The sequence below is a fragment of the Vitis vinifera genome, chromosome 14 (assembly GCF_030704535.1).
Source record: "Vitis vinifera cultivar Pinot Noir 40024 chromosome 14, ASM3070453v1".
Classification (NCBI taxonomy): domain Eukaryota; kingdom Viridiplantae; phylum Streptophyta; class Magnoliopsida; order Vitales; family Vitaceae; genus Vitis; species Vitis vinifera.
This window is the reverse complement of record NC_081818.1, coordinates 18360091-18466715: the sequence shown is the minus strand read 5'-3', so window position 1 is coordinate 18466715 and position 106625 is coordinate 18360091. Positions and strand designations below refer to the sequence as shown.

The following is a 106625-nucleotide window of genomic DNA, read 5'->3' as shown; positions in this document are numbered from 1 at the left end:
CAATAGGTTATCAACTCGACATACATCTCGTGAGTGATAAGGATCATGTGACTTCATGAAGATCTACAAATCTCAACTGAAAGGGAAATATGCCCTAGTATGGCATTGAATGTATGGTAGATTGGAAAATTGGACAACCTCAAATCATTCATCAGCAAATGCGCAATCCCAGTCATCCAAATCCACAGCTAAATCGAACCCACATATCAAAAGGCGTCTCTCAAAAGAAGAAGCATGAGGACATCTAAATATCAAAAGTGTGGATCTGACTGAATGGCCTAAGAGAGGCTCCACTAAGGGATCATGATAATATAACAAACAGGTCATCGTCTTGATGTGTATCTCGTAAGTGGAGATGATCATGCAACTCCATGAAGATCCATAAATCTCAATCGAAAGTGAAATATGCCCCAATATGACATTAGATGTATGGTAGATCGAAAAATCAGACAACATCGGATCATCTATCATCTATCATCAAATATGCAATCCCAGTCATCCATATCCACAATTGAATCTGGTCCAACCGATCAATGAGGCGTATCCTAGAAGGAGAAGCATGATGACATCCAAATGCCGAAAAGTGTGGGTCTGACTGAATAGCTTAAGAGAGGCTCCCCTAGGAGATCATGATAAGATAACAAACAGGTCATCATCTCGGTGTGTATCTCGTAAGTGGAGATGATCATACAAATCAATCGAGATCTACAAATCTCAACCAAAACAGAAATATGCCATAGTATGGCATCAGATGTATGGTAGATCAAAAAATCGGACAACATCGAATCATCCATCATCAAATGTGCAATCCCAGTCATCCGTATCCACAACTAAATCGGGTCCAAACATCAAAGAGGGGTTTCCCAGAAGAAGAAGCATGGTGATATCTAAATATCAACCAAATATCAAATACCTGTCCAAGTGGGGGCTGTCGAAGATGACATTTGATCCCATGGCCTCAGGGTGATCTTAAGACACGGGACATAACGTAGGCCAGGGTGATAAGGTAATAGAAATGAAGGGAAACTAAACCAAAATACCCAATGATAAAAAACTCTTGCTCTCATGTATAAAATGCAATATGTATAGAAAAGCTCATGAGCCATGGACTTGACGATGCCCAATGTGAATATAATATCAATAATGAGACGATGAAGCAAATCAAACTGATAATGAGATACACAAGAATGATGCAAGGGAAATATCAAACCTAGAATAGGTTAGTGTATGAAAAGAACAAGGGGGTAAAACGAATGGAATGAATCATAAGCAATGACAAGAATGATAGTGAAACAATGAATATACGAAGAAAAATGATGATCAACTCAAGTCAAACATGGAGTGAAGTCACATCAATAATGAATGTAATGATGGAAATGACAATGACCCAGAGTCCCTAGGAGAAGGTCACTCGTCTCACTCTCAAAGAAATATGACAAAGTGAATACAAAGAAAATAGGATCTTAGAAAGCTCACATACGAACTCTCAACAACAAACATACTCGATAAAATGACCCTCAGATATCAATATACATGCTCTATGATGGAGAATACTATGCACATACACACATGTGCTTTTTTTTCTTTTCTTTTCATGATTTTTTTATTTTTATTTTTTTTACATATATACAAATATACAAATGCACATACCCTGAACATAAACAAATGAACCCCAAAAATTATATCCATAATGGATAGACACACTCTCAAGTGCTAGGGTAAAAAAACTCTCTCTGACGAGATGACCTTCTCAAACTAAGGATCTCTGAATCAGTGTTCGTGGGATAGATAGTGAAAATGATGTGACTATTCTCCATGTAATGAACTGAGGAGGATCACCACTCAGGGTGGAGAGAATATGAAGCAACACAAGTGGTAAATAGAATAAAGAAGAAGAGATGAAGAACACAACCAATGAGACGTGATGAAATGTAGTAGTGTGATGGTAGGAAAAAATAACGAAAGAAAAAAACACCCGTAGGCCTAAGGCTCATGAAACTCTTGAATAAAGCATGCATACACTAAAGAGCCCCTATGCTGGTGTAGAAGTGTAAGCAAGGTAATAAGAAAGAAAGGCTTTGTTGCGCATGCAAGGCTCAATGGGCTAGCAACGGTTTGTTTGTCAAAAGGGAATAACAAGGTATATGACTAACCGAAATGATGGCCACCCATCCTACGACCATGGTCTCAAACATAATACTTCTTCAACTAATCTACGTTAGTTGGCTCTGAGAATCAGTTTCCATCTAGTTCCATCAACCATGCAGCGCCCTCTAGGGTCAGCTCCTTAATGAAATAAGGTCCGCTCCAATTGGATTTGAACTTCCCTTTAGGATTTTTGATCAATCCTCTAATGACCCTCAAGATCATCCCAAGTTGCTGAACTATCAGATATCCTCAACTGCTTGATACGTTGCTCAATATGATCCATGCATGCATGAGTATCCTCAAGGACTGTGGTATGTACTACTACAGGTGAGGCAACCTCAGAATGACCATGTAATAGACAGGGTGGGGCCTGTGGCACTGTCAGACCAAGTGGTGGTGGTGGAGTTGGCAATGAATCATAAGGCATCTCATCCTGAATTACGGGTTGTCTACTCTGCTGATTGTATATCTCCTGTCTGAGACCGGCTAAAGCCTCTTGAATAGAAGCCATGGTAGTTGTGAATTGGTCAACTGTGATAATCTCTTGATCCATGTCTGTCTAATCAATGATGCAAAACAACCTATCGTCAACTCTGACTCAAGGTGGCAAACTCAAACTGAGATGAAGAGCAAATCCTATAAAACATGGGGAAATGAGATAAGGCATGATGCGAGAAAAGCACAGAAGAAATGCTATACTAAACTAGAAGAAACAAGCCAACACAATGTAGAAAAGTGGTCTAACTTAAACTCAAGCTCGCACTGATCTCTGAGCACTCTCTATTGGACATCAAAAAAGGGAGTACTGGATACAAACTATAACTAACGAGGCTTTGAAGACCCTCAAATGCGCCCACGTGTAGGAGAGAAAATCCTGATCGAATTATCTAAGGCTCAACCTACAAAGTCAAAGTGACCCTAAAAAGAATATGAGTGGACTTTAAAGGATCCCTAACAGAAGCGATCGTACCCTTTGGCGGTATGCAACCCTTTGCACACCTCCGAAGAGACGGGGCACTTCCATGCAAGGTGGTCATCACCTCCACACATGCACTACCTCGACATCCCAGGGGGTTTCCTATAGTGAAAGCTCTCGCAACTCTCAACAATTAGTAGTCGACTAAAGTGCACAGTGAGTGGTGTGGGTGCATCTGAAAATCCTATGAAGCTAAAGTAGAAAAAGAAACACACTGATCACACAAATATCCATGAAACCTAGCTCTTGGCTATACAGGTCTTCAAATATTGGACTCCAATCAGCATCAATGTGTCGACCTTCTCCAGAATGCTCCCAAACATCGATATAGCCCGTCGCTAGACCCTACTCCTAATCATTAGGTCGGTCGAAGAGCAAACAAAGTAACAAGTCTCATATCAAATATGATATCAAAGGAAACAAGGTCGACCGAGATTAGAGAGTTGGAGGTAAGAGGATAGATGTGTGTCCCACACAGACAAGCAATACATGCATCACATAGAAGAATAGCAGTCATGCACCAAACAGTCATGCAAATAACAGGTATATCACTCATATCTACACACAAGCTAGGCAAAAATATGATAAGCAAGATATGTATATAACAAGAATAAACAATATGTTGAGATAAACAAGATAATATACAACAAATAGAATCAATCATGTCAAAATGAATGAGATATACAAAAATGAGAATATACATGTCCAGGAAAGCAAGATAATCATACAACAAGAAGAGTCACTATGCTAAAGTAGGTAAGAGAATCAATCGATGTAATCAACATGTCAACATCTCTAATGAACAATAATAACCAAACATGCATCCCAAATAAACATATCAAAGATCTCAACATGTAATCAACACCCAATCATACAAAGACACGTAGAGAGGGGTATCCATTGATCAACCAATCAAACGCCACATTTCCCTCAACTTGAGTTCAAGTTCGACCCTCTAATTTTTCCCCAACAGAGTCGCCATTTTGTGCACCCCGTATTTTTCTCGATGCGTTCCCATTCGATTACACAACTCATTTTTTATTTGTTTGGTGAAAATTTGATTTTTAGAAAAAAACTTGGAGTTGTCACTTATTTATTTATTTTTTTAAGGAAAAAACAAAATAAGAAATAAAAACTCTAAATGTGACTCTTGAAAGAAAACAACAGGTCTGCAAAAAATTGAGTCTGGGTCCAAGGGTCAGGTTACCTATTGGGAAGATACGGTGGTGAGCCGTAGCATCCCTCTAAGCCTGTATATATAAGGTATCTACTAAACAAATTAAAGGAATTGTGAAAATTAATTAATTAATTATGGATACCAAGAAAAATAATCAAACAAATGAGTATGTACAAGTCATAATGAAAATCAATATACACAAAAATAATTATGAAATCTAATTACAAAAATACATAAAATAAATAATAAAATAATTATGCAAAATGATTTATTGAACTAAAAAATGATATTAAAAAAATAGTTTTCAGGAAACTTCAAAGGATTTTATCAAAAACGATTTTGAATTAATGATTTCAATTTATTTATTTACAAAAAAATAGTCAATTTATTTTCTCAATTTTATTTGTATTCAATTTTCAAAAAAGTTATTTACACTTATTGTATCAAAAGAATTTATTACAAAATTTCAATTTGGGCACAAAAATTATTTTTACTTGCTTTTACTAGAAAATAATGAATTTTATAATTTTATTTATAAAAGTATTTTGATTCATTTTCATTGAAAAAAAAAAGTAATTTATACAAATTATTTAAAAAGTCATAACTTTTTTTGCAAAATAAATTTTAATTAAAAAGAAAAAAAAGATTTAAATCCTCTATTTCTAAAAAATAGTTTTAATCCCATTTTAATTAAGGAAAAAAAATCATTTAAAAGAAATAGTTTTTGGAAAATTTTATTAAAAATTAATTTTTGGGGCAACTTTATTTACAAAAACAATTTTTGGATAATTTTTAACAAAGAAATTTTTGGACAATTTTATTAAAACAAAATTTTCAAATTATATTAAAAACAATTTTTTTTTTTGGATTTTTCTAAAAACATTTTTTTTTGAATTTTTATTAATAAAAAAACTTTCTTTTATTGAGAAGAATATTTTAAAATTATTATTTTATCAAAACATATTTACTGAATTATTCTTCTTATTTAAACAAAATTTTTGGTTTGTTCGATATTCAATTTTGTACACACTCAATAAATATATATAAACAAATATTTATAGAACTAATAAAAATAAAACCAAATAAAAATGGGAAATAAAATATGTACCCAAATGAACTTACAACAAGCTCAATGTCTTCCTACAGTTTTTTCAATATCACTTTCTTCCATGAAATTCCATGTTCCACGTGTCATAAATTCGTACTTAGCCAATAGAATTGTAAAATAGGCTCATGCAAAAACAAAAATAGCAAAAACATAAATATCCAAAAATATATAGAGTCCACAATAATTGTCCAAGCCTAAATTCAAACTTCAAATTAGTCCAATAAATTTCACCAATTAAAAATGGTTCCAAATTAACAAATATAACCCAACAAAAATATCTCACATATCATAGACCCTAATCTAAAATTTCCAAAATAGTCAAAATATAAGCTCAATTAATCAAATCCAAAACATGATAAATTAAGATAAATCTCATTAGGCCTGAATTTAATATTCCATAATTCAAGCCTAATTTAATATACACCACAATTGTCCCATGTCCAAATTAAATAATTCGAATTGACCAAGCCCATATCAAATATTCAAGTCATCCAACAAATCTCACCCACATTATGGAACCAAAATTCATATCAATTAACAAACCCACATTAATAATATACATAGCCAAAGGAAATGATATCTCAAACCCAATCTAATAAGCCTAAACAATAGTCAATTAACAAACTCACATTAATAATATATATAGCCAAAGGAAATAATACATCAAGCACAATCCAATAAGTCCAAACAAATAACCAATTAACAAACTCATATTAATAATACACATGGTCAAAGGAAATAATATTTCAAACCCAATCCAATAAGCCCAAACAAATAACCAATTAACAAGCCCACATTAATAATATATATAGCCAAAAGAAACAATATATCAAGCCCAAACAAATAACCAATTAACAAGCCCACATTAATAATATATATAGCCAAAGGAAATAATATATCAAGCCCAATCTAATAAGCCCAAAAAAATAACCAATTAACAAGCCTATATTAATAATACACATGGTCAAAGGAAATAATATTTCAAGCTCAATCCAATAAGCCCAAACAAATAACCAATTAACAAGCCCACATTAATAACATATATAGCCAAAAGAAACAATATATTAAGCCCAAACAAATAACCAATTAACAAGCCCACATCAATAATATATATAGCCAAAAGAAACAATATATCAAGCACAATCCAATAAGCCCAAACAAATAATCAATAAGTAATAGGCCCCAAATCCACATCAATTTCTATACAAACCAAAAATAAAAAATAAAATGAATAAAAATAAAATAAAGCAAAAAGGAAATTTACCCATTTAAAAAAAAAAAAAAAAACTATGGATGGTCGGATTGCTAGCTGGCAATGGCGGGAGTGGCTAGCCGACCGATAGTGGCGGTGAGGGTGGTGGATGGAAAGAGCGAGGAAAAATATGAGAAAGAGAAAATGGAAGGAAAAAATCTGAAAAGAATAATAAAATAAAATAAAATATGGAGAGAAAAATGAAAGAAAATGAAGAAAGAAAAAAGTGGGAAAACTCAGGAAAATGGCAGTGGGTCTTCAGGGAGAAAAAAAAACCGAGAAAAAAAAATGGGAAAGAAAAAATCTGGGTGGGGATCCTAGCCGATCGTATGGAGAAAATGGGTGGAGGAAAAGAGAAAATTGAGAGAATGGGGGGATGGAGGCAGTCAACCATTGTCGTGTGAGGGAGTTGGGTTGTGAGTGGAGTAATGCAAGATGAAGAGAAAAGCCCCAGATGAGGAGTCGATCACCGCAAAAAAAAAAAAAAAAAACAATTTATAAAATAATAAAAACTAAGAATTAAAGGGTGAATAGACAAAAAAAACACATGTAATCGGGATTTAAAATTTATTGACAAAATTAGGCTCAAAATTAATGTAAAAATAAAATTTGGACAAATTTTTTGTCTGCATCCATTTTTCCATTCCCTATTATACTTATACAATAATACAATTATTAAAAATATATATTATAAAATTAATTAATTTTATTTACTAAATTTAATTTATAAATAGTATACTAAATTTAATATAAGATAAATAATATTTATCTATTATTTTTTTCTTTCACTTTGGAATTAAAAAAAAATAGTATCAATTTTATGTGAAAAATGAGTTTAAAAAATGAATTGTTATTAATTTATTAAATAATTATTTACAACATAAATAATTTTTTATGTTTAATTTTTAAATTAATTTTATTATATAAATTTTAAGATTAAAAATATTAATCTCTAAGTTAAAATTTCACTATAAAATGAATCAAATATAAAAAAATAAGTTAAATAATTTTAATTGTTCTTAATCTTCAATTTTTCTTTAAATTAATTCAATTAATTACAATTAATAAAATTAATTTAGTTTGATATTGTTTTTTATTTATAAGATAAATAACATTTATCTATTTTTTGTTTATGTGAAAAATGATTTTATAAAAACCAAATTTGTTATTAATTTATTAAATAATTATTTATAAAATAAATAATCTTATTTTGTTTTAATTTTTAAATTAATTTTATTCTATAAATTCTAAAATTAAATTAATTAATCTTTAATTTCAAATTTTACTATAAAAGGAATAAAATATAAAAAAAATATAAAAATGTCATGATTATAAAAAACCAATAACATTATTTATGTAAATGCTAAAAAACCAACAAACAACCCAATAATTAATAAAATATCAATCATGATAGAAATTCAATTATTATCATGAATGCAAAAAAACCAATAACCTTATTCATATGAACCATCAACAATGAAAATATATATATCAACCGATAACTTGTATTCAATCTCTAAACAATAAAATGTATTCAATACTAAATGATCAAAAATCAACTACTATTATGAATAAAAAAAACTAATACTTTGTCCATATATATAAATTAATAAACCAACAAACATCCTAACAACTAACAAAATAATAAGGATGAATACCAACAAAGCTAAAATATTAAAATTCAACATGACTAGACGACAACTTCAATATTAGCAGATGATAAATTAACATACGTTACTAATAAACTAACAATCAATAAAAGTTAGCATGCATCATCAATACAAATAAACCAACAAACAACAAATAAGCAACATGTATCATCAATTTATGTTCGATAAAATATATAAAAGTCATCAATGTGTACCACATGAAGGAGGCTTCCTTCTTCGTTGTGGGCGTTGGTGACATCTTTCCAACTTGGATTGATCTGAGGGACCATCTAATGTTGCTCCATTTCCTCGTCCTCGTCCTCGTTCACGTCCTTGATCTTGAACCTGATCCTCTCCCTATTGTTCAACAATTGGTGTAGGAAAGTATTGCATTTGTGTTGCCACATCATCTCTAAATGGATGTTCTAATGATTGTGGTGACAAAGCAATGAGTGGTGTTGTAGGTGGAGTAAGTTACACCTTGATACTAGACAACATAGGTATATGAAAAGAAGGCCCATCAATATAAGAATGCAATAGCTCCTGGATGAAGGATGTCCCAACATTTTCTTGTATCACCCAATGTTTTCAGAACTAGACTGATCATTGAACCGGAAAAGTTACTAGTTCATTGGTTGAACTGGTGGTCGAATCGCAGTCAAACCGGTGACGTCATAAATTTGTAATTTATATATTATTAAAATTAAAAATAATTATAAAAAATTAAAAATATATATGAATAAATTAAAAATCAATAATATTATTTTATATATTTGATATTATCAAATTAAATCATATTAATATTTTAAATTTTATTAAATGAAATATGTATAATATTTAAATGTGAATATATTAAAAATGAAAATTTAAACTAATTTTATAATTTTTAAAAATATTATATTATTTTTATTTAATATTATAAAAAAATTTAAAATCCAATATATATTGTTTTGTTTGGCATGTTAGATAACAAATCGCGTGTAGCCGAGTGGTGTCCTGGGTTAGTTACAAAACCTAAGGTCTAAGGTTCAAATCCTCTTGGGTGCATTTGTTAATTTCTTTTCATTGATATTAGTTAGCAATCCCTCATCAGATTCTGAGAGGAATAAGGGTGCAAAGGATGCCTATAAAAGCTATCCTGATTGAAGGCCAAGGCATCATCCCATCTTGTGGGCTCAAGACTCAGCCCACTCAATGGTTGGGGTAGGTATGGCCTTTGTCATATTAAGACATGACCCAGTATGGGCTTTTGCCAAAAGTTTTTATACAATGGGGTCCTCATGCTTACAAAATGAGGGGGCAACTTGAACACCTTCACGTGATGATGATGGAAAATCTAGCAATGCATCATCGATAGGGAAGTGTGGATCATCATAAATATGGCCTCCACGTGTTCGTACACCTCCACTTCTAGTTCGAACACCTCCACCTCTAGACCGTACCCCATCACCTCTGGTCCATACCCCACCACCTCTGGTCCATACCCCACCACCTCTGGTCCGTACCTCACCACCTCTAGTTCGTACCCTACCATCTCTCATCACTACCTCCTCATCCGATGATTGTCTCTCTGTATCAACGACATTAGGGGGAATAAGCAACCTATCAACCTCGTGTATAGCCTCTAAAATGGTTGCACATAATTGATGAATTTCATCACAATGACCTATATTCAGAGTATCTGGACCAGTCCATAGATGTATCTGTTGCAAACTGTGATTCTGTAAGAATTAAGAATAAAAAGTTAGATGCTTTTCTAATTAGAATAAAATAGAACAATAAATAAAAAGACATTGTAATTACCACTATTTCCCATGAAGATTCATGTGGAGTAAGAAAAAGATGAGTGATAGAACGATACCACACCATATATGGGTGGTTATACCCATAAGAAGTAAATGTTGCCTTAGCTCTAGCAATATGATCGTACCTAGCCTCCCACCTTTGAATATAGTGGTGATGAATACTCATCCAATCCAAATCATGTCAACCCCTCAAATCATATTTATGTAATCCTAACTTTGTATTGCACTACTCAGGATTGGACCTAATCTGTTTCGACGTAGTAGCCCAAACTGCCTCAAAACATGATCAAGTTTATGCCACTCCACTATGTGGAAACAAATAAGGGGTGAAATAGTCAACCACAAGTCAGAGGCAATAATATAGTAATCTGGGAGTCCAGAGATGACATCATCAGTATATGGCTCCCATATAATTTGCAATTAAATTTGAAATATGACTCACATTATTTAATAATATTTTTATTACAAATTGTTTAAAAAAAATTATTCAAAATAATGAATTTCTCACCTGCTTTAGCATAAGTCGATCAAGTAGATACTTATATTGGGGTAACACATGCATAAGCGTCAAAGTAGTACAAAACTCATCTCTCCAACTACAAAAAGAATATATATATTAAAAGTTTGTGTAATTTTTTATTTATGTATATATGTGTTTACATATGCTATAACTAAGGTTGAATACATACTGCATGCCTAAAGGTGGTTGTGGCAGTACTCCATCATATAGGGTCGAATGTAAGTGCATAAGTGTTATAAAGGGAAATCCATCTCATATCCATAACTATAAAAAAATAAGAGGACCCAATACATCATGTTCATCGATATGGGATGCTCGACACATCTCTCGATATAGCCAAGCTAGGCAAGCACTACCCTAACTATAAGTACCAGTAACTCTAAGATCCTCAAGTAGTGGTAAAAACATTAAATGTACCCTATTGTTCGATTTATCTGCAAAAAGAAAACCTCTAATCAATTGTAAGATGAATGCCCTAACATAGCATCGCACGAATTCCACATTAGCATCAAGTGATAATGAAGGAAAATGCTCTATCAACCAAGTCAAATGAAGTCTTTGTCCAAATATATCTCTTTCTTCAGGCACCACTCCTAACAATGTAGCACACACTTCTCTCCAATCCAAGCATGTGCTACCGCTAACTGCAACACCATCAATTGGTAAGCTTAAAATAATGCTAACATCATGAAGTGTGATGGTACACTCTCCCTGAGGTACATGGAAAGTGTGAGTCTCAAGGTTCCATCTCTCTATAAATGTTGTAATAAGGTGTCAATCCAATGAAATGAAACCTAATCGGGCAACACCGTAGAATCCAGATTGTTGCAAATATGGAATGATGCATACATCTAAAACACTATTACGATAGAAATTGGCTTCACGACGTCGACAATGGAGCTCTCCAGGATCATTTTCTTCCCATATAAGTGAATATTGATGTACTTCTTTGTTATACAGAACATAACGATCTATAGGTCCAGGATCTATGAGAATGTATTCCCTGCATCATTTAAATAATTTCAATAGTTTATTACAAGACATTCCAATGACATTATATGGAAATAACTCAATGTTCATCTTTAATGTTAAAAAAAAACTTTCATTTAAATAGTAAAATTTTCAACTTGAACTTACAATATCATTGAGCGGTTGTGTTTGAAGACTCCCCATTGTTAGGATATTTTCGACGATTGTGACCCTCCTATTACAAAGCCCACATCGGACTTTGATACTTGGTTCTCTCTAATCCATTTCATTCCTAATCCTTGAAGATCTTGGTCTTCCTTTATCATGCACTAGAGTTGGATTAGGATGAACAATTGGAAAATTAGGTTTTGGCCAATAGGCTTGAAGTGGAATTGGATTGAATTGTGGTGTATAACAACAACCATATACATCCATCCTATAATATTTGTCAACAAATTGCCAACTATCAATCATTGCATGTGCACATACAACTAGCACATGTTAACATGGGATACAAAATGATTGTCATTTATTACAAGTACATGTTCTTTCTTTCAACTTCACAATTTGTATATTGTTTCATTTATCCATATGAAACCCATGGGGAGCAGTTGTCACTTCAAATATCTCATTTCAATGGTGAAAGATATTGACAGTGTCTACTAGCCCTTGATTCACATTTTGTTATTTTGTTAATGGCATAGGAAGTATACAAATCTCCATTTGCAATTCAAGTTTGTATCTTTGTTCGATGAGTCTCGAAATATGAAACACAATGATAGAAAGTTAATCGAACAAGAGCAGTGATAGACAACATTCTAGCCCCTTTAAGCACTCCATTGATGCATTCAACAAAATTTGTAGTCATCCACCCATACCGATGTCCTCCATCATATGCCAAAGTCCATTTCTTTGTGTCCAACCTGTTAAACCATTCTAAGCATTTCTCATCTAATCATTTTAACTCAATCATACATGACTCATACTGTCATGGTTGATGTTGAGACCCAGCTTTATGCACTAAGTCTTTTAACATCTTATTTCTATATTTATCATTGAAATTGCTTGCCACATGCCCAAGACAATATCAATGGTGTGCATAAGGTGGGTACCATCCAATACTAGGATCCCTAATAGCGACTTGTATTCCTGCATGACGATCAGAAATGAGACATATGCCTTCTCTTTGCATGACTTGACTCCTTAATGTATAAAGAAACCATGACCAACTATCTGATGATTCCTCTTCAACTATTGCAAATGCAAGAGGGAAGATATGACCATTAGCATCGATTGATGTTGCAATAAAAAATTTTCCTATGTATTTTCCATATAAAAAAGTACCATATATTTGTATTATTGGTTTACAATACTTAAATCCTTCAACACATGCCCCAAAAGCCTAGAACACACGTATAAAACGTACATTTCCATTGCAACCTATTAGTACTGATGTCTTCCAAACAACCTTAGTCCTAGGGTTAGTAAGTTTAACAATATTCATCCACCTAGGTAAAGCTTGGTAAGATTCATCCAAATCACTAAATATCCTTATGATTGTTTTCCTCTTTGCTTCCCAACTCTTCTTGTAATGAACATTATAACCAAATTTATCTTTCATTATTTAATGTAATGCAACAATTGAAATTATGTTATCACTTTGAACTTCTCGTGCAATGAATGTGGAGTCTAATTGTGAGTGGTCTTGTGATAGTTTAGGGTAAACACAAGTGTGAGGACCTGTGTACTTTGTTATCTCAAACAAACCATGAGAATTACGACGACATGCACAAAGCCTCCAATTACAACCCTCAAACCACTTTTTGCACTTTACAGGCCACATATCTAGCTCAGATTCAATAACAATCAAATGTTGATTCCTATATATGGAATAACGTTTAACAACATATTGTAAGTCTACCTTACTCTCAAACCTCAAACCCTTAAACAATTCATTTGATTCATTCCATAAGTCAGTGCTTGTTGTTAAATCCTTGTCAGTCATGGAGTTAATTACATCCCAATTCAATTCTCTAAATATTGGGGAAGGGATATCATGTTCACCACCATTTAGCAATGATGCATCATTTTTTGTATTTTCATTATCCTCCATGTCCATAATATCCTCATTACCATCATCTTCATCAAATAACTCCACATTGTCATCATCATTTCCAGGTAAAATATCAACATAATTTTCAATTTTCATTACAATTGAATTGGTAACCCCCGCCAAATCTACCCTAACTATAGGTTCCATGTCATTATCATAACTTTGCATATACATAGGGGAAGATGTGTTCTCTTTTACCATTTGTTAATTTGGACCTACACTTTCAATATGCATTGGGGTAATAAAGCTACTTGGCATGGGGTGATGATCAATTGAAGAAGTTTGACAATACATTTCAATAGTATTTGGAGAAGGAGATTGTGCGACAATATTAAACATTATGCTCACATCACCATCATCTCAAATAGGCAAAGGGACATAATTAACGGTATCCCTTCCATTTGGAAAGGGAACTGGATATCGAAACATCATATTTAACTTGGTGTAAGTATGATTAATATTCAGAGCATGACACAATTTTGTGTCTAACTCATCAAATGTTATCATACTATTGATTGAAACACTTTTCTCAGGAGGACAATTATAACATACCCCAAATTCACAATCAATAATTTCACCACTAGTATAACACAACACTATGGTGTAACCATCTATTATCAAACTTATTCAAAAGATTAACAAAGAAGTATCACCATCATTAAACTTTATGATAATGATTTATATACAATATGTATTTTGCAAATCTATTTTACAAAATATTATGGTGTATAGTCCATTGCTAAATTTATTTTTTAAAAGTCAAAATTTTCAAAAATAAGAATACACAACTACTATTTTTATTGTTATATTATATACATTAAAATGTCCATTTAAATAAATCAAATAACATTTTAGTTTTATTTTTACTTTTATTTATACTTTTATTTTGAGCTCTCAATATCTTACAAGAATTTTTTTAACAATTTAAGACTAATATTAATTTTAAAAAATATATATAAGATAAATTCATAATTTTGGATAATGTTCTATTTATATTTATTATATTTATTATTTTTTAAATAATATTATATGCAAAAAAAATTAATTTAATGCTAACAATCATTACTAAATTCATTTATTTTATTTTATTATATATTCTAACATTTTACAACTATATCTTTCTTTTCTTTTTAAAATGGATATTTAAATGTATATAATATAACATTTTAAATGTAAATTTACATATTTTATACATTTAATATTTAAATATATATTATATACATTTAATACTCCCGGTTACTATTTTATATTATGCACAATTACTTTTTTTATATATATATTATATACATTAAAATATCCATTTAAATAAATCAAATAATATTTTAGTTTTATTTCTACTTTTATTTATATTTTTATTTTGAGCTCTCAATATCTTACAAGAATTCTTTTCAACAATTTAAGACTAATATTAATTTTAAAAAAATATATAAGATAAATTCATAATTTCGGATAATGTTCTATTTATATTTATTATATTTTAATATTTTTTAAATAATATTATATGCAAAAATAATAATTTAATGCTAACAACCATTCTAAATTCATTTATTTTATTTTATTATATATTTTAACATTTTACAACTGTATCTTTCTTTTAATTTTAAAATGGATATTTAAATGTATATAATATAACATTTTAAATGTAAATTTACATATTATATATATTTAATATTTAAATATATATTATATACATTTAATATTCACGATTACTATTTTATATTATACACAATTACTACTTTTATTTAAATAAATCAAATAACATTTTAGTTTTATTTCTACTTTTATTTATATTTTTATTTTTTACATCTCATTGTTTTATAACAATTTTTTCAATGATTTAAAACTAATATTAATTTAAAAATATATATAGGATAAATTCATAATTTCAGATAATGTTGTATTTCTAATTTTTAGATTTTAATATTTTTAAATCATATATTATGCAAAATATATAGATATATATTTATTCTATTATTATTATTTTTCATTCTCATTTTACTAATATTTTATTTTATTTTAAATTTTAATATTTTGTAAAATGTATTATTTGATTGATAAACATAAGCAATAATTCTATTATTTCATATTCATTAAATAAACTAATATCACTTTTATTTTTTTGAATGATTTAATTCATTTATTTTTATATAATGATAATTTACAACAAATAATATTCTAAATAAATTACCATAAATCCAATAAATTAAAAAAAAATACATATAACAACAAATATCTATCATGCATTACACAATAAATATGAAACAAAGGCAAAAATATTACCTAGGAATAAAATAATATAACCTTTATTTTTTTAAATGATTTAATCTATTTAAAATAATAATTTCCAATAAATTTTATTCAAATAAATATTACATAATACAAATAAATTTAAAAACTTATATAATAATAAAAACCATACATTACAAAATAACTTGAAATAAAAATAAAGCAAAAATATTACCTTATAAGCAACGTGAGTGTCCAAGAAAAGAGATGAGATATGCTAAGAAGTTTCCCAAAGAGAAATGAAGGATATATATATATATATATATATATATATATATATATATATATAAAAGTGATGGAAAGTAAAAAACTAGTAAGTGAAAAACTAAGTTTCAAATGGGGAAGAAGTGGAAAATGAGAATGAAAAAATTTGAAGCTGATTTATATTGTAAGAGAAGTTGAGAAAATGTAGGATGAATGTAGTGTGTAGGATAGGAGATGAACGTTTGAATGTTTAAGAAGAAATGACATGAAACGGTCAAATTGGTGAAGTATTAAATTGGTGAAATATTTCAGCATTTCAGAAGAAGAAATGACAACATGTCTTCAAATTGGTTGAGTGCAATTGTAGTGTAATAATGTGTGAAATAATGGAGTGCAATAGATAAGATTCTCCTATGGGCTATGAGTGTAGTGCATTATTGGAATTAGGGAAATGCAATGGTCTTCAAATTGGTGGAGTGTAATTGTAGTGTAATAATGTGTGAAGTGATGGAGTGTAATAGGTAAGATTCTCCTATGGGCTATGAGTCTAGTGCATTATTGGAATTGAGGAAATGAAGCGTGTTGTGGAGACCTTATGGTAAGTTAAATTCTCTTACAATGAAATTTTAACTTAAAGATTAATATTTTTAATCTTAAAATTGATATAATAAAATTAATTTAAAAAATTTTTAAAAACAAAATGATTTATTTTGTAAATAATTATTTAATAAATTAATAACAAATTTGTTTTTTTAAACTCATTTTTTCATATAAATTGATAATAGTTTTTTTTTAATTGCAAAGTGAAAGAAAAAAAAAGATGAATATTATTTATCTTATATTAAATTTAGCAAATAAAATTAATTAATTTTATAATATATATTTATAATAATTGTATGAGTATAATTAATTTTTTAATTCCAAATTGGATTTATAATATATTTTTATATTAAATTGTATTTTTTTTTTAATATATAGATAATTAATTGTATTATAATGTCTATTAATTTTTTTAAAAAAATTGTGGAAATCGTCTCTTTAAAAGACAATTTCCAATTGCTTGATTTTTTTATTTTTTTTATTTTTGGTGAAAATTGTTTCTTCAATAGACGATTTCCAATTGCTTTTTTTTTTTTTTTTTTTTATGGAAATGGTCTCTTGAAGAGACGATTTCCAATTGCTTAATATTTTTATTTTATTTTTTTGGTGGAAATCATCTCTTCAAGAGACAATTTCCAATTTTTTTTTCAATTGCTTAATTATATATATATATATATATATAGAGAGAGAGAGAGAGAGAGAGAGAGAGACTATTAAACTCATCAAGTATTAAAATGTGATTTCATTTATTACAAGAGAATACTTTTCTTCATAATCTATGCTAGGTCTTTACGAGAAACCTTGAGCAACAAGTCGTACTTTATATCTTGTGATTTCATTATTTTCATACAAAGACCCATTTATATCCAACAGGCGTTATGTTTTTAGGTGTTTGAACTATAGGTCTAAATATCTCTCATTTTGCTAACGTGTTTAGCTCTGTTTAGATTGATTCTTTCCATTTTGGTCAATTATTTATTTTTCAGCATTCATCCACAAATTGTGGTTCTTGATCTTCATCATTTCTCATGATATCCATAGCAACTTGGAATGCAAATATGTTATCTATAATAATGTCACTACAATTCCTTGTTTCTCCCATGTGAGTCATTAAAATCTCTTCAATTCTAGATATCGATATTTCTTTAAAGGACAATTGATTAATTTGTGCCTCTTCAAGGGTTAACTATTTATAAAGTTGGATCTCATCATTTATTTTTGTTGACCCTTTCATATTTATAAGCTCTTCAAAAGTACCAAGCTTTTCATACATTGTTCCTATTGTTTTTCTTTTTTTTAGGAATTATATCATTTGAGCCAATAGGTTTATATACCACACTTCAGGCTTGTCTTAGATTCACTTGCCATGACATTCTCCAATTGTTCTACAAGGACATCAATACGTGCTAAGGTATTCATAATCGGTATATGTGACTGTAGACCCCCCCCCCCCCCCCCCCCCCCCCCCCCCGCCCGCCCGCCCGCCGAGGAGCTAGAGATTTTTTTGATGATTTTTCTTGGTTGTTTTTCGGGGGGACCTCTCAAGTAGGCTGCTCTAGGGGCAGCTAGAGAGGATAGGGGGAGAGGCAGCAGGGAGGCTTACGGGAGAAGCCAAAGAAAAAGCTAAAAAAGAGATAGAGGAGGGAAAGATGGAGCACGAGGAAGGAAGAGGAAGAGAAGCAAGAGCTGGTGGGAGGACTTCTTCGCGCAGGTATGGTCTTTCTTTCTTTTCTTTCTCTCGTTCATTTCACTTTGTTTTTCCTTTGCTATCAATTGCTTGGCGATGGAGGCGCGATGCTGGCGGCGTCGGCGACGCGAGCTGACGGCGCGAAGGAGCTGATGGCGGAGAAGCTCCAGCAGGCTGCGCGCTGGTCGGCTGGTGCTGCTCTGGCCGGCGGCGCGGCTGGCGGCGACGGCGAGCGGCGGCGGCGACGGGCGAGCTGTCCGGCGGCGCTGGCGCGGCTGCCATTGGTAGTGCGGCTGGTGGCGCTGCACAGGGAGAAAAGGAAAGAAGAAGAAGAAAGAAAAAAAAAAAAAGGGTTTTTGGGCCTTGGAGTTTTAGGCCCATCTTGGTGCTAGAATTGGGCCATTAGGCCCAATTCTTTGTTGACCTTTGGTTTTTGGGCTTAAATTAGGCTTAAGCTCATCACCCTCTTAGCCTTTAATTGTTATTATTATTATTGTTGTTGTTATTATTATTATTATTATTGTTATTATTATTATTATTATTTATTATTATTATTGTTATTATTAATTCTCATAGTTACTATTGTTGCCCTTATTTTTAATTCTTATTATTATTATTATTGTTATTATTTCTCATAATTGTTATTATTGTTATTATTATTAATTCTCACCATTATTATTACTATTGTTCTTCAAAAATCCTATTCTCGTATGTTTTTTTTTCAAATTCAATCCTATTTTAATTTTTCAAATTGCCAAATTCTATTTTCAATTTCTAAATTTCCACATTTATTTACTCAATCATTATTATTTTTTTATCCAATTTATTTGTTTATTCACTTATTCATTTATTTAAAATTTCATTCTTAATTAATTATTCAATTTCCCAATTTCTAAATTCAATTTCTAATTTCTAAATTTCCACATTCATTTACATAATTCCCAATTTCCAAATTCAATTTTCAATTCTCAATTTCTAAATTTCCACCTCTATTAACTTAATCATTATTATTTTTTATCCAATTTATTTATTTGTTCACTCATTCATTTACTCAAACTTCAATCCTTAATTAATTTCCATAATTTCCAAATTCATAAATTCAATTTCTATTTTCGCAATTATTTATTTAATCTTTATTATTTCATCATTATTATTATTATTCCATTCCTTTATTTATCCACTTATTTGTTTATTAAAATTCCGTCCTTAAATAATTTTTCAAAATTCAGATTCCCATATTTAGCTCTCTGAAATTCCAATTCCTTTCAAATCTAATTTCTAAAATTCTCATTCTTATATTTAATCTCTAAAACTCCAATTTTCAAATAATCCACATCCAATTTTCAAATAAATTTCAAAAACCCAATCTTCTCTCAAATAGTTTTAATTCTACTCTGATTTTCAAAACAATCTTCTGCTCCTCTTGATTTTAGTAGGCATGAATGAATTTTTCTGTAATTCCGAATAATGGAATTTATGGGATTAATTCATGCAATATAAAACGGGCTTTGGTGGGGGCCCAACATGGGTGACTTTATGATTGATTGATCGATTGATTGATTTAATTGTCATGCATGATTGACTTTATTTTGCTCTATGACATGCTCGAAATTTTTCATTAATTGTGCACTAACCTCACTTCTTGATAGCGCATATTGGTTCGCCACCCAGGTACGTATTTACTTGCCCCATGGTCACTCCTTATGCTTGTTCGGATTCTCATACGTGCATGATCATTTAAGGTATTCGCAGGTTCATTCATCAAATGCCACGTCAGCTTCATTTTATTAGTAGAGACCCGACTTTAGGGACTTAGAGGGGTGCTACGATCTTTACCGTACCTTCCCGATAAGTAACCTGACCCCTGAACCCGATCCGGTTTTTCGCAGACCACCTTTTCCAAAACAAGGAGTCACACTTAGGGTTTTTCTTTCTTATTTTGTTTACCCTTTAAAAATAAAACAAAAATAAGTTGCGACTCCAAGTCATTTTCTTAATCAACAAAAATCATTTTTCGAAATTAAAATCGAGCTCGCCTTCGAGTGGGAAACGCATGAGCCGAAATGCGGGGTCCACAGTGACTTTGTTACTTTCTTTGTATTTGTGAAGACATCAGGTAACTGATTTGCAAGTCCTTGAAAATGAATAATCATTTGAATTTTTAGTTCACATTGCCTTGTACAAGATTAAGATGAGAGGAGGAGGATACATCCCATGTAATGTCTCGACATTCTTCTGCAATTAAATTACCTCCCCCTAATGGCAAGAAAACATTTACATCAAAATGACAATCCGCAAAGCAGACAATAATAACATCACCCATTAAAGGTTAAAGATAATGGATAGTGGAAGAAGAATTAAAACCAATATATATACCAAGTCGACATTAAGAACCTAACTTAGAACGTTGAAGTGGAGTTATGGCAACATAGACAACACAACAAAAAATACATAAATGTGAAACATTGGGTTGAGAACCTAAAACACGTTGTAAATGTGAGAATTCATGATTAGTTATAGGACGTATCCAAATTAAAGTAAGAACATGGAGAATAGCATGTTCCCAAGCAGGTAAAGACAATTTTGTTCTCAATATTAATAGTCTTGCAATCAATTGCAAATGTTTAACAAGAGATTTAATAAATCCATTTTGAGTATTGAGTATAAGCAACAAGATGCTCAATACCAATACCAAATAACATGCAATAATTAAGGCATATTTGAAAGGAGAATTCACTAGCATTATCAAGACAAATTGTCTTAATAGGGTGATCAAGGAATTTTGTCTTAAGTTGAATTATTTAAGCAAGTAACCTAGCAAAGGCAACATTTCTAGTTGAAATAAGACAAACATGAGACCAACAAGTTCAGGCATCAATTAAAACCATAAAATAATGAAAAGGTCCACTAGATAGATGAATAAGCCCACAAACATCTCCTTGAATGCATTCTAAAAAAGTTGGTGATTCAAATACGTCATTGGTAAATAATGGTCTAATAATTTATTTGTCTTATGAGTAACACAATTGTAATAATTAGACATCAGAATCTTTTGGTTCTTTAAGGGATGCCTAAAAGAATTGTTGATTATACGATGCATCATAAAGAATCTCAAATGACCAAGGCATTCTTGTCAAATCGTAAAAGTTTTTGAGTCACAGAACTTCTAATTCATGACAACATATGACTTAATGGGTCTAATAATTGTTTGTTAGAACTCACATGAGTAAGAAGGAAGTTTTTCTAATAAATGTTTTTTTTCTAGAAATAACTAAAGTAGTGAGAAGGTATTCATTAATATCATTATTCATAGTTTCAATATGATATCCATTTCAATGAATATCTTTAAAACTAATAAGATTTTGATTAGACTTAGCATAATAAAGAGCATCATTGATGTAGATTTTAGTTCCACTAGGTGAAATAATAGTTGCTTTTTTGGAGCTTCAAATCAAGTTTGACAAGACCAAATATAGTATAAACATTAGACTTAGTTAACTTTAAGTTGAAAAAATATTTTTTTTATCATGAAGAATTGTGTGTTGTGACACAATCTACAAGACATGCATCTACATTGGACGTTGTATGATTTATCAAGGCATGAGAGGGATCCATATATCTTCAAGTAAAAAAATAGAATTTAGATAAGAAATTATCATTTGTTAAAATAAAATGTAAAATAAACTATAAAAGATGTATATTATAGATAACATATTTGAACGAAGATAAAACCATTTGTAAAGAACTAAATAAGAACATAACATTTAATCATAAGAAACATTTCCATCACCAACTAAATGGTCAATTTTTCCACTAGTATTCTCAAAGAGGTCTAAAACATCTAAATGGGTTAAATCCACTAAGCCATCACCATTAATGAAGTTCATTTCAACATCATTTCCTTTTAATTTTATCGAGGCTTGATATAGGTCAACCAAATGTTTTGAAGTATGGCATGTACATGAGCATTGTCCTTTCATACCACATCTATAACATTTATCCTAATGAGTATGTTTGTTTTTTGGTTTTACCCCTTTTTCAAGTCGTCTCTTTAAATTATTCCACTTTTGGTGGTTTGAATTGTTCTTTCTACTCTGAGAATGATGATAATCACAATAGTGCCAAGAATTGTGTCTACCATGATTGTGACCACAACCACATCCTCTATTTGGCCTCATCCATATCCACGTCTTTGTCCTTGTCCATGTCTAGGATTTTAGACGTATGTGGTATTGACTTCAAGCAATGACACAGACCTAATAGGATGATATTGATAGTTTTTCAGTAAAAACTCATTATTTTGTTTAGCCACAAAAAGACATGAAATCAATTATGAATATTTGGTGAAACAATGCTCTCAATATTGCTATTGTAAGAGCACATTTGAGGCATGAAAAATCATAAATGTCTTTTCAAACATATCTTCTTCAATGAATTTTTCTCCACAATTTTAATTATGAGATAATTTTGAATAAAATTGAGTTGTAGTCATTGACAGACTTGAAATCTTATAATTTCAAGTGCATCCAATTATAGTGTGCTTTTAGAAAGATTACAGTCTTTTGGCAGTCATATTGTTTCTTCAAATTATTTCAAATGATGAAAAGATCTTTGACCGTGAGGTATTGACCTTTTAATTTTTCATTAATGTGATGACAAAGGAATATTAAAGCTTTGACGTGATCTTATAGGGATGCACAATTTCCTTCTTTAATAGTATTTCTAAGATTCATTGCATCTAGGTGAATTTCAGATTGCAAAACCTAAAATAAATAATTTTTGCCTGAAATATCGAGAGCAACAAACTTAAGCTTTGTAAGGTTTGACATTATTTGAAAACTATATATATAATAATTTAATCATAGAAGACTTCAATTTATCAAAATAAAATATAAATAACTTAATAATTCATCAAGTACATAACATTTAAAAATATAATAATATAAGATTTTGCTATATTTTGTTGTCAATTATAAATATTTTAAAAATGCATGAACATTAGGTAGTATTAACGAAATAGAAATTAAAAAATAATAGTTTTCATAGCTTTAGACAATGGATTATTTTATCAAAACAAAAAAATGTGCAAATTTGTACATAACTTCGAACTATGAACTATTCATTCCATAGTTTCTGACTATAGAATGTTGTTTTTCATAGCTTCCAATTATACAGTATAATTAAAAATGAATTAAGAATCATATGAAAAACTTTTAGCTATGTATTTGTAATTTTGTAATTTCCTCTATAATTTATGGTTATGATGATTTTTTTTCATAATTTTTAATTAGAAAAGGAAAATATATTTTCTAAATAATATTTTACATGTTTATGTATTTAAATAAGATAAACGAGATACAAAATCAAAGTATAATTTTATCACATATAAATAAAATAGAAAATAAAAGTGTAAGTTGATTACATACCTTTCACGTGAGAAAGAAGGTTTTGGTAACAACTTTATCTTTACCAAACACTTTTCTCAATATTTTGGTCTTCTAGAAACACTCTTAGATAAGAGTTTTGTTTTACAAAGACTCCTTGTTATTAAAGAGTTTTTTTTTTTTGCAAAGACTCATCGTGTTAATAATGTATTAGAATATAAAAGAAAGAAGGAGAAGTAGAAAGCAGAGTTATGAAAGAACTTTGAGAGTATAATTTTCATTGATCCGGGTCTCTTATTTATAGGAGCTAGGAAAAACTAAAATTAAATATAATAATTAATTCTTTACAAGGAAACGTAAAAGTCTTCATAAGTAACTATGAGGTCATTAATAATTATTTGAACACATTAATAACAAGTATAAATATATAATGGATAAAAAATAAAAATATTATCCCACAAATAATATACTTGATAATTTCAATTATTAGTTATAATAATACATTTGATAATTTAGGATTTGGATTTAAAAATTGTCTTATTATTTGAAGGGGTAAATATAAGGTTTATTTTTTTACATTAATGCTTTGTAAAAAAATTATTTATTTTATAAATCTTATCTCATATATATAGTTAGTGATAGTGTGATTTTAGTTTTTACTCATGGTTTTAACTTTACCATGGTTGTAATTGGTTTATTTAAATTTTTTTATTTTTTTATTTAAATAAAACAAAAAAAATTAAATACATCCTCAAGATAAATAGGTACATTCTATTCCAAAATATTTTTCATAAAGTAATTTTATAATCAAATTCTATTTTTCCTTCTTAACACATGCATATTTGGAGTTAACAACCTTCATTTAATGTTAATCATCCATTTTTCATTGTGTTGTCAAGCATGTGCAAAGGGTAATATTTTGGAATAGTAACTCTCAACTAATATAGGAAGGAATTAGGCATATCCTTCATAAATTCTAGTATATGTTATATAAAAATTGGTATAATATGCTAAAAAAGAGGTACATTATAGGAACACTATATACAAGAGTCAACCGCTAGTAATCGGTGACAATCATCCATTTTTCCTTGCCCAATCATGCAAGTCTAAGGATTACCAACCTCAACTAATGTCGAAAAAAATTATGTACATCCTTTATAAATTCTAGTATATCCTAAAGAAAAATAAGTACATCCTGAAGAATATACAGTGCATTCTACTGAAAAAAATGTACATTATATAAACGCTATATATGATAGTCATTTGTCATTAATTGATGATAATAATTCACATTTCCTTACTTAATCTTGCATGTTTAAGGATTACTAATGTCAATTGATGTTGAAGGGGGCTAGGTACATCTATCATAACTTGTGGCACATCCTCAATAAAAAATACATACAATTTTAAGAAAAATAAGCTACATTCTACTTTTAAAAAAAGGTACATTGTATGAAAGTTATGTACAAGATTCATTTGTCATTAATCAATGACAATCATCTATTTTTCCTTCCTTGATTACACATATTTGGGGGTTACTAACCTCAACTAACATAGAAAGAGATTATGCATATCCTTCATAATTTCTTGTACATCTTGAATACAAATTAATACATCTTTTATAAAATAAAAAATAAAATAAAAAAAAAACATTGTTCATTATGGTGAAATAGAGGTACATTCTATGAGCATTATGTACAAGATTCATTTTTCATTAACTAATGAAAAATATTCATTTTTCCTTGCCCAACTATTTGAGGTTAGTAATATTCAAACATGTAGTGTATCTATTTTTTAGTAGAATGTATCATATTTTTCTTAAGTGTTGACATATCGATTTTTATTTAGGATGCACCAAAAGTTATGAAAGATGTAACTTATTCCTTCCGACATCAGTTGGGGATAACCAACATACATACTTGATTACATAACGAAAAATGAATGATTGACATCAAATGAGGGTTGTTAGCCATGTGTTGGGAATGAAAAATGGAATTTTATTATGAAATTCATGTACTTATTTTGGACCAAGATATACATATGTATCTTGAGGATGTAACTAAATTTGTTTTTATTTTATTTAAATTAAAAATTGAAATTTTTAATAAAAAAAAAAATGAAATCACAGTCAAATTAGAATCATAAATAATAAGTTAAAACCATCATCACTAATTATTTATATTAAAAATAAATAATAATATAAATATTAAAATAATATGAAAAAATATATTTTATTTTATTTACATGTAATAAGATTTATAAAATAAATAAATTTTGTATTTAGCATTAATACAAAACATCCTATATTCTAAACCTCTAAATAATAAAACATTATTTTTAAATCTAAATTCTAAATTATCAAATGTATTACTATAATTAATATCTAAAATTATCAAGTGTATTATTCGTTAGATAATACTTTTATTTTTTGTTCCTTGTATATTTATGTTTATATGTTTTACCATAATTAGTATTTGAAATTATCAAGTCTATTGTTTATGGGATGGTATTTTCATTTTTTTTCTAATCATTGTATGTTTAATTTTCTCAGTAATTATTTCTTATATGTTGGCTTTTTGTGTTTAATACTTTTGAAAATGATTAAAATCAATAAATATGAAAATATGAAAAAGTGGAAAAAAAAAATGAAATTAAGGAGGTTTCATGAGAAAAAAAATATATTATACATTTTAAAAAACAAAAGTATTAAAAGGTCATGTGTTAAAAGGCATGGAGAAGGTGTTATAAAAGAAGGGGGAAAAGAAAAAAAATGATAGGCAATGAGTAGACTTTCAATTATGACTTGTCATATGAAATGTACATCCTACAAATAATTTGATCCATTGTAAGTTTGGCTTGAAACGTGAAAGTTGAAACTCTTAAAACATTTTTTTTTTCTCTATATATTAGGTCATTATTGATTAAGGCAGATGGTAATAGATATTCTTATGATAGATACCATAATATTGTATGGAAATGAAACAATGTGTTCCCTTAAATGATCCTAAGGAATTATAATCACGTAAATAATGGTCATAGTAACTCGTTTAATAAAATTTAACACATAATCTTTGTTAGCTCAAATATATTAATTGATCACATAATAAAAAGATTTGAAACTCAAGGACTATAAACATAATATTGAGAGGTTAATAACATCTACCTTGTTAGATTACTAACACAAATTCATGGTAAGTCTAATATAGTGAATTTAAATTGATTAAATTGGATTCAATCCATCTATATCTCAATTTAATTTCTTTTTTTTTATGATGAAATATCTCAATGTAATTTCATAGAACACTGGAATACAGTTAACTCTCTTTAGTACAGTATTAAATCAACTTCAAAATTAAATATCAAAGAAGTCAATATTTTTTTTATGGATCCTAATGGTCTCCAATCTTATAATTTTTGTTGGCCCAAAGTTCTGAGATTTTATAGAAAACTAATCATTTTTGTATATAAAGACATTTTGGTAAAAAAAAAATGTAAGGTTTGCACAAGATTTTATGATTAATTATTTTTTATTTTTTTTGGATTTGACTAATTAATTTATTAGAACCTAATAGAATTAGAACCTAATGGGATCAATTAAATGACCCTAAGTCCAAGATGAACTAAAGTCACTTAAGTCCATAATGATGTCTATATAAACCTCCTTAAACAAACTTGATTGTTGTCTTCTAAAGAGCTTTCATCTTTCTTTCTGTCTCTTTGAAGAAGATTGTGTAGTCACTCTACAAAAGTGCTAAGAGCTAGAAAATGAGCGATTGGGTAGAAGATCATCATGGTAATTGTGATCATCTTCCACATTTGCATTTTGATATGAAAATATCTAAATCAAAAGTAAATTTTAAGCATTGGATTTGAAAGTTTTTATTTTTGTTATGTTGCAATTAGATCTAGAGTCTCTAGATTCTTAGAGAGCATGCACATATGATCCAAGGGTACAACACTTTGACTAATTGAAATCCGGCCGACTAATCTTTAACCTATTAAGGCCAAACCTCTGTGACCCCTTATTATTAGACGTTACCAACCATCAACCCAAATTTACTCTTAATTAGTAAGTTAGGTAATCAATCGGCTAGTTCCAACCATTAAAATTATATTGCTTTGCAAGTTTTTAAGCCTAGGAACTAGTTGTGAGAAACTCTTTATGTGATTTTGAAAACCTTTTAATATAAAGCACAATGAATCTACACCACTTTTCATTTTGAAAAATATTCCACTTGAATTTTTGAAAAGAATATGTTTTATGCAATCCTATTTTAGTAGATCTCAACCTTACAATTACAAGTTTGTGGAAATAATCTTTAGGCTTAGGAAATCAACCATGGTGCATGCTCTTGCATCCTTTCATCAATTTTGAAAAAATTAATGGCTTGATAATTTTTAAGGCTTAAATCAATTAAGTACATAATTAAATAACCATTCTTTTATTTGTGATCATCAAAAACTATTATTGGGAACCCTTGGGCTTATGGTGAGTAGTTAGTAATCATAACGATTTCTCACTAATTAGGCATAGCTTAGTTTTGTTTTGCCATAATCTTTTAGTACATGGTTTCTTTTCCATGTTTTTAAATTTGTATTTGCATTAATACATTCCAATTTATTTCTCTAGTTTTTGGTGTTCTTTTAATTTCAATTATGCTAGTCTAACTTCTAAAATTCTAAATTTCCTATTTTTAAAGTTTCTAGTCTTCTTTTTTTAAGCCGATAGCCATGTCAACTAAGAGGCCGTTTGTTTTTTAAGCTTTTCACTGAAAACAATTTGCTTTTAGACTTTAGGTTATTTGTTTTTTTATTTTTTTTCATAACTTATTATAAACTTTTTTCTAAATACAAAAAACCAAAATATTTAACTTTTTCTAAATAGAAAAAAATAATATGTTATTTTTTTTTTACTTTTTAATGTTTAATAGAAAAAAATATTAAAAAAACAAACAACTTATTGAGGAGGAACCAACCATGAACTAGGGACTATTAGAGCATAAACTAAACCAAAAATAGATGACCAATTTACAAAGACTGTCTCTTAGGAATAAAATCAAACAGTTGGTACGCAATCAACCAAGATCAAGAACACAAGAGAATTATCGTGGTTCGATCAACTTGATCTACATCCACACTGATTTCCTGAAGCCTTTATTCAACTGTACCAACCAGAGATTACACAAGAATAAAAAACAAAGAAATTACAACTTTTCCCCAAGAACCCTCCTCACCTCTATTTCTTTCTATACAAGATAACCGAAACAGACCTATGGTTATGGATTTGCAAAGCTCTCTTCTTTTCTTGCTCTTTGTTCTATACAACTGAATGCCCCTGTTCTGTTTTCCCGAGACTGCACCTTTTATATCAGTCAAAAACCTCTAACTGACTAACAATACTCCCAATCGTTATTTTCCAGCAAGCTTTATTGTTTGCTAGTTGAGCTTAGTCAGCAGCCTTGCCACTTGTCACTTGATAATTGGCAAACTCTACACAACTTAATACTTAATACTATTAAACATAAAATTTATATTTAAAATTAAGTAAAAAAAAACAATAAGTATCGAAGCATCAAAGAGGTCAATGAAACCAAGATTCATTCATATCTTAGTTTAGGCCTCCAATGAGTTCAATGATTTGAAATGTTTGAGTGTGCCAATGTTGTAGCAAATGCATTGTGGGAGTATGAGGGCCAAAAGTCAAATATCTCTAAGAGTATGTTGGTGTATATTGAGAAGGCTTCAACTCTAACTAAGTTGAGATACTTTTGGTGTAGTTTAGGAATTATCCTTCGGCCAAAAGCATCTCCATCATTACTTGGTATCTCACTTATCTTTAGGTCAAAAGCATAAGCATAAGCAATATTCTTGGTTCACTATTAGCCTCAAATCCCTTTCGATACCACCACAAGCATAAGCAAGAATGATAAATGGCAATGATGGCTCCAAATGTAAAAAATGATAGGGTGTGGGGGAGCTGTGACTGCATGGAGAGAAGTGCGATGGCGGCTCACTGCCCATGAATATAATGAACCTATAAATGAATTTGTGAAGAGACTTGGACCTGTTTGGAAATGTTTTCCAAAAAATATTTTTTAAGAACAATTTTTAAAAACAATTTTATAATGGTTTTTAGAAGAAAAGTCAGTTTGAGAACTTGAAATACTCTCAACATGTTTCTATGTTCCACATATTTTTTTGAAATGATTTTTACATGTAATATTTTATTTTTAATATTTTTTTTATACTTGTAATTTATTTTTTATTTTTTAAAACAAGTCAAACAATCAAAACAATTAAAATATGTTCTCAATTTTAAAACAAGTTCTCGAAAACCATTTTTGATGAAAAAATTATCACACATGTTTTTGAGTTTAAAAAAATAGTTTCCCTATTAAAATGTGAGAAGTGTTGGTAAGAAAAGTTTTTTTTTTTTTTTTTTGGCCCTCAATTGTTTCCAAAATAGGATTTTGAGAATTGTTATGAAAATATGGCGTTTTTTAGTAGCATATTTTAATTGTTTTTAATTATTTTTTATCATATTTTAAAATATAATTATATAAACATGGAGAATGATTCAAAATAATAAATTACAAATAAAAGTTATTTATAACAAATATTTGAAAATACAAAAAAAAAAAAGATTAAAAATATTTTTTAATTGCATAACAAACTATTGTTACATGAAATATTAGGTCCATTTGATAACTATTTTTAAAAATAGTTTTTTATTTTTTAGAATAAAAAAAATAAAAAAACACGTTAAACAATTAGAAAATTATTTTATTCCTTCACATTTTCAAAAACAAAAAATAAAGCGTTTTTAAAAAACATCTTTTAGTTGTTTTTAACTGTTTTTATTTATTTTTTTAGAATTATTTTAAAGAATAATTATATAAATATGTATAATAACTAAAAATAAAGTTTTAAATATAACAATTATTTTTAAAATATTTAAAAAAAAAACTTAAAAACATTTCAAATTCTTAAACAGATTTTTACTTTACAAAACATATTTTTCAGAATTGTTTTAAAAATAGTTACCAAAAAATATTTTTAAAACTTGTTTTCAAAAATTACATTTTGAAAATTATTTTTAAGTGACATTTTCAAAGGGGGCCCTAAAGTTCCTTTGTTGCGTTAAAAAATAATTTTGCGTTGTAAAAATTCGTTGCAACTCCGAAGAAGCTAGTTGGGCCCAGCATAAACCTCTGATGCTGAGTTGGCAGCGGTCAACCACAGCGGAGAGTGGGGCCCAAAATGAAAGTACGGACACTCGCTGACATGCGTCAGTATGTGCCAACCGAAAAGACGAAGCCGACCTCGCTCCCTCTGCAAATCACAACGGTTGTCCATCCACGCCTCCTTCAAAACCCTAGATTTCTAGGGTTTCAATCTTGCTTTTCAAATGGCGAACAAAAGCATCAACAACAAAGACGAACCCAGCACTGCTCCTGAGTCCGATCGCTGGTATGATCTAACCCTAGGTTCCTCCTTTAAGGACCCCCATTCCTCTACCAAGTTCTGCACTTTGCGATGTAAGTCATCGTATTTCTCTATTTTCGTCTCTGTTTTCCGATTATCATTTGTCTCTGTTTGGAAGCCTAGAAAATTGTCGGGAAAGAGGGAAAGAAAAATGAAGCTATTAATTTTCTGTTTTTATGTTGTTTGGATTCTAAAAAAAGATGCGATTATGCACCATAACATCTGAGATTTGGGATTGGTTTGGTTCTCGGAGAGGGGTGGATGAATCCATATTTTGAGTCATTTTCGAGCATTTTTCTTTGCTCTGTTTGATTGTCCAGAAAATTGAGAAATAAAAAGATTTTTGAGTTGTTACATGTATTGATGATCCTTGCATTGTAAGTTCTGTTTTTTTTTGGAACCTAAAACAGTGGAAAATAGAAAGGTTTCAATTTTTGTTCTTTTTTTGTTTTGTTTTTTTTTTTCCCCTCTGGTTTCTCAGCTGTATGGAATGATAATTATATATTTGAACTTGTTCAGATGAATTCAAACCAGCTTCAATTGATAAGAACCAACCGGGATCACTACACAAGAACAAAGAAAATAGGGTTACGGTAGAATTTCATAACAACCAACCGGGGAAACCCAAAGTGACATTCGAGGGCAGTAGTGAGGATTATAAGGAAAATGATGCAGTTTTGTTCTTTGATGGTGAGACTTTTCGGTTGGAGCGATTGCACCGAGCAGTTAAGCGGTTAAGGCATGTACGGCTACCTGGTGAATCTGCAGCTGCAGCTGCCACTACTGCTGCTACTACTTCAGTTGTCCCCCCGGTTGAGTCTTATTCACCACCAATTGGGAAAGGAGCAAAACTTCAGTCATTTAATAAAAGCATTGCTCATCCAGTCCCAGTAAGCTTTTTATCTGAATAAGTTAGGTTGATTTTGATTTTGCTATGTCCATTCCAATAAAATAAATGAAAGAAGAGTAGGAATGGAAGTCCAAGGGTGTGTAAGTTTTCAAATTGTTCTTTTATAGAACTATTAATATAGCTGCCTTTTTGGAGTTTTGACTCAATTGCATTCATTGATTACGGTCTTAACTTATAATGTGAGATCTGTATTTCCCTTTGTTTCAATATGCATTATCATTTTTGTGGCTTAGTGGTGTTGCATTGCATACCTATGAGTAGAAGAATGAAAGTGATTTGAGAGGGTGCCTGGAAAATTGAATACTTATTACTTAATAACTTAAGTTGACTTTAAGTTGAATTATTCTAAAGTTGTTGACTTAAAACTTATTACTTGATTTTTATTATAAGTATTAAGGTTGTTTGATAAAGTCAACTTAAAATTTATTTTAAGCCTTTAAATTTACGTACTTACTTTTATTAACTTTAACTATATTTACCTTCATTAATTTTAACTAATATTTAATTTTACTAATCTAAGCAAGAAATTTGTCTGTTAAATATTCATATTTAAATTATTGTAGATATATAAGATAATCACAAAATATTTACTATAAAAAATGAGTCATCGATGTAAAGTCATGGTTGTAAAATATATTCTCACTAGATGTAGGCAAATGGGACAAAAAAGATTGGAGATTTAGAATAAATTAACTATTTTTACTTAATACTTAAAAAGTTATTTTAAACTTTAAATTGAGGTATTAAATTATTTTACTAAACACTATTTAATCTACTTAAACTTTAAGTCTTGCTACTTAGTTATAGGATAGGATTAGGACTTAGATTACAAGAGAAAAGAAGGTCTTTTCATATATATTTAGAACGGATTAATCTGTATGTAGAGAATCAATCATTGTCCATGATAGGATTTGTTGAGTGGCTATGCTCAATATAATTTCCCTTTTTTTTTTTCTTTTTTTTTTTGCCTTTTGGCGCTTATTGTATACATTGGGTGTACTTTTTTGTATTTGTTCCAAGGCTTTATCAAGGCATTCCCTCTTATTGCCTATATATATATATACACACACACATATTTGAAACAATAAATTCTTTGCACCTAGTGCATAAGCTCGCATGCACATTTCTTCATTCATGAGGTGGCTTTTCCTGATAACTGGGATACGGCCTTTAACTAGTGTTTTATTCTTTTTTATCTTTATTAAGCAAGAACTAGAGACGCCCAGCATGCTCTCTGCTCCTCACCTTACATATCCTTTCTTACCTGAAGTTATTATCTAATTACCTCTCGTGAGAGTAAGTAGAGTGGTCAGATTTATTGGTTGGGGTGATGGGCTGGTTTGTGCAGGCTTCAATTTTTAAAATTTCTGTTTGCCTTTTTTCCCTTAATAAAAAGGTGACTTGGGTATTTTAGAGATTGATATTGTAAATCCATGAGCAGATTTTTTTGATGCAATAATATGGATAAGATCAGCATATTCACAACAAATTTATCTCAACTTGCTTCATTTTTACTTACTAAAAAAAAGGTGCATTTCAATTTATTTAGTCCATGTGAAGCATATTTCTTGTTAAAGAATTGAATAACTTAAAAAGAATATTGGTGATCGATACAAGCAGTCTGAAAAACGGTGTGCCAGCTGGTCCTTTTGAGATTGTGTACAAATTTTTTTGTTGTGATCTATATGTTGCCTGTCATATAATATTTTAGTCTCATTTCTGAGATCAATCACCCGTTAACAACAATTAAAACAACTGTTAAAACATATCTTTCTATTTTGGTTGTCCTCTTGTTTCATTTGGGATCATGAGCAAAAAAATTTGGTTGTGAGCTAGTACTACCTGCCATTTGTGGTTTTAAATTTGATTTTGACTCCAGTCCAGATAGTGGCATATCAGACATGCTCATAGTTCTCCCCACCCCCTCCTGTGTCTCTTTCTTGTGATTTATTTATTGCCTATTGCATGTGATTTTGGTCACATTTCTGAGATCAATCACATAAGTGACAAATCAAAATTTAAGTACTAGAATATCTCTTTCTATTGAGCTGGTGGTCGTGTTCTATTTATGCTTGTGAGCTAAATTTTGGTCTTGACTTTGTACTATCTGCCATTTATGGTTTTAAATTTGATTTTGATAGGAAAACAGAGCATGTACTCTCTCTCTCTCTCTCTCTCTCTCTCTGATTGTTCTTGTTTGTATTGGAGGTTGTGAGATGCACTCTGTTCTCCCCTTAGTGGGCTGTAACTTCCTGTGTCATTTGGTGCAAGGATCAATTTGGTGTTACCAGTCTTGAGATTAGAGTCAAGTGGATCAAGGATAATTTAGGCGTTAACAGTCTTGAAAAATATGCAACAAGTACTCTCCTATGTTGTTTATTCCTTTTCTTTAGCATGCCAACAGCTTCTTCTCATCTTCTTTTTACCATATTGGGCATCTAGTGACAAGTCTCTACATGCCTAAGTTTTTTCTCCTTTAAGTTGTCGACAGATTCTTCCAATCCTTCTCTTCATTTTTTTTAGGCATTCTTCCCTTTACCATATTGATTACCCGATGACCAATATCAACATGCATGAGTGTATGGTTATCTCACATTTTGGTTTTACAGAGGATGCCATGTAAAACACCTTGTGTCCTTATTAAACTTTGATGCTCATGTTGCATCTTGTTGAGTAGGTTAGAACGAAGTATTCCATTTTGTTCATTCCAGTCATTTGTTAATCTTTGCTTCAAATAGATTAATTTGCTGCCTTCTCATTTTATGTAAATATTTCCCATGTTGCTATCTAACTCTAACTCAAACCCTCCTATTCAAGTCAAAATAGAAACTTGAATTCATTTGACTGAAGATTTAGAACATCAGTGTTGGGTTGAGTGGCACCAGTTTGTGGGGTGGGATGGTACACATTTCACTATGTTGGGAAAACCCTAAGGTAGTTTTCAACAATCAAATAAGGGTGGTCCAGTGATATACTTTTTGTAATATTTAAGGAAGGAAATGAGAAACCAAGGTTATGGGAGCCTAAAAAAGGAAGGGTGTAAAAAGGAAAGATGCATATAAAAAAAATAAGGAAAAAAGAAGTGAAGAAAGAACGAGAAAATAGAGAGAAAGAGATGTAAAAACCTTAGAGCGTTGCTAAAGCCTTCTAGATTCTTATTACCATTCATCATGCTATGTCCTTTACATGAAATAACCTTATTTTTAGGTTTTAGAAATCCAAAAGACACACTAAGTTAGTAGAAAGGAAAACCAACCTATATGGTAGACCTCTCTAGTTTAGGTTTATGTAAAAAATCTAACTAGAATCAAGTTGTACCCCTGCTTGTGGCTGCTGCTCTTGTTAGGCCCATGTTTGAAACATGTACCTTGTCTACTCTGCATTTGTCAACAGTGGGTGGGCAAATTTGGATTCTTGTGAGAGCGTTATGAATTTGATTCCTTGCTCTTCCGGTTATTTACTTGCATGCAGGATTTAAGGTTGCAGGACATCTATTTTATTCTGATAAAGAGCAACACCACCATCCAAGGGTTGAATACATATTCCTGACAATGGGAGATTGTTTTTGTTTGTGCTCTTACCAGATTTTTTTTCTGTGTTTAATGCAATTCTGTCTGGCTATTCTGTTAATTCCTGTCCATATATTGCATGAATTACATCTTATCTCCTATTTCTGTTAATAATTTTTTGCTAGTTTTGATTGTTCTAGTACTGTGTAATTTGAGATTTGAGAAAAAAACAAAGATAGGAAACAATTTTATTGTTTTTGCCTCGTATTATGTTCTGTTTCTGTGAAGAATGACCCACCCCACTTTGATAAGTTGGGACTTTTTCTTATTGTAATTCTACAGGTTGAGGTTGAACGTATTGATATTGGCAACTCAGAGAGCTTAGGTATGTTGCTTTTAACTTTATTATTGTAGATGCTATTGTTGTTGTTGTTATTATTATTATTATTATTATTTTTATTATTATTATTAGTGATTGTATAGCTACAGTTTTGGCTTCTCGGGTTGACCAGTAAGCTTTTTGTCTTTTAAGCTGGGAATTGATTTAGAAAGGAAAGAAATGCGTGCCTATTGATTAATATTCTGGCACTGATGGAACAATGATACACTACCCTTTAACCCCTGGAAAACACAAAATAAAATTGTTATGGGCTTAAGCCCTGTTAGGCTCAAACAAAGAGTGGACTGTCTTGATTCAGCAAAACAAAATGGAGAAAGTGACCATGCTCTGACATTTTTTGAATTTTAAACCAATTGCTTTTTGACAGTTCCATAGGCTAACTGCTTGGGAAGGGATTTACCTGAATGAAGCTGATCCACCTAATTACACAGTGAGAGATGGAAATGCCAAGCATAGGCAAAAAAAAAAAGTATAGGCTAGGAGTAACTAGTAATTCCTTTTGAACCCATGGGGTTGAATGAATCAATTTAGTGAGTGCATCCCCACATGTGCTTAGCGTGGTGAATAACCCTCGCATCTTAGTTTAACAATTTAAGATTAGGATACTGATTTTTGACGGAATTATAAAACACAAAGAGGAAGAAAACATTTCACTTCTGTTTCATGCACTCTTAATTGTTTTAAGTGGTTTCAAATTTAACCTAGTCTTATACAAAATTTTCCGACTTAGATGAAAAAATTATTGAAATGAATTAACGTATTACTATTTTAATTCAAATTTGACTGAGTCTGAATTTTGCTATCTTGTGTTCAACTGTGTCTTGATGAGTAATCTGCACTTAGATGAGTGTGTGCACTTCTGACCATGTAGTTTTTTTCAGTAATAAAATGCCTCACAAGAATCAATACTCTTTTATCATGTCATCCCCCGGTGAACAAAAGAAGAAATAAGAATGTTGTTTGACCAACTTTGCCGTTTTCTTATGTAGACTTTCCTGCATTTAAATGAAACTATGAACAATAAATCAATATTTCCAGATTTCATTTTGGAATTCAGTTCTTAATAATTTGCTATGTTCATGAATACTGACATGTATACATGCTTTTTCTGTTCAATGTAATAACCTTTTTGTCTCTCTGACCAGGCACAAAAGCTAAAAATGGGAAGGTTGTCGATTACCCACCTTCCCGTCCAAATCCATCAGTGACATCACCAAACTCTAAGAATTATGAACTGGAGGAGCACTTGGATATAATTAATGATGACAATGATAATTTTCAAACAGCTAAAAAAGAAAATGTCGCCGAAAGGGAATTCCACACCGGCATTGATATCAACCTGCCGCAGCAAAATGACATAGATGATGAGATTGCTGATGTTGATGTCAGTGATGATGAAGCAGATAAGGGTCCTAATGCTGCAGAAGCCCTTAGAGCCCAGGTGGATGCAGAGGGCAGGGAGGAGAAGACTTCTAGCTCAAGCGGTAGCAGTGGGAGTGAAAGTAGTGGGAGTGGGAGTGGAAGTGGCAGTGGCAGTGGCAGTGGCAGTGGGAGTGGGAGTGGAAGCGGGAGTGGGAGGAGGAGCAGCAGCAGTGACAGTGAAACCAGCGATGCTGACTCTGTCAATTCCATCTGAAGGATTGAAACTTAGCCATGTGGACTGCTTAAGTTTGAACAGTGCAAAAATGGACAAACAACTTTGGGTTTTTACATATTATGGTTGTCCATCATCACCTGCTGCATCAGGTGAGCATATGCTATTGCAGGAAAAAGGAGAAGCTTGAGAGATTCCGTCGCATGGGGTTGATTTTTAAGTGATATTCTGGTGTTGCTTTGCTGAAGCTAATGCATCAACATCAAGCAACTTTATGGGTTTGCTTATATTTGATTTGAAGAGCTGCATTTCTTAACACCCTTTTGTTTCTTTTCATGTAACATCTAATTGTTTGTAAAATTATTAATCAGAAGGGAACCCAAATTTCCATGTGAATTAGTTGGCTCCCTCTGGAATTCATGTCATGGTCACCACGTCTTTCTCAGGTGACCTTAAGGACCATATTCTGGGTATTCTGCATTCTCAATAATAAAAGTAGAACAAATTTTTCAGAGCAGTTTGCGACATCATTTCATCACTTAGGTAAACTGTAAATGAGCAGACGTGAGTGATGAATCGTTGTAGCTTTTACTAAAATGGACTTAGAAGCAGGGTAAGGCTCAATGAGCTTGAGCATCTTTTGGTGGATCAGATCTTAAACTTGAAGGTAATCGGATGGTCCAATGTTGATTTGCCTTGCCCAGTTGGCTCTCAGACACTCCACTGCAGTGGAACTGAATTGATGGAGCCAGGACTTCGCTAACAGAGGGCCTTGAGAACCTTACCGAAATGGTCTATAATTTGTAGATGTTTCGATCCAATGCAGCCATGTAAATAACGCTAATACTGATGCTGTATTGGTTATACATTCGAAGGGGAAGTAGGCTAATGAATCAGTGAAACAAAAACCAAGTCAACTGGTTAATGGTAAGAAAATTTCCTGAAAATAAAAACCTTAACTACAGTACTTATGCATTTCTCTTTTCATCAAATCTGGTTCCCAGTCATTTTCATGTCTATGTTTTCCTTGGTTTCTTTTCCAGCTATGGAGATGGTGGTGAGCATGTCCAATCCTAAGCACTCCCATAATCCCATTAACTAGAAGTTGATGAGAATTGCCCCGCCCCTTTTACAGGAGAAAAAAACCTGGCCCTCAGGGCTGATTCTGGTCTCCATTTATCAAGTTCAAAAGCAGCTCACGCAGCATCCCCGTGGTTGTTACAATGAAACTACAAGAGCATAGAGCCAACAAAATTTTCATGCACTAATACAAATAGTGTATTTTGTTTTTGGGTAAAAAGCAAAATTTTAAGTTATAGGGGACTTAAGTACTTCTACTCAGTAAGTGTGAAGGATCCCTCACAATTGTTCCATTTCTCTAAATGCTTTGCATTGATCAAGCCACTCAAAACAATTAGCTAACTTGACTGCAGTGAGCGGTAAAACATTACAAGGTGAACAAACCATATTCCTGGCTTCATCCTCATACTGGTGATGATGCTTCCTTTTCTTGTTCTGTGCCTTTCTCATCATCACCTCCTTGGTGCCCATTTTGCAAAAGTTTATGCTCTGAGGGTAGATTCTTTTTGGCTTTCCTACTCCCTTCAACTTTCCACAGACCCCAAACCCGCGTTTTTGGAGGAGGTCCTGCATCTGCGGTGGGTGCAACTAATCCTGGCTTTCCATCATCAATAACTGCATCAATCAATCCATACTCTTTTGCCTCCCAAGCATTCATGAAATTATCACGGTCAGTATCTGCTTCTATCTGCAAATAATCAACAAAGTAACTAAACAAATATGGGAAATTTCACAATGAACTACCAAAACAGGACACTAGGAGAAATAGAAGACAGTATTATTTGATGCCCAAAACCTGTTGTTCAGGTTTCCCTGTGATTCTTGACAGTATCTTATTCAGCTTAATTTTGTGGTACATCATTTCTCGGATTCGTATCCCCATCTCTGTTGCCTGGAATCACATATAAACCTTGTGTTAGAAATAACAGAGTCCCACCTGGTTACAAGAAATATGAGGATTAAACCTCCTTTCTACACTGATTAATACACTAAGGGTGCATTTGGTATGCAGGAATACACATAAAAATAGGATGGGCATGGAAGTGAATCATAATCCCATGTACAAGAGAAGAATCAAAATCCTAGTGAGAGGGGGATTTGGTTTTCATAACACTGAATTTTTTATTCCTATTCTCATTCTAAAGAACAATTCAAACACATTAATAAATGAGAATGGAATTGGTTTTTCATTCCCATTTTCTATTCCAACATTCCAAACATGCTCTTAGCATGTAATGCTTCACACAAACATAAGCCAAAATACTTCCTAACAAGATTAAAAAAAATGAAGAAAAATATCTACTACAGTTCCATATTCAGCAGTGGAAATCTCTCGGCTGCAAATTCCATTTAAAGGGGATCTAGCATAATCATTTAATAAACTAACTTCATATAATTCATCAAATAGCTCATCATTTTAAAGGAAATCATTTCCATAAAATTATCAGGCAAAAATTTTTGTTCATTTACTTTTGCATTTTTTTTTTTCTTGTCACCCTGAAGACGTAGGGTCAATCATTTACAACCTCACAACAAGAAACCAAATTCCAAAGGCACTGCTTTAAATGTTTAAGTAAAATCACTTTATATCAAGTAGTTAGTTAACACAGCTGTAGTTTTGCAACCTTTCCAAATGGCAGTTTCATCAGCTATCCCAGCTTGATGGTCTAACAAAGTTCACCTCTCATGTGCAACAATGTTTTCTGAAAAATTGTACAGAAGATTAAACTAGAGAATGAAAACTTAGGACATAGAAGATAGTTATTCACTTGGGTTAAATTCCCTTGTGGAACTAGGTGACTACATGGAAGAAGGAAAACCAAAAAGCTTGGCTCTTCTCTAATTGTACCCTGTCTGGTGCACCTAGTAACCAATTTCAACTTGCATGTCAACATCACAGGAAATCAGGAACTAACATTTCATGATCCCATTTGCTAGATCGAGCGAAAAATCAGCCTGGTGGGGTGGCTATTAACCATTTGATTTAAACCAATTTTTCAAATTTTTCAAATACTTTACACTGTTCAAAAAACCTGACAGTATGAACAAGATTTGTTTTTCACCTTAATTTATTTTCTTATGGTCACATGGCCAGTTGTGACCAACTATTAGGCAATTCATGGAAAAGTGGATGGCTACTGGATAAGAGGAACTAGGGTTTATTCACCAGTAATCTCATTCCTCTAATTCCTCAAACAATTACTTTCCAGGGAACTAATCTTCAGATTGCTCACGCTAGCCTATCCAATCTGATTACATCTAATTAAAAAGACCACAGCATTGCAACCTAGCCTATCCCATAGGCAGGCTTCATTTGCATGGTTACACCCAAGCCTTAGAATACTAACATCCAATTTGATTCAGAATCAAGATCAAATAGTAACAGCAAAAAAGTACTCGATTGAGATTTGATTGAAAATGTTGCATTTATCTTGACTGATGATAATAGCAGTTGAATTTGTGCCAGATTTAACATCCTGGGTTGATATCTGTCCAAAATGAGTTTAATGTTTGTGTAATATGATATCCCAGGAAGAACTAGGAGTCATGCTTGGGTACCAGGTTCCTTGGTAATAACCGTTTAATACGCAGTTCTACTGCATATATGTTGGACAATTCAAATGGCCCTCAATTCTAGTCTGCAAACATGCTCACAGGTCAAAGGGGCAAGATTGGGGTATATTGCTTTAGGACAAAGAAGACAAAGTTCTAGTTTGGAAATCTGGCTTAATATATGGGTCAATACTTGTAGAAGAGCTTAACTCCAAGACTGCATGGACCAAAGCCACTAAATAACCCTAATCCATATTTAGTTGTTCCAAAACCCTTATAATCTTGACAAAAGTCTCCACATTTAGCAACTCCAGTGCCACATTCAACAGCAAGAATTCAGTGTTTTAAGTGCCAGACACAGGGCAATCAAACTGTGTCCAGAGACCCTCTGGGTTAGGCTTGACTTGGGGTTTAGTTGAACCCAAAAGCCCAAACTTACATGAACCCAGGAAACCAAAAACATGAGACTTTATACAGTTTTTTCATGCAACTGCTCAGCTTGCCAGTTGCTCTATCTCAATCTCCAGATTGATTTTCAACAAGCAATTGATACAATGCCCTTCCATCCGGGCTTGCTTTTCCCCTCTCTAATATTTTGATGGATAGGCAAATAAAATAAGACTTACAAAAGGTTCCTAACAAAAAGGCAGTGCAATACAAGTGCACTGGAAGTATACAGAGCACTTCAAAGAGAGGAAAAAGACAAAGCCTCACTCCTACCTGTCAATAAGGTCTGACAAGGATTCAACATTCAAATCCATGGAAATTGCAGACCAAAAAAACAAGATATTTAAAAAGATGCTCTCACCAACCCTTCTGAATTTTCATCACACTCAAAGCTTGTTCTATTTCTATCTTTCCAAGTGGACCAGATCATACACAAAGGACCAAGCCTCCATAACCTTCTTTGCTTTCTCCAGACAAAGATCTCATCAGTAATTCTACAGCAAAAGGCCCCTTGAAGACCTTGAAAGTGCTCAGAAGATACCAAATAAAGAAAATCACATCCACAACCTTCTAGCTAACCTACAGTGAATTAGGATATGAATACCCAATTCCTAATCCTACTTATAGAGACAATACTTGATAGTAAAGGAGCACTGGATTTCAAAACTTACTAGCAAGATTTTTCTCCAACGGAGCTTCCCCAGTGAAAAAATTCACTTCAGATGGTAAAGGAGCACTTGTTTTTAAAACTTACTAGCAAGATTTTTCTCCATTGGAGCTTCCCAAGTGAAAAAAATCACTTCAGATGGCACAAAATGAGACCAATTCTCCCTAGCCAAAAAAGATGTTGACCACCTAAGACACAAAAGTTTATATTGAAAGATTTGACAGAGAAAGCACCATTCATCATTATCATCCAAACCATATTATAGCTGCATCCTCACAAAACAACTGACTGGAGAAATTGAAGAAAAATATATACCACTCCCAACTCTATCATTAAAGCTTCTCCAAAAGGGAGGAGACCAATAACTAAGAACACCATGCGCCTCCCAAATGTCCACCACCCAAGCTTGTTTGTGCAAGGCAATGTCAAACAAAACCATAAGAAAATCTCCTTCAATGCATGACTGTCCACCCCTACAATGCATGTATTTCATCAACAAGCTTCCACCTCTTCCTAGTTGCTCTCCGCAAGCCAACCCCATACCCCTCCCACCCCCTCCTTAACCACTTTCCCTTCCCAGCTTGCTTTTCCTTCAGGAAAAGAAGTCGTTTTAGTCAGACTAAAGTAGAGGCCCAACGCCAGTTTCCCTCCCAAATTTAGTCTAAATACTCATCCTCCACAACTTATCTTGCTCAGCCCAAAATCTCCAAAGCTACTTCCCTAATAAAGCCGTGATAAGCACAGAAAAACTCCCAAACTCCACTACTTGACAAGTGAATGATTTTAGATTACTGCTCCTCAAAGGAAATTCCATTGAATTTTCTCTGATTTGATCCTCACTACTCACGGCATCAAGAATAGAGGCATAAAACTTTAGCACCAAATATTAGTGCTCCCACCAGCTATCTACATGGTAAAATATTGGATGATCATACACAAGACTCTTTAGCCTATTGTCAGTCTCACTTTGATTTGGATTATTTGGTGGGAAAGGAACACAAGTACTTTTGAGGATTGGGTAGAGGACTCTAGGAGCAATTTGGGACCTGTTTTATTTCTCTTTTTCACTATGGACTTCAACAGTGAAACTTTTGCTAGATTGGAACTTCATTTGCAGAACCACAAATTAACTAAGGAGATACCTAATGAATGGCTACCACCTATAGTGGTTTTGTTAAGCTGAATTTTGGTGGATGTTCTTCAGGCAACCAAGGGCAATTAGGGATTGGAGGGTTGATTAGAGATCATTGTGGCAGAGTGTTAAGAACATTCTCTAAAACTGTAGGCCAGGGTTTATAAATTAAGGCTAGAAATTCTAGCCCTTTGGGAAGGGTTTGTATGGGCCAAAGCTTTAGATTTCTCTAATTTTCTAGTAGAAGGTGATTATGCTATTGTCATATCATGGTTGACTTAGAAAGAAAGATGATGATGAAAGTTTGATGAGTTATGATATTCCTTCTCCTGGACTCATCGCTTAAGCAAAAATGCAACAGATGCATTAGCAAAACATGGAGCAAGACATGATTCCTTTTGTACAAGATTCTATATTATGTGAGTTATAGTTAGATTTGACCTTTTAAACCAACATACACTTATCCGCCTTTTTTATCCTTCTTTGTATAGAGGATTGTATATTTATTGAAAGGATTTCTCACTCTTCTTTGTACTTCATAATTCAATGCAATAAAATTGTTGTTTCTTATCCAAAAAAATTTCTAAAAGAAAAACTAAATTTTGATAATGTAATCATTTCAACACAAAAAGAAAAAAAAATAAAGGTAAAAAAAAAACTCCCTTAGCAGGGCCACCAAATGGCATACATTGTATTTTAGTGCTTCAGAATCGTAATTCAATTTGAGCCCTTAATGTCAATGCCTAAGAAAAATCTTCCCTGACTACCCTACTTATATTGAAAGCTTTCCTGCAATTGTAAAAACTGAAAATGGTAGATTTATATTCAAATTTTGAAGGTTGCACTTGATATGCATCTGCATCTTTTTTGCACATCTTTTTATGCTTCCTCACACCACCCACAAATAATAATAATAATAATGACCATGACCATGACCATTACCATCACCATCACCACCATCAGCACCATCACCAGCACCATCACCATCACCATCACCAGCACCATCACCAGCACCATCACCATCACCATCAGCACCATCACCATCACCATCACCACCATCATCATCATCATCATCATCATAATCATATTTCTTTTTTTTTTCTTGAATCATTTTTCTTTTTTTTTTCTTGGATAGGTAAAGATAGCTAAATATAAATTAGTAACAGAAAAAAGTACACCCAAGTACACAGGACATATACAAGTAGCACCTAAAGGAAGGCCTCGTCTAAAGTATACAAAAAACACCCAAGACACTCAAGAAGACCCAACCCACTTTGCAAATCAAACAAAGCCATTGAGCTTTCACTTATGTACATGCTAACCCAAGTAGAAAGATTATATGGGAACAAAAAAAATTTTGATCATTTTGTTCCTTATCTTTAGAAGCTCTTTGATTACGCTCCCACCAAATTGTCTAAAAAATGCAAAGGGAGGTGGTTTTCCACACCTTTTTTCTTTTTCTTCCCTACAAAGATGCCATGCCAACTTAAAAATGTATCTTTTATTGAGGAAGAGATCACTCAATTTACACTAAATAAGAAGATTAATAGGAGCCAAAGAATCCTTGCTTTAGAGCAGTGAAGAAGAATGTGATCAATAGATTCCCTCTCCAATTTGCACAAATAACATTTATTCACTAGTGATCGCTCTCTCTTCTAGAGATTGTCTAAAATCAAAACTTTCCCCCAACTCACCTCCCATGCAAAAAATTTCACCTTAGACGGGACCCATGGATTCTAGATAATGTTCATTGGAAAAAAGACCGCCCTCCCCACCTACAAGGTTGCATAGAAAGATTTGACTGAATACAATCCTTTTTTGGCTTTTCTGCAAATCACCTTGTTATTATCTTCCCTTCTAACCATCTTTCCTCACAACATTGGAAAAAAAAAAGGTCTCAACAACTTCCAACTCTCAATAATTAAAATGCCTTGTGAACACAGATCCAATGTCCCTTTCCCTCCTAAGTCTTTCCACATATCCACCACCTAGACTTCTTTTGACAAAGTGAATGCATACAAAGAGAGAAAGGAATTACACAAGGACGACTCCACACACCATCTATCTGTCCAAAACTTAACCTTTTTGCCATTATCCACATCAAAAGAGGTTTTACTAAAGAAAAGACCTCACTCCTTCCAAACACCAACCCTCATAACCAACTCTAACTTCACAAGGGTGCCAACCCATTCCTTCCCTCCCACACTTCCCCTCTATAATCTGCTCTAGAAAAGATCCCCCATAAAAAACGTATCTCTTGCTCCATTTGACAAGGAGGGCCTGATTCAATAGAGAGAGACTTGTAATACCCAAGCCCCCTTTTCTCTTATCCATACAAACAATAGACCAACTAACCAAATGAGACTTTTTCTCTGAAGTCTCACATCCCCAAAAAAAAAAAAAAAAAAACAAACCTTAAAACTTCTCTAATCTCATTCTAACCTTTCTAGGATTACAAACAAAGACATGAAATAAATTGACAAACTCAACAAAGTACTTCTAATCAATGTAAGTCTCCCTCCTTAAGAGATGTATAGTCTTTTCTACATCGATAGTCTTCTATGAAACTTTTCATCCACTTCATCCCAACCTGCTTCAGATCTATAAGGGGCTCGCAGAGGTAATCTTGGGTAAAAAGAAGGAATTTTTCTCACCTTGCAACCCAATTTCATTGCCAAAACATCTACATTTGTAACCCCTCCAATTGGAATCAATTCACTTTTTTCTAGATTAATTTTAAGCCTTGATAGTGCTTTAAACCATGTGTAGTCAACTTAGGTGAACCAATTGATATTATGAATCACAAAACCAAAGTATCATCTACAAACAAAAGATGTGAGACCTCCCCTCTCCCAACTCTCTCTAATAGGTAACTCAACACCCCCCTGGTCAAAACAAACAAAAAAGGCGAAAGAGGATCCCCTTATCTCAACCTCCTCAAACTCTAAAAGAAACCAAAAGGTGTCCCATTGACCAACACTGAAAACTTTCCTAGGGATATACACCAGTGTATCCATCTAATCTATTTTTTGCCGAAACCCATTTTTTCCATAACCGCTAACAAGAAAGCCTAATTGAAATTATCATAGGCTTTTCCAATGTCCAACTTACCAATGACACCACTAAAACCGTCCACCAATAATGAATTGATTGTTTCATTTGCTATAAGGGTCACATCTAAAATTTGTCTTTCCTTTACAAAAGCATTCTAAAACTTAGACACCACTTTTCCCATCACTTTATTTAATCTATTTGTCAACACCTCTACCAAGAGCTTATAAAGACCACCTACCAAACTAATTGATTTGAAATCTCTCAAGTCCTTCACACCCCCTTTCTTTGGAATTAAAGCCAAGAAGGTGGCAATTAAGCTTCTTTCAAACTTGCCTCAAGCGAAAAAAATCTCTAAAGAACCCCATCACCTCATCTTTCACAAAATCCCAACTAAATTATCAAAAAGTCATAGTAAAACCATCTGGACCAAGAGCTTTGTCCCCATTTAGTTCAGACAAGGCTTTAAACACTTCCTCCTTTGAAAAGGACCCCTCTAAGCCCATCACCTGATGGTGGAAAGCCTTTTAAAGTTTATTCAAGGAAGAAAGTGAAGACCTAAGTAGGATTAATATTAATTAGAATTGAATTGGGATTGGTATTTTTTGGAGTCTAATTAGGATTAGCTAGGTGAGTTATAATATAATTAGAATTTGAGTCATGATAGGTTATTAGAGTCCTAGTAGACTTTGGATGTTATAATTAGAATTAGAATCATAATAGGTTATTAGAGTCCTAGTAGACTTTGGATTTCTTAGAGAAGCCTATAAATAGGCTAATCAATGTAAATCAAAGGGATGAATTTGATGAATAATATTATACTTTCTTTCATTGTAAGGTTGCAACCCTTAATGGTGAGACTCCATTGATTTTCTTCTAGGTGAGACTCGTATAAGGCCTTAATGAGACTCTACGGTTTTCCATCTTTTCTTCATTGTTTCTTCTTTCTCTCTATTTCTTATCTTATAATTTTCTCTACCATAAAATTTATTCCTTGTTCCTCTCCTTACACCTTAAAAATAAAACCCTAGCCCACCTACCCTTGAGTGTAGGCAACCATCCTAGGGTTGTCCTACATCATCACCTCATGATGATCCAAACTCCAAAGTCGTGAAAGAAATGTCATTTAAGGAATTTCACCATTCTCCCATGTCAAACAAAAGATTATGAAAAGCCTGGGCCACTCCTTGCTTAATGTTGAAATCCTCTAAAAGCCACTCCCCATTCACCTTAATCTTAGCCAAAAAAATTCCTCCAGTTATGGGCATTTGCAATTTTGGGAAAAAATTTAGTCCTCTTATCCCCCTCCTCCAACCAAATCTATCTAGACTTTTGCCTCCAAGAGATTTCCTCTATAAGAGCCCATTTACAGTACTCTTCTTTTGCTGCCCTTCTGGCTGCCTCTTCCTCCATTAGTAGCGGAGAATCCATTTCTTTAGAATCCCGAAAACCCACCTGCTTCAATGCTAGCTCTTTTTGGACAGCAGCATTACCAAAAACTTCTTTATTCCACACCTTCAATCTCGCCTTCAGCCCTAGTGCCGAATCTTTTGAAACCAAGTGTATGACATTCATTCTGTTATGGTGCCTCACAACTGTGCTCCTACAAGTATCATTTGGTTCAGATCTAATAAAAATAGATCAAGGATAGAATAAGAAAAAGAGTAGGATGTACTGGTGCAATCTACCCAACTGACGCTTTTTGTATGGATCTTCATAACTAAAAGTGGGGATAACTGATATCTTTTATATTATCACAGAAAACACAAATAGAAATTATTCAACAAAAAAAGGTTCTTTTGCTAATGCTTCCTATGAAAGTTTCATTATGGTGTAATCTATAATAGTCCTTTCTTAAGATGTAAACAAAAAGAAACTAGAAAGACAAGGAAAATACAAAGAAAAAATGGTGCATGAGTTCTGAAATTAGAAGCAATAAGAATGCAAAAAAATAAATAAAAGAGGCAAACTAAAAACAAATCAAGCAACCAATGAAACTGACTCCATCTGACAAGGATAATATTTTTTTCCTGAATAACAATTCTCTAAGACCAGGAAATCCTCCCAACCAATGAATCCATTCAAAATCAGAGTTACACATCCATCATATCTATCACTGCCCAGATTACAACTATTCTAATAGCTAATCAGTTCATGTACTTTAGCTCACAAACAGGGGTTATCAACACCTAGAATAACATTAGCCGATTTCGAAAGGAAGCAGATAAGAGAATAAGTGGATTTTGTGGAGCTGTGAAGACCATGAACCATTGTTGGATTACTGCTGATTCATGGCTCATGTTTAGGCTTGATTTAATGCAATTCAATCATGTAGTGGATACTCGCCATTAAATGCTGAGAGAAAGGAGAGAAAACATTCAGGTTCTGCTAAGACCATCTCTAGCTGCAAAGCCTCCATTTCTTTTAAGCTTTCATGAATGAGCTCCAAACAACCAAAATCATCCTTGTCTTCCATAGTCATCTCCATATAACTGAATTTCCTTCAAGCTATCCAGTAACTTCCCTTGGAATTAAAGAAACCGTACCATATCTCATAGGTCTCAGTTTCAAGAAGGGTTGGTGATGAAACAAGTCCATGTACTTTTGTTTTCCAATTCCTAGTCTCATAATTCTTCTTCTCCAACTTTCTAAAGCGGAGACAGAAAATGCATCCAGGATTCATTATGATTTATCCATTAGACCTGCAGCTACTAAGCCAATGCAGGTGCTGCATCATGACTCAAATTCTAATGTATAAGACCGATATCTAGCATCATTCCAAATAATATGATCATGAAAAAGTACAGCGAGCCTTGTATCTAAGGATAGAAAATTCTTATTTCTGAACATGATCAATGAAAATAAACAAAAGAATCCAAGCATACCTTGCCCCCGGCCGTTCCAAGAGGTTGATGGATCATCACTCTTGAATTTGGCATGCAAAACCTTTTTCCTTTTGAACCAGAAGCAAGAAGAAAGGCACCCATAGATGCAGCAAGCCCCAGGCAAACAGTAGAAACATCAGCTTTGCACAACTTCATCGCATCATATATCCCCAATCCTACATGCAGCAGTAAGTGCAAGAAGAAAAATGATATCAAAAACAAACCAAAAAGTTCTTTGAATGTACTAAACTCAACAAAACCTTATCCCTAGCTACTTGGATAAGTGTAAATGCACACTTTTCTGCAACTCAGCTCTATCTAAAGGCATATCAATCACAAACCTAAAGGATTCTTCATCACAAGGTCCACAAAATGTTTCAGCTCTCTGTCAAACCCAATCCCACCCTCCCTCCAAATTTGGGACCGGTGAGTAGTAGATTAGACTCTAAGCACATGAAACGAAACTAAAATGATGTTCTGCTAGAAATATGCTACAAAGAAATTAGCAGAAAATCTTGTTTAAATGAAAACAGAATTAGAAATCAAATAAAAAATTAAGCAAATTATGAGTATAAAGCATCTTACATTTCAGAAAGAATAGGAGGAAGAACCGAGTACTAAATTAAATAAGGGAAAAGACTACAATGAATAATTTTAGATTGCAAACAAAAAAAAAGGCTAAAAAAATATCTATTACAAAGCCACTTCTGATCAAAGCATTACATAATATTAATGCCCAATTACAATTTAAAAAAGGTGACAGTGTCACCTGAACAAAATTGCTCATTCTGTGCATTTGTTACTGAGAGGGATGCACACACATAGAGAGAGATGAACATGAGACACCACAAACATACATACACACATGTCCAAATACCAGGAACAATCTAATCCATTTCACAAACATTTGATAAATATTATTAATGTTGAAGAGAAATCCAAAAGGGCATGGCCTAGTGGTAAGACGACAGGCTGTCCTACAGCATACCAATTATATCAGAGTAGAGATCATGTGTGAGTGTGTGTGTTTTTTTAAGATCTTCTGATTAAGAATATAATATTGCATAGAAGTGGTTCGAAGAGATGGAGTGTGCACATGTGAGAAAGAGGGAGATGAGGAGAGACCCTTAAGGTTTATTCAAAATGGAAGAAGCTTTGGCACTTCTGCACAATTAGGTTGTTGGCAGTTGATACTAGAAATAGTTGATTATGTGAGATTTTTTAAAAAGTTCTATTTTCTGAAGACTTTCTATTTTCTTTTAATTTCATTATTAGGAATGTTTTTTTTTTTTTTGGATAAGTAAACACATATATTAACAAAAGGCAAAAACACCGCATAGCATAAAAGGAGTATACAAAGCACTTAGTCCCGACATTTGCATGTTGTGCATGGAGCAGGGAGAAACAGTAGATCATCTTTTTCTTCATTGCTCTATGACGATGGGGTTGTGGCACAGATTATTTCAGTTAACAAAGATAGATTGGGTTCCTCCTAGGAGCGTCTTTGACATGATATCTATCAATTTTAATGGTTTTGGATCTTCTAAGAGAGGGATTGTATTATGGCAAGCTGCGTGCATTGCTATATTATGGATGGTGTGGCGGGAAAGAAATGCAAGGATTTTTGAGGATAAATCAAGGAATTCAGAGAACCTTTGGGACATGATTCATTTCCTTGCTTCTCTTTGGGTTTCTTGTTCTAAGGTTTTTAAGGGGATTCCCCTTAATGTGATTCACCTTGATTGGTTAGCGGCGTGCAACTCCATTGGGTTGGCCTAACTCATAGTAGTTGTCTGTATCTACTTTGTATTTTCTCGTACTTGTTTCATTGTAGTTCTGTTTTCTTGGGGGGGAGGATTCCTCATCCTTCTCTTGTACTTTCCCTTATATTAATATATGCCTTTGTCGTTTCCTATCAAAAAAATAAATAAATAAATAAAAGGAGTATACAAGGCGACGAAGGCCTCTCAACAAAAGACAAAAGAGACAAAAAACCCACCAGCCCTTAAATGGAGGCTAACCACTCCAAGAATCCTACAAGGGAACGTGACTCCGCTCCACTATACAATTTTGCCCAACCCCACACATTACAAACAAAAGAATTCTTAATTTTCTGAATAGCTAACTCCCCCCCCCTAAATGCTAATCTATTCCTCTCCTTCCAAACCATCCAAAAAATAAATAACGGAATGGATCTCCAAATTTTTTTCCTCTTTTTACCCACAAATAAGCCCTTCCAGCTAAGAACCACCTCCTTTACAGTTTCTGGAAAAACCCACTGGGCACCAAACAAACCAAGGACAATCTCCCACAGCACTCTGGCCACTGTACAATGAATGAGCAAATGATTTACATTTTCCTCTTTGCTACCACATAAATAACAACAATTAGGAAGCTACCACCCTCTCTTTTGAAGCCTATCAAAGGTAAGAACCTTCCCCCAAGCAGCTTCCCACACAAAGAACGCTAATTTAGTTGGAACATTCTCCACCCAAATGTCATTTTTAGGAAACATGGAGACACTAGGGCTGATCAGCAAGCTATACGCTTTCTTAACACCAAACTTCCCATTTTTTCCTCCCTTCCAAGAGACCGAGTCCTCCTCCAAGGTGATTCTTTGCTCCTTAAGACTTGGAGTAATTCGCCTACCACGTCCAACTCCCAATCGTTGAAGTCTCTAATAAACCTTAGATTCCAGCCTCCTTGACTAGAATTCTGGTCCCACATATCTCCCACTGTGGCGTTCCTTTGGGCAGCCACGGCAAAGAGCTGAGGGAACCTTAGGGACAACTCCACATCCCCACACCAAGGATCAGTCCAGCACCTAATTCTGGTGCCTTTTCCTACATTAAAAGTCATATTATCCCAGCACCAATTAGATTCCTTCAGAATTTCCTTCCAAACGCCCCATTTGCCTTCTTAGTCCTCCACCCAAATTCCTCTTGCCCATATTTCGCCATAAGCACTTGCTTCCACATCTCGTTCTTGGCCCGAGCGAATCTCCACACCCATTTTCCAAGCAAAGCTTTGTTCAAGGGGACTAGCTTCCTCAAACCAAGCCCCCCCTTCTTCTTACCTGCACACACCCTCTCCCAATTGACTAGGTGGGCTTTTCTTTCCATACTTCCTCCCCCCCACAAGAAGTCTCTTTGCAACTTTTCTAGCCTTCTTACCACTATCTTAGGCATACGGAAGAGAGACAATTGATACAAAGGCATACTAGCCAAAGTACTCTTTATGAGGGTGATTCTTCTGCCTTTGGAGATATATTGCCGTTTCCAAAGGGCCAGTTTCCACCTCACTCTTTCTTCCACCCCATCCCACACGAAAGAGGCCTTATTGGACGCACCCAAGGGCAGCCCCAGGTGGGTTGATGGCAGCTGACCTACCTTGCATCCCAGCGCCACAGCCATCTCAAGAATCTCTTCCACCTCCCCTACTGGAATAATTTCACTTTTAGCCAGATTTATCCTTAACCCTGAAACGGCTTCAAACCAACATAAGATCCAGCTCAAGTAGGTCATGTCTTCCTTCTTTGCCTCACAAAATACTATTGTGTCATCCGCAAAGAGAAGGTGAGAAAAAGAATTAAAGTCCCAATAGGTTATTTATTAGTAAAACTTCTAGTTTATTGTCTTGCTAAGTTTTTAGAATTGTCTAAAGCCTACAAATAATGTTAATTGCCACAAAACAAGAGCACAATTAATCATCATGATCTTTGCATCCTTGCATTATTTAATAGTGAGACTCGGTTATCTCCTTAATGACACTCCTCAAAGGCCTTAGTGAGAATCCAAGATTTATCTATCTCTATCTTCATACTAATTTTGAGATTCCATTATCTTCTTTTCAAAGTGGGATTTCTACAACAGCCTAACAAAGCTTTAAGATTTTCTATTTTTTTCTTCTCTTTCTCCTTGGTTTTACTTTCTTCCCCATTATGTTTGTTGAAGTTTTGAGTGGAAATTTGGTTATGTCTGATGTTTGGTTTTACTTTCTATATCTGTTTTTCCATAGGCAACAAGAGAGAAGGTTATTAAAAGAGCCAATAAATGGGGGGAAAACTGAAGTAACTTGACAGAAAAGAAGGTAAACATAAAAGAAAAAGGAATATAAAAAATAGAAAAGACTATCTCATAGACTAGACCCTCTAATGAAGTTTAACAAAGAAATCTCTGCATCCTCCTGCCACACCATATACCAAGCAAATAATGATTTGAGGAACAAGTCCTTCATTCTTAAATCTAATCTCTCTATGCCTTTGATAATCATTTTATTCAGCTTGGAAAGCGCAGACTTTTGAGCTACTGTAATAGGGAATGCTAGAACTTCAACAGAAATTGTGCAAGAAAACGGTTTTGAGGCACTCTTAGCAGTAAATGAGACTAAGAAATGCTTGATCAAAATGAAAATGCAAGCCTACAAGATAGAGCACATTAATTCGTCATGAAGATATTGAAAGTGGTTTTCTTTTCTCTTTTCATTTTTATTTTTTTTTTTTTGATAGGTAAGATATTGAAAGTGGTTTTATATCTTAATCAGCAGCAGATGATTACAACTTAGTGAATCTAAGTTCTCCTAGGTCAAGAAAGTTGGTGAATTCATGTGGATTGAAGACATAATAATGGTGAGTGAAGGATACTATCCTTAAAATCAGGTTTGTGGTCTGCTGCAAGTTCATTAGTCGATGCATGTACAAGATAATATATTGTTTATTGTTTTCTATTATATTACCTAGCATTTATTAATCCCATTCTGGAGTTCCATACTGCTTTTTGCAAAGGGTTCACTACACTCCCAGACAATCCTGGGAGTGTAGTTCAAGCTTCAATTATTTGATTGGAGAACAAGCTGAAAGCCATCTGTTCACAAGCATATTTCATTCAACAACTGAACAACTCTAGTATGTTCTACTTGGACTTGGGTACAAGGGTCGGGTGCAAGTGTGTGTCTAAGTCTCAAATTCATTTAATCCCCAGATTTTAGGATACATGATATGACTAAATAATTTGCTTTCTCTTTATGTAGTATCCCCTGGTCCAAATTGAAGTGTATGGTTAAGATAGAATGTCCAATGTGAGTCTTATGTTACAATGAAATAAGAGTTTATTCTTCTCTTTTTAGTTGAATACTACACCTATCAAATACATATTTGACCAATAGGAATGTTGAATGCATACCCTACACCAAACTCTTGTTATGTCATGTCTCAGAGGTACTTCACATGCTTTGAAGTGCGCATGTAGAACACTTTTCAATATTAGCTCTGATAACCATGAACATATAGAGTTATACATAAGAAGAAAAAATGATCATCAAGCTCAATAAATGGGCCCTTTAGACATACCAGCAGTAACAGAGCCACCAGGTGAATTGATAAATAACTTGATGTCCTTTTCCTGGTCTTCAGCATCCAAAAATAAGAGCTGACTTATGACCAAATCTGCAGTCATGTCATCCACCTGACCATCATCAATAAAAAAACCAAAACTTGAAAACCCGCTTTGTTCATGGTTCAATACATACGAAACTTAATTGATAATAGAAACAAGGAGCACAGAAAATCTGCCTTCAGAAGTTCCAGCTTTAAATTGTAAAGCATATATAAAACAAGATTAATCAGCACAAACAATTACTAAAATCCTCAAAAGAATGCTAAAGAGTAATTATCTGCACAACCCATCTCAAAAGTTCAACCTTTAAGCTAGAAAAACCAGCTGGTGCATGGAAAAGCAAAAACCATCTTAAGCGTCACCTTACCTTAAACTTCCCATAGGAAATAAACAAAACCCCATCTCAAAAGATAATATTAATCCAGAAAAATCAAATTTCATAGAAAGAAACCCAAATTCATTCTCCCTTCCTTTAATTTCTCACTGAGAAATCAGCAAAACCCGCCTCAAGAATTCAATATTAAGCCAGAAAAATAAATAAATAAATAAATAAATGTAAGTTCCAGATAGACCCATCTCAAATCTCATTCTATTTTGGCATTTCAGCCCAGAAAAAGAATTGCAAAGACAAAGGAAAAAAGGGTCCGCAAAACCCATCTCAAAAATCCACTTTTTAAAACTCAATTTTCAAAGAGAAAGAGTCTGCGGGGCAAACCTGAGAGCCCAAGAACACGATTCGCTGGCGTAGGAGCATGTTAGTGGTGTCAAGATCTTCGAATCTGGGCAGCCAAGTGGGGGCTGAAGCAGACTGAAGACTGGAGAGATCCCAATTCGAAGCGAGGGTCGGTCTCGAGGCAGAGGATGCCTTAACCATTGAAACGGCTCTTCCCTTTCTACTGCTTCTGCTAGTGCTTGGAAGCCATAACGATGATGATGAAGGACTGCGATTGAAGCATAGTGGTCTTGAGGCTGACGCTGCATACGTTAGAGTTAAGCTCCTCTCCATCTCTGGTTCTTCTCTCTTTCTTTTCCTTCTCCTTTTTCCTCAGAAACTGCGGGAAAGCAATGGAAAACAAGACTGTAATTGGTTGGGTTAAAACGGTGTCGTTCTTGGGCCGATAAACCTATATCGCCAGTAGACTTAATATAGTAAATCGGAGAAGTGAAGTAAAATTTAAAAACGATAAATATAATAAAAAAAAAATATATTGTTAAGAACCCATTTCAAAAATATGTTTTCCAACGCATTATTCATGAATCTCTTTTACTTCGAAAAATTAAAGCATGGTCAAAATTGTTTTTGAAAACTATTTTATGTTTTTAAAAATAAAAAAATTGTTTTGTATATTCAAAAACATGTTGGACAATTTTTTTAACAGAAAATAAGGTTTTATTTAACAATTTTTTTAAATAGTTTTTTATTCACAATAACAAAATAATAAAAAATAAAAAATACGCTTAATAACCAAAAAATAGAAAATAATCTTTTATTTTTAAAAATAGAAAGTAGGATGTTTTCAAAAAAAACATATGTTGTTTTCACTTATTTTTTTATAACCATTTTGAAAATAGTTATACTAATATAAAAAATGATTAAAAATACATACATATATATATATATATATATAAAAGTTATTTTTAAAATATAATTTAAAACATAAAAAATAAGTTAATAACAGTTCTTGTGTCTCAGTTTTTAGTGGCTTTTGACCTAGGAGATATATTTCCTATGGATTGAGTCACTTTTAATGAAAGTTGATAACAATAGATATTCTCAATAGAAACACTATAATATCTTATGAACATTGAGATGGTGTGTCCCCTTCAATAATCTTAAGGATGTGTAATCATAAAATTTATAGCATCACACTAATTCCTTTAATGAAATTTGTCATATGATGTTGGCATGTTAGAATATGTCATTTAATTACATAATAAAAGGTTCATAACTTTAGGATGGTAGAGGTAATGTTGAAATGTTGATAACTTTCACATTGTTATATTATAAACATTGTTATGGGAGATTATATATATTGGATAATAAGTCACGAACTCAAATACTTAGTGTCTTATTGTAATATATACAGTACTATAGCGCAATTGACTTTCTATAATATGATGTTGAGTTAGTTTCAAAATTGGATAATGAGGAAACCAATGTTGTCCTAGTGGTCCCCACTTAAACTCATATACATTGATGACATGGTTTATGAAGGTTAGATTGATTCTTAGTTCGCTTATGTACATAAGGACGTTTGGTAAATATGCAAGGTTGCACGGTGTTAGTGAACAATATCTCTGAATTGGGCTAATTAATTAATTTGAATCAATTGGTTAATTAATCAATTAACAACCTTTTTAAGTTAGATTAAGTGACTCAAGTCCAAGGGAGACTTAAGTCACTTAAGCCTAATAGGAAACTTGTAAATATCCCTATATGAGTTAAAGTTTCAGAATTTTGTCACTCTCTTCCTTCAATCCAAAGAGAGAACCCTAACCTCTACCTTAGTGATTTCCACCATCTCAGTGTCTAAACTTAAGAAGGCATGATCGGTGGAAGATTATTGTGTTTATGAGATCTTTTCCAGATTTGAAATTTTCTACACTAACAAGAATCGATCTGGGAACATGCAAATCATATATCTTTATATTTAGGTTCTCTTATTGGTTTTGAATACCATGTTTTTATTGTGCTTAAACTAGAGAGTCCTGGGAATAAATTGCATGCACTCTAATGATCTAAGGCTTGGGAACAGAGTAATCTAGGGTTTCTTACAATAATAGGAGGAACTGAGACTTGGGGATGGTAAAAGTAATTCTGAAAGGTTGATGGCATCTACCTCATTAGATTATTGATACTAGTTTTATAGGGAGTCTGCATGCATTGGATAATAGGTAATAGATTGAAGGAAAATTAGATTTAATTAATTCTTATCTCGATGTAATGATATAAAACACTAGAGTGCAATTGACTCTCTTTAGTGGAATATTGAGTCAACTTCATAATTAGATTTAGAGAAAGCTAGTATTTTCCTATAAGTCCTAATGATCCTTGTTCAAGCTCATATTCCTAAGTGGCACATTATTTAAGGTATAAATGGGGTTTTTATTCATAAGTATGTATAAGAGCATTTTGGTAAAAATGCAAGGTTTCATATGATTTATGAATAGTCTTTCTAAATTGAGTTAATTAATTTATTGAAACTCATTTTGGTAAAGAAGCAAGGTTTCACATAAATAAGCTTCCGCATTTGGTTATGTGTGTATCAATTTATACAAGCATACATACAACTAAAATGTTGTATATATGCTTGTATCAATTCTCTAGTGGTCTTCCGCACTTGGAATAGGGCTTCTAACCTCTTTTTTACCATACAAAGTAGATGTATTGAGTGGTAAAGGTAGCTTACAACTACTCAAAGTTCAAGATGGAGTTAGATGGTGATTGGGGGAACCACATGAGGTCAATCCATAAAAACTTTATGGGAAGACCTTCAAAGTAGCAAGTCATTTCTTTGTGTTAAAATCATCATTTGTTTAACATATAATAGAAGCTCCAATGGGTTGGTAATCCCATTGAACATATTAAATTTAAGGAGTACAAATTGATTACGAATTCCTTAGGTTCCTCTTCCTTGATGGTAGCCTTGTTGAACAAAGTGGAGGTGATGCCATGCATTGCTTACAAAGCGAAGGGCTTGAAAAGGTATAACAAGCATACAAGATTTGTTAGCCATAGCCTAGTGGGCACTCTTCCCTTCCCTTTCGATGTGGGACTATGTCATGCCCATTTGGAGTTAGTGGATTCTTAGTCAAACAAGTGACTCCTTTTATGCCATGTTTCCCTAACTTACTTTTAACGAGATGACTATGGACTGAGAAGGCTTAGATGCCAACTAATCTCATGCATTTATCCTCTCAGTCGAATGTTTTCATGGTTGAGTTCTTTATTACACATATTCAACTCCTTGAGTTAGTGCATCATATCTTCCCTTTATGTTTGGAACCTTTGTTCTATTTTCTCCATTTACTATTGATCCGTAATAATGGGGGATTGTCACAAGGCCACCTACTATTAGTTCGAGTGTTGACCATCACTAAGTTTATTAAGTGATGGCTTTTATGTTTATTTCCCATGATGCCAACTTGTTGTGCCCCTTTTAAGTTAGGCTCAAATTAGATGTCCCCTTCCTTTAGTGGATCAAAGAGATAGAATAATAAAAAGGGTTTGACTATGTTGAATTAATCCCTTTTTGATGATTAAGTTAGTTATGGAGTGAAGTGAGAAAATAATAGATAAAGAATGAATTGTTTTTTATACCTTGTTTTGAGGTTGAGGCTTTTTTTTATAAGTTCCCTTCTATGGATCTATTATTAAGCTAATAGATGGATGTATCAATTATGCTATGCCTCAAATGATTTTCATTATATCCATCTTGAAGGCTTTAGCCATTATGTAATAATTATCGAATTATTTTTTATTTCAACTATTATGTGATTAATGTGGGATAATTATCATTATGCTAGTAATATGTGAGTCATCTTATATTTGGGTTGTATTTTATAAGTAATAGGGGTCAACACTTTTTGCGATATGATGATAGTATTGATGTAATCATATTTATTATGTTGCAATTAGATAAGCCTCATACTAGTGTCATGTACATTATACAAAGGTAGAGTTACCGATATTTTGATCTACTTTAAATCAAATATGAAAAAATAATTATTTTTTAATTTTATTTTTTTTTCCTTTCCTGAGTACTTTTAGGAAGCCAAATACAACTTAAATATATTTATTCATTTTTATAGGTATAAGAACAAAACCAATACAACTTGAAAATTGAGTAAACTTAAGTGAGCTAAGATGTTAATTCATTTAGGAAAAGAAAGTATACTATATCAATTAAAATTAAAAATTATATTAATTGTAATTACAAACTATTTTTTTATTCCACACATCTCTACTATTAATAAAAGTATGACGTATTTGTCAAATTTTTCATTCCAAAAATGTCTCATATATTTTTTCCTTTTATTCCAAAAATGCCCTCATATCTTTACTTTTCATTTCAAAAATACTACTTACAACCTATTCATTCTATTTGACATCAACCTATATTTCAATTAATGTTATGAAATATTTATGAATAATAATCATATAATTTATAATTAATAATACTATGAAATAAACTTACAAAATATGATTTTATAAAATTTCAAAATGTAATATCAATTAACATTATAAAATATTTATAATTAATATACCATATAATTAATAATTAACAATAATATGAAATAAACTTATAACATGCACCACCTCGAGAACAACCTCAAGTCTGAATTATAACTTCTAAGGCTAAGGTAGCAATTTTGAAATGTGGTTTTACTATAATTTGTGTTTTAATTTAATTTCTATCTTAATTGAAGACAATTTTACCATTTTTTCATATGATTATTTTTTGCATGTGTTTATAGTTTGTTGGTATCTAAAATCTATAGTAGAAATTACTTGTCCCTTTATCAATGAAATTTATTTTTTGCAATGTTTATACAAGATTTAGTTGAACTCACCTCTCCAATAAGAACTTTTTTCACACTTTTTGGTTTATCAATTCAACATGTTTCTAGATGCTTATGGGTGGTCTTCAAGGATGATTGCACTCATTATGATGTGATGAAGGATCTTAATTAATGAAAACAAAGAAGACATTGAGATATAGATGATTATCTTACTCTCTTATTTCATGGTCTTTGAAATGGTAGCTTTTTTTATTTTGTACATATTGATAAAAAACATAAATGAGTTCCTTAAGGCTATGTTTGGTTCCCAGAAAATATATTGGAAAATGTGAGGGAAAGAAAATAGAAAGAAAAAATAGAAGAAAAGAAAAAACGAGGGAAAATAAAAATGAATTTAAAATCAATAAATTATTTTTACATACTGCCTCAAACTTATTTTACTTATTTTCACTTTCCAATATAAATATTAAATAATTAAAAAATATATAAAATTTTAGTTAATCTTACTTATATATTATTTTCTTTATTATTTTCTATAAGACAACTAAACATGAGAAAATTATTTTCCTTAATATTTTTTTTTTCTTAGTACTTTCTAGGAATCAAACATAACCTAAAAAGGTAGATGTCCTAAAAAAAAATTTAATTTTGAAGGAGAATATACCTAGCTTTCACCCTCATTTAGTTTAATGCATTTAATATGAAATCCATTTGTCTAATGAAAAAAAAATGCTTGCTTTAGAGGATAAGTTGGGAAAGTGATAGGATGCATAGACCTTATGCAAGAATGGTATTTAGGATTATATTGCTTAGTGGGAACTAAAAATAGAACCTTAACTATCAATTAATCAAATTTCCATATATATTAACTTGATTCCCAATTGCCTTTAATTAAATTATTTTTAATTTCAAACATATTTTATTCATTTAGACATCATAGTGAGAATATATTTAAAAATAATGATTCCAAGTACATGACTCATTTTTTATAATTATTTTATATATTTATAATACTTTAAATATGAATATTTTATAAATACATTTATTATTTAAAATTGATAAAAATAAATATGAGTTAAAATGAACGAAAATAATTATTAATTAAAATTACTGAAGGAAAATATATCAATTTGATAATTTATAATAAATTTGATGATTTGTAATAAATTTTAAGTTATTCTCGGAGTCCCAACTCTATTTTAAAAGGGTAATTTTGTCCCTTATAATATCCTTTCTTGATTATACAAAGTGTAACCCTTCGCACTAATTAGCGGCCTATCAAACCCACAAGCATAATAATCGCAAACTTAAAAGTCAATTTAATCTATTGTTTAAATAATAAATATTAAATTTTTGGGAACGCCCACCGAATATAATTATAAAATAAAAAATGACTGGAAACCGCGCAAATGATAGCGGTGGTTGTTGCGTGATAATCAAATATCTCAAATCTCAAAAATATTGAATGAGAATTATGAATAAGATGAATTTTTGATCCAGAAGTGTCTGATCCAATTCTCAATCGCCCCGGAGTGTTATCTATGATGGTCTCACAATAGAGAAATGGCGAAGTTAAGATTTTCAGAAGACGAATGCGACGATGCTTTGCCAGTGAAGGTGGTGCTCGCAAGAGAACGGAGAATAGCCTACAGATTTAGAATTGGAGGTGCAGGGCAACCGGGGATGTCCTCTGACGAAGAACATGACGGCTCCTGCTCATCTGAAGGATCGGATGATGATACGGATGATTCCGCGGACGTGAATGTGGAAATTGTTGATGATGAACATGGACAAGAAATCGTGGAGGCAGTGCGAGACCCAGGTCAGGGAACAAGTTCGGGAAGCGAGGCTAATAGAGATGCTTCGGTTTCTGTGATCCTGACTGACCCGGAAGTGCTTGATTGCTCCATTTGCCTTGAACCCTTGAGCGTTCCCGTATTTCAGGTTTGTCAGTATTTTTCATGCCGTGCCCTCGATTTCTCCTTTTGTGTGTTTTCTGTTTTTGATGAAATTTTTGAATCTCTTTCTTGTTTACTATTGATGGCGTAATTGTGTTGTTTGTAGAAGGTAGGAGCTCCTGGTTTGAGAGAGTTGGGGAATTGGAGTGGGTTTTTGAAATTCTGATGAGTGTAGGGATGTTTTATTGCTTTTGCACTTGTAGACAGTTGGCAGGAGGATTTGAATGTCCTTGGAGAGATGGGTAGAGTCAGTTTCGGGTTGGACTCCTTTGGTTTATGAGATAGCCCAGAAATGGGTGGGTGGGTGTGTGCGTTTAAGGAAATTGAGGGCAGTCATGCAAAATTCTGGGTTTCTTACTGTTGATGATGTGTTTTCTGGAGAAAAATAATTATTACATTTTTGAAAGGCAACATGAAAACACGACAAATCTAAGTCCAATTTTGGCTCCCTCTTCTATAATCTCATGAAAGACATTCCCATTTTGGACTGAGCTTGCATGAGTGCCAATTGAACAGAAAGAAATCTTGTCACTGGTTGCTAAGAGTTTTGTACCATACTTTATTGATTTCTTTCTATTTTAGTTTTAAGCATCTATCAAAATGATTATATTCTCATTTTGGACACGATATGTTCATGGATGCCTCATTTCTGTCAGGGCATTGAAGAAATTTTGGTCATTTGTATTTCAGCTATGTCCTTGTGTCCAAATCCTTAGGGTTTGGAGAGGTTTGATACACCTGCATACAATTTAGTTACCTGAATCCATATAGCATAATCAAGGAAGCTATTGCTGTTAAGATAATTATTTGAAGGAAGCAAAGATTCTCTTGAGACACCAAAAAGGTCGCACATAAACATGGGAAAACAAGAAAATAAACTCTCCACCCATCTACAACCAGGGTCCCCCAAGGACTTGCTCTTGTGCAGGAATGGCTCCATCTACTTGAAGGTTGAACTGTTTTTTCCTTTCAAGGAGTTGATAGAAAGAATAAGGGTAAAGCCATCAACTTCTAGAGAGAGTAGCCTGCCCACCATTTGAACTGTTCACCTGTCAATTGAGGAAAAGAAAATCATTCCCTTCTGTCAAATTCACCATCTTCCACAAATGTCACAATCTTAAACTTCCACTTTCAACTTTCACCCTGTTGAAAGTACTTTCATTTTACTTCTTTACCCAGATTTATTTATCTTCATTTAGTTTTGTCCTGTGACTTCTATTTTCATTTATCTGTTAGTTTTTACATTATTTGTTAGTTTTTTGTGTTTTTTTTTTTTTTTTTTCATTTAGCTTTTTCTGCTGGTTTCTGTTTTCATTTTATGTTTTTTTTTGTTATTTTAAATTATGTTTATGCACTTAATAATTATGATAAATTTTAGAGTTCCAAAAGACTTAAGCCTCAAGGCCTTGGGGCTTACACCTTGCCTCATGGGCACTAAAATGCCCCATCTTACACTTTCATGATTGTAAATTTTTATATTCTCTGAAGTTAGGATGATAAAGAGACATGAAACATGATGGCAAGCGAAGAAAAATGCTATTGACAAAGGTCAATCTCCTCTCTCCTACTGCTGCCCTATTAACAAATGCAGCTACTAATCTCATCCGCTGTCCTAATGGGAATAAACTCTCTCTTTCTCAAATTCATTTCCAAATTGATTATGCCTCAGAACATAATAGGGTGCATCTGGGACATCTTAGTTGCTCTACATTATTCCCACAAGAGATGATGGTGTCATCAGCATATAGGAAGGGTAAGACACTCTTTCTCCTGTCTTCTCTATACCCAGAACCCCTCAGCCAAGCAAACTTCTATTGCCCTGGTTACCAATCCACCTGAAGTATTTATCATACTCATGAACAGGAATGCTGATAAATAAAGGAGCCTCATCGAGACCCTTTGAGATCCTGGAAAATCCTGTTTGTGATCCATTCACCCTTTGAAATCCTGGAAAATCCTGCTTGTGACCTATTCACCATTACTTTACAGGTGATATACATCCCACACCTGTCTTGAAGGCCAAACGATTTACTAATCATTGAAGGAATTTCCAATCAGACTGTTGTAGGGATTCTCAATTTTAAGCTTAAATATTTCTGCCTCCTATTCTTCCTTCGTATGTGAGCACATGCATTGCAATGAAAACTGCATCTAAAGTTTTTCTCTGCCATTCAAGAAGGAAAAAAAAGGTGTTGTGAGTGCTAAAAGCAACTTTTCTAACCTGTTGCTAATTATTCTTTCCTCGTAAGTGAACACATCCATTGCAATGAATACTGCATCTAGAGTTTTTCTCTGCCATTCAAGAAGGAAAAAAAAAAAAGGTGTTGTGAGTGCTAAAAGCAACTTTTCCAACCTGTTGTGAGCTAAGAACTTTACATTTATAATAGTTGGAATGATCCTTAACATTCTGATTCATAATAATTAATAAATGCAATTGAAAATTGATTTTTGAAAAAGTTGGTTTGCTAGTTGATAAAATTGGATACAATTTGCAGCTAACAGAACTCATAAAAATAAATTAGCATCAGTTATTTGATTGGACTTTAGTGAATTTTTCCTCCAATGGAAAATTGCCATAACCTTTTGGGAACTGGTGACTAAAGAAGAGGGAAATGGTGAATCTATTAGTCAAATTTTTTTATTCAAAGAAAGTTGGACTGCCAATCAATCTATGGTAGGGAACGAGATCAAAACAAAGTTTTAGAGGAGAGATGAGGTGAAATTGTAGATCTAGGTTCAGTTGCAAGCTGGAGGCCAGTCTTCTCTCTCCATATCAATGGCAACCGGCTTCTCAATTTTTTAACATGCACTCACACAAGCGGGTAATAAGACTAGGTGAAAAATTAACTTATCATGTGTAGGTCCAATGGTGTGAGCTAGCAAGGAGAGTTGTGTGTACTTTCCACCTGCTTTATGATACACCCCGGCTGTATACATTTACTTAGTATTTTTGGAGGTTCCTATTGTTTAGTTCTTTGTTTTTGAGAGGATTTCTCATCCTTCTTTTGTATTTTTTAAATCCTTATTTAATATAAAAATTGAAGATGAATCTCACATATGGATAACACCTAGAGGTGGGGTGAATAGGTCTTTTTGCAACAATTAGAGAAGGTGTCTTACAAATGCTTACAATTCCCTTGTTTTTCTCCTATGAATTGATCTTCTTTTTCAATTCTATGAACAAACAAGCAAATCACTAGCAACAATGGATGCAATAACACTCTCCCAAACAAGTTATTCAATGCAAGTCACATGCAAATGCAACAGCACTCCCCAAACATGATATATAAGACATTGCATCACCACACACTCATTTTCACATGCCCCTTGACATCAATCAACAAAAATGAAATATATCTTGTTCTTGCAAAGCTCCAATAGTCAAATTTCAACTTATGCTCCATTTAAACAATCAACATAACTCAATGAAAAACATCCTAAGCTAATGAAATACTTATCAAAAGATGAGATAGAATAAAGAGACAATGACATCAATTTTTTAACGTGGAAAACCTCTGAAGAGATAAAAATACCAAGGGCCTCAAGCAATCAAATGATCCACTATGAAGAAAAATTAGTTGAGTACTAGGATTTACCTAGACCAAGCCTTCTATCCTCTCCCCAATTACTTGCCTAGAACCTTTAAGCTTCAGATACCACCTTTCTTCTTTTGGAAAATACTTGGAATCCACTCCAAGCTTTGATCTCAGCCTCTTCTTGAGTCCACACAAGAAGAAACTTGGGTTTTACCCCAAATATGTTGAATATGAGAGCAATATGAGAGCAAGGATGAATAACACCATGAATCAACCCATTTGAAACAAAAATTTCTCACTCAAAAATGTTTTTCAACTCAAACACAAGTGATTTTCTCTTAAGGCAAACTCTCCCCAATTTGGTAAGAAAAACTTGAAGCTCAGAACTAGGTTTTCACTCTCACAGCTGCCTCTCTTCTTCTGAAAGCTTAAGTATTAGGGTTTTAAAACCCATCCAACGGTTGAGAATGACTTGAGAAAAAGTTGAAGGAATGTAGATGTGATCAAAGTTTGATTGATCAGAGAAGATTAAAAAGAATTGGGTATAGCAGAAACTGTTACCCTTAAGTTTGATTGATCAAAAATCGATTCAAATGATTTAAACATTATATTTTACACTCCTTATGCAACCACTCCATTTTTTAATAAAATGATAAGAGTTTAAAACAAGGTTGATCAATGTTTTCCGTCATCCGATACCTTAAATGCACTTACCAACTCCTCTAGCCATCTTCAAACACAAACAATTTGGAAAAGGCAAGTGTCCAAGGAAGGATTTGAAGAGTATGAGCTATGAGACACAATGGGAATTTTGACCCGGAATTGCCAATACACAAATACACTTACAAAAATTAAATGAATCAGTTTGCTTGACCAACCCAAGCCTTGGAGCCTCTACTTCTTTTGCTAACATCCTTTGATGACAGGCCAACTGAAGGAAGACGCGCCTCCTGTAGGAAGAGTGTAAATAATTTCTATTTTTATTTTTGGGAATTTATTTTATTTTATTCTATGAGTCTTATATTTTTGGGAAGTGTCCTATTGAGAATTATTTTTTATTTTATTATATTTTATTTTATTCTATTAATGTTATATTTTTGGGAAGAATCCTATTGGGATTGTGCTAGTGGAGTCTCATTCCTTTTATAAGTAGAATCACTTTCCACTTTGTGTCATCTTCTAATTACAAGTAGATTCCCATTGGGACTGTGTTAGTGGCCTATAAAAGCAGGTCACCTCTCTCTCTATACATCAATACCAATTTTTCAGAGAATTTTTCAGGGAGTATTTTCATACATTTATTTGGAGGAATTTTTTCAAAACCCGAGTTGTACACATCTCGCTTACAGAGAGATCTGACTGTTGAATCCTAGAGGTAGACCACTGGTACCCTAGTGCTTCGAGTTCGTCTTCGAGGAGGGTGGATCTATTTCAAGAACAATACTTGTCACGCCTCAGCCAATAAGTTTTTCTTTTAATTCATTTTATTCTTTGTTTGTGTCTTTTGGGCTAGTCTTTTGTTTTCATACCCTTAGACTCCAACACCTCCTACTTCTGTCTCATCAGAAGTAGACACTTAGGCTATAGAATATAGAATCTCACTTTCTACACTATCAGCTACTGTGCCTAATTTGAAGCTTGTTGGTCAAGTTGAAGTTGATGTTGTATGAGGAAATCCCTAGATAATCCTTGAGAAGGTTATTGAACATGATCTGCTCGACTCCCCTTCCAGAGACAACTTCTTTTCCCCCAGCCTGATTCCAAATGAAGAAGAAGCTAGGCTCTCTCTTGAAATCTCTGAAATCCAGCCTCCCATGGAGGTTGAGGATCAAGCTAGCCACTGATCTAAAACCAGCCTGCCTCTCATTCCAGTCCCGCTGATAGTGAGGAGCTTCATTTTGATGAAGCGGATCTATGTATCTCTCTTTCTCTCTCTCTTTATATATATGAAATGTTAAAATTTGAATTTAGATTTAATTTTTATATTAGCTTTAGGATTGAAAAGCATGATACATTTGTGACAAAATTCATGAGACATAATAGGAGGGTGGGCTTGGTATCTTAAATTATTATAAAGAGAGGAATTTATATGTGTCTTAAACACACTCTTCCCATCAGTTGTCCTAAATCCATGTGTATAAATTCCCTTAGTCTAAAATATTATTGTCCACAGAATTGTTGGAATAGGGCTACTGCACCAACTATTCAATTTACAAAGAGAGTCCAGGAGAATTTCTCGTGTTTTCACCTATTCTCTTCAGTTTATCATTGAATTTGTTTCTAATGATTCGTATATATCTTCGGTTGATCTCTGATAATGTCTCACTGAATGGTGGAGCCCTTATAATTGATTAAGTTAGGCTTGCTTACATCAGAACCACTCCTTCATTGAGTTAGCTAAAAGGTCAATGTTTACAACATCATCCAAACTAGTTGGTTTCAGAAATCTTAAATATTAAACCTTCTAAATTTCTATCTGGAAATCCAATTTTGTGTTGACTTGGTTTACCCAAGGAATATCCATCCATATTTAGTTTGACTTGACTCTTAACTCAAGTAATTCTAGGACATATAATGTTACTTCTACTATTAGGAAGTGGTGGAAAATCTGAAATGTGTATTTGCCTAGCTCCGAATGACTGATCCTGCTCAAATAAGGAGAAAGTTGATTGTAAACTAAGTGTTGTTGGGCGTTCCTCTTATTCCTATTGTTCAGATTGCCGTAGAAGCATTGAAGGAACAGTCCTAAATACTGTGGCCTATCTGACAGACACACATGGTGTTAACATGGTCAAATATCAAGAAGTAAAATTAGCAGTGTTATTGTTTCATAAGAGGTCAGCAACTAGGTAATGTAAATTTGAGTCACTGTTGTCAGTTCCAAATACCTACTTATTAGTAATTTGAATATGCTGCTGTATTTTCATTTTAATTGATGTTAGTTTTAATTCTCTCCAACTAGTATTTAGCTTTTGAAAATGCATCTATGCTCATTAATCAGTTGTGTTTATTTATTTATCTTTTGACTCATTTAAAGAAATCTGGTTGCTCAGTCTTTTTTCCCCCTTTTTGTTCTTTTCTTTTTCTTTTTCTTTTTCTTTTTTAATATAAATCAACTGTTCACCAATTGCAAATTGAAAAAAAAAAATGTTGGAAACTGTTCTATGGTTTAAAAATTCCTTACCAAATGGATGTAAGCTCTTGTACTCCCCTTGGTAAATTGGACATAAATGTCCAGTGTTTTTCTTCTGGCTTTCTTTATTTCTTGTTGCTGTTTCTGTTATTGTTTTGGGGAGTGGGGCTTGGGTGGGAGGTCTTTTCTTCATTGTGGCGAGGAAGTTGTCATGTGCTCATTTTCTGATTGTTTATAAATTATTCGAGGAGGCAAATCAGAAATTTGTATTATTAAGTCTTTTTAGATAGCAAGCATGGATTAGATTGTACACATTGAGCTAGAAACTATGTCAACGTGTTAGCACAGACAACATGAGACAATCAAATTTCGACACAGCTTTCTCTTGAAATATTTTTCAATTTTTATTGAGTAAAGTATACTATGGATTTCTTTGTATCTGATATTCCTGCTTGAAGTTTGAAAGAACAGGATTTAATAATGATTGTAGAAGTCTGTTTCCATTGGTTTCTCTTGCCTAGCAAAAGTATGTTTTCATTGCTTCCCCCAACAGAGATTACTAGACCAGATAGTTTGTCAAATTAATTTCAGAACTGTTCCTGTTCCCAGCATGAATGCATAGTAACACGTCTGATATATGTGTGTTTTTTTTTCCTCTTCTTCTTCCCTTTTTGTGTATGCTTGTTTGGCAATTCAGTGTGAGAATGGGCATATAGCATGCTCTTCCTGCTGCACCAAACTCAGCAACAGATGCCCGTCCTGCTCCTGGCCTATTGGCTATAACCGTTGCCGGGCTATTGAAAAGGTTCTTGAATCAGTCAAAGTATCATGCCAAAACACAGCATATGGCTGCAAAGAAACAGTGAGTTACGGTAAGAAACATGACCACGAGGTGACATGCAACTACGTACCATGTTCATGCCCTCATTCCAACTGCAACTTCCGGGGATCATCCAAACAGCTAGCTCAACACTTCAGAAGTAAACATCTGAATTCAGTGATACGCTTCCAGTACAACAGCTTCTTCCCTGTTCATTTGGAATTTAATGCAGTGGACAAGTTCTGCATTCTAGAAGCAAAAGAAGGTGCCCTATTCATTGTTAGTAGCTCTATTCAACAGCTTGGGCATGCAGTCACAGTTTGTCGTATTGGGCCTAGATCATCTAGAGGGCATGCATTCAATCTTGCAGCATGGAAAGGGGACAGGTCGATCATGTTACAATCATTCACGGAGAATATTAGAGAAGTTGTTGAACTTCCTTCTCTTTCAATGGGATTTCTTCTAATTCCAAACGCATTCCTGGGTTCTTCAGGACAGTTGAAGTTGGAGCTGTGTATAAGGGGGAACAATGCACGTCCTGCAAAAAAAATAAAGCTGAAGTAGTGCTGTTTAAAATGACTTGGGTCTGTTGTATATATAATTGACTTGGTGTATAGGGTTATCTGGAAATTGACTCGGGTCTATTGTATATATAATTGTTATTCCACACTCTGAAACTTGCTTCTTTCCTATTACTTTTTCGGTTTTGTCCTAATATTTTTCTCATTACTTTCAACTCTAATTTCTGCATCTAGCGAGGAACCTAGTCTAGTATAGGTGATAAAGTTTGATACGATTCACTAACATAATTTGATTTTAACACATTTTCATAAGTTCGGATCGGATATAATTGTATTTAGGTTAATTCGTGTTGGCATGCATAATTTGTTTAATACATATGTTTTTGTGTGAATATGCATAACTTGTTCGATAAACATGTTTTTGGGTTATCTTATATAATATGAATTTGATTGGAATTGATTTGTTTAATAAATGTGTTGATTAACTTGATCATAGCTATAATATGTGTTTGACTCATTTAAAATTTGATTTTAAATAAATAGATCAATTGAATGCTAAACATGCTAAGATGGAAGATTAATTATATTTTTCGGTTCGCCATTAATATCTAACTCGATCTAATATTTGATTATTAAGCGAGTTATATGAATTGTTACCTATTTAATAATTAGGTAAGTATATGTCACTATGGACCCCGCATTTCGGTTCATGCGTTTCCCATTCGATGGTGAGCTCGATTTTGATTTCGAAAAATGATTTAATTGGTTAAAAAAATGACTTGGAGTCGCCACTTATTTTTGTTTTATTTTTAAAAGGGTAAACAAAATAAGAAAGAAAACCCTAAGTGCGACTCCTCATTTTGGAAAAGGTGATCTACGAGAAACCGGATCGGGCTCGGGGGTCAGGTTACTTATTGGGAAGGTACGGTAAAAGACCATAGCACCCCTTTAAGTCCCTAAAATCGGGTCTCTACTAATAAAATGAAGCTGACGTGGCAATCAATAAGAAAGTCAATGGATACTCACATCAATCATGCATATATGAGAATCAAAACACGCAATAGAGATTGACTAGAATGAGAGTGGATGCGTACCTCGGCCACGAGCCACAATGCGCTATCAAGAAACGGGATTAGTGCACAATTAATGAATACAAAATATAGCTCATGCATATCGGAGTGCAAAATGAAGATCAAGCAAAACACATTAAGCACGACAATTGACAGTCAAAAAGGGATCAAACATCTGGCCCCCAACAAAGCCCAATTTATTGTTCATGAGCTAATCTCACAAATTTCGTGTTTTAGAATTATGAAGAATTCACTATTACTTAGGTAAAATCAAGAAGATCAGAAGATTATTTAGGGACCGAAATGGAATTAAAACTATTCGAGTGAAAATTGGATTCTTGGAGTTTATTGGAAAATTGGAGTCTTGGGAATTAAATTTAAAAGATTAGAGCTTCGGTAATTAATATGAAATTTGTCAAAGAAAATGAGAAATGAACTTTAGGAAATTAAACTGCGAGAATATAGATTTTGAAAGTTGAATTAATAATAATAATAATAATAATAATATTTTAAAAGTTGAATTAATAATAATAATAATAATAATAAGATTTTGAAATAATAATAATAATAATAATAATAATAATAATGATAATAATAAAATTTTGAAATAATAATAATAATAATGATAACAAGATTTTCGAAGTTGAATTAATAATAATAATAAGAAGAATATTTTAAAAGTTGAATTAATAATAACAATAATAATAATAACATTTTAAAAGTTGAATTAATAATAATAATAATAATAATATTTTAAAAGTTGAATTAATAATAACAATAATAATAATAATAATAAGATTTTGAAATAATAATAATAATAATGATGATGATAATAATAAAATTTTGAAATAATAATAATAATAATAGTGATAACAAGATTTTGGAAGTCAAATTAATAATAATGATAAGAATAATATTTTAAAAGTTGAATTAATAAAAATAATAATAATAATATTTTAAAAGTTAAATTAATTATAATAAGATTTTGAAAGTTGAATTAATAATGATAATAAGAATAATAACAATAATAAGATTTAGAAAATTGAATTAATAATAATAATGACAATAATAATAATAATAATAATAATAATAATAATAATGATAATAATAATAATGGTTAATAAGATTTGGAAAATTGAATTAATAATAACAATAAGAATAATATTTTAAAAGTTGAATTAATAATAATAATAATAATAATAATATTTTTAAAAGTTGAAATAATAATAATAATAATAATAATAATAATAATAATAATAATAATAATAATAATATTTTGAAAGTTGAATTAGCAATAATAATAATAATAACAACAATAATAAGATTTAGAAAATTGAATTAATAATAATAATGACAATAATAATAATAATAATAATAATAATAGTGATAATGGTTAATAAGAATAATAATAATAATAATTAATAATGATAATATCATAAACCCAAGTCCATAAGCCCAAGCCCACGTCCATTCATTAAAAGAAGCCTTGGGCTCCCTTTCCATCAAGCCCAAGTCCATTCATTAAAAGAAGCCTTGGGCTGGGCTTCTTCTCAAACCCAATATCCATTCATTAAAAGAAGCCTTGGAGAAGAAGCCCAATATCCACTCATTAAAAGAAGCCTTGGGTTGGGCTTCTTCTCAAGCCCCAAAATCCATCACCAATGGGCAGGCCCCAAAACTCCATCTTCTTCACAGCCCGCCCCTCCAGCTGGGCATCATCATCTTCACCAGCAACCTCCTTGACAACAACCTTCAAGCCCCTTTCTCTTCACTCTTCCACGGCGGCCGCTTCAAAAGGGGACTCATGAGGGAGAAACCGCCATGCTTCAGGGAGTTCATCTTCACCAAGAATGGTGGTTTTGTGAGTTTGACAGGGATGGAAAGAAGGTGAGTGAGAGATGTCCGCGGGTATGGGAAAGTCGGGTATGCAATGGAGGTGGCTACATGCATGATGATGAAAGCAAGGATCACTAGTGGTGAGATATTTGCATGGGAAGAAGGATAGGAATCATGGGTGATGAGGTGGGTGTTAGAAAATGGAAACGTGGTGTAGAGAGAGAAAAGGTGGTGGCGGATTCATGGATGAGTGAGGTGGAGGATGAAGGAGTGGGGGTGTGCATGAGAGATGATGGGCTTGCACATGGATTAAAGAGGTGAGACATGGTGGATGGAATCATATGTAGGGCTGCGGGCATGAGGATATGAAACGCATGACTGTACATGCCTCTCTTTCAAGTGACATCCATGGGTTCAAAGCGAGAGGGACTAACGAAACTAGAAGAAACTCAAGTTTAGAGCACGCATACAGAAGGTTAAGTTTAACGAAAATAAATAACGGACCTTGCCTACCTTCACCAGAATAACAAATTAATACTCAAACTAGAACCAAAACGTCAAGAGGAGTTTAAATATGAGTTAAACTTAGCTCCTCAAACATCACTTAACAATCAATATTCAGGAATCAACGGAAATAACTGAACGATGATTAACATCTAATAGCCAGAATGATGAGAAAGTGATGGAGTACGAAGTGTCTAGGGTTCTAACCTGCAAGTTGCCTCCCCACCAGCAAGATCGACCCGGCTCTCTGAGTTACTCTGTTTTTCTTATCAAAAAAAAAAAAAAAATCTCCTTTCTCCCACAGCCCGCTATGCCCCTTCCCACCGATGCCTTTCCAACCAAAAGAACCTCTATTTTCTATCTTCCTTGGCAAGTCTCTACTTGCTTTCCTGTTCCTCCATCAGCAGCATGGCCTCCTCAACTACCAATCCGGCCATCCATGATTGCACGTCCAATCCGGCTTCCCTCCAGCAGAAAAGGGGCCCCCCCTCCTTATGCCATCAAAAAATCCTTTTTTTAAAAAAAAAAACTAAACCCCCTTGCTCTCTAAAGGGGGTCTACAGTCACATTTGGGTTAAAATTTTAGTTAAATACACCTAATTCGTATTGATTTGAAATTTCATTATATGTCTTTCATATTCTTTTCATTTAATATTTTCACTCATCTTCTTTTTAATTTAAAATAAATGAGGTATTTAACAAATTTTTAAATCAATGAAGACTAATTGTATTAAGTTGGATGATTGGTGTCGGTTGTTTAGCTTATGACTTGGACGTTAGATCTTATACTGGGGCATATTTCCCCCATTTTCTTTGAGTATCCTTGAGATTGAGACAGTGGCCAGCTTGGTTTTAGATTGAACACTAGCCCAGAGCTTCCGACGATCGATTGTATCAGGGCCTCCCTACATGGATTTGTTGAGATAGAGACGGATCGCATCAGGTTTCACCCGAGGAGTGTGGGTGGATCCTTTAGCCAGATGTTCATGAGACAGATTTGTTTTCTTCATTGTTACCTTGCAGATTGGATTATCTAGATGAGCATCATTTTACGCACTTTGAGGTTTACTTTTAGATGAGCCATGATATACACACTTTGAGATTTGCCTTTTGAGGTTCGTTGACATAGCAGTTTTTCAGACATAGAGGCCTCTTTCAGTTTTGACTTTTCAGAGGTTTGTCATGATGTATTGGTTCTTGACCTATTGATTTCAGTGGACGATTGATTTACTGGTTGTTTCAGCAGTGTGAGCACCCTGGATACTGGGGCATATTTCCCTTCTTGGTTTCAGTAATCCGACCCTTGACATTTTGAGTATGTGGCTTTGAGCCAATTTATTTCATGTCCACTTTCGAGTTGGTCTTCTCTATTATTCCCTTCTAGGCCCTGAGCCTCGTAGCCCTGAGTTATTCATTCCTTCTAGACCCCGAGTCTTATAGCCTTGAGCATTCTTCTTCCCTTAGGCCCTGAGCCCACTAGCCTTGAGCTATCTTTCCTTTTTTTAGGCCCTGAGCCTCGTAACCATGAGTTATCCATTCCTTCTAGACCCTGAGTCTTATAGCCCTGAGCTATCCTTTTTCCCTTAGGCCCTGAGCCCGCTAGCCCTGAGCTATCATTTCCTATAGACCCAGAGTCTTTCCAGCTCTTAGCTGAGCTTTCATCACTTGGTCGCCCATGAGTGGTTTGACCTGGAGTTTGCGTATCGCATTCTCCTTCTAGCCGATCAGTCACAGAGCCCGGAGCTCATAGCCTAGAGCTATTCATCGACCCAGAGTCATTTTCCATCTTGACCCAGAGTCATTCATAGCACCCCGAGCCTTGAGCTCACGACCCGGAGTCATTTGCATCATTCACATCCCTGAGATGTTTCATTTTCATCATTCTAGCCACTTGTGAGTGGCCTCGGCCCGAACCTTGAGTCGGAAAGTTTCCTGATCGGCTATCTATTTAGAGCCCGGAGCTCTCGACCTAGAGTCATTTTCCATTTTGACCCAGAGTCATTCCTTTCTATTTCGAGCCCGGAGCTCTTTCCATTATGACCCGGAGTCATTCCTTTCCATTTAGAGCCCGGAGCTCTCGACCCAGAGTCACTTTCCATTTCGACCCAGAGTCATTATTTCCTATTTTAGAGCCTGGAGTTCTCGACCCAGAGTCACTTTCCATTTCGACCCAGAGTCATTGTTTCCTATTTTAGAGCCCGGAGCTCTCGACCTAGAGTCACTTTCCATTTCGACCCAGAGTCATTGTTTCCTATTTCAGAGCTTGGAGCTCTCGACCCAGAGTCACTTTCCATTTCGACCCAGAGTCATTCTCTCCTATTTTAGAGCCTGGAGCTCTCGACCTAAAGTCATTTTCCATTACGGCCCAGAGTCATTTCCTTTCCATTTAGAGCCTACGACTCTCGACCCAGAGTCATTTTCCATTTTGACCCAGAGTCATTCCTTTCTATTTCGAGCCCGGAGCTCTCGACCTAGAGTTATTTTCCATTATGACCCGGAGTCATTCCTTTCCATTTAGAGCCCGGAGCTCTCGACCCAGAGTCACTTTCCATTTCGACCCAGAGTCATTATTTCCTATTTTAGAGCTTGGAGCTCTCGACCTAGAGTCACTTTCCATTTCGACCTAGAGTCATTGTTTCCTATTTTAGAGCCCGGAGCTCTCGACCCAGAGTCACTTTCCATTTCGACCCAGAGTCATTCTTTCCTATTTCAGAGCTTGGAGCTCTCGACCCAGAGTCACTTTCCATTTCGACCTAGAGTCATTCTCTCCTATTTTAGAGCCTGGAGCTCTCGACCTAGAGTCATTTTCCATTTTGACCCAGAGTCATTCCTTTCTATTTAGAGCCCGGAGCTCTCGACCCAGAGTCATTTTCCATTTTGACCTAGAGTCATTCCTTTCCATTTAGAGCCCGGAGCTCTCGACCCAGAGTCACTTTCCATTTCGACCCAGAGTCATTATTTCCTATTTTAGAGCTTGGAGCTCTCGACCTAGAGTCACTTTCCATTTCGACCCAGAGTCATTCTTTCCTATTTTAGAGCTTGGAGCTCTCTACCCAGAGTCATTTTTCATTTTAACCCAGAGTTATTCCTTTCCATTTAGAGCCCGGAGCTCTCGACCCAGAGTCACTTTCCATTTCGACCCAAAGTCATTATTTCCTATTTTAGAGCTTGGAGCTCTCGACCCAGAGTCACTTTCCATTTCGACCCAGAGTCATTCTTTCCTATTTTAGAGCTTGGAGCTCTCGACCCAGAGTCATTTTTCATTTTAACCCAGAGTTATTCCTTTCCATTTAGAGCCCGGAGCTCTCGACCCAGAGTCACTTTCCATTTCGACCCAGAGTCACTCTTTCCTATTTTAGAGCTTGGAGCTCTCGACCCAGAGTCACTTTCCATTTCGACCCAGAGTCATTTTCCATTACGGCCCAGAGTCATTTCTTTTCCATCTAGAGCCTAGGGCTCTCAACCCAGAGTAATTTTTCCATTTTGACCTAGAGTCATTCTTTCCTAGTTAGAGCCTAGGGCTCTCGACCTAGAGTTGTTTTCCATCTCGACCCAGAGTTATTTCTTTCCAATTAGAGCCCTGAGCTCATGACCTAGAGTCTTTTATCCTATTTTAGATCCCGAGTCGTTCATCTTGTCCCTGACCCAGATTCATTCATCTCATCCATGACTTTGCGTCATCATTTTCACCTCTTTCCATCTTTGTGCTACTCGTCACATACTATTCTCTCTTTATTGTCATTCCCCTCGCGTAGAGTTGTTCCATCCTTGTCGTTGCAGACTCATGTTGCGACCTTACTCTCGCCATGTGCTAAGACAAAATCTTTGGTCCTTCTTTAGATCTTCGGTATAGTTCACTTCATTCCGCTCATTACTCGCGTTTCTACTCGCATTCTCTACACTCTTGATCCATACCGAAGAGGGGCATATTTGTAGACCCTCAATTTTGTCCCTTTAGCACATGTCTTTTAAATTCACTTCCAGTGCTCCACGGTAGTTCCTTGGTGGCCCATTACTACTCGAACGACTTATCTTTTTCTGAGTCACCTCGAAGACTTTGGTTGAGGGATTATTTGATCCCTTATTGTGACCCTTGGCAGCCCTAATTTAGACTTAGGCTTTTCTTGTTTTCTTAGGATAGCTTTTAGATACACTTGACCCTTTAGGCACCACCTTAGACCCATTTGGTCTTACCTTAGGCTCGTTTAGGTATACTGGGTCTATTAAGATTTTTTTTAGCGTGACTTATATGACTTGTGCGTTTGCATGGCTCGTAGGGCCCATTTTTTTGTTAATTTGTTTATTTTTATTTTATTTTATTTTATTTTCCTCTTTATATTATTTTCCTTAACTTATTTATTTATTTATTATTTTTTACCATTTTCTAATTTATTTACTTATTTATCTATTCATGCAATTATTTAACTTCTAAAATTTCATGTTTTTGCAAGGAAACTTACCATTGAAGTTTAAGGAAAGTGGGACTCTCCTTGGAAGGTTTTGGAGGAGAATTTGAAGTTGGGAAGATTGTTTTGAATTGGAAGATTTTGTTTTAAAAAAAAAGGATAAAGAGAAAAGAAGAGAGAGAATTGGAGATTGGACCTTTTTTTTAGGGAGATTTAGGTTTTAGGGAAAGGCGTATATATACGTGAGAGAGAAAAAGAAAGAAGGGGTGGAGCTTTTTTGATTGAGGGAGGAGATTCTATGATCGTTTGGAGGAAAAGCACAAAAGAAAGGAGAAAGGATGAGCTTTTTTTTTTTTTTTATTTATTTATTAAGGGAGGAGATTCTTTTTGGGGTAGCAGGCATTGGAGGAAAATTTGTCGGGGAAAAGAACAGAGGAAACGAAAAGAGCAATTGCAACCAAGGCTGTCCAGGTATGCACCTCGTTGCTTTTGGAATTCTGACCTATATTTGATTTTTTCCACGTGAATATTTAATGGTATTGTTGATTTTGTGTGGACGAAAGGGGCCACAATTTGTTTTGTTGAGATTGGTTGCTTGCTTGTTTACCTTGTTTTGGTTTTGGATGTCATTGATGTCTTCGGAAGCATTTAACTCCATGACTGAATGTGATCATATTCTGTTCTTCATTTAAATCATATTCTGCATTTGTCCCTCTGTTTTTAGCCCATGGATTAATATCTGAAGTGGGGGCTATCCATGTTTACTGATCTACACCTTCTGCCATTTCCTTCTCCAAGTTTTACTTCAATTTTTTTTTATCTTTTATCTATATTCTTTTCCTCGCATGGTGTTCGAGCCTTGCCCTTGTATTTGGGTTACATTGGAATATGACGGAAGAGTCAATATAAGGGATGAGTTTAATGGTGCCGAGTCTTCCGACGAATTTGGGAATGATAGTAAGTATGGTGGATTAGTTTTGCACCCGTTTATCACAGAATCATGAGGACCTCTACTTACTATCTCCGAGTGAATCAAGGGTTGAATTTGAGAAGAAAAAACAGAGCAGGATGATTGGAGGCAGGGACCAGTGGCGAGCAATGAATCCAGCTTCGTATTGTCCGCGTGAAGGTTTCAATTCGTCTGTACATGGTGCTGTTCTGAAATACGGGTTCGAGCATGACCCACTTGGTCAAAGTGGCTTGATTTATACATACGCAGGATTGGGTGGTTTGGGCTGCTCGCCATTGGATGTTTTCATCAATTGGTGAGGTGTATCAAACTGCAATGGTCAGTGCATGTGCCAAGACGGGAGATTTTGCTTTTGCTCGGAAGCTGTTTGATGAAATGCCCCACAAAGAACCTGTTGTGTGGAATGCAATGATTTCGAGATATGCGTATTGTGGGCGGTCAAGAAAGGTATCGAGTTATATTCAGCTCCTGCAAGGAGATGGTGTCAAAAGGATACTTGATTTCATTAAAGAAATGCCCAAACCTGAAATTCCACTCAAGCCGGATTCGTCTTCTCTTCTTGGTACACTCTTCTTTATGCAGGTCATTTTGCAAATGTTTCTTATCTTCGTGGCTTGGATGAAAATCTGGGTAGTTAAAAAATTCAATGGAAAATCTAAAAGAATTCAGTGGCTATTTAAGACGACTTTTATGGATGAATTCAGTAGAGGATTGAAAGGAGTTCAAGTGGTTGCATACGTGGGTGGGATTCAATGGTATTAATGGATACTCTTGATGGCAAAAATTTAAAGGGAATGGCGATGCGAGTCAGAATGGGGAGCAGGTCAGCCAGATTACTTCATTGCAGCAGTTCATCCCGTAGGATCTTGATGTTGGTGATCATGTTACTTCTAGTTTCACAGTTTCTGCTGCACATAGGATTGGGACTTTAGAAATTCATTTTTCAAAGCACAGAAGCCTATCTTCACAACTTTTAGAGCAGTTGCCCACAGGATGAGAATGTCTCAAGGATTGTTGTGCTTCCAGTGACATCATTCAAGGATTCGATATGAGACTCAATTGGAGATGAACTTTGGTCTATCATTGCTAAATCACTCACGCTTGTCGCCTTGCTCGCTAAGGTCGAACTGTACCATCTGGGGCAAAGGACAGTACTTTTGAGATTCTTATGGGGAGCAGCAAAACTAAAGACTGCTGAGGAACAGTGAGTTCAGTGGAGACATCAAATCGATCTCATACTATCGAATATCAGCTTCTTGGTAAGGATAACATATTGGTCTGTCAACGTGTAGAAGGAATCTGAAATTTGGCATCAGAAATGAAGCAGCACGCTTGGATAAACCCGAAACCGGCAGTGGCTACATGCAGAAATTCAGGCTTTATGAGACTTGCTCAAACTTCTGTATAATATAAAGAGACATGGTTTAATCGGGGACCAAGAGATACCTGGTTTTCGAAATGGCTTGGTTCAGATTCTGCAGCTGTCAGTAGAGACATTCTAACCAGAATTATGCATTCCAAACATTTGGGCACGCGGATATGGCCTTCGGAAAATGAGAAGCACAGTTTTAAATGGAATGAGAGACTTTAAACTGTCTAAATTGGAACGTCAAGATGCAGTGTTGATGTCATAACTGAAGTTTGCTGGGAACTTGCTATAGAAGTTATTCTTAAAAACATGAGCTTGAAGGGAAATCCTACATATGGTTGAGTTGAGAGAATAATGATGATTATGCTTGGGTTAAGTAAGTTAACTGACGAATCTGCAGAAAGCTTTAATAAGGATTCCCCATAGAAAGAATTCATTAAGAGACTTCAGGAAATTGAGAGATCACAACTTGAGTCAGTAAGCAACAAACTCAGTCCGGAGTTGATGAGCAGATGAGCTTTTTCTCAAGAAAAGTTTGGATCCAAGGTGATTGAAGTGAGTGACTTGCAGGATAATGTAAATGAGTTAAATTTATTGAATCTTCAACAGAAAAATAAAATCCTTGTTCTCAAGGAAAGCTTGAGAAAGGCAGAGGAGGCACTTGTTGCTGCTCGTTCTGAATTGCAGGAGAAGGTAACTGAACTTTAGTAGTCTGAGCAGCGGGTATCTTCTGTTAAAGAGAAGCTTAGTATTGCTGTTGCCAAAGGGAAAGGTCTGATTGTGCAGCGAGAGACTCTCAAGCAGTCCCTTGCAGAGATGTCCAATGAATTAGAGAGATGCTCACAGGAGTTACAGTCTAAATATGTCAGACTACATGAGGTTGAAATGAAACAGAAGACTCATTCAGAGGTGGGTGGGCGTGTGGAAGCCCTGGAATCTGAGCTTTCATTCGCAACACAACAACTGCATTGAGAGAATCATTCCTTCTGAAAGATTCTATGCTTCAGAGAACAGAAGAGATCTTAGAAGACCTAGAGTTGCCAGAGCATTCTTATTCCAGACTGCATTGATTGGTTGGCAAGGTCAGTCACCGGGAACTCTTTGCCTATGACTGATTGGGGTCAGAAAAGTTCAGTGGGAGAGCCATACTCTGATGCTGGATTTGTGGTTATGGATGCCTGGAAAGATGATGTGTAGGCAAGCTCAAATCCAAGTGATGATTTGAAAAGGAAATATGAGGAGCTTCAAGGTTGGTGAGAATGAACCATTTGTATCCGAATTACTATCAAGCCTTCCATTAACCATTGCAGATCTTGAGCCTTACCAGATCCATACTTTTTATAGATCTGTTGGTCATATGATCCAAGTAGAATCTAATCCCCAGAAGAAGGATGAGTGTCTACAGAAGTTGATGGAACTCTCAAATCAGAAATGGGCTGAAATTGTTGTACAGGCACGCCAAAGTGTTGATTTCCTGAAGGATCAAGATGTGATCCAGACTATGCTTAATATATTGCAAACAAATGCAAGTGTTGTCACTTCACTTGGAACATATTTCTTATCACAAATTACGCTGATATTTTTGGACATGCTTAACGTATGCAGAATGTACAGTGAGCTTATATCAAATATCATTGCTGAAGGAAGGCCCTTTGCCTCTAAAACGTCCTACATAAAGCTTTTGCCGTTAGTTAAGGGAGAGACTCACAAGCTCATTGAGATATTTATGAACAAGGCTGAAGATCAGTCACAAATTGGGAAGCAACTTGTTTCTCTAATGATGGATCTTGTTCTTGGTGACTACACAAGGAATGTACCTGATGCTAGGGAATCAGAAGTTCTGTCGCTCTTTGTGATATTATGCTTGTGTTATTGAAATTCTCTCGGCTTGTGCAGAGCCTAGGTCATTCTCCAGAAGATTCCATAGCTGAGCAGGTTCTATACTAGTCAACACTTCTTATGAGAATGCAAACTGGTGAAGAATTCGGACTTGATATCGCAAATAGGATAGCTATGCAGCTTGAAGTGGGGGAAAAGAGGATGGCCTTTGCTGTAGTGCTTTGATAAGTTCAGTTGCAGTAAACATCAATAATAAACAGCTCGTCCAACTTTGCATCTTTCATGTGACTACTCTAGTTAACAGAATATTAGAATGTCATGAAACTTGTTGATTATTTGCGGAAAAATCAGGGACTGAAATTCTACTCAAGCTATTACTTGGGCCTAATTTTGCCCAGTTTTCCGGAATGGTGCCTATTGCTCTATACGATACCCTGGTCTATAAAAAGCATCCAGCATCACCTAGACACACTGGTTATTAGTACTCTATGAAACCAAACAGACTTTGTTTACGACTGATTTGTGGCAGAAGCAGAGTAAGAGAAGGGGGAGGGAATTGGCTTGTTTCCAGGACTGTTAGCTCAACATACTTTGACAGATATCAGACTCTTTGAATGGCTCTGACCATTTCAGAATTTCTACCAATAAAAGAGAGCAAGACATATTGCAGAACTGAAAGTGATGCTCAGGAGAGAATTAAGAATGTTTTGGCTGATTTGTTGATTACAGAAACTGATGAGAAAAGGAACTAAAAGATGTTTCGTTTCTTCACCCTCATGCATTCAGGACAATGGACATCACATGAGGCATTTTTAGTCTCTTAGCTACCAGCCTGCATCTATACGCCAGCAAATAGACTTTCAAGAGACTTGGACTGCTGGGAAGAAAACGGGAGCAAGGGGTAAACTGGTTACTGAAATTGGGTACAACACAGATTCTTTTTTGTTCTCAGGAAAGCTCGACCAATTCTGGTGAAGTTCCTGGATGTAATGCCATCCACGTGACTAAAATCAAGAACAAGCTGGGGTGTGTCATCAAGAAGTTCTGACTACTGTAACAGTCCATAGCACTCATGTCCAAACAAAGAAAGTTCCCCAGCCATCTAATTTTGAAATTTTTTGAATTGCCTATCGACACCACTTGCAAAGAGATTAGTATCGATGAATCAGTAATTCCAAGCCAATTCTAGCATCAGCAGGGTAAGTTGTCAGCTGCTGTAGATCAGTGAAGTCCCATGTGTTGGTATTAAATTCCCATAAATTCATCTGTACCTGAGGTGAAGGCCCTCATGCATGCATTTGGGCTATGGGAGCTGGATGATAAGTATACCACTCAAGAGAGAAGAGCACGCCTTCCACTACAAGCAGCAGGCTTGTCCAAAGTGTCATTTATGTGTGGTTCAGCAGAACTCGTACCCAAAGTGCAAATTAAAACAAATGCCAAAAGGTTCAAAGCGCACTACTCGTCGAGATTTCAGTTTCCGGTGACTTTGGACATAGGGAGTTGTTTGTGATATTTTGTTCAAGATAGAGCCTAAAAACACAAGTTCTTCTGACATGAAAGCCATTGAAAATTGATGTGAGCCACTGAACATTTCTGCTCATGACAAGAAAGGTTGTAGGAAAAGTTGCCCGGGTTGTCTGATGGCCATTGCTGTCTGGCCAGTTCGACAATTTCGGCTACAGCAGGTGCCAGTAATGAGTGGTTCATCCAACTTTGCATCTTTCGTGTGATGGCTCTAGTCCACAGAATAATGGAAAATTCAGAAGCTCACCAATTATCTGCATGAAAGTTAGGGATCGAAACTCTACTGAAGCTTTTGCCACAACCTAAGATTGTCCAGTCTTCCAAAGGATTACCTATTGCTTTATACGGTACTGTGGCTTCAAGGGAGTTCACTTAGCATTCATTCTGCTTTACTGCCAACGGAATTTGGGAATGACAGCAAAGATGTTTTGGAAGATGTGAGAAGAATCTACTACAGATTGCTCACGTTAAGAATGCCAAGAAGACAGAATTGTTGACTTCATTGATGGCATTTCTACTGGACAAGGCCCCTGTTTCACTCTTGGAGGCTGATGATGGGAATTCAAAGCAAGGTGGAAAGATGAAGCTGGGCATTTACGGGTTTATAGTCCTCTAGCTGGCTATGGAAAATTAATGGGCCACCTAGATGCTGGGATATTTGAAGAGGCTCTCCAATCCCTAATACTGGAGGTGAGATAGCCCATCATCAATGACACTAGACAGAGCTGAGAGCCCTCTTTGAGCAAAGCAGCATCCCGGATCAGAACTATTGCCATTGCCACAGTCACATCTTAAAATGATGGAGGTGGGCTAAGTGAGCATCAATCAGTGAGCTCCCGCATGCAAGCTTTAGATGATTGGTTAGGATAACCGAAGAGGTAAGAAATGAAGCTCAGGATGAGCAAGAAGACACAGAATCTAAGCTACATAAAATTCCAGAAGTGAACTGTGAGAAAATTGATAAATCAGATGGACTTCTGAGCAAAGACTTGAAACTTGAGAATGAGTGGCAGCAAGGGAATCAGATCTGGAGCTAGATTTCAATTGCTTCACCACAAGTTCCTACTAGCAATGCAAGTTGTGATTCTAGGAAGCCAGAGTTGGGTTGGAATGTCTTTGCTGATAAAATTATACACTCAAACCCAATGAGTTTGGGCTCTGGAATGAATACGGTCAGTTCTTTTCTAGTCATGCCATCAATATACAGAGGTCTCTTCACACGACCACCAGCAACGCAGTCACAGCCAGACCCCCAAGTCCTACTCCAGCAAAGGCCACCTTAGTGCACACCTCTTCATCTTCCTCTTTTTGTTTCTTGGATTGAAAATTTACAGTTTTGAATTGATTTTTCAAATCCATTTCCAACTGAATAATTCCATTTTTAAAAATCCATATTTAGATCCTTCCTAGGCATAAAATCCAGATTTAAATAAACTCCTTACTGCCACTCTCCTCTAGGCATGCATTTTCACTATTTTCTTTTATTTTCAACTATTTTCATGATTTTCTCAATTTTCAACAAGCATGAACAAACTTCATGATTCCAAACAATGGAATTCATAGAACCAACTCATGCAAAATTAATTAGGGCTTTGGTGGGGGCCCGACATTCATGATATCCTCTTCAATAGTGTTTGTTTGACATTTGATTAATTGTGCCTTCTCTTTGAGATACGTGAGATTATTATGCACCTATTATTAAGCAATCTTGTTTCCCATAGTGGCGTTTTAGCTTGCTATCCAGGTACGCTCCTTCACGCCTATTTTTGAGAATTCCATGGACACATGTGTTATTGATGACTATATCCATACATGATGTGATTTTTGGGTGTTTTGATATATGCTTGATTTGCTTAGATAAAACAAATGTTGTGTCATATTTCCAAACTAATCTCTTATGTTTCATGATAGCGCTTGAGAAGCCATTCAGGTACGCACTTCGACTCTCTCTTATGGTTTGTTTTCTCTTTAGGCATGCAATATTTGAAATCACCTAGCCTACTTAGGTATCCATAATTAACTGATTAATGGCCATACTTCCCTTAACTTTGTTAGTAGAGACCTTTATAGGGCTTAGAGGGGTGCTACCTCCTAGAGGTACCTTCCTAATAAGTAACCTGATCCCCGGACTTAGACTCGGGTTTTTCAAAGACACGCTTTTCCAAAAATTATGGAGTCATTTTTTTAGGGTTTTATTTCTTGTTTTATTTTCCCTTTTAAAAATAAAATAAAATAAGTGGCGACTCTAACTTTTTTTTCCAAAAATCAAAATTTTCACAAATAAATAAAAAGCGAGTCTCGCCGATCGAGTGGGAACGCACGTGAAAAATGCGGGTCCACTGTAATCTGTCTTGATGCCGAGAAGCTAGAGGAAAATATATGAGAAAAAATATTGAATCCTTGAACTCCTTAATAAATTTAATCATGGCAGTGGTCAAATTTCTTAGAAAATGCTATTCTGAGCTACTTTCTTATGTTCCTGGATCCCTAGTTAAACTTGGAATCAACTGAGATGTATTTTCTGCTGTTTTGATTCTATTAAAAATCAAAAACAAGTTTGAACATATAATTGATTTTGTTGATTGTAATGTGGGAATTGGTAGTGGACCTCCTGTTGTGGTAGTGGCATGCACCAGATAGGAAAAAGCAATGTAGTTACAACTAAAGAATTTGATTTATTAAACTCCAATACTCTCAAAAATATAATTAACAATAAATAAAGTTGGCTTTAATGGCTAGCTCTTGTCCTTGAGAAAAATGCTCTGTCTTTAATGGCTTAAAGGTTTCATTTTAAAAACCTTAAAAGCCATGTTTACTTCATGGAATAGGGCTTTGGGAATGAGACTGATATTTTCATTCCATTAATTGTCTTATTTTGTTCTAGCAACTTGTGTGTTGCCTGTGATTTACATTTCAGATTGCAGTTTTTTCTTATTGTTTGGCTAATTTGGATTCACAACATTAATGCATTAAAAAAATACTAAAAAATAATGGTCTTGGTTGATGAGGAATATTGAATTGGTTCGTTTCCTAGAGCAATTGAATCATGAAGCTGTTGATCAGTGTGCTCTTATGCAGATCAAACTCATGATGAAAACCATTACAATCCTGATCCATCATTTCTGTCTTATCTACAAAAATGCATAATAAGGCATCTTGTGATTTATTTTTTGGTTTTCTGACTACTGGTCTTGTTTAAGATTTATGGTGTGAGAGCTTGTTTACATAATGAGATTTTAGTACTAGCTGGGGCATGCAAAACCCTTAAACATATCGCTGCACCTCACCTTCTTTTCATACATTCTTCTTTATTTGGGTCCTTTTCCCCAATGATTCCCATTATAAGTTCTCCAATTCATGACTGATGAAAATTTTATAATCCTTGTTGAGTTATTAGAGATGTTTAAAGGAGCCATGAGCATGTGAAAATATTTAGGGATGCATGCTAGAGACTGATTCTTGGTTTTTTTTTTTTTTTCATGTTTTCCTTCTTGCTTATACCTTTTGCTGTATATGATATATCAAAATATTTGTTTTTCTTTTCCTCTTCAAACAAGGTGCCTTCTTGTTATAACCATCAATGCTATGTTTTGTTTTTTCCTTGTCCTTCCTACAAGAGCACTTCCTTTTACAGTTGTACAAGAGGAGTCCTAAAAAGAAAAAAAACCTAAATTATAAGGCCCAAACTTTAAACACAATCAATAGCTCTAAGGCACTGAATGCCAATCGAAATGAAATAGTTAAAAAGAACAATGTTTTGAATGTGAGAGTTAGGTTAGTGGAGAATGGTATCGAAACTATTAAACCAAGGTTAAAAAAGACAACCAATATAACTATTTTAGTGCAATGGTTGAGCAACCTAGCTAGTTAACATACATTGATGGTTATAGAGGAAGAAATGAGAAAGCTTCCTGATTTCCTCATGCAGAAAAGGATAATGGAAAATAGTGCCATGGAAGGGCATAATATGCAATTACTAGTTAACTCAGAAATTTGGTCTTTAATTAATTATAATATTTGCATATTCTTTTCTTTTGTTTTATTCTAATTTGGGGGAATTATTACAGTCCTTAATTCTCATATTCATATGACAATAGACCTTTTAAGTAGTGTGAATGGCTAAGGTTATTTCTTTAGGATTGTGTTTCCAATATTGTCTTAGGGTATATTAGACATTATTTTTTAATGCAAACAAAATATCATATCTTTTTTAGCATTTCAATTCTTTCGAATTTAATATATATTCTTGGGAGCTGTCAAACACCATATTGGATGGCCAAGGGACATAGCATATGAAAAAATAAACATAAATATATTAAATTATATTGTAATATATTGTAACGTTAGTGTATTTGTATTGTAAGTATAATGCATTTATGTTGTACCTAGTTTGTATAAATTATATATGATTTAAAAGGTTAGCCATGATGAGCATTAACAATGTGTACATATTGGATTACCATCAAACAACTTAAATTTGTTATCCACTAATACAATGGCTCTGTGTGTTTTTAGTAGCATGTATGTAACTGTATTTGGGATCACTAATAGTAGTTAAACCAAAATAAATAAGGGTACAATACAAATGCCCTACATTTACAATACAATTGCACTAGAAGTACAATATATTACAACATTACTTGATTCATTATACATTTAATTATGACAATTGATTATTTGATATAAATTCCATAGTGCAATGTGGAGTATAATACATGGATAAAAGGAAAAAAACAATACAATACAACCAGGTTTGAACATTATTTTAATTAGTATTATTTTATTTTGACTATATTAATGTTTGACATTGTTGTTTAATTTGACTGTTTTAATTTTAATTTTATATTATCATTTATTTACTTTTACAGGAAGTCAAAATAAATAGTCGATGCTCCAGCAAAAAACTTAGACATCTACTTGATGAGCTAAGTGATGAAAAGAAGAGTATAATTCAACATATTGGCTTTGGTGGATTACTTCAACTCTCTTCTATAGAGATAAGGCATAGCTTATGTAGATGGATAATAACTCATTTCAATATAGCCCACTGTAGGTTAGACATAGGACAAGAAAGGCAATTTCCAATAACTTGTTCTGATGTAGGTGAAATTCTGGGTATTCCATATATTGGTAGGAGGCTCCTACTTTCACCTACCAATAGGAATAATAGAATGGAAAACCTATCAGATCTTAGAGATAGGCTGATTTTAATGGAAGACATGGCCGGGTTCAAAAAATTGTTTATCTTCTTCTCATGTGCTACATTACTTGCTCCAACATCAAAGTTGGATGGTAGTCATGAGTTGTGGTGTACTTTGCTTGTTGGAGACTTTGACATCAATGTTAATTGGGGTCAATTTGTACTTGACACATTGGTTGCTGGAATTAGACATTTTTGATTGGGTAAAGGCTCATGGTTTACAGGTTGCCTTATTTTTTTACAGGTAGATACCTTTTTTTATTAAATGCTGAAGGTTTCCATATCATTTTCCATGTTTTAACAAGTCTTTTCTAAATAACGTATTGATGTGTGGAATATTTGTGTTTCAGCTTTTTTATGTAAATAAATTTTACATTCCAACCATGTTGGTACCACATACCATCCCAATATGTGCAGCGTGGACTGATGACTTGATGAAGAAAAGGGTGCATGAAGAATTGCATGATTATGGTGATTTTGGACTAGCTGATGTAAGGGACAATTTTCTTTCAACATTTTATTTTATTTTCATATTTGAAAAATAAATTTATAAAAATTATATATTCTTCTTTTTATTATTGTAGGTTCAAGAAGATGAAAGGGAGGAAGATGCACATGAAGACCCTGGTAATCCAGTAAATGAAGTTGAAGAAGAGACTATTGATGTGAGAACCTTCTACATCTATTCTTTTATTTAAAGAGAAAACCAAACATGTTATGCATAATAATATACATCTTTGACACTTTGTACCATTTTGTAGGAAATTATGGCAGAATATAATGCAGCGGATAGACAAATTCACCAATTGCTTCGAACAATGAGAGGAGCAATTGATAAACTAGCAAAGCGGCAGAATACAAATAAAACCCCATCATCTTCTCATCAAAGCAGAAGTCATAATCAACCTGATATCAATGATTCTTTCCCATCACCACCACATGGTAGTACGATTTTTATAGCACTAGTCATTATAATTTTGTATTGCTTTTAATTTAATTGCAAATGTTGTATAATTTTTTTTTTTGAAAAAATTAATTTTGGTTATTATGCATTCTGAAATTAGCTTATGGATCACCACTGAATGATCGTTTTGCTGATGGTGAAGATAATGTAGGCCCATCGACCTCACAGCCAGTAGCGCAGCATAGCAGTATACTTTCTGCTTCTTTATGTTTTAATATCAAAATAATAATGAGTATATAATAATGGCTAGTATTTCTTGTGCGTGTTATTTTCATTAGTGAATTTTATTTTCTTTTATTTTCTATATATATAGTTGAGGATGAAGTTCAGATGAATGCTATTATTCCTTACGAGACTGGACATCCTCCAATACGTTCATATCGGCTACATCGACATGCTACTGCCCTACAATCACCATACGTGGTACAACCGTCAATCAAATTTTCAGCGTCTTCATCTGTAGCAAAGCAAGTTTTGGCATATGCATTGGACGATACACGTGATGAAAGGTAAGCTTGAGCTTAATTTAGTATAAACAAATACAATTAAGATAGGCGATTGAAATAATTAGTTTTAATTTCTAACATCATAATTATTTATGTGTAGCCAAATATTATGTTCCATGCACAATTTCTTCTTGACAAGGTTTGACTTGAAATGCTTGGGACCCGATAAATTGGTTGACAATAAGGTATTCATATTTAGTTATGTGAAGTTAGGATAAAATTACTCTAAAACTATATATCTAATTTTCATTAATTTACATGAAGGTTGTAACCATGCATTGTCGAATTTTGAATGGTATGGATAAAGAAAATAGGAAACATTTCTTATCTCCAAACTTTGTGGTAAGATATGTTGTAAGAATTATAGATTGGTTTTCTTGTTTTACGTAGATTGTTTTAATCTAATGTATGGTTTGTAATTTTTTTATTACAGTTTGATGTGGAAAACAAGAGGGGTTCCTTATCTCCAAAATACATATGTGACAATTTATGGAAATATTTCAAAAATACTCGGTCGTGCACATATGAACAAGTTTCATTTAGTTTAATAAAAGTACTTTGTAGTTGGATATTTTTAAGTATTGTGCAGAAAATACATGAACACAACTAATTTGATAAAATCATTGTTTTTTTTTTTTTTTTTTTGTTCCTTTTAGTTGTTCATACCAATATGCAGGAAAAATCATTGGTATTTAATCATTTTGAATATTCATGCGAAAAGAATCGAGTTGTTGGATTCATTAATTGACGGAAGGAAAAAACGAATGGATGTCTTCATAGAGAAATTGGTAAATATAGTTATAGTCCAATTACTTATGTGAATCGTTGTCATTATTTTTTAAAGATGTCCATATTTATAATTGTATATTGTGTTAAGGTGAACGTTTTGTCAACTGTCATTGGGATTCAAGAAAGAAGACCATCAGTGGACATGACAGAATTTGAATTTGTTGTTCCAGAAGTTGTCCAACAATTGAATCCGTAAGTTGCAAGATTTGTATTCCTCTTTAACTATGGAAAGCAAATCAAGTTATAAATTTACTAATTTGATACCCAATTGACTTATAATTTCCTTAATTACTATTTGAAGAATGGATTGTGGCATATTTGTAATCAAGTTTATGCAATTATGGAGTAACGGTGGAATTTCTCGTGCAATTGCAAATGTATTATATTGTGGTGAATAAAATATATATATATTTTTTTATGATCGTGAATTTTTCTTAATATTATATTATATACTCTTTTGTACAGGACAAGGTCATAAAGTACAGGGAAAAACTCCTAACACAATTGAAAATGTCTCCAGAAAATGAAGTCAGGGAAAATGTCTATCAGGCTATGGATCAGTGATGTTGTAATTTTTTTGGTTTATAGTTGTTGATATTTTTTTATAGTCTGATGGAGTTCCATTTCCAAATTTACTAGTCTGATATTTTTTTACAAATTGGCTTACATCAACTAATTTGTTTGGAACTCATAGCTGCTACTATTTATTAATAATTATTGTTATGGCATCATTTGTGTGTGATCTTCAAATTTCTCTGAATTGCTGTAGGCATTGCACTGTCAACTTATCATTTCCCAAACTCCATGGTATCAAAATGATATCACACATTGATAACTCCAACGCATCAATGATAGGCCAATCTAGGATAACTTAGCTCAACTACTTGGGTGATCAATTTTTTTTTTTTTTCTGCCAAAGCAGAATTGAAATAACAACATCAAGAACAAAACAAAAAGATTGTCATATTTGTTGTACGTTACAAAGTTTGGGATCAGACTAACGTGCAAAAAATATTCAGCATGGCAAAAAAACCATTAAGCCTATGCTAACCTGTTTGAATCTCTCATCATTTCCCAAACTCCAAAATCTGAGATTGATTTCATAATTATATTGTCATACAATGAGAAATCTAACCCATAAAATAAACACACAATGAGGTCTATTATTATAACTCCAACAACATAAAATTGCACAATCACTAATTCATTGTAGCAATTTTTTTTCACTGTAGTAATAAACACACAATGAGGTCTATTATTTTATCTTATTTTAAAAAATTCCTATTAAACATATTACATTTTCAAGAAACCTATAAGAGAGTAATTTCAAGTATTTCAAAGTCTTTATAACTAAATGACAAAAGGTTTTACACTCTAGTTTTGCATGGTAAAAGCTACCATTTTGAGTCCATTTCAACAAAAAAAAAATTATTAAAAAATAGAAAAATAAGAAATAGATTTTAATTTAATAAATTAAAAAATTAATATAATTTATTTTTACAGGCAAATAAGTTCATGAATAATTCTATTCTATAATGTTTTCAGATCGTTGCAATTTTTTTTTTTTTTTTTTTTTAAAATACAACAACTCATTATCAAAGCTAAGAAGACATTTCTAATTTAAGGTTACAAAAAAAAAAAAAAATTATTGAACCATTATATATAAGAAATTGGTAATCAACCCAAGAAATTGGACTTTATTTAGTCAAAAAATTGCATTGTTAGTTTATGTTGTAATTTATCATACAGTTAGTGTTTTTTTATCGTAATGTTAGTGAATTTATGTTATAAATGTAATTAAAAATGTAGGCAAAACTGTGAACTATTATAATTAAAAATCTAATACAAGTCCACATAATGGAGATAAATAACTTATTACAAATAACTCCAAATACAAATACATCAAAGTACAATACAATTAAGCATTACATATATAATCCAAAACTTAATAGACATGAAGTAAGTGTATGATTAAGCAATTTTCAAACATAGAACAAAAAATAAAAGTAGTCCTACTACAATTACTTTCTGCATGAACTCAATTCTTGTTAAAATATGTTTAAAATCTTCATCTACGCCATACATTCTTCTTTGAACAACCTCTTCTGGTTCTTGGTAGGTGTTGCCATCACCATTTCCTTTCGGGAATGCCCATTTAAATAAATGACAGTCATCTCTAGTATTTGCATATTGACAACAATAATATAACCTATTTGGGTTATCCTTTGATTCAGAAATTCTAACAGCCACCCTCTGTCTGGGTGAACATTTACACATACAGTTATGATAAAGTAGATATTCACCATTTCTAGTATTACCTCTTATATTTCTAAATGAAGCACTTGAAGATGCCATGATGTAACCTGTATTTCAATGGAAAACAAGTTAAACAAATGTAATGAACATGTACAAAGTCAATAATGATCTTCAAAATAACATTAAAAACATGGTTACAAACCACCCTAAATAATGATAAGATCATAAGTCTAAAATAGTGGCATATGTAATACAAACATCTTTGTCATGACAATCAAGTAAATAAGTAAGTTCCAAAACAAATTCTTATAGATTCTAATTTCATAAACCACACATATCATCACAATTAAAATAAAATAAAAAGTAGCATGTCACCATACAAGCATAACACTAGAATCATGGAGCGGGTAATGGATTTTTGCATGAAGCTCGATTATGGCCTGCAACTTGACATCATGAACAGAAGATAAGCCTTTTTGAACTAAATTGAGACTCTATTCGACGGTGTCGAGGCCTTCCAGGTGGTCGTTTTGAGCATGGAGGTTTAAGTGAAGGATATAAGCGACCTTGAGCATCACGAACACATCCATCAGCATCAACTATAGGCATATTGTGATTTGGAATTGAATTGAAGTGTCCAGAATATATCAACTCTTGCATTGGAAGCTTGAAATATGAGTCAACATATTCATAAACATCTTGTTTCATCTGGCGTATTGCTGCACATGCATGCTCACAAGGTATTTCGGTCATTTGTCAAGCCTTACAAGTACATGTACGCTCTCTCAAATTCACGTCTACATATACTTTCATATTGAATAACTTAAACACACCACCAACATAGGGATATACAGGCACTGACCCACTCTTTATAATGTTTTCCAACAACTTTTCCTCAATCTTTGGGCCAATTGGAGCTTTCCAATTTTCTGTAAAACCCATATGATCACATGCTAGATGAGCAAACTTATCCATATGTGTCATTACTAAGTTGAAAATTATGTAATGACGTTCCTCCTTCAGCCAAGCATTGAATGATTCAACAAGATTAGTTGTCATCTTATCCCATCATTTTTTGGCAAACTTTGACATTGCTCTATGTTGTGGACTGTTCTCTTCAACCCACTTCGCTAGGTCACTGTTATATGTCTTTAATTTTTCCATGGCTACAACATAATCATCATCCAACCTAGCATACGCAACATTATCAAGTAGCAACAATGCATCCATTTTACATTTTTTTCCCTTCATACTATGTTTCGTCACATAGCTACTAAAATTCTCTTTCACATGATGATAACAATATGCATGATTTTCTACTCCAAAAAGTTGAGAAACACTACGAAGGATTGCTTGATGCCTATCTGATATTATGACTACCTCTTTATCTTGAAGTATGCCCTTCAATTTCTGCAAAAACCATAGCCAATCCTCATAGTTTTCTGAACTTACAACACCAAATGTAATTGGAAACATGCCATCATCAGCATCATAAGCTGTTGCAGAAAATAAAGAGCCCCTATACAGTCCACTCAAATGAGTGAGTCAATTGCAATAACAGGTCGACAACCCATTAAAAAACCTTGAATTGAAAAAGAATGTGCAATGAACAATTGCCAAAAATGCCCATCTTGTCTGCTATATTCAGCAATTGTCCCTGGATTAATGTCTACTAATCTCTGACATAACCATGACAACAACATATATGAGTTTTCTGGAAGACCATATATTCTCTCTTTTGCCATTTCTTTATATGTCCAAGCTTGCTTATAACTCAATGAAACACCATACCGACTCCTGAAGTCTTTGCAAATTTGACGGGGCAAATACTGAGGGGTTGCCCTTATTACTTGCTCTATGACACGAGCACCTCTCCTTCCCCGCATTGAAGGTTGGCTTGAACACTCAACATCTGCACAATGATTATGTACATCAATGAAGATGTTAACCTTCAAAATTTTGGTTGTGCCTACTGAATTAGCAGTTATTCTCCAAGGGCACCCATCCACTAAACAACACACAGATATTCGCTTTGGAGAGTTCTTTTTGAATTTGTATTGAAATCTACCAACTAATGACATCATATATAATGCATTTCTAAATTCATCTGCATTAGGAAAACTATGCCCACTCCCAATAATAGGTTGAGGACAAAGACTTAAATCATGTGGCATAACTTCAGTTTCTGCAAATCTAGACATGAAGCCTTGAGAAAGTCCTAAATTAGACTCATTGTTTGCTTGACATGATGCAACTGAATTGTGTGTTTCCTTCGTACTATTGTGACTGCATATTATAGCACACTCAGTTAATTAATATTAAAAGCACTTTGCATCATGGAGTTAATGACAACTAATACAAGATATATCACTTAAGAATAGTCATTTTGCACATTGACTATACCTCCTTCAACTTCTACTCTTCGAGTCTGTTTTAATACATAAATACGAGCATAATCATAACTATGGGATAACATCATATGCATGTCCTCATCATCATCCAACTGTTGAAGTGCAGATGGATCAAACTCAAGGGTGTAATGAAATGTATATCCATTTGAATTAATATCCAACCGTTCACATGCCTTTGAAACAAATTCAGCATATGACATCCTTTGTCCAATGTACATGCCTTTTTGTTGTCCAACCTTGTATTGTATTTGTTTATCCTCCTTAGGTACAATCTCCCCTCCTTCATGAAGGTAGCCATAAATGGAATTTTCCAAGTCCATTTACCAATTCAGAAGTACGTCTTATTTCACCGACAATCAAATCAATCTATTTCACAATATTACAATCAATGAAAATTTTACAACGAATACAAAATAAACAAATGAAAATTATAATCAATTGAGACATATTTTATATAATAAATAACAATATTTGTTGTATATTATACATGTTAGGGATATGCCAAAGAACCCATAATTGCCCAATTTCATAAGAAATTTGACATTTTCAAAATTTTACCTTATCGTAATGTATCGTAATGTTATTGTATTTGTATTGTAATTGTACTGTATTTTTATTATACCTCTATATTTTTATATAAAAAAAATTAATTTTATAATTTTTTTTTATCCATCATTGGATTATCATCAACAACTTCATGTATTGAAATTACAATAGTGTATTTTTGTTGTTGTTTTTTTTTTTTATAATTTTGGCTTGCAAGGATGCTTTATGATAGGAATACAACATGATAGCCTAGAAATGCCAATTCAATAAAAAATAATTCAATATTTTGTCATTTTGGCATATTGTAATGTATCATAATGTTAATGTTTTTTCATTGTAACTATATTGCATTTGTATTGTACTTATACTTTATAACTGAAATAATGGTTCTTTTACACAACCTTCAAACTACTAGGCATTCGACTCATCATACCAAAATAATACTTATACAAAAAGGTAACAAATTTATAACAAAAATATAGTGATCTTAACTCTTTAACAAATTCATAATAAAAGACAAAGTGGTCTCGTACAAAGGGGATTTCAGTTTTCAATGACAATCCAAATATGTTTATAAATACACAAACAAAGTGGTCCCAAACAAGCATGAAACAACTGAGAACATTTTTTCTTCAATCATGTCAAAAAGTCTTAACAACAAAACTAAAGTGCAAACCTTTTCAATGGAAATCAATAATAATCATATCAAACAACCCACCCAGAAAATAAATTAAAAATAAAAACACATCTTCAATATGACCTAAATAATATAAAAAAAAATTCAAAATAATAAATTTAACTAACATTTAAAAAAATGTAATTTCTTTCTCAAAACCTCATTCAATATTTCAGATCTAATATCTTACAACTACATTGTTAAAATTATTAACTTTTCCTTCATTCAATCTGATTTTTAAATTATTTATTTATTTTTCCATAAACTGACCTTTTTTTTTGTATTAAAAAAAAAAAAACTGACCTTTAATGGATTTCTTGCTAGATTCACAAAAAAAAAAAAAAAAACAAGTTTTGTGTAAACGGTTGCAAAGAATGACCTGAAGTGCTGGACCTTTTTCCTTTCCCCTTTTTCTTCTACAACACCGACAAGCTCCAGGTAGGTTAAAGAAAGGGAGAATAAACTCTTTTTTATTTTCTGTTGCTTTTCACTTTGCTTGTTTTTCACTTATTAAGGGTAGTATTGGCATTTAAACAAAATAAGATCTTTGGAGGAATTATCATAATTTTACCCTACCCTTTACAATAATTATCAAATTTACCCACCCTCATCGGTCATTTTTTTCCCCAGCCTACCCTTAAGGGTAATTCTCCCAAGAAAAAAATGAACAAACTTGGTCAACTAACGATGATTTTGATAGCAAAAAGGGCATTGATGCCAATGATGACGGACTAGTGCTCTCCATAGTGAAACAAAAAGAAGAACATAAAGAGAATAAAGAGCATGAGACAAAATGTGAGACAAGCCAAAAATGAGAAAATTAAAGTAAAAGAATGGGTTTTATAAGATGAATAAAGAATGTCAGGTGTCAAATTGTTGCATTGCCTGGCTGTTGATAGACTATATTAAGATTCTTAGTTCTTACACCATGTTGACACATGTCCTAAGGCGCAAGAACTCACCTTTTAAATTTTTTAAAAATCAATTAATTTGCTCCTCCATGATGCAAGGCGAATGAAAGTCAAAACTTTTCTTAGCTACCCTTCCTCGAGTAAAAGTTTGGTAGAAAATAACTAAGAAATAGGGGTATTATGGGTACCTAAGCAATAAGGTAGCCAAGTAGGCAACTTGCCCTAAACAATGTTAGTCCAAATGGTCCCATTTGACCAAAGACTATCTAAGTAGTAAGTTGTCATAAATAGATGGTTGTTACCTGTCATCAATGAGGTGACATTAAAAAATTAAATGCAAATATAAAAAGGGATCATAATGTCTAAAATGAGTTAAAAAAATTCATCCTATATAAGTGGAAAAGGGACAAGAATTGAAGAGGTGTAAAATTCTCCCCAAAAATTCACTCCATAATTCTCAAAGTTGACTTAAGAATCAAAGAGATTTGCCCGAAGCATACTCGGGGTTACTTTCTTTTAAGGTCATAAAATACAGGAGGCACTGAAAATATTGCTCGGAGAGTGATCACAATCTAGGACCAACAATTAGGTAAGTGTTCAAACTCTCTTAAATATTTGTATACTTTTTCTTTTTGTTGTAATCAAGCTAACAATTCTCTTGGCTTTGAATAATTAGTAGCACTAAAGCGAATACCAAAGGTTGTTCTAAATTCTGTTAGCATAAGGCCCTTAAAAACATGACATGATGTAACAAACATGTAGATGCTTATTATTTATTTTATAAAGTTCCAGTTTACTTTTATCTATTATGTTTCCATGCATTATACCTTGTAAACACTCTTATCGATATCTTTTGGTATGTGACTTGAGTACATTGGGAGTTATACAGAAGATCTAAGTCACAAGTTCCTTGCAATTAAATAGATGACTTGTTCATAGTCGATTAATAGGCTTAGGTAACCCATTAGAGACTGTAATGGGTGACCTCCCAATTGGAGGGATAACTAGTCTTAGCTATTAAGATGATTTTCCCATAGTGATTGTACTAGTGTATATGGTTACACATTAATAAGACCTATGGTGAGTCAAGACTTAAGGGTATTGAGAAAATAAAGACTAATATTAATTAGGAAAACACCAAAGAGGAGAGTGGAGAAGTGAATTGAGTTTTAAAAAATCTTTTTCAAACACAATAAATTCAAGCAAAAGAAACACAAATATAAGGAAATAGGGTTAGAGAGAGTAAATAGAAATTTTATAGTGGTTCAACACCCTTTACCTACGTCCACTCTCCTCAAACTCCTAACCGAGTGAGAGTTTCATTATTCTTGAAGCTTCAACCAAGCTTTCAATGCCTTTATACTTGGATTTCTACTCCAATGGGCTCTTACATAATCCCTTAAAGTCTCTACTCATTTAAAGCTATTAATTCTCTGAAAAACACTCAAAGTACAAATTGAAACCTCTTAACCTAGCTCAACAAATTTTCAAATACAACTCAAATGCTAGAAAGAATAACAAGAGTGCACTAAATAATATGCAAGTGGAGATTTAATGCACCAAGGAAAAAATGAGAGATTTTAGGTGAAGAACAAGTAGCTAAACAATTAAATGCAGGATTCTCATGCTCATAAATAAAATAGAACTCTCAATTTATAGGTTTCCAGCATCAGGAACCAAAATGTTAAAAAGTAGTCTTGACCAGTCGAGTTAGGGGTTGACTAGTTGACTAGTTGTTGGGTAATAAATGCATGATAGGTGACCATTCCTCGAATTGGCCTATATCAGACCTTGACCAAGCCTAGATTGGGAGAACCTACCCATCGACTAAGAATGCAAGACTATTGGAAGAGATAGAAGATTTTTTCATTTCTCGACCAACCCTTGACCGAGAAAGCATAATCGGTTGACCGATACCCTAACCGGTTGAACCAGTTGACCAGTTTCTTCACCGGTTCACCTATTTTGGCCTAAAAACCTTTTTTTTTTCTATTCCTTTCACTTTTAACACTTGGGAAAGGTCTTTAAGTCAATGAATATGTCAAATTTGAAACAATTTGCCTAAGATTCATATGTTAAAACTCGAGTTTTAATGGAAATTTAACTTTAATGCATAAACCAAGTTTTAAAATATGCATAAAAAGATATAAAAATCCTAAGTGCACTCATGCATTCATCATACATAGATTTCCTAAGATTAAAAGGTCTTTTATATGTCTTGATTTTGCATCCATTGGGTCATTTGATGAATTTCTCAGATATATTTTTTAATTTCCAAACTAAAACTTAAAATTCTTTGAATTCAAAAACAATTAGCAACTTAACCATGGTTTGTTACCATTAAAACATGATTAGAAAAACCATTGGGTTAATAGGTATCAAGTAGTCATGAATTCACCAAGCTACTTCATTATGCTGTCTCTCAACCTTGGGAAAATATTGAGTTTGTGCCAAAGTTAGTAATAGTTTTGACCTATGGGTGAGATCGTAAGTTATCATATATTTCTTTTAGATTAGATCACTGTTAAAGTTGGTAGTAATAAGTATTCTTGATAGAGACAACATGACATCTCATGGGATTAAGATAAAGTGTCCCTTTAAGTGATTTTAAGGAGGTGTGTTATGTAAACTGTGATCATAACAGTTCTTCAAGTGGAACTTGACATATACTATTTGAGAAGTAAGGCATATCAGTTGAACACACAGTCATCTGTAACTAAATGATTATAGAGGTAGTCTTAAAAGGTTGATAGCTTTCATTTTATTAGATTATGAACACTAGTTCATGAGGAGACTAAATGCAATAGATAGCAAATCACAAACCTAAGCACATAGTGTCTTGTTGTTTTTTATATAGAATATTAGAGTTTAGTTTATTCTTTATAGTGGGATATTGAATCAATTTCAAAATTAAATTATAAGGGAGTTAGTATTCCTACATGTCCCAATGGTCCCCGTTATCAGCATGAGTTATGAGGATTGAATGGACTCTAGGTTCACTTTTGTGCATAAGTGTGTTTTGGTAATTATGTAAGGTTGCACAAGGGTAAGTGAATAAGGTCTCTAAATTGAGCTAATTGGTTAATTATACACCCTATTGGGTTAATTAATCAATTAGCCTAATCCAAAGACCTTATTCACTTACTTTTATGCAACCTTGCATAATTACCAAAATACTCTTATGCATTATGACCCATTTTAGGTTAAATTAAGTGACCTAAGTCTAATTACTACTCAAAAAGAGCATATTTTAGATAATAATTCTCATGAGTTTCACATCTTTTGAGTAGTAATTATGCCTAAAACACTCAATTAACATGTTTTTGCCCTTGCAAGAGTTACTAAAAAGTTTTATGAAGTTTTGGAGTCATTTCAAAGTATGATTTTGATAAATTGGTGACAAAAGAGATGAATCAAATTGAAGAGAACAAATAAAGTTGATGAAGATCCAAATGCATGATGAAATAAGTAATGCAATTGGTTTGGACCGGGAATTAGAGGTGATTGAAGTGGATTCAAAAGAAAGAAATGACAAAAAGGAGTTGAAAAATTATATATTTCCATTTTGCATGATCATACGAAAATTTCGCACAGTCATGCGAAATGGACTAGAAGACATTTTTTTGCTGCAACTCAAAGGGAAATCTCAAAGCTGATTTCGTATGACCATGCGAAATTTGCGCACAATCATGCGAAATTTTCGCACAATCATTCGAAATGCTCTAGGAATGCAAAATTGGTGCTGATGCATTTTCCACTTCGTATAATCATGCGAAATTGTTGGAGCTCGTGCGAAATTACTGGATCTCGTGCGAAATGGGCATTTTATTACTAAACTCCAGATTTCTTGGTGAAGAAGCCTTCGGAAGACCTTTTAGATGATGTCAAGTGTCCACTTGACCTTGGCCTATAAATAGAAACTTGATTTACTCATTTGAAAGCTTTTTGACATTTCTAATTGTAGAATTTTCCAGATTTTCTCTCTCTAGAGAATTCTCTACTTTCCTTTATTTTCTCTCTTTTTCTCACTAACCAAACATGCCTTGTCATACCAAATCTCCAATCATGAGTGGCTAAATCTCGTTTGTCTCGGAGAAATGAGGATCTAGAGGCAAGATGTATGGTGAATTAGAGAAATGAGCTTGAATTGCAAAGGTAATTTGATCCAATTGATTGATTAATTGAATTTTGGGGATTTTTCTCTTCAAATTGTCTTGGATGACTTCTACAAAGCAAACTAGGTAGATTAATTAAAATTTTAAGGCTAGGTTTGATGAGATTGAATAATTGCATTGTGTGAATCATTGGAAGATAATTTAAGATGAATTGAATATATGATTTGAATTGATCTCTTAGATTAAATGACCTAATTTGAAGAGAAATTAGATCTAGATCTAAGCTAAATCAAAAATCGGTTTAGATGAAAATTTAAGTTTTTGATCTAACTTGATGAAAATTAGATCTCAACATCTATTCACCATGGAAATTGTTTTCTAGAAAATCCTAACTCCGAGAATTTCTTCTCCTATGAATTTTCTTCTATTTTACATTTCATTTTTCTTCTCAATTTTAGACCATTGTTACATTGATTTTTCACTATGAATTTTTAAATCAATTTCACTTGATCATAATCACTTCTTGTTCTCTCACTCAAGCCTTAATTACTGAGAATAATCCATCCTAGTGGATGACACCTAAAAACCACTATACTATGGTAGTTTGTACTAAAACCATTTTTGATCAGGCACAAGCTACTCTAGAATAGTGAATTAGGTTATAAATTTTGTTTTGATCCAATAAACGATGAAAAACCAAGCGATCAAAGCCCTTAATATGCTCAAGTCACTTAAGCCCATTAAAGAACCCTATAAATACCCCTTAAGAGTTAGGGTTTCCATAACTTTTTCTAGAAAATCATCTTCCACCTCCAAAGAAATAGGTATAACCTTCACTTTCTTTTCCATCCTCATCGGAAGTGTGTCAAGATCAAGGTTCGAGTCATCAGATGGAAAACTTTGGGTTTACAAGACTTTTACAACTTCGTTCTTCATCTTCATCGTGTGGATTCAATTCAGGAACATCTGAATCTAAGGTATGTGTTTTGCTAGTATTTTCTAAATTCGTTTTAAGTTTAAAACTGCATTTTTTTCTCCATTATGCATAGGATTTAGGAAAGCTTAAGATAGTTAAGCATGTTCCTAACCTGATCTAGGCTTGGGAAATGAAGAATCTAGGTTTTTCCCATCAAATTCATCCTAAGACCATGTTTTAACAACTTTCTCCATCTAATGATACTACTAGATAACCCTTCATTTGAGATGGAAAGAAGTCAATTCAATGTTCTCCTATTTTGGTGTTTAGATATAGTTAAAAAAACAAATTAGTTTGTTAGAACCAACTAAGTGAATCATACCCTTAAACTTTGAAAATTCAATTCAAGTGTAATAAACCCACAATATAGTTGATAGAAGATTAGGTTAACGAAAACCCAAAATATTGGGAAATGGAGTTGATAGGATTAGAGCAAGATTAATTTGGAAATATTGGTACTAAGAGTGGTTAAGTTGTAAGCTCCTTAGTTCAAGTAGATGCAAATGCTAGCAATGTTTGCAAATTTACTTTGATATCATTGAGATTGTTAAAACTCTACAAGTATGAACTTCAACCAATTATGTTTATTGCATGTCTTTGACTTCATATATGGACTCTTTAATTGACATTTGAAATTGATGAGTTGAAGTATCTATCCAACCAACTAGGAATGCTAAATTAATTTCCAACCTAGTATTGCTTCTTGTGTGCATGTGGTAGTAGGCATTAGGTTAATATAACTACTAATGATATAATATCATTTGATGAAGATGAAAAAAAAAAACAATATTTTGAAAATCGGACTAGATTGGCTAGTTCAACTATTGATCGATGATCTTTTTGGTCCAATTCCCTCCATTGAACCACTTAGCTATCAAATCGACCACGAACTCCCTGAACTGATGTTCGAACCAATGAACTGAGCAATTCTTCTTAAAGAATTAAAGGTTCAATGTCCCATTCTCTTTTTACCATTTAATAGATTTTTGGTAGAAACCCAATTGCCACCACCTATTTATTGTTTTTTTTTAGGCAAAAAGCCCATCCAAACAAGCCCATATTACCATATGTTGGGCTCTACCTCAAACCTACGAACATGTCTTTACCTTGGATGAAAAAAGCATTTAAAGGCCTCTTTACTCCTATCACCCTCCAAAGTGGAATTGATGATATTAGTTTAAAGAAAATCCCACCCACAAGGATTTGACATGGGCACCACTCGGTTGCACACTTTTTAATGCCAAGTACAACAAACAAAAGAAAATATATTATTTTAAAAAAAAAAATCATTATATTAAATAAAAATAATATATATTTTTTATAATTATAAAATTATTTAAAATTAAATAATTAATTTTTCTTTCATTTTCAATATATTCACATTTAAATATCATCATATTTCATTTAATAAAATTTAAAATATTAATACTTTTATACTTATGCATGATTTAATTTGATAATAATAAATATAAAAAATAAATATTATTAATTTTTAATTTATTTATACATATTTTATTTTTTTATAATTACTTTAAATTTTAATTAATTAATATTTATAACATCCCCAGTTCAACCATAGTTCAACTATTGATCCGACCATTGAACCATGAATCAATAACTTTTTTAATTCAATGACTTATTTGGTTTTTAAAATATTAGAGAAGAAAGGAATTACTAAAAATAAATAAATAGAAAATAGGACAATAAAGTGAAAGTAGAAGAAAGAGCACCTCATCTTCTATTTACATGACTTATTTGTGGTAAAAACCTTATGTAACTCAACTACTACAAAGAAGTTAACAACTTTCTTAAACCAATCAAACTTGGAATAATTAACAAAACAATCTCCTAACATTTAAATTTTAATGAAAAAAATTTAAACCCCAAATAATTATCAAAACAACTTCCTAACATTGAATTATTTAGATAAAACCAATAAATAGAATCATCTAAGAATGGATGAGGCCAACAAAACAAGGTAGGGTAAGGAAAAATCTTAGGAGAGGGAAAAAGGAAGGGAAGGGAAGGAAAGGAAAGTCAAGGTTTTGGGTAGGGCAGCTTGAGGTTGAAAAAGATGGACATGAAGGTAATTTTGCATACCCTTTTTAAAAAATACAATAAAAAGTAACATAAATAAATTTAGAACTCTCCCACTTCAAATAATTTTTTTAAACAAGTCAAAATTATTCTAAATTTTTAATAAAATCACTTTTTTAAAAGGAAGATGTTGCACACACCATCCCTAATAATTTTTTAAATTTTTAATTTTTAATTTTTATCATCTTATATGGTGGTGGTAGGTCAATTTCACATAAACAACAATTTCATTGCATATTTTTAAATTTTAATAAATTCATTTTATAATTTTTTTTTTATGAAAAACAAAATTAATGAGAGATACATGATGGTACCATATGCACAACCAATAGTTTCTTGGGTATGCTTATATAGCTCATAATTGAAAATGAAAAGAAGTATAACTAATAAGCATTAAATGTAAAAGTTTTTGCACTTAATAACTCTCCATTTACAATGTGGTTAAAGTTCAAAAGTTATAGCTTTAAAACAACTAAAATTATGTTTTATGCCAATTAAAATGAGATAAAATATATTATCTCATTTTTTGGTCTTTTGAAAAAATGACCTTAATAAATGATAACCAAGAATGAAAATATTGAGACATATCGATGATATATTGTGTATTAGATAAGATGAATACAATATATAGGTAAGATATATCAACTGATGAAAATATATCATCAATATATCGACGACACAACAAAAATCAACCTTTGATGAAAAAAATTGTTGAGATTTCAGAGATGTATTGGCAAAAAATCGGGAATATATCAAAGATGTCTAATGCCCAAACTTTTAATTTTTGTCCAATGGGCCAATGTTGAATCAACTTAACTAATTTATACATGATAACTTTTAAATCTTCTTTAATCGGCTAAAAGATAGATGAAGCCTAACAACTTAATAGATGTAAATTTTTAACTTTAATACAATGGAACGAATGCAAACTTAGGCCCAACCCGCCCATCTATTGTGACCAGATATCGTATGAGATAGCACCATAAATAGAGACTATAAAGCTTTGCAATCTCTCAAAATTTTGATGTGATATTATGTTCTTATTAAGACAAAATGAAAAAAAAAAAAAATTCCAATACAAGATAAGGACTTGAATTCAAGTGTTTAGGTTTAAAGCAAATGACTTCTACCATTAAGCTAAACTTATTTAATAATATATATATATATATATATATATATATA

The 106625-nt window shown here is 33.3% G+C and overlaps 4 protein-coding genes and 1 non-coding gene across 10 annotated transcripts; 3 read left to right on the top strand and 2 right to left on the bottom strand.

Annotated features, from left to right (window-relative positions):
- Nucleotides 1-31164: 31164 nt before the first annotated feature.
- Nucleotides 31165-38293, top strand: LOC100243360 (ell-associated factor Eaf-like). Its single transcript, XM_002271456.4, has 4 exons — nt 31165-31416; nt 31883-32253; nt 36125-36167; nt 37328-38293. The coding sequence occupies exons 1-4, from the start codon at nt 31287-31289 to the stop codon at nt 37816-37818; spliced, it is 1035 nt and encodes a 344-aa protein (XP_002271492.1). The 5' UTR covers nt 31165-31286; the 3' UTR covers nt 37819-38293.
- A 725-nt stretch (nt 38294-39018) lies between these two features.
- LOC100265683 (ATP-dependent Clp protease proteolytic subunit 3, chloroplastic) lies at nt 39019-56096 on the bottom strand. Its single transcript, XM_002271613.5, has 5 exons — nt 55700-56096; nt 54939-55053; nt 49592-49767; nt 39653-39748; nt 39019-39544 (listed from the first exon to the last, which is right to left on the bottom strand). Exons 1-5 carry the CDS (start codon nt 55988-55990, stop codon nt 39260-39262), a joined length of 963 nt encoding a protein of 320 aa, XP_002271649.1. The 5' UTR covers nt 55991-56096; the 3' UTR covers nt 39019-39259.
- A 5683-nt stretch (nt 56097-61779) lies between these two features.
- Nucleotides 61780-70669, top strand: LOC100260463 (E3 ubiquitin-protein ligase SINA-like 7). Its single transcript, XM_002271721.4, has 2 exons — nt 61780-62451; nt 69832-70669. The coding sequence occupies exons 1-2, from the start codon at nt 62071-62073 to the stop codon at nt 70516-70518; spliced, it is 1068 nt and encodes a 355-aa protein (XP_002271757.1). The 5' UTR covers nt 61780-62070; the 3' UTR covers nt 70519-70669.
- Nucleotides 70670-78359: 7690 nt separating this feature from the next.
- On the top strand, nt 78360-92183 carry LOC104881554 (uncharacterized). 6 transcript variants are annotated; one of them, XM_059742660.1, is made up of 12 exons: nt 78360-78762; nt 88865-89440; nt 89547-89687; nt 89781-89861; nt 89958-90138; nt 90261-90347; nt 90474-90669; nt 90767-90851; nt 90931-91008; nt 91323-91454; nt 91544-91647; nt 91921-92183. In XM_059742660.1, exons 3-12 carry the CDS (start codon nt 89580-89582, stop codon nt 91931-91933), a joined length of 1065 nt encoding a protein of 354 aa, XP_059598643.1. In that variant the 5' UTR covers nt 78360-78762; nt 88865-89440; nt 89547-89579; the 3' UTR covers nt 91934-92183. The 6 variants fall into 6 exon arrangements, with proteins under 6 accessions (XP_059598643.1, XP_010660355.1, XP_019080212.1 ...); XM_010662053.3 differs by lacking the exon at nt 88865-89440; XM_019224667.2 differs by having other exon boundaries at nt 78361-78762; nt 88865-89687.
- Nucleotides 92184-92440: 257 nt separating this feature from the next.
- Nucleotides 92441-92534, bottom strand: LOC132255130 (small nucleolar RNA Z122). Its single transcript, XR_009467748.1, has one exon. It is a non-coding gene; the product is annotated as a small nucleolar RNA Z122 (small nucleolar RNA).
- Between the last annotated feature and the right edge of the window lie 14091 nt (nt 92535-106625).

Coding starts and splice junctions, on each gene's coding strand:
- LOC100243360 (XM_002271456.4), top strand. CDS start 31,287: ATGGCGAACAAAAGCATCAACAACAAAGACGAACCCAGCACTGCTCCT. Junction 31,417..31,882: donor CAAGTTCTGCACTTTGCGAT/GTAAGTCATCGT, acceptor GAACTTGTTCAG/ATGAATTCAAACCAGCTTCA. Junction 32,254..36,124: donor GCATTGCTCATCCAGTCCCA/GTAAGCTTTTTA, acceptor GTAATTCTACAG/GTTGAGGTTGAACGTATTGA.
- LOC100265683 (XM_002271613.5), bottom strand. CDS start 55,990: ATGGAGAGGAGCTTAACTCTAACGTATGCAGCGTCAGCCTCAAGACCA. Junction 39,749..49,591: donor TTGGAACGGCCGGGGGCAAG/GTATGCTTGGAT, acceptor ATGTGATTCCAG/GCAACAGAGATGGGGATACG. Junction 39,545..39,652: donor CAGGGAAACCTGAACAACAG/GTTTTGGGCATC, acceptor GATTATTTGCAG/ATAGAAGCAGATACTGACCG.
- LOC100260463 (XM_002271721.4), top strand. CDS start 62,071: ATGGCGAAGTTAAGATTTTCAGAAGACGAATGCGACGATGCTTTGCCA. Junction 62,452..69,831: donor TGAGCGTTCCCGTATTTCAG/GTTTGTCAGTAT, acceptor TTGGCAATTCAG/TGTGAGAATGGGCATATAGC.
- LOC104881554 (XM_019224667.2), top strand. CDS start 89,523: ATGTGTGGAATATTTGTGTTTCAGCTTTTTTATGTAAATAAATTTTAC. Junction 89,688..89,780: donor GTGATTTTGGACTAGCTGAT/GTAAGGGACAAT, acceptor TTATTATTGTAG/GTTCAAGAAGATGAAAGGGA. Junction 90,348..90,473: donor GCCAGTAGCGCAGCATAGCA/GTATACTTTCTG, acceptor CTATATATATAG/TTGAGGATGAAGTTCAGATG.